At 38.6% G+C, this 144,179-nt stretch overlaps 1 pseudogene; it reads right to left on the bottom strand.

Annotated features, from left to right (window-relative positions):
• Positions 1-43,574: 43,574 nt before the first annotated feature.
• Positions 43,575-44,123, bottom strand: LOC130046234 (39S ribosomal protein L14, mitochondrial-like; annotated as a pseudogene).
• Between the last annotated feature and the right edge of the window lie 100,056 nt (positions 44,124-144,179).

Below are 144,179 nucleotides of genomic sequence, written 5' to 3' on the forward strand. Positions count from 1 at the left end.
ATAGTTTCTGTTATTAACTACTTACATTTAATATATAGGACTGGGGCTATAGATCTGTGACAGAATACATGCTTTGCATGTAGAAATTTTAGGACTTAAAACAATCCATCCTGTGAAAGCTGATGAGAAGACATTTCAGGAAGTAACAATTAATATTTCAATACATATAAGATACAGACATTAATCAAGAACCATTCTGCCATCATAGTCACTGAAAATAGTATAATCAAATAAAACCCAAAGTCAGTTAGCAAAGAAAATAGAATTTTTTCCTAAAATCTTAAAAAACAAAGGCATCTCTCCTGTGATGGAAAGTGTGCCCATGCCTGACATCAGAGGAACACATTAGAAGTACTTGAAGGCACACAGGTCCTCATATTTTGTTTTATTTTCATGTTAGTTTCATGGAATGACTTTTTACTAAGTGAAAAACTGCTGCTGCATTAAAGTCAACGATGATTAGAAGACAGATGTGATGGGGCAGGAAACTGTGTCCCTTATAAATTAAGGAATGAAAATAGAATTCATTTTTCTCTAAATTTGAACAACCAGCATGATCATAAAATCAGTGTTTATGGAGAAAGAATAGGGCTCAAGGGGAAGAGCACATGCCCACCAGTTTCAAGGACCCAAGTTTGATGACCAGTTCACTCCTCAGTAATCATCACCAGTAGTGACCCTATTGGCCTACTGTGCACTGAGCTTGCGCCCTAACAATGCCAAGAATGGCCCTAGCTTTCCAAGAGCTGCTAGGTGTGGCCCTCATAAAAATTTAGAAAGAGGAGCAGAAAAATACTCCAATTCACTGAGAGAATTCTTTGTGTCCTATCTGTGACACTGCATAGTCTACTGAGCACTTCCAGGAGTGATCTGTATGTAAGGGATCTGGAAATAACTGGCCTCTCTAAATAATAATGTTAATAACATGTGAATTAAATTTAAAATGACATACATTCATTTTGTCTTGAGAATGACAAAAGAATCTACAGAGGTGAAACTTTTGGAACAGCAGGGTGTTAATCAGGGATGAGACTGAGTTTTTCCACTCTACCTTCTCTCAAACCTGGGTCAGCCATATGCAAGGCTACCTGCTATGCTATAGCTCGAGCCAAGTTCGATTCCTTTGTCCCTCTCAGAGAGCCCGGCAAGTTACCGAGAGTATCCCATCTGGACGTCAGAGCCTGAAAAGAATATTCCATATGCCAAAATCAGCAACAAGTCTCACAATGGAGATGTTACTGGTGCCCGCTCAAGCAAATCAATGAACAACGGGAGGATAGTGCTACAGTGCTACCTTCTCTCCATTTCTGGTTACTCTAATTCCTCCCTCCCTTCGTCCCTTCTTCTCTCTCTCTTCCTTCCCTCCTTCCCTCCTTCCTTCCTTCCTTCCTTCCTTCCTTCCTTCCTTCTTTCCTTCCTTCCTTCTTTCTTTTTCTCTTTCATCTCCTTCCTTCCTTCCTTCCTTCCTTCCTTCCTTCCTTCCTTCCTTCCTTCCTTCCTTCCTTCCTTCCCCTCCCTCTCTGTATCTCTGTATCTCTGTATTTCTTTCTTTCTTTCTTTCTTTCTTTCTTTCTTTCTTTCTTTCTTTCTTTCTTTTTTCTTTCTTTCTTTCTTTCTTTCTTTCTTTGTTTCATTCTTTCTTTCTTTCTTTCGTTCTCTTTCATAAAGCACAACTTTTTTCTAGCTCATAACCTTGTTTTCATTGTGATGACAGGAGCCACATATTGTTAGTCGTGCTTACATATTGGAGTTAGATGCACTGGAATTCTCAATTGACAGCAGTGTCACCAGCATTGTTTTCAGCATGTAATTGGTGCCATGGATAAGACTTGAGGTCTCATGCCTGCAAATCAGGCATTCTTTTATTGGAACATACCTGGTAACAACGTAAATTTCTCTTTTGAGGAGAGAGTACATCCATGGAGTGCTCAGGAGGCTTGGGGACCTGTTGGTGATTCTTAACCAACCAGGCCAGTGATTCCATGTTAGGGCATGTTGTTCAGACCCTACATTACCTGGGATTACCTGGGTCAGGTTGCTGAGACTGGTACTAGGGGAATTCCATGACTGTACCTGATAATGCAGGAGACAGCCTGTGGTTTGGGTAGGGGGTGGGACTGAACCAGGGTCAACTGCATGAAACACATGTGCCTTAACCCTGTATTATGTTTCTGCCTCTATAAAACAAATTTTGTTGGAGATGGAGACTTTTTTAAAATCTTGTTTTGGATTATGAAAGAGCCTTATTTGACTCTTAACATTTACTTCCAAGATTTGTGATTCTGTTAAAAATGCCCTTTAGCCATTAAATAGTCATCAGAACCTAAGAATTCTTTATTTTAACACAAAAGGGGGATAACGCACATTTTAAAGAGAAGAGAGGAAAAGAAAGTTTTCCCATTTAATATTTACTTTTCATAGGAATACCCATATTTAGCATTGTTGTGATTTTCTTGTTGAAAATGTCAGTTTACCACAAAGATGTGAATTAATTCTTGAAGTAAAGTCTAATACCCAAAATAAATTTTGAACACACTATAAAGAACATGCTGTGCTAGGTATTGTAGAGAATATTAAATACAGAGTTGCTACCTCAGGGAGCTTCTAGATTAATGGGAGGTAAAATTTAGACTGATGCAGGTATAATATGCTATGAGACTTTCCAGGGAAAAAAGTCTGTTAGTGAGAAATTTAAAGAAGTAAAATTTTATATACAGCCTGAAATAAGGCTTGACTTCAATGTAGAAAATATCACAAGGGAAAGGTTTCAAGATGGAAAGAATAGCACAATGAGAACAAAAGCGGTAGGAGAGCACAATGGGCAGCAAGTATATCAGCTTGACTGGTGCCATGGGGTCTATATGGTTTGGTGATTTACTGAGACCCCAGCTAGTAGTAAGCCAGATAGTTTAAATGAACTCCTAAAGCAAAATCTATGAAAAGCTGTTTTATTTTTCAGGGAAGGAAGGGCCTTGACCTTCAGGAAGTTTGGACAGGCATTTGTGCTGACTTGTAGTGTAACAGGGAGAAATGGAACTTGACGGACTATAAAGAAAAAATGTGGGACGAAGAGTGTTTCTCAGGCTGTTTTATGCTGGAGCTCTTTCTAAACACTGAGTTTGCCTTTAATTAGTTTTCAGTCCTTAGCGTGTTCTCTGAGTTTTCGTCCCAGGACAGCTCTAATCCTCTTGTCTCTGAAAGTAGTTGTTTCTGCTCTTTGAGTAATAATTTTTGTGACATGCTTCAAATTTGTGGTCATTGGCCCTTAAATCAAACCTAGAAAATACATATTACTACATTTATTATTATGGTCAAACAGTTAAACTATTCACAGAATTTAAGCAAATTCCCTCGAGTAATACTCATTCTTTTTTGGTGAGGGCATTTGTACCACACGAGATGAAGCCCTGTTTCTGTACACAGAACTTTCCTCCCATGTTGCTCGGGCAACCACATGATGTGGGAATCTAACTGACATCTGCTAGTTTCAAGACAAAGGTCATAAATTAGTTTTAGGAGTCAGAGTCAAGATTCCTCCTTGTCAGCCATGTGACTGAGTCCTCTGTGCAGTAACCCTAACCTGGTCAAAGCCGTAGGAGGTAGAATCTTCATTGGAAAATGTCCCAGACAACACAAGACTTCAGGTAACGAGCTAAGTTCTTACACATTCCTATCAGTAAAATGAAAGAAGAGATAATAAATGAGTATTTTTTGTTTAAATTTATATGACTTATCCTAGGGACAGCAGCCAACTTTTCTCAGTCACTCTGGCTTTTACTCACTAAATGTGCAGTTTCCAACCTGTAAGGTCAGAGACAAATTTTTAGACTCAGAAACAGCTTTTCTTCACCTAGCAGATTTGGCTATAACTGTTGCTAAGGATTCAACCCATTAGCACACATCAATATTGAATCCCTGCAATTGCACCATACTCCAATCCTGTGTGATGAGCTGATTGTACTGTCTCCACTGTGACATAGGAGATAATTGTCCTCACTGGAACAGACATTTAATCTGCATACTGATTTCCTTTCTCCACCAGAATTATCTTTCAATGCCTTAAGGCACGTCTCATTCACTTCTCCTGGTGCATTCGTTTTCAGTGTTGCATAATAAATCACCGAAAACTGATTGACTTAAAAAACACACACAATTTATTATGTCACTATTTCAGTGGGTCAAAACTGAAGACATTGTTCATCTTAGTTCCCTCCTGGATCAACAAGGCTGTAAGTGCTGTCAGATTGGGTTCTCATTTTGAGGCTCAGTTAAGTAATCAGTCTAAACTCACTTGGCATTAGCGAATGCCATCTAGAGGACCTTAAGTCCTAGAGATCATGTGAAGTTCTAGCCTTTTGACCAACCCTGAACCAATTTAAAATATTGCTATTGACTTTGTAAGGGCAGCAGGAGCCTTCTGCCTTTCATTCTGTTAGAATGCAATCATGTAATTAAATATTACTTGAGGTAGCTCTGCATCACCTTTATCATAGCCTATTGGTTCAGAGCAACTCATGTCACAAATGGACTCATGGAGAGTTTATATATAGTGTGATACATTTAAGGTCTCTTTCATATATATTTTCCATGCATAGTATTTTTAATGCAGATAAAATAATGATAAAACTCATTCAGGCAAAGTAATAATGATTAAGAATAACATGAGAAGGCTGAAGTACTTGTCCTCTTCAAGTTTTAGAAATTTGCCATGATGAGGGCTGAATGGGTTGAGTAAATACTCCATACACCAGGGGCCTGGGTTCAATCCTCTGTACTACATGACACACCAAAGCACTGCCAGGAGAAATCCCTGGACATGGAGCAGAGGATTGGAAGTAGCACCCAGGTGCCACTGAGTGTGACACAAGTCATATGGGTGTTTTACCTTGGACAAAGTGGCCAACAGTTAAATATAGGAAAGACTGTTATCAGTTCACCTATTTTTTGTGTTTCTGCAAACCCCACTGTATTGTATATGCAAACCCCATTGAATTAAATCTGCAAACTCTATTGTATGATATCTGAACTGCCATTGTATACAAAAGGCTATACATATACAAGGAGATACATATATGAGCATATACATATTCAAGGATATTGGGTATACGTTGGATATACAAGTATATACAAATCAATAGACTTGATTCCACTCACATCATTGTTTATTTATTGAGGAAACCTGACTAATAGCCACAGGTACCATGTTCCTGGAAACCTGGAGCTTAACAGATGTCATGTGTTTTTTAATTAGGAAATATTCATAAATATGCATTTTATCATCTCCCCAAGATAATGGTAAACGTGCCAGTGACAATATTAACTACAGCAATAATTTTATTAAAATAAGTTTAGGCTTATAAGTGATCAAAACCACTCTTCTTTAAAAAAGAAAATTTTTTAAAAAAATTAAATTGTTGTAAATTACAATTCAGAGTGATCCAATTGAGTTTCAGGCATACAATGTTTCAACACCAATCTATTCACCAGGTTCACTACCTTCCACTAATGTTTGCTGTTTCTCTCCAATCCCCCAGCCTGCATATGTGGGCAGCACAGTTTTCTTTTTTTCCATTTAGGAACTATGGTTTGCAATACTATTAGTGAAAGCATTATGCATATCCCATTACCTCCTTTTAGCACACAGTTCTCATCTAGAGTGACCACTTCCCTCTTTCATTGTCACAGTGGTTCCTTCCCAGACCTATGCCCTTCCCCTTTGTTGTAAGATTCCTACCAAGAACCAGTTCTTCTGCTCTTCATTTGTTTTTATTGCCTTTGGACTTTACTTATTCCATAGTATGTTTCTTTAGATCAACCACCCTCTTTATTCAGATAATCTCAGGTCTGTGTAGTCTGGCAAACTAAGTGCTCTTTTGAGCATAAAAGTAAGTAAGTGATTGGATTTAGGCATTGAGAATACCTGATTGAGCCTGAGCTAAGTGAAAACCTGGGATGAAGGTTTTTTATCATCAAAAGTAAGGGAATTTGACTTTGAAGTTCAACTTTAAATGTTTGTAGACTTCAACCAGTGCTGGCACAGATGCAGGGAGAAAAGGATACTCATTCATTGCTGGTGGAAATGCCGACTGGTCCAAGCCTTTTTGGAAAACAATACTGATACTTCTCAAAAAGCTAGAAATTGGAGCTCCTATTTGACCCAGAAATACCACATCTGGGACTATACCCTGAAGATTACACAACAAATAGTAGAAACACCATCTGCACTTATATGTTCATTGCAGCAGCTATTTACAATAGCCAGAATCGGGATACAACCTGAGTGCCCAAGAACAGACAATTGGAAAAAGAAACTATGGCACATCTACACAATGGAACAGAGCTGTTAGGAACAATGAAGTCATGAAATTTACTTATAAATGGGTGGACATAAAGAGTATTATGCTGAGTGGAAAGAGCCAGAATAAGAGAGACAAGTCCAGAATGACTGCATTCATTTGTGGGATATTTTATATATATATATATTTATATATATATTTTAAATATATATATTATATATATATGCATATGTATACACACATTATAAGACTAATATCCAGGTGAGGGTGAACAGAGGCCAGTTTGTTGTAATCTTGCCTCAAGAGTGTGTGTAGGGAAATGGGCACAGGTAAAGTGCTATAACTGATAACCTATCTTATCTGAATTGCAAACCATAAGGCTCAAAAAGACATGGGGGGGGGGCGTGCTTGCCATAGTGACAGGTGGTAGGTGGGATGGATTCAGCAGAGGGAGAGAAACTGGGATCATTGGTGGTGGGAAACGTACAGCAGTGAAGGGGAGGGCGTTGAAACATTTTATGATTGAAATCCAATCATGAACGATTTTGTAAATGTCTATATAACTGATTCAATTAAAAATATCACTGCAGCACTGTCCTCCCAATGTTTATCGATTTGCTCAAGTGGGCCTAGTAACACTGTGAGATTTGTTACTGTGTTTGGCATATCGAATACTTCACGAGTAGCTTGCCAGGCTTTGCCATGTGGGGAAGATACTCTCTGTAGCTTGCCAGGCTCTCGCAAGAGGGGCGGAGGAATCGAACACGGTCAGTCCAGTCAGCAGTGTGTAAGGCAAACATCCTACCTGCTGTGCTACCGCTCTAATATACAAAGGTTAAAGGCCCTCCCGTTGATCGTCAATTTGCTCGAGCGGGCCCAGTAAAGTCTCCATTGGAGACTTTGTTGTTACTGTGTCTGGAATATCGAATACTCTCGGTAGCTTGCCGGGCTCTCCGAGAGGGGCGGAGGAATCGAACTTAGGTCGGCCATCTTGGCCGCTTGTAAGGTGAATGCCCTACCCGCTGTGCTATCGCTCCAGCCCTAATACAAAGGTTAAGTATATTTATATTATTGTGCAACAAATATTTAGGTATTTTTACTTAAAAATAAAATGCTCTGGGCTGGAGAAATAGTATGCAGGTAGAGGGCATTTATCATGCATAAGACCAACCCATGTTCAATCCCTAGGACTCCATATAGTCCCCTAAGCCCAATAGGAGTAATTCCTGAGCACAGATCCAGAAATAAGCCTTAAGCAATCTCAGGTGGGCCCAAAAGCCATAAAATAAAATAAAATGATCTGTCCATTAAAGAACAACTTCCTATTCTTCATTCCTTAGTGCCTGGCAACACAATTTTACTTTTTGTCTCTATAAATTAGAATACATGCAACATAAGTGAAATCATACAGTATTTCTCTTGTGTGTGTGTGTGGGGGAGGAGAGTAGTTAGGGTTGGGCCATATCTGGAGGTGCTCTGGGGCTATTTCTGTTATGCCAGGATTCGGGAGTGATTCCTGACAGTATGTGGAAAATCACGTAAGGTGCCAAAGATCATAATAGCGATGACAGCGTTGCAAGATAAGTGGTCTGTGACTCTTGAGTGGCAGCGCTGAGCATGGGGGCCTTTGTCTTTCCCTGGATCCTGCTACACTCTGGTTGCCTTCCACAAAGCTATGCCTGTGAGTAGGGCCCCTTACCTCACAAGCACCTGAACACAGTCTAGGCCTCGTCTGTTTGTGTCTGGCACTGCAGCAGTTCCTGGCCACACCACCGCCAGGTGTGTGTAAGCACAACAAAACAGGGTACAACTTCCAGTAAGCTCTGCAACCAAAATTACCTGCATGTGCCATGTCAGGGACTTTGGCCCCTGAAGAGCATGTGTCTGTGACTTTGTGCCGCAGTCACCTCTGGTGAGCGCAACCATAGCTTGTGTGCTTCAAGTAAGAATGGGAACCCCAGCTTGAGTAGCCTTCAGTGAGTACCATGGCCAGCTCTGTGAGCCCCTCAATACAATGTATGACCCCTGCCGAACACGATGGCTAGAAAAACTGCAAGCCTCTCAATCATACTGTGCAGAAACAGCAGCAGTATCAACATCGCAGAGGGAAACAGCATGCGGAATTAGAGAACTGCAAAATGGAATCATGATATGATGTAGCAGTTCTGCTTCAATTCCCAAAATAATCAAGAGCAGGGATTTGAAGAGGTATTTTTACACTCACATTCTTAATGGCATTATTTGCAATTACTAAAAAAAGAAACACCGCAAATTTCAATGGGTAAATAAACTATACATGCAGTGGGCTGTTATGCAGTTTTAAAGAGAAAGGAAACTTTGACATCTAGTACAACATGGATGAGCTTATAGTTTACTAAACGGAACAAACCAGTCACAAGAAGTAAAATATTGGTCTGGAAAGATAGTACAATTAAAATTAATGGAAAAATAAAAATAAATAATAAAAATTTTAAATAGAAAAAATAAATGTGTCTAGACTTAAATTTGGGCTGGAGCGATAGCACAGTGGGTAGAGTGTTTGCCTTGCATGCGTCCGATCTGGGTTTGATTCCTCCGTCCTTCTCAGAGAGCCTAGAAGCTACCAAGAGTATCCTGCCCGCAGAGCAGAGCCTGGCAAGCTACTCGTGGCTTATTTGATATGCCAAAAACAGTAACAACAAGTCTCACAATGGAGACATTACTGGTGACCGCTTGAGTAAATCGATGAACAACGGAAGAATTAAATTAAGAAAGAATTTTAATTCTTGATGTTTTTTTAATTAGTGAGACACCATGTGGTACAGTTGTAGACTTACAAATTTTGTGTTTGGGTTTCAATTATACAATGATCAAATACCCATCTCTCCACCAGTGCCCCTTTCTCAACACCATGGGTCACAGTATCCCTTCCACCCCCCATCCCCCCCAACCCATCCTGACTCTGTGACAGGGCATTCCTTTCTGTTCTCTCTCTCCTTTTGGGTGTTGTGGTTTGCAAAAGGGCATTGAGTGGCAATCATGTTTGGTCTATACTATACTTTAAGCAGGTTTCTCCCATCCTGGGAGGATCCTCCCAACACCCTTTATTTAGTGCTCCCTTCTCTATCTGAGAAGCCTTTTCCCCTAGCATGTGTGGCTGGGTCCAAGACATGGAGCAAAATCTCAGCCATTCTTGGGTGTTAGTCTCCTATTTTTTTACTTTATGTTCCCCAGATGAATGCAAACTTTCTATGTCTAACCCTCTATTCCTGGCTAATTTCGCTTAACATGATACTTTCCATGTAGTACCACATCTATGTAAATTTCATAACGTCATCTTTTCTAATCACTACATAGTACTCCATTGTGTAAATTTACCAAATTTACCAAGTTTCTTTAATCAGTCATCTGTTCTCGGGCACTCAGGTCTTTTCCAGATTCTGGCAATTGTAAAGAGTGCTGCAATGAACAAACAAGTGTAGATGTCACTTTGACTATACTTTTCTGCTTCTATGGGATATATTCCCAGGAGTGGTATTGCTGGGTCAAATGAGAGCTCAATTTCTAATTTTTTGAGAATTGTCCATACTGTTTTCCAAAAGGGCTAAACCAGTCGGCATTCCCACCAGCAGTGAAGAAGGGTCCCTTTCTCACCACATCCGTGCCAGCACCAGTTGCTTTTGTTCTTATGGATGTGGGCCAGTCTCTGTGGTGTGAAATGATATCTCATTGTGATTTTATCTGCATCTCCCTGACGATTAATGATGTGGAGCAATTTCTCATGTGACTGTTAGACATTCTGATTTCTTTTTTGAGAAATTTTCTGTTCAATCCATAGCCCCATTTTTGGATGAGGTTGGATGTTTTCTTCTTGAGGAGTTCAACCAGTACTCTGTATAGCATTGATATCAACCCCTTGTCGGATGTATATTCAATGAATATCCTTTCCCATCCTGTAGACTGTCTTTGTATTTTGGTCACTGTGTCTTTTGAGTTGCAGAAGCTTTTTAGTTTAAGATAGTCCCATTTGCCTATCTCTGTTTTCACTTGCTTGGCCAGTTGCGTGACATCTTTGAAGATACCATTAGCTTCAATATCATGGAGGGTTTTACCAACTTTGTCTTCAATTTTCCTTATGATTTCCAGTCTGATGTTGAGCTTTTTAATCCACTTTGATCTTACTTTTGTACATGGCGTTAGGCAGAGATCTGAGCCCACTCTTTTGCATGTAGCTATCCAGATTTGCCAGCACAATTTGTTAAAGAGACTTTCCTTGCTCACTTCACTTTTCTTGCCCCCTTATCGAAGATTAGATGATCATACACTTGGCCGGATATGTCAGTATATTCAACCCTGTCCCATTGGTCTACAGCTCTTGTTCCAGTACCATGCTGTTTTAATTATTACTGCTTTGTAGTACAGTTTGAAGCTAGGGAAGTTGATTCCTCCCATCTTCTTTTTCCCAAGAATTGCTTTAGTTATTCGTGGGGGCTTATTGTTCCATATAAATTTCAGGAGTGTTTTCTCCATTTCTTTGAAGAATGTCATGGGTATCCTAATAGGGATCGTGCTGAATTTGTACAGTTCTTTGGGAAGCATTGCCATTTTTGACAATGTGAACTCTCCCCATCCATGAACAGGGAATATTTTTTTCCATTTCCTCGTGTCCTCTTTTATTTCCGGAAGTAGCGTTTTGTAGTTTTCTTTGTACAGGTCCTTTACTTCCTTAGTTAAGCTTATTACTAGGTACTTGATTTTCTGGGGCACAATTGTGAATAGGATTGTTTTCTTTATATCATTTTCTTCTCTATCACTATTGGCATATTGGAAAAGCCATGGAGTTTTTGGTATTGACTTTATAGCCTGCAACTTTACTATACAAGTCTATTGTTTCTAGGAGTTTCTTGGTAGAAGTTTTAGGGTTCTCTTAGTATAGTATCATATCCTCTGAGAATAGTGAGAACTTTTAATCTTCCTTTCCTACCTGGATGCCCTTAATATCTTTTTCTTGCCTAATCGCTATTGCAAGTACTTCCAGTACTATATTGAACAGCAGTGGAGAGAGTGGGCATCCTTGTCTCGTCCCTGGTTTTAGGGGGAAGGCTCTCAGTTTTTGCCTACTGAGGATGATGCTTGCTCCAGGCTTGTGGTAGATGGCTTTAACTATATTGAGGAAAGTCCCCTCTATACATATTTTGGCGAGGGTTTTCATCATAGACGTGTGCTGGATCTTGTCAAATACTCTTTCTGCAGCTATTGATATGTCATATGATTTTTATCTTTTCTTTTGTTGATATGATGGCTTATGTTGCTTGATTTCCAAGTGTTAAACCATCCTTGAATCCCTGAGATGAATCCCACTTGGTCATAGTGTATGATCTTTTTATGAGCAGTTGAATTCTATTTGCTAGTATTTTGTTGAGAATCTTCGCATCTGTATTCATCAGGGATATCGGCCTGTAGTTTTCTTTTCTTGTGGAGTCTTTGTTTCCTTTTTATATTAGAGAAATATGGGCTTCATAGAAACCATTTGGGAAAGTTTCTGTTTTTTCAATTTCCTGAAAAATCTTGAGAAGAACTGTCAGCATGTCCTCTCGAAATGTTTGGAAAAGTTCTCTAGTGAATCCCTCTGGTCCTGGGCTTTTGTTTTTGGGAAGACTTTGATTACAGTTTCAATTTCCTTGATGTTAATAGGTCTATTCAGGTACTCTAGATCTTCTTGATTCAGCTTTGGGAGATGATAGGAATTCAGGAACTTATCCATTTCTTCTAGGTTCTCTTGTTTCGTGGCATACAGACTTTCAAAGTAGTCTCTGATGATCTTTTGAAATTCTTTGGTTTCTGTTGTGATATCCCCTTTCTCATTTCTGATTCGGTTTATTTGGGTTCTCTCTCTCTGTTTCTTTGTGAGTGTTGCTAGTGGTTTATCTATCTTGTTTATTTTCTTGAAAAACCAGCTCTTGTTTTCATTGATCTTTCGGATTGTTTCTTTGGTTTCCCTGTCATTGATTTCTGCTCTAAGTTTTATGATCTTTTTCCTTCTGCTTGATTTGGGCTCTTTCTGTTGGTCCTTTTCTAAGTTCTTGAACTGTGAAGTCAAGTTGTTTATGTGTATCCTTTCTTCCGTCCTGAGAAATGCTTGAAGAGCGATAAATTTTCCCCTTAATACAGCTTTCGCTGCATCCAATAAGTTCTGCTGGCTCGTGTCTTCATTCTCATTTGTTTCCAGGTATCTTTTGATTTCGTTCTTGACTTCCTTCCTGATCCATTCGTTGTTCAGCATTGAGTTGTTTAATTTCCAGGTGTTTGATTTGGTTCTCCGTGTCTGTGTATGATTCACTTCTATCTTCAGTTCATTGTGGTCGAAAAGATGGTTGATAATATTTCTATCTTTCTGACTCTATTCAGGTACGTTTTGTGGCCTAGCACATGGTCTGTTTTGGAAAATGTTCTGTGCGCACTGGAGAAGAATGTGTATTCTTTCTTTTTGGAGTGTAAAGTCCTGTATAGGTCATAAGCCCTTTCTCTTCTATTTCTTCTTTCAAAGCCAATGATTCCTTGATGAGTTTTGTTCTTGTTGATCTATCCAGAGGTGATAAGGCGATGTTGATGCCTCCAACTACTATTGTGTTGCTAGGAATGTCCTCCTTAAAATCTGTTAGCAGTTGTTTTAATTATTTAACTGTTCCTTCGTTAGGTGGGTATACATTTAAGAGTGTGATTTCTTCCTGTTGTATGTATCCCTTGATGAAGATAAAATAGCCTTCGCTGTCCCTTCTAATCTTTTTCAACGTGAAATTAATGTTGTCAGATACTAGTATGGCCACCCCAGCTTTTTTGAGGGAGCTGTTTGCTTTCAGAATATTTTTCCATCCTTTGACTTTGAGTCTGCGTTTGCTCTGACGGTTGGGATGAGTTTCTTGTAGGCAGCAGAATGTTGGGTTCTGTCTCTGAATCCATTTTGCCACTTTGTGTCTCTTAAATGGTGAATTTAGACCATTGACATTGAGAGAGATTACTGTTATGTGGTTTTGTGTCATCTTTTTGTAAGGGTCTGCTGTGGTTTTAGCATTTGTATTGTCTTATAGTAGCCCCTTTACCCCTTATTTTAGGTTTGGTTTTGAATCTATGAAGTTCCTGAGCTGCTGTTTCTCTAGAAAATAGTGTACTGTTCCTTTGAGTTTGAGTGAGAGTTTAGCTGGGTAGAGTATTCTTGGTGAAGCATTCATTTCAGTGAGTTCTTTCACTATATCTCGCCACTGCCTTTGGGCTTGTAGGGTTTCCTCTGATAGATCTCCTGTGAATCTAAGGGGTGCTCCTTTGTATTTGATTTCCTTCTTTGACCTTGCTGCTTGCAGTATTGTGTCTCTATCGACAGTATCAATCATTCTAACTATGATATGTCTTGGAGTGTTTTTGTTAGGGTCTCTTTTAGCTGGCACCCTTTGGGCTTCTTGAATCCGAATGACTGCATTGTTGAGCTCTGGGGTATTTTTCCACGATGATTTGTTTAACCGTAGCTTTTTCATTGAGATTATTTCCCTGAGCTTCTTGTATTCCAATGATTCTAACGTTATTCCTCTTGGAATCGTCTCCTAGGACTCTGATTCTCTCTCAAGCTATTTTGAGGTCCCTTGCCATTGTTTGTTGTTGACTGTTGGCTAGGTGCAGCTTATCTTCCAGCTGACTGATTCTTTCCTTAGCTTTGTTCATTCTACTTTTGAGGGCACATACTGGGTTTTTTATTTCATTTAAGGAATCTTTGATTCGTGACATTTCTGTGGGTAGCTTTCCAATTTCTTCTCTCATTTCTTCCTGTATTTTCTCGATTGTCTGATCTACTGTTTCTTTCATATCCTCCTTCAATTTTCTGGATATCTGTCTGACTGTTTCATTCAGTTGATTGAACATCTTCATGACTACATATCTGAATTCTTTGTCAGAGAGGTCCCTTAGGTGAGCAGCAACTACAGAGGCTTCTGGACTCTTTTCATTGACCTCCCCTCGTGGTGGGGATTTACATTGTTTCTTCATGTTGGAGTGTAAGTGTGGGGACTAGATTCCTTGGTATAATGAAACTACCTGTGGCCACGTAAGCGTTGTCCTGCTGAAAATTAGGCCACGCCCGCTTCTAAAGCAGCCACACCCCAACAGGAACCTGGTGAGTGTGGGGGGAGTAAATACTGGGTGGGGGAGAAGACCAGCTCAGCTTGCAGGATGAAGAGGAAGAGGCAGAAGATCAGAGCTGCTTTGTCTTCCAAGGTCCAAGAGGACGCCTTGGGGGCTTGCAGGGAGAAATCCAAGTCCCGGGTTAAAGAAGTGGCAGATAAACTGACCTGGGTGATGAGGAGAAGACCAGGTCAGCTGGGTGGGGAGGAGAAGACAAGCTCAGCTTGGGGGATGAAGAGGAAGAGCAAGAATTTTAATTTCTTATCATTTTCTGTCAAATGTAAACGTCCAATTCGGGTTGTTTGGCATTCGAATGAATCAATGTTCATGGCCAAGTTCGTGTTGACAAGGACACTGATGCCTCCGATGCCTCTTTTATCGCATGTTCTGGGAAACAATTCTTCTCCAGTGTCGAAAACAGTGTGATGTGATTGGTGCCTTCTTGTCTCGGTCAGACCAATGATGTCGTACTTGATCTTTCATGTTTGTACCATCAGGTTCTCGATGGATGTATCTGATGCTAGCGTAAGTGCATTGAAAGTACAGACGATCATTTTTGTCTTCTCCATTTTGGCAGCCTATATCGGCCTTGAGGTTTTATCAGCCTCTCCTTTCTCATCCTTCTCAAAGCTGTCATATTGTGATGACTTCAGGGTCAGAGGCATGAGACCCTTTGTAATTACTGATTTTGGCATATCGAATACAGAACAGATAGCTTGCCAGGCTCTGCTGTGTGGGCAGAATACTCTCAGTAGCTTGCCAGGATCTCCGAGAGGGATAGAGGCTTTTGGGGCGGCCTCTAGTCACCCTTGTAGTGTTCCCATGGTTCAAATCATATTTGAATCCTATCAAATAAGGTACGGCAATTCTGGAAGATGGATATTAAGTGTCTTATAATGTGTTGCATGGTCGCTTTGTGGCCGCGTGGTCCAGAAAGCATTCTGGAGCACGGAGGTGGCTGGGTATTGGAGGTAGAGGAGGTAGTGGAGGTCTGCTGGTGAGGTATTTATCTGGTACCGGTAGGGGTACGGTGGGTCTTCTGTGCACAGTCTAATCCCTGGGTCTCTGGTGGTTGGTGGTGGAAGACAGGGCAGGGTAGGATGGGGCTCCTGATTTTAATCCCTTCATCACCTGTGGTTGGTGGGAGCAAGCAGAGAATCTTTGTTTCTGGGTCCTTTGAGCCTGGAGTCCAAGGTGTCAGAATTCCACTTATCTTATTCTGTGGGGTTTTAGTCATGTGTGAGTCTAAACCAGAGCAACCAGAAAGAGTCCTGGAGAATGGCTGCAGCTACCGGCAGTTTCTATCTTCGTTGTCTATGCACCAACATCCAATTATTATGAAGGAGAAATTGAGAAGTTCTACATGGAGCTGGAGAAGTTCTATAAAGAAGACCACACCTTCTACAAGATAATTAACAGTGGTGATTTTAATGTCAAGATAAGACCAAGAAAATCAGAGGAAGAATTCCACATCAGGAACCATGGACTAGATTGGAACGAACAGGGTGAGAGACTGAGTTCATCATGTCGGCCAAGACCATCAATGGTAACTCACAGTTCCAAAATTCCTAATCTAAACGTTGAACATAGGAGTTTCCCGGTGGATGGTTCCACAATGAAATAGACCACATCATATTCAATTGATGGTTTTGCCTGACCGATATGGCTGTTGTCCCAAAATTCCAAACGGGATTGGACCACCGTCTCCTTCATGCAAAATTCTACTTCACAGAGTGGGGAGAAAGGGCTGCAAAGTTTAAGAAGAGAACTACCAGAACGACCACCAACAAGGAGCTCTTTGGCACTATTGCTGCAACATGGGAAGATGCCATTGTTGAGAACAATGACAAGGAATACAATCGACTGGTTCAGCACCTCCATGATTGTGTGAGGAATGCCAAGAGAGAGATAGACACCAAAAAACGCCTGTCTTTGAAAACTCTTGAGTTTTTTTGCCAACGTGGTTTGGCGCATGCCTCAGGCAACCCAAAGCAAACGTCCAAGCTTGCAAAGCAGTGCAGAGATATGATCAAGGAAGACCTCAAAGACGGAAGAGCAAAAGTGCTGGTAGATGCAGCAGAAGCTGGAAAAAGCATTTGTAATGCCTGCCTATTCTTCGTCAACTACAAGACTAAGATGACTGCCCTCTGATGTCCTGATGGATCTATCTATTCTTCCAGAAGAGCAATGCAGAAGATTATCCATGACTTCTACTCAGATCTCTTTGGTAGCTATGTCCAACTGCCCACATGCCAAATTGCACAGGATGGATATGTTGTTCCCAATGTTCTCCCTTCCGAAATCCGACACCCCATTTCGTAGCTAAAGAAACAAACAGCACCCAGCACAGACAAGGTTAGACCTGAACATCTGAAGAAGCTGCTGTCTGCACTCATCAATACTCTGGCTCAACTCTTCACACGCTACCTGTCTGAATGCAAGGTTCTGTCCCAATGGAAAACCAGCAGTACTGTACTACTGTACAAGAAGGGAGACATCCATGACATTGGCAACTATTGCCCAATCTGCCTATTGTCTACCACCTACAAGTTGTTCACTTGAGTCATCCTGAATAGGATTGGCAGAACACTAGATGAAGGACAACCATGTGAGCAAGCAGGGTTCCACAAAGGATTCAGCATCATCGACCATATCCACACGATAACCAAGCTCATTGAGGTTTCTCAGGAGTTCAAGATGCCGCTCTGTCTAACGTTCATTGATTTAAAGAATGCCTTTGATTCTGTTGAGACGGAAGCGGTCACTGAAGCCCTAGCCAATCAGGGCATTCAAACTCAATACATCAGGATCCTCTGTGACCTGTATTACAGATTCACTACCAGGATCTCACCATTCTACAAAGAAGTAATCATTGATGTCAAGAGAGGAATTCAGCAGGGTGATACCATTTCACTGAAACTTTTCAGTGCTACCCTTGAAAACATCATGCGACGACTGGAATGGGAAGGAATGGGAGTGAAGAAAGATGGTAGGCAACAACACCACCTCCACTTTGCTGATGACATTGTTCTAATAACGCCAAACATTAGCCAAGTGGCATAAATGCTGGCCAACTTCAACCATGAGTGTGGACAGGTTGGACTACTGCTGAATCTCACAAAGACAATGTTTATGAGAAACAGCCTCGTTCCTGACGTTCCATTCACTCTCAATGGAACGACCATCTCCAAATGCAACAGTTTTGTGTACCTAGGTCGAGAAGTCAACATGATGAATGACCTGGCACCTGAGTTGTGCAGGAGGAAGAGAGCGGCTTGGACCGCCTTCAAGAGCATCGAAGAAATAGCTAAGAGGATGAAGACTCTCCAGCTCCAGGCACATCTCTTTGATTCCACTGTTCTTCCTGCATTAACGTACGCCTCAGAGACCTGAGCCCTATGCAAACAGGATGAGAATGCTATTTGGGTCTCCCAAAGAGGAATCAAAAGAGCTATGCTTGGAGTATCACATTTCATTCAAATGAGAGAAAGAATCTGGTGTTCCGAACTCTATCGATGATCAAGAATAAGGGACGCTGTCTCTTCTGCCAAGGCGTCAAAAATCAGATGGGCTGGACACATAATGAGATTTAGAGAAGACCGCTGGACTAGAGTCATTACTGACTGGATTCCACGGAACATCAAAAGACCACATTTTCACTCACCTACTAGAAGGTCAGACTTCTTCATCAAGATCATGAACAATCAGTTTGAGGCTCTTCGTGTTCCTAGAGCAGACGCCATTTGGTTACACTAGCACACAACAGCGATAAATGGAGACGTTACTGGTGCCTGCTTGAGCAAATCAACGATTAATGGGAAGTTAAATGACCAAGTGATCATTTTCTCTCAGAATCTGATAGTGGGAAAGAGGTTTTATCTAATGTTGGTGAATCTCTATTGAAGTACTACTTAAATGTATGCATGTTATTATTTAGTATCATTGTAAACTTCAAACTGAAGGTCACAAGAGACCGTGATATTTATGATATGCTGTTTGGGATCCTTCTGGATCTAACTAACATAAGAACCAATATGAGGCACCCCGTGCGAAAACAAAGCTGAACCACTTCGGGCATTCTCTCCTCATTCAATCATGTACCCGCCCGGCCCCAGGTCCCCTTCCCGGAGCCGCGGACACATAACGTACGCCACTTATTCTCCCACTACATATCCAATAGGAACCATAAGTTATCCTCTTACATGGAACTTTCACTAGGTTAGCTTAATCATCAGAAACATATTAGCCAATAATTCACTAAGCCCAACTCAATTCATTCTGCATCTCAAGCAGAATAGTAACAGTGAGCATGAACGTCTAAACCACACTGGTCAAAATGGTAAAGCAACACAAAAGCCCACCAAGTTTTCTTATTTAAGAGGTTAGCCCAGAAGACACCAACAGTAATGCAGTTTTAGACAACCTCTCTGACAAGGAATTTAGAAGGAAGCTACTGAGGATACTTAGGGAGCTAATGAAACAATAGAAAGCAATGCCAATGGAAGACAAGAGGATTTGAAGGTAGAAATGAGGAAAATGCAAACAGAAATGTCAGACCTGAAAAACCTGGTAGGTGAATTGAAAAACTCAGTGGAAGACCTCAGTAACAGCTGCTGAGGACAGAATCAGTGAACTTGAAAATGAAGTCCAGAGACTTTCCAGAAATTATCAAAAAATGGAAATATGACTCACAATTCATGAACAGATGGCAAGAGAAGATCGTGATTAAGCCAAGAGGGGTAACATAAGAATTATTGGAGTCCCAGAGGGACAGGAAGAAAACCCTGATGAAGAAGAAACTGTCAAAGACATCATTGCTATGATGTTTCCAGAGCTGAAGAAAACATGCGCCCACTTTCAGGAGGTCCTAAGGGTACCAGGTAGAAGAAACCCGAAAAGAAATACCCCAAGACACATCCTGATCAAAATAACAAAAACCTTAGATAGAGACAAAATTCTGAAAGCAGCAAGATCAAAGAAAGAAAATTCCTACAAAGGAGCATCCTTAAGATTCACAGCTGATTTGTCTGATGAAATCCTCAATGCCTAAAAATAGTGATGGGATATAATGAAAAAACTCAATGAAATAAATGCCTCACCAAAATACTTTACCCAGCGAGACTCTCATTCATAAAGGAAGGAGCAACACACAGTTTCACAGAAAAACAACAGCTCAGGAACTTCATAGACTCAAAACCATGGTTACAAGAACAACTAAATGGGGTTACTTTAAGACAATATAGGCCCCTCAAATACACCAAATTTCAACAGAAAAATGGGAGAAAACCCCATAACAATAATCTCTCTTAATGTCAATGGGCTAAACGCACCAATTAAAAGACACAGTGTGGCAGGATGGATTAGAAAATTGAACCCAACATTCTATTGCCTGCAAGAAACACATCTCAATAGTCAAAGCAACACACGCTCAGAGTTAAAGACTGGAAAATATTCCTACAGGTAAACAGCTCCCATAAAAAGCTGGGGTAGCCATCCTAGTATCAGACTACACTGATTTCAAACTGAAGAAGGTCACAAGAGACAGTGAAGGCCATTTCTTATTGATCAAGGGATCTGTACAGCAGGAAGATCTTACAATACTAAATGTATATGCACCTAATGAGAGACCAGCAAAGTACTTAAAACAACTACTCATAGACTTGGAGAAAGACATTGATAGCAACACAATAGTAGTGAATGTTTTCAACACTGCTTTATCACCTCTTGATATATCAACCAGACCCAAGCTTAGCAAGGACATACTTCATCTCAGGAAAAAAATACAAAAAAGGGACTTAGTATATATATACAGCACACTGCATCCTCAAAAAGCTGAACACAATATTCTCAAACCTGCATGGAACATTCTCCAATATGGACCACATGCTGAGGCACAAAACATATCTCCACAAAATTAAGAAGGTAGAGATTGTATTAACAATCTTCTCAGACCATAATGCGCTGAAATTAGAAGTAAATAACACAGAAAAAACCCAGAAAACTAAATCAAACACCTGGAAATTAAACAGCTCACTACTGGACAACAAGTGACTTAAAAGGAAATCAAAGATGAAAACAAAAGATTCCGGAAACGAATGAAAATGAGGATATGAGTTACCAAAAGTTATGGGACACAGCAACAGCTGTGTTAAGAGGAAAGTTTATAGCTCTCAAGAATTGCTCAGGAAGGAGTAGAGATCCCACATAAGTAACCTAACCTCACAGCTTAAGAGCTTGGAGAAGGACCAACAAAAGGAGCCCAACCCGAACAGAAGGAAGGAAATCATAACTCAGAACAGAGATTAACGACATGGAAACCCAAAAAACACTCCGAAAGAACAATAAAACCAAGAGCTGTTTCTTCGAGAACATAAACAAGATCTATAAGCCTCTAGCAAAACTCACAACGAAAGGGAGAGAGAAAACCCTAATAAACCAATTCAGAAATGAAAAGTGGATGATTACAACAGAAACTACAGAAACTCAAAGGATCCTCAGGGAGTACTTTGAGAAACTTTATGCCATGAAAATCGATCAATATAATCCATCATATCAACAAAAGAAAAGATAAAAAGCATATGATTATATCAGTAGATGCAGAGAAAACATTTGACAAGATCCAGCACCAGTTTATGATGAAAACCCTTGCCAAAATGTGTATAGATGGGACTTTCCTCAATATAGTTTAAACCATCTACCACAAGCCTACAGAAAGTATCATTCTCAATGGGGAAAAACTGAGAAACTTCCCTCTAAGATCAGAAAAGAGAAAAAGATGCCCACTACTTCCACTGCTGTTCAATATAGTACTGAAAGTACTAGCAATAGTGGTTAGGCAAGAAAAAGATGTTAAGGGCATTCAGGTAGGAAAGAAAAAAATCTAGCTCTCATTATTCGCAGATGATATGATACTATACTTAGAAACCCCTATAACCTCTACGAAGAAACTCCTAGAAACAATAAACTTGTATAGTAATATTTCAGGCTATAAAATCAATACCTAGAAGTCGATGGCTTTCCTATACTCAAACAGTGAGAGAGAAGAAAGTGACATGAAAAAAAATCGCATTCACAATTGTGCCCCAGAAAATCAAGAACCCAGGAATCAGCTTAACTAAGGAAGTAAAGGACCAGTACAAACATAACTACAAAATGCTACTTCCGGAAATAAAAGAGGACAAGAGAAAATGGAAAGATATCCCTTACTCATGGATGGGGAGAACTAACATTGTCAAAATGGCAATATTTCACAAAGCATTGTACAAATTCAATGCGATCTCTATAACGATATCCATGACTGTACAAATTCAATGCGATCTCTATAACGATACCCATGATATCCTTCAAAGAAATGGAGCAAACACTCCTGGAATTCATATGGAACAAAAAGCCCCCATGAATAGCTAAAGCAATTTTTTGGGGGAAAAAGACAATGGGAGGAATCAACCTCTCTAACTTCAAACTCTACTACAAAGCAGAAATAATTAAAACAACATAGTACTGGAACAAAGGCAGAGCTGCAGACCCATGGAACGGAGTTGAATATACTGACATCTCCCAGCAAACATATGATCATCTAATCTTTGACAATGGAGCAAGAAATGTGAAGAGAAGGTAGGAAAGCCTCTTTAACAAAACTGGACCTCTAAATGCAAAAATGGGCTCAGATCTCTGCCTAACACCATGTACAAAAGTAAGATCAAAATGTATTTAAGACTTCAACATCAGACTGGAATCCATAAGGTACATTGAAGATAAAGTTGGCAAAACCCTCCATGACATTGAATCTAATGTTATCTTCAAATATGTCACACCACTGGCCAAGCAAGTGAAAAAAGAGATAGAAAAATGGAACTATCTTAAACTAAAAAGCTTCTGCACCTCAAAAGAAATAGTGACCAAAATAAAAAGACAGTTTACAGAATGGGAAAGTATATTCGACCAATACACATCCAACAAGGGGATGATATCAAGGATATACAGAGTACTGGTTGAACTCCACAAGAAGAAAACATTCAATCTCATCCAAAAATGGGGGGATGAATTGAACAGAAACTTTCTCAAAGAAGAATTCCGAATGTCTAATAGCCACATAAGAAAATTCTCCACATCATTAATCATCAGGGAGATGCAGATCAAAATCACAAAGAGATATCATCTCATACCACAGAGACTGGCCCACATCCAAAAGAACAAAAGCAACTGGTGCTGATGCGAATGTGGCGAGAAAGAGACCCTCATTCCCTGCTGGTGAGAATGCTGACTGGTTCAGCCCTTTTGGAAAACAATATGAAAGATTCTCAAAAAATTAGAAATTGAGCTCCCATTTGACCCAGAAATACCACTCCTGGGAATATATCCCAGAGCGGCAAAAAAGTATAGTCGAAGTCACATCTGCACTGTGTGTTCATTGCAGCACTATTTACAATAGCCAGAATCTGGAAAAAAACTTAGTGCCTGAGAACAGGTGATTGGTTAAAGAAACTTTGGTACATCTACACAATGGAGTACTATGTAGCTGTTAGAAAAGGTGAAGTCATGAAATTTACATACAAGTGGTACTACATGGAAAGTATCATGATAAGTGAAATGAGTCAGAAAGAGAGGGACAGAAAGATTGCATTCATCTGGGGAACATAAAGTAACAAAATAGGAGACTAACACCCAAGAATAGCTGGGATAAATACCAGGAGGTTTACTGCATGGCTTGGAGGCCAGCCACACATGCTCGGGGAAAAGGTAGCTCAGATACATAAGGGGTCACCAAATAAACGGTGTTGGCAGGATCCTCCCAGGATGGGAGAAGTATGTTGAAAGTAGACTATAGACCGAAAATGACTGCCACTCAATGCCTCTTCTGAAAACCACAGCACCCAAAAGGAGAGAGAGAAAAAAAGGGAATGCCCTGCCACAGAGGCTAGGTGGGATGGGGGGATGGGGTGTGGGAGCGATATTGGGATCCTTAGTGGTGGAAAATGGGCACTGGTGGAGGGTTGGTACTCAATCACTGTATAATTGAAAACAAAGCACAAAAATTTGTAAGTATACAACTGTTCCTCATGGTGTTTCACCAATAAAAATTTTTAAAAAAACAACATAATTAAGAGAATAGGTTTCATTTTAAATCTGGAGAACATAGCATTATAGATTTACTTAATGATCCTTGCTGACCAGTTTTATAATAAGTTGAGAGCATATCAAAACTGTACCCTATTGTGTTTTTTTTTATCAAACTCTAGTTCATGCACATATTTTCTTATAAATCCTTAGTAATTATGTGTATTTTTATATTGTTATGTAGTAGGGTCAGTTTTTGTGTAAGATGAGATATTTAAGTAAAAGTTTACATTTTCGCCTTTACGTTCATGTAGTATTGCTCCAACAGAGTTTCTGAAAATATTCTAATTATTAATTTTATTACACATTTGTTAAAAATTAGATTTCCTTACTGTGTGAAAATATTTATTGACTTTTTTTGTAACCCCCCACTTGAGCAAAGAGGTTAAAATTGCAAGCTAAAACATGTACCTAATACATTTGATACCTGAGGCAGCAAAATTATTTAGTTGGCTCTTAAGACAGAATTGAAATAGGTAATAATATCATGTACCTCTTCCATCTCTATAGGTCCACGTTAAAACCTTAGACCTTTCATTTCTTCCCTTTGCCAGGTGAGGTTGGTGTCCCAGTTAATACCTTTGGGGATTTTTAGGAAGTAGAGTGGAAAGGAAGCTTTCTTTTCCTCCCACTTGAGGCCCAGCAGCTTCCTAGCTCAGCTTTGCCATCTCCATGGGCTCACGTCCACTTCTAACACCCGTAACTCTGCTCACAGTTGCTTGAACCCTGAAAGGTGCAATCACTCACTCGGACACATGACAGCTCTGCTTATTGCAACTCACACTGCTCATGTGCTGCTGGGCTGAGCCCACACTCTGGGGGAAACTGGTTGCAGCCAAAGACTTCATACTATCACGATATTATCCCAATCTCTCGCCCTACAGAAACTACCCCATGAACAGAGTGGTGGCGCTAAAAAAGAGCCTTGAATATTAGATGGAGGAGAGGCAGGACCTAGGTGCTTTGATGATAGAGCTGTCATCCACAGGAGACCTCAAAATTAAAAACCAGAAGCAGAAAAATGGCGGAGGGAGAAAACTGGTAAGCTCTCACCCACGAATGGCCTCTCTGCTCCTGATCAAGCTGCTTAACGGCCATAATCCCAGAGATTCAGAAATAAATCTCGGAACCCAGAGGCTTTTGGCAGAAATGCGTCCGGACCCTAGTAGGTTACTATTGCTGGGCCACCCCAGGAGGGAAAGGGTGTTGTCCCTCTACCTGCTCCCCCTAGGCGGCTCAGTGACCACCATCCTCCAGAGGCCACTGGACAGTCAGGTATGGGCCTGCAGTGACGAGACATGCAGGGCCTAATGAATGGGTGTGGAACCAGCCCTTTCCTCCCTGTCCCAATGAGACCCAGTGTCACTGCCCATGATGGGCTTTCTGGCTCCTGATCAAGCTGCTTAACGGCCATGTTCCCAGAAACTCAGGAGCAAATCTAGAAACCCAGCAGGTTTGGGCAGAAATCCCTCCAGATTTAAGCATTAAAATTTTGGAATTTCAAAATCGCGTGGCCACTACTGCAGCCACATGACATCATATGTTATTCTTAGCTAGCAATCAAAAACTAATTGTCTACTGTTGCCTTTTCAGTAGATCTGAGTGTTGGGGTAAAATCCCAAATAATAACTGTGGGTCTGGTGTCAAAATATTGAATGTGATCAAAGTAGAGAGAGAGTAATGTGGAAATCATCTGCCCCACAGGTAGGGGAAGGGTGTGGGATGGGGGGTATGCTGGGGTTTTCAGTGGTGGAGAATGGGCACTGGTGAAGGTACGGGTGTTTCATTTTATGACCGTGACTTAAACCCAAAAGCTTTGTAACTGCTCTCTAGGTGATTCAATAAATAAAATGATAAAAAATGAAAAAAATAAGTAAGGTGGCGTTCATGCCCAATTCAATCAGCTAATCAGTGGCTGAGCAAATAACAGTACTCCTACATAAAAAAAAAGAATGCTTTAAAACAAGATTATGGCTAATGCTATTTTTCAAACCTATGTAAGTTTTTACACAAAGTTATCTAGGTCACTTCAATCCCATAGGGAGGAAATATCATGCAAGAAGTCAATAAATAATTGATTTCTTCTTTTAACTGAAGTCAAACTAATTTATATTATGATATAGGTTTCATCTACATAGCATTATAAATTAGTGTATGTATATCACCACATTATATTCACCATCAAAATCTAATTTCCATTTTTCACAATATACCCTTAACCTAGTACCATTCCTGCTTTCCCCTTTCCTTTATTGTAATCACTACTTGTTCCCATAATGCATTTTTTGCTTAAAAAGTGTACTTGTCTATAGTTTTTCTGCTACATATGAGTAAAATCATGTCATGCTTATTTTTATTTTTCTGAGTTATTTTACAGAGCATAATATTTTCCTAAGCATATTAGGCTATTGCAAGTAAAAGAAACTCATCTTTTATTTGAAATATAAATAGCATTTTATTGTGTAAATATACTGCATATAATTTGTATTATAATCCTGTTATGGACACTTAATGCTATTTCTAACTCTTGGTTTTAGAAATGTGAACAGTGATATAAAAAGCATAAAGGTACTTGTTTATCTTCAATTAAAGCTTTTGTATTATTTGATTAAATAGTATCATGAAGAGGGATACACAGATCATATTAAATGTCTATGATTAATTTTTTGTGGAAATATCCATATCATTTTACACCTTGACTACTCCAATTTATATTCAATAGTGAAAACATTTTCTTCTTTCTTTGTAGCTTCATAAATTCTTTTGTTACTTGATCTTTTTATAATCGTCATTTTCACAGTTGCAATGTTATACTTTAATTTGTATTTTCCAAATAATATGAGATAATAAGCATCATTTCATGTAATTATTGAATATCTGGATGACGCACTTGAAAAATAAACTCAGAGAAAATATTCTTTCTTGTTTTTTCTTTTGTACATTGCTTACTCTGAATTTTTCTCTATATATACACTGCCCATTTTAAAAATCAAGTTTTATCTGGAAGATTTATGAATTCTTTATTGAGTTTTTATATTAAGCCTTATAAGATGTATGATCTAAAAATATCCCCTGCACTTCAGTAGCTGGATTTTCATTTTGAAGATAGTTATACTCTACAGAAGCTTTTGTGTTTTTTTTGCTTTTGTTTACCTTGATATTGTAATAGAGTCTCCTAAGACAGTTCCAAAATTAAGGTCAAATATGGCCTATTTCATGTTTGCATCTACATATTTTATGGTTTTAGATTATATGTTCATTTTTAGCCTTATATTTAAAATCTTTTCATTTTGTGAGATACGTCTAATACAAAAAGTTGCATGTAGTTTTATTCTTTTGTGTGACTGTGTTAGCTAAGTTTTATCAAAGCTCTCAATTTTTTAGGTAACAAATAAAATATTACTAATATTTATGGTTTTGCTAACATTGATGTACAAATTTACTCCAATTCCCAAGAAGTCTATTGCCCAATACCAAAGCCCTAGTTAATTCTAATGCACTCTTCCTTCCTATACATTCCCTACATACATTGCCCATGGATTGGCAATATTGAGCCAACGCTGAACATTCAGTGCTATCTAGTCTCTTGTTGTTGCTTCTTATATTTTATTTAACTTTTTACATTTTTGTTATATTGATATATGTTTTGTGACCCATTGAGTGACCTGTCTTAGAGAATGTCCATTGTGCTCTGGGGAAGAATGTTGTTAGTAGTCAACTTGGAGATGGAGGCCCCAATTAGGAACGTTAGCTATGATTCTTCCATTTCTTCCTTCAAGTTTAGTATTTTCTTGTTGAATTTCTTTTATTTTAAAATTTTATTTTCCCCTTACACTTTATGTAAATGATGTGGTTTACAACGATTTTTTATGATGGTTTGTTACAGATATTCCATTTTCCAACACCAATCCCAACACCATTGTGTCTTCCCACCACCACTATTTACAATTTTCCCAATCACACCTTAACTCTGCCCCCATAGCAGCCCTAAATAATTTATTTTATACTACTTTCTATAAATAATTTGCTAAAATAATGATAAAAAAATTTCCTTAGAAGAAAGTTAGTGAAGATTGTTGTATCTTACCATAGAGCCAATATATAAGTCCTTGTATAAAAGCTACCTAAGATTTTGTTAAAGGTTAAGATTTCTATTTATATTTTGTCAATCAAGATTGGTTAGCTTCTACATTACATCCCATCCAATTGGTGCGCTACATGGTCGATCAGTGCTGAAGACTTTGATATGTCATGCGGCATAAATGCAGCTGTAGGCCCTAGGAAGTCCAAAATTTTTAACAGGGTAATACAGCTGGAATTAAATTTTTAACTGCGTGGAAGCTCTAGGGCCTGTGCATGACCTCCAGGCTTCCAGAAACTCTGCGGAGGAGGGGAGGTGTCTCCCATCCATTTCTCTGTGACAGTCTGAAGATTTTGGTCACAAAAACACATACCGGAGTTTTTTTTTAAAAAAAGATAAATTTCTGAATGAGGCTTATCTGAGCAATGGAGTCCAGAAAAAAGTGATGATGGAGTGTGGCAGTTTTCAGCTGCTGGGACTCTAGGTGGGTACTGGACTAACCTGCACCCCTCCAGTATGCCCTATATTCCCTTGTTTTTATACCTCCATATACCACAGATCATTGTGGGCACCCAAAATTTTTCCTTCTACTTTAACTTCTTTCACTTAACATGATACCACTCCAGTGCCATCCATATTGCACGACTTCTGTATTTAATCTTTTCTTACAGTTCCTACCTTATTTTCCTTTGTTTTTCCTTACTTTGTTCTGCAGATGAATAAGATCATCAGGTATTTATTCATCTTCCTCTGACTTACTGTGCTCAGTGTAACAGCCTCTTACTGGTATGAGATGGAATCTCATTGTTGTTTCTAAGTGTGTTTCCTCCTTGTCAGTGACTATACACATATTTTACATGTCTACTGACTATTCATATGTGTTCTTGGGAGAGGTGTTTATTCACCTCTTTGCCCGATTTTTTTATGGATTTTTAAAATCCTTTATTGTTGAGGCTTTATAGTGCTTTGTACATCTTGGCCATTAGCTCTTTACTTGACTTATTGTGTATACAATTATTTTTCCCTATTGAGCAAATTATTTTTATTTTGACCTGAGGTATTTTTTTTCTTTTTGTCATTGTATAAGCATTTTAACTTAATTCAGTTACAACTCTATATGTTGGGATTTGTTGTTTTTGTTATCTCTGTAACAAAATCATTGAAGATTTTTTTACCCATACCAAGAAATTTAGCTTATATTTTTTCAACGTATTTAATCGTGTTCCCCCCTCACTCCCTTATCTATCTTTAGCTAACTTTGTGAATGAAGTTAATTGTTTAATTTTCTACTTTTATTTTCTTCATCCCCTTCCTCTTTTTTGCATGTTGCTGTCCAGGCTTCCCATAAACAATTTACTGAAGATGTTTTCCTTGCTGCAATTCATGCATAGAACTTCTTTGCTTTAATTGTCCATAAATCTGAGAGTTTATCTGTTGGCTTTCAACCTGCTCCACTAGTCTGATGTCCACCTTTATTACAGTAGCACACACTCTGATTACCAAATCTGAATGTATAAATCAAAGTCAGGAAATGCAATCAATCCTTTTCTCTTTTCCTCAGAATTGTGTTGGCTATTTGGAGTTTTTTGTATCCATGCAAACTCTATGTAGTATCAGATTACATATCTAAGTACATAAGCACTGTCTTCGGGATTTTAATGGGTATTACATCAGATCTATAAAATGCTTTGAATAAGATGATTATTTTGACAATTCTTCAAATCTATGAACATGGATTAATCTTCTATTCCACAACATCCTCTTCTGTTTATTTCCTAAATGATTTGTTATTTTCAGGGTATAGGTCTTTCACACTCATTGCTATGTTTATTTGTAGGTATTTAATGATTTGAATGCTATTTTGAATGTGGTCTTTTTAAAATATAATTCTCTTCTACTTAATTTTTGCATATAACAATGTAACTGATTTTTGTGTGTTGATTTTGTAGTCTGCCTCTTTGTTTATTGGTTTAATATTTAGGTATTATTTGTTGAATCTTTATTTTATGTTATCTGCAAATGAATATTAATGTTTATTTCCATACCTTGGATAAATTTTAACATTTTTCTTGTCTGATTGTTGTGTTGAAGATGGACAGAATTATACTGAATAAAAGTGGAGAGAGTGGACTTCCTTACTATGTGCCTTATCTCACTGAGGGACTTTCAGTTTTCCACCATTGAATATTGTTTGGTTTGGCATCTTCTTTAAATGGTTGCTACTATCTTAAATTATGTTTCTTTTATCACTTTTTCTCGAGGCTTATTATGAATGCATGTAATCTTCTTGAAAGCTTTCTCTGCATCTCTTGACATGAATGTATGATTTTTAATCTTTCTTTTTGGTTAATATTTATATCATTTATTCTCTTCCTGCTGGTAGACATTCACTAGAGAAATCTGATGCGAAATTTATGCTGTCTCCTTTGTACTGAGGTTTTAATTCTTTCCTGATGCTTTAAGGAGTCTTTGTGGGTGTTCTGGATCAGTATATGTCTCCATCCTCAGAATAGGAATGATCACCTATTCTTTTTCTAACCAGATATTCTTCCCTGGTGTCTCTTTACTTCCATAATTACATTGGTACTTTCATAATTTTCTGATTTTAGGTCGTTTCTCATGATGTTTTCAAATATTCTTCATTAAAATATTCTATTTCTTCTTTACTTTGTTTTAATTTAACTTTGGTTATAGCTGTGCTCAGAACCAACTCTTCTTGCCTCAGGGTGATGTATGGGGTGCCAGTGATTGAACCTAAATTTGCAGTCTACAGGGCAAGCACCCTACCTCCGATACTATTTCTCCAACCCCAATTATTCTCTCTTTCTTATTGGTGATTCGTATGTCTCATCTTAGAAGTCATTGATTCTCCATGGACAGACACAGAAGGACTGCACTCATTTGTGTGGAGTATAAAACAACATAAAATGAATCTGACACCTAAGGATAGTAGATACATGGGACAGGAAGATTGTTCCATTGCTGGAAGCCAGCCTCATGAGTGGAGGGTTGAAGGGAGCTGGAATAGAGAAGGGATTACTAAGAAATGATGGCTTGAGGAATCAGTTGGATGAGAGATGTGTGCTGAAAGTAGATAATGGACCAAATATGATAACCTGTCAGTATCTGTATTGCAAACCATACTGCCCAAATGTAGAGAGAGAGTGTGGGGTATATTGTCTGCCATGGAGGAAGGTGAAGGGTGGGAAAGGGGGCGGGTATACCAGGGACATTGGTGGTGGGGAATGTGCACTGGTGGAGGGATTGGTGTTTGATCATTGTGTGATTATAATCCAAACATGAGAGCTTGTAATATCTCATGGTGATTCAATAAAATTTTTGTAAAAAAGAAGTCATTGATTCAATTTTCAGCTTCTTTCATTCTACTGCTGAGTCTTGCTACTGTATTCTTTTGCACTTTCAGTTTTATTTGAAAGAATTCTTGTTTTTTTCTATCGGTTTTTTTCTTTATTTTTTTCTCTCTCCCAGTGATTTCCTATGTTTTGATGAACATCAATGATTTCCTGTTTGGGGAATATCAAGACCACTGTTGCTCTGAAGTGATTCAGGCAATGCCAAACACTTTGATTTGGTTGCAGTGTCACTGTCATACTGTTCGCATCTAACGTGTTGCTCACTTCTTTCATTTTGTTCATTATTCTTTATTTCATGGTATATAAAAGATCAGCTTCATAGATCAGCTTCAATTTCAAGCTGATCTATCTAGTGACCCAGTGATCTCACACACAGTATTAGGCTAGTGCCTTGACACTGATGATTTTTTTGCCAACTACAGATGCTTGAGAGGATTTATTTATTTACTTTGTTTTGGATCCACCCTAGCCTGTGCTCAAGACTTACCCCTGACCTTATACACAGGGATCACTCCTGGTGGGGCTCAGAGACCAAACCTGAGTCCAGAGTATGCAAGGCAAGCAATCTACCTTCTGTCCTATCACTTCAGCTGAGAAAATGTCTTAAATGTGCAGAATCTAACTGGTTCTAGTGAGTCTGAGTAGGTTGTAACTGAAAGACGAAGGAGACATGAGGCACCAGAGCTCTGAAGCTGCTGTCACACCAAGGTCCACCTCCCTAGGCTCAGGGCTCAGGGCTCACGGTTGCTGCTGCCTGGCTGTTAATGTGGTATCACAGTCTGACTGGAGTTTGTGGTCTTGTGTGCCCCAAAATCACAGTTTCACAAGTAATATTTATAGCTATGAGGTTATTTCTGCATTTACAGCAGAAGTTTATGGCTAGCTGTTCTATGTCACTGTCTGTTGAGCTGAGTTCACCCTTGGAGTGTCTGCTACCTACTGCAGTCTATGGGATGACATATCACAGTTAAGTGTGTTCATAACTGAGGCCTGGGGATAACCCAAGCACATATTACTGGATACTGCCAGTTCCCAACTCATTCTGACATAAGTTCCAGGCACAAAACTGAACTCTGAGCCTTTGCACTCAACACATAAGAATGAATCTTCGGGACATGTAGGATTTTGCTATCTCAGTCAATAAATCTGCTGCAGGTAGACCTAGACAGTCTTCATCTTGCCCAGGGCTGACCTCAAAAATGGCTGCTTACAGCAACTCTGTTTTGAGCAAAACAAGGTCCGAGCCTGATTTTGACATAGCAGGTCTTGTTATAAAACTGACATTCTGTAAGTCATTTGTAATTAGCATTCTTCTTACGTAGGTTGAATTTTGCATCTGTCACTTCCTTCCCGGTCCCCATTTTTATTTTGACTTTTCCCCTCCTGCCCACTCCTGGGAAGCTCTTCTTCATTTTGCTTTTGTCTCTAGTTCTGAGTTTCTCAGCAGTAAATTTTCCCTGAGGTCAAAGCCACATTTATTTTCAGGTGAATTCTCAGTGAGACATCTCTGAGGTGGGGTGCTGAGCTCATTTCATTTTTCTTGTGCTATCTGTGTTGAAGCCATAGGATCACTTACAGAAATTTTCCTTTGTGACCAACATAGCCCCACACTGCTGAGTTCCCAATCTTATTCTATTTATCTGTGTATTTGTTTTAATTTTAGTACAGTGCATGTTAAATTACTATTAAACTGCAGTACTACCTGTGTCATATTTGATATGCCAAACACAGTAACAAGTCTCACAATGGAGATGTTACTGGGCACCTTCGAGTAAATAGATGAACAATGGGAGGACAGTGCTACAGTGCATTACACTGTAGTATAGTTCAAAGTTGGAGAGCATGACACTTTTATTTGTGTTCATTTTTTCACAGAGCTACTTGCCCATTTTTTGTGGTTATAAATAAATTTTGTGATTATTTGTTCTATTTTTCTGTAGAATACTATAGAATTTTTTGATAGGGATTGAAGGAAACATATTGCTAAATATGATCAATGGTAAGAAAGAAAGAGAAAAGGAGGAAAGAAAGAAGGAAAGGAAGAAATAAAGAAATTAGGCAGGAAGGAAGGGAAGAAAAAAGAAAAATATTGGAATAAAATTATCAATATATGTGAATGGTTAGAGTGTGTGTATATATATATGTGTCTCTCTCTATATATACATATATATACACATATATATATATACATATCACTGTATCACTGTCATCCCATTGTTCATCAATTTCCTTGATCAGGCACCAGTGTTGTCTCCATTCATCTTAGCCCTGAGATTTTAGCAAGTGCCACATTGGAGGCTCTTTCAGGGTCAGGGGAATGAGACCCATCATTGTTACATGGTTTTTACATATCAAATATGCCATGAAATATCAAATATTTCCAGACTCTACCGTGTGGGCAGGACACTTTCAGTAGCCTGCCAGGTTCTCTGAGAGTATATAACATATATATATATATATTATTGTCTCTGAGAGACAATAATATATATGTATGTATATATTATTGTATATGTATATACATTATATATGTATATATTATTGTATTTGTATATACATACATAAAATTATGTATATATTATTGTACATATATTTACATAATTTTACAGGTCACATTACCACATAGTCATTACCACATAGCCCTTTTATTTTATTTACTAAGAGTCATTTAAAAATGCAAAACATTTCTTCTTTAGCATTTTCCACCTTTATTGAGGTACTTCGATTTAAAATATTGTTAATTATGCCTTTCACGCATACATTGTGAACACTATGTGCACCACCAGAGTGCCCATGACACAGCTACCAACAACCATAAGGGGTAAATGTGAAAGTATTTTCTCTAGGATCAGGCACAGGAGACAAGGATGTCTGCTTTCACAGCTACTATTCATCTATTCAAGAAAGACTTTAAATGACCTTGCCATAGCAATAAGACAAGAGAGAGCAATTAAAGGAATTAACATTAGTAAAGAAGTCAAATTATTCATTTTTCCGATGACTTGATATTGTATATAAAAAACCCTAAGATTTAAAAAAGTAGAAACAATAAACTTATGGAACTGGAGAGATAGTAAATTGGGCATTTGACATATACACGGCCAACAGTTCAATTCCTGGCATCCCATATAGGTCCCTGAAAAGCACCAGGAGTAATACCTGAGCTCAGAGAGAAGAGCATCACTGGGTTTGGCCCTCACACAAATAATTAAAATTATAAATCACTCATGAAAGAAAAAATACAGTTAAATTGAAAACATATTCCTTGTTTCTGAATTGAAGAAATATTCATTATTGTTAAAAATCATCATTTTAACTAAAGTAATTTAAAAGTACAATATAATTCTCATTAAATCCCCATGTCATTTTTCAAGATAAAATACTTCTAAAACTTGTACAGAAACTCCCATAATTAACAAATAAATACTAAGGAAAGATATGGGAGACATTGCATTACCACATGTTAATCTTCTTTTTAGAGCTATAATAATTAAAGCCGCTAGGCATGGAACAAGACAGACTGTCAAATCAATGGAATAAAATTCAGAACCCATACATAAACCCTCAAGTATATGGACATTTTATGAAATGAAAAGAAATGAAAAGCTTGAAGTTTTGAGCATCTTCAAAATAAACAAACATTAACAAAAATAAAAATGTTGTTGGGATAATTGGATAGAAAAATGAAAGAAAATAAGAGAAAGAAACTCAACCAATTCCTCAACACAATACACAAAGGCTTATTTTAAATGGATCAAAGATCTTGTCATAAAGCATGTTATATAAAAATATAAAGTCTTTTGTATTCTCTCCAAGATCTTGTCCTTGGAGGAGTCTTTCAACAGAAGACTCCATTGGCAAAATATTCAAATTCTAAAACGGAATCCATAGAAAGAGGACTACCTAAAACTTAATAACTTATGTACTGGGAAATATGTGAGACCTAAAATAAAGACACTAAACTGATTGGGAGAAAATATTCACATATTACATATCAAAGGGCTAATATACAGGACATACAAAGTACATTTAAATTTAACAACAGGAACAAAACAATAAACAGTCTCTTAAGAGAATGGACAGAAGAAGTCAACAGGCAATTCCACAAAGGTAGAAAAATATAACTAATAGATATATGGAGGAAATGTTCCCCATAATTGATTGCCAGTGAAATTCAAATTAGAGATATTTCTTTGTAGCAGCATGAATGGTCTAGACCAAAAAGTCTATAAACAATAAGTGCAGTCAGCCTGTAGGAAAAAAAGAAAAAAATTATAAACTTCCAGTAAGAATGATGCTTGGTGAAGCTCATGGGAAAATTGTTTGGTGACTTCTAAAAACTTAAGAGTAGAGATTCTATTTGGACTTAACAATTCCACTGTAAGATATGTACATCAGGGATACAAGAAATATTTATCTCAAAGGACACATGCTCAAGTATGTTCATTGCCTCATTATTTACAATAGCCAAGATCTGGAAACATCCCAAATGCTTAACAACAAAGAAGTTGTAAAGAAATTATAGTCTATATGCACCATAAAATACTAAGATTTGAGAAAAAGATAAAACTTTATAGTTTTCTGAAACTTAAATATAACTGGTGGAAATAAATGTGAAGCAAAGTGAGTTATACATAAAAACTTTAGATGATCTCATTCATATGTAGAGTATAAAGAAATAAAATAAGGAATTAGACAATTCCCAGTGGAAACAACTCTGAGATCCAGTCAAGAGAACCATAATCTGAGTGTGCTGAGATGGTGACATCTTGGCATAATGAATGGTGGTGGCACTCTGGTGGTGGGTATTATGCAACAACACTGCAAGTATGAAATACTTATATCATATGGTTGAAAAGCTAATAGGAGAAAATGTAATGGTTCTAGATTGTTTTACTGTAACGAGATGATGCTTTTTAATCACCATGTATCTTGAATCTAAACAATTTCAACTACAAAGCGGTCCACTTGCTGAAATACCAATTCTATATTTATATCTAGATATGTAACTGAAGAGTTAAATATCAGCATCTATTATAATGGACATTAATGTAAATTAATGAGATATTAAAATATTCGTGTGCACATATTTTTTAAAGGAAACTGAAATCAGATAAGACATTCTGTGCATAATCTTATTCATTGTCTATATGGGTATATCATAGTAAAAATATAATTAAATCTTTCTTCATGAAAACAAAAATAACTGTGGATTAAGCTTGAGATCATTAAAAATGTAGACAGAATATTTCAGTGGTCAAAACAAATTCATTTAAGACATATACTTTGACAAAAACAACGTGGTGTCAATAATTATATTTTAAGTATTCTTCTAAAAGAACAACCTTAACATTTTAATAAGTGTAAAAGTATTGTTTGCCTCCTAGAAACATACCACAATTAATTTTAAAAGAAAGTTAATTTTGAAAAAAATTAAGGTGGATTTTCTGGGGACAATAAACTTGTAAAAAAAGGAGAACAAGCAAGAAGCAAAGATAGTTTTTACAGTAATATAGTCGGAAAAATATTAGAGAAATAAAAATTGTAGTGATGAAAAATGGTTGCATTCAGTATTATATATATTAAAATATATTTTTGAAGATTAGGTTCAGTTAGTCGCTGGAGTATTGCATATAAAATTATAATAAAGTTAAAAACAAAGATTAGTATCACATTTTGAAATGGGTGGATGAATGGAGGTTAGTGTTTATTTTTGAAATAAATATGAGGGGATGGGGACGAAGCAATAGTATAGGCATAGGGCATTTGCCTTGCTCACAGCTGACCTGAGTTCAATCCCCGGCATCCTATATGGTCACCCAAGCACTGCCAGTTAGTAATTTCTGAGTGCAGAGCCAGGAGTAATCCATGAGAATTGCAAGATCTGACGCCAAAAAAGCCAAAAAATAAAAGGTGAGGGGTGAGAGGATTTTGGTTTATGTTTTAAAATAAAAAATTTACTTCTGCATATCAAATATCTTAAAATCATTAGAATATTAATTTGGGACTCTATGAAATAATGGATATGTGTAGAAATATTCCAAATATGGGCTGGAGCAATAGCACAGCGGGTAGGGCATTTGCCTGGCACGCAGCCAACATGGCCAACCTGAGTTCAATTCCTCCGCTCCTCTCGGAGAGCCCGGCAATGTACAGAGAGTATCTCGCCCACGCGGCAAAGCCTGGCAAGCTCCCCATGACATATTCGATATGCCAAACCCAGTAACAACAAAGTCTCAAAATGGAGACGTTACTGGGCCCTCTCGAGAAAAATCGATGAACAATGGGAGGATAGTGACAGTGACAGTGATGCCAAATATACCAAAAATTTAATCATTAAATTGAAAAAGATTATTTACCTTGAGAATAAATATTTTTGGAATTCAAATTTAGGACTTCCCAAATTTAAGAGGAAACAAGAATGATCAAACACTGTCAGTGAATGAGAATGTTTTCATAGGTGCGGTATTCTTGATCCCAAGTGAAAAATTTCAAAAAGGAAAATGAGCTCACTATTTCAAACATGATTGTACCGGAAGCACTTAAAATCAAGGCATAAGTGATAATTAACTTGGTCAAGACATAGTCATTCTGATCATGATAAATAGGAATTCAGAGCTTGCATCAAATGGAAAAGAAAGAATAAGAAGTGGATAGTGTCTACAGTTCTTTAATTCTTACTCTTAAAGAAAACAGCTGAATGAAAATATAATGGGATCAAGAAGATTTACTAAAAAATAAGTATTATTACATCTTTGTATAGGGATGGAGTGATAGCACAGTTGTAGAGCATTTGCCTTCCTCATGGCTGAACGGCCGACCCAGGTTTGATTCCTCCGCCACTCTTGGGGAGTCCAGCAAGCTACTGAGAGTATCTCACCCGCATGGCAAAGCCTGGCAAGCTACCCTTGATGTATTCACATGCCAAACACAGTAACAAGTCTCACAATGGTGACTTTACTGGGTTTGCTCGAGAAAATGGATGAACAATGGGAGGATAGTGACATCTTTGTATGTCATTGGGCTGGAGCAGTAACACAGCTGGTAGGGTGTTTGCCTTCTACACGGTCGACCCGGGTTCAATTCTTCCACCCCTCTTGGAGAGCCCAGCAAGCTATTGAGAGTATCCCTCCCACATGGCAGAGCCTGGTAAGCTCCCTGTGGTGTATCTATGTGGCAAGAACAGTAACAACAAGTCTTGCAATGGAAACTTTACTGGTGTCCGCTCGAGGAAATTGATGAACAATGGGAGGACAGTGCTACAGTGCAGTCCAGTGTATGTCATTAAGAATGGTCTTCTAAGGCAGTGTTGACATGCAGAAGATATGAAGAGGAGATATATTCCTTGAGATTGAGGGAACCAGTTTAGTTCATATTCCATCTCTCAATAGCTACATACAGTCCATGATAAGTAGAGATACCTTATTGGATCATGGTTGCAGTGCTGTCAAAGGAATTTTATTTCTTCCCTTTTCCTGTAAGTAATTAAAAAAGAAAGTCAATAGTAATGAGTGGGAGAAATTATTGTAGAAGAGAATTGTAGAAGAGAAATTATTGCATTAAGAACTGTAGAAGTACCAGGGAAGAGTCTTAAGAGCTTCGTAAGATAATTCCAAGTGCTTAATTATTAGTGTTAGTTATTAATGAATATATGCAGTAATGGAGTAATAGAGTATATATAAGAGTATAGTAATGGAGTATATTACTATTAGCTATTAATAAATATGTTCATGCTCTCCCTAATTTTAATATAATTTTTACTAGGAATTTTGAACAAAAGCTAAAAAAGGTAGTTCTTTCAGACTGAAGACTTTATCCATTTTTATCAGACTTTGTTATCTCATTTTATAGCATAGTTTATAGTCTTTAACAATTCAACAAGAATTTATTACGTTCAAGTGACATAAATACTATGTTTTTAAGTAGTTTATAGCCTTGAATAACTCCATTCAGGGGAATGAGATGATTGTTATGATTCTTATCTCAGCGTTTTAAAAACTTCTGGAAACAAATTGATATAAACTCTGACCTGAATGTGCCATATTGACCTCTCTTCACTCCCTCTTGCAATGGTATTAGAGGTGCAGTTGTTGGAAGGTGCTCATGAATTGGGTTATCATTCTTATAAAAATACCTTATCTCTTGCCCATTCTACCATATGAGGACATAGGGAGACGATGAATCAGAAAGTCAATTCTTATTAAGCACTGAATTTGCTTGAGATTTTGATCTTACATCAATCCAATTTGCTGATTGGACTCTTAAAGATAGGTTTATCTTCATTTTACAACTGAAACTGATGCATAAAAGTAGAATTGGTCTATACAAGCTCATTGAGCTAGAAATCAAAGAAATATGTCTGAATCCAAGTGTTTTAAACTTTATTATCTCTTACATGGAATGTAAAGAATACATTGTGATCAACTGCCTGGTGTGATGACCTTTTATTATAATGTGCAAACCCACCAAATTGATAAAAATTACAGATCTTCAACTTATCTAAACCATTACACACTTTTTTACACCCAGCAGTGCTTAGAATCCTAGAACATTCTAAAAGATTCTTGACCTTGCTATGGCCGGGGCCTTTGGGACAAAGTCCCCCACAGTCGTGGATAGTGCTCTGCAGCATGTACATACTAAATGTGTGCTCTACCACTGGAGCTGTCTTCTTGGCTCTTACCAAAACCTTTTATAAAGGGTACAGTTTTACCAATCATTTTACTTCTCCCAGGAGTAGCATACAGACAATTTACTATGCATAGTATATTTTCAGTAGACTTGTAGGATTCCATGGCATTTCTTCACACATCATGTTCTATAAAACAAAAACAAACACTGTCCTCCCGCTGTTCATCGATTTCCTTGAACGGGCCCAGTAACGTCTCCATTTTGAAACTTGTTGTTACTGTGTTTGGCATATTGAATACATCAAGGGGAGCTTGCCAGGCTTTGCCGGGCAGGCGAAATACTCTCGGTACCTTGCAGGACTCTCTGAGAGTGGCGCGGGAATCGAACCCGGCTCTGCTGGGCTGGCTGCACGCAAGGCAAACGCCCTACCACTGTGCTATCGCTCCAGCCCTATGTATCATTCATAAAATGTGATTCCATGATTTCTTATTTCATCACTAATGAGGTATTAATAATTAAAAATATTTCCTTACATATCAAATGCTTCCTCATGATACTAATTTTCTAAATTTTAGTCATCTATAATTATAATGTACGTAAATATGTTTTGGGGAAATATTTTTGTGACTATGAATTTTTGTGCATGTGGTGTCCAGTTGTATGTGTTTGTATAAAAGTTTTGTAATATTTTCTCAAATCACATGTAGAAGTAACTGTATGACCAGGCAGATCTCTAATGGTAAGATATCCTATTGTAGATATTGCACTTATTGTAAGTTTTTGATACTTATCATAATAATTCTGCATCTAGTAAGATTTAAACAAGCTTAATATTTGAAAAAGTGTACAATGACAGCATTGGAATTCTGATAAGCAAAAATGATGGCTATTGAGAGAGATGGGATAGGAGAGAAATTATTCTCTCCATGTGAGAATCGGTCTTGATTTATCTTCAAGCTTTCTGAAATTATTTACATAAAAATGTAAAAACTCCAAGAAAAAATAGATGTTATTTCCTCACATGCATAACTGTCTATGTTTTTGTCATATTCCACGACACTGAAGGAAAAATTGAAGCCAATAAATCCACCCTTTCTCCTACCCTCAAAACCAAACCTTCAAACTTAGGTTTCAGTCCTGTAGTTTTCAATTTCACATTCATCTGCTAAATAAGTACATTTTTCTAATCAAAATCAAAGTAACTAAAGAGAAATTGTTGATTTTCATATTTTACCAAAGTAGAATAAAAATGAATATGTGATCTCTCCCCTACACCCACCCTCATAGCCTAGCAAAGAACCTCTTGTGCAGTGTAATTTGTCTTTGCTATTCATCACTATTCTCCAATGTATCAACTTCAGTTTCCTGTAAAGGTTATGATTGATATAAAAAAAAGCTCCTGTTTATTTTCAAGGAATAAGGTGCTTACTTAATTTTTTTCTTATCTCAGCAGCAAGAGATGAAAGACGAAGTTCGAATATTCTTTGAGACATTTTCTATCTGTGGAAGAGAGATGCTTTTTTTACCCTTTCATCGGTTTTCCCTCCTCCTAGGTAGATTATGAAAGGACAATTTGGGAAGCTAATCTGAAGTAGAACTGAGCTCTTGCAGTTAGTTATGAGCAATATCAGAAGAGGCTTTCCATGGTAAGAAGACCATCTTGCTTGCAATAATTTTAAATACGTTAAAGATCTCTTGGTTTTTGCACTTACTTTTTATTGTGTGCATTGTAAATCCATGTTTGTCCAAAGGTTTAAAGGGGGCATGTTTCACATTAGCATATGCTTTCATAAACACAAAATGACTATTTGGGGTGTTGCTTTGATCATGGGTCACTACAAACTAGTTATTTTGACTCTTTTTCTTGACTATGCCCCAAGGATATTGCTTTTATATATTTTTCCCACGAACAAACCTTTATTAGTTATGTGAGGGAATTTTTGTCCACTTTGTCTTCTATCAGTTAATTTTAAATTCATTATTAAGATGAATTGTAATGATGTTTAAAACCCCAGAGGCAAACTGACTTCATTTGATTTGTTCTAGTAGATGAAAAAAAAAAAACTGTTAGCAGTTTCAATCTTCTGTGAAATGTGCCCTGTGCTTTGTGCTTACATTTTTAATGTGCTTTTCAAAATAGAATTGATTTGTTTTTTTCTATAAAATATAAAAAATAAATATTTTATAAGGAAAAGGGGTTTATTTTATTTTGTAGGTTATAAGTAATTGTAACATAAAAAATAATCTCGCTATATTAGTCAGTTGAAAGCCAAGCAATAATATTCTTAATTTGTTTGAGCTCTCAAAAAGTATTTACCTCAAGGACAAACTTGTTTGGAATGTTCTGTCTCAGAACAGAATTTTTTTTCTGGAACTTCACTATGTCTAGCTGTTGTTCAGGTCTTTTAGTTTAAAACAAAAACAAACATGACTGGACGGTATAAAGTTAATGACTATTATCTAGGATTCACTAAAAGGATGACATAGATGCCACCCTCATGAAAAAAAGACAACATTGAATGATTTATGTGTTTTGTTGTTGTCTTGGGGTCATACCTGCTATATCACTTTGGGTTGTGTGTGTTGGGTTTACTCTTCTAATGATTGGGGAACCAACTGCAGTGCTAGAGATTAAACCAGCGTTCTGGCTGAAGTGCTTACATGCAAGACCAGTACTTTCCATCCTTTACTGTCTTCAGTGACTTATTGTGTGTTGTTTTGCAATATAAACTTTGCTATTCAAAGAAAGTCCAGGTAAACTGATTATTCCTGCTCTGCGAAAAATCAACCTAGAAATCAGTGCATATATTACATGTAATCTGCCATTCATCTATTTAAAAAAGTGTTGTTGAACATTTTCCCTCTGCCTGGTGATATGCAATATAAAAACAGTGAACATGACCTTAAAGAACTTTCAGTCTAATATGAGAGATATACAACTGCATCTTTCTTACATGCATTGAAAACAAACACAGGTGCTATTTTTGAAAGGAACATAGCTGATTTGCAGGATCGCATGGGAAGGAGACTTGTCTTGGTTGCATACTGTGATAATCTGAAAGTGACTGAGTTGATTTTTGACTTGCAAGTTATTTTCTTTAAAATGATTTTTCATTTTCATTTTGTTTTATTTTATTTATTTTTAGTCACTGTGAAATCACAGTTATTTATGATTAGGTTTCAGATATACAATGTTTTAACACTGACACCTTCACCAGTGTCCACTTCCTTCTACCAATGTCTTCCCCTCCCCACTTGCTTCTAACCCTGCTTTTAGAAGAGGTATTTTGTATACATTTTTTCAGTGTGCTTTATAGTAAAGTTGCTCATAGGGTTTCAAAACAGCACTCTACCACCTTCCAGCACCATCTCCTCCTCCCAGTTGAATGAGTCTCTGCCCCTGCCTTCTTCTCCTTCCTGCTGTAACATGCCTCCTAATGTAATTAAACTATACCTTAATTTTAACACAAAGAGTAGTTTCAGTTCATGCTTCCTCATATTTTCTATTTCTGTGAAAAAAAATAGGCCTCTTTGCTATCCTTTGGGTGGCAGTCATGAGACCCCATTGCCAAGGTAATTTTTAGCAAATTGCAGTTGCTAGATAAATGGGAACGTTTTAAAGTTTAATAAGACTGCGGGAAAAAATGTGTTCAAAGTTGAGAGATTTTTTTTTTAGTTTTACAGGGATTGATTTTTTAAAAATGAGATTCTGAATTACCTTATTTAAAAAATTTCAGTTAATAATTCATGCAATGAAGCAACCAACAGAGGATCCCAGGTATGTAGGATGGGTGGCTGAGATCTCTAAGCCTGCTTGGATCGGAACTGGGCCTCCCCCACCCAGATACCCAGTTTTCCAGTAGCTTGGAAGTCACACCCACAAGCTGCTCCCAGTGCCATGAAATCTCTTTTTTTTTTTGAAGGAGAAAATGTTTATTTTTTTCCGCAGCCGCTCACACGAAGTTCTGTGCAATGGCCAGCACCTTGGAGAACTCGCCCTCCCGGCGGCGGAGGCTGGTGGGGATGGGCGTCTTGATGCGGGTCCCCACGGGGTTCCCGTTGTCTTCGATGAGGACCACGTTGTTGGAGTCGAACGGGCGGGGGGTGGGGTGTCATGCGGTGGCCAGGCATGCGGTGGCCCACGATGAGCACCTTCTTCTTCTGGCCCTTGATGGCCAGCAGGATGCGGTCACCCACCTTGCCCACGCCGCTCTTGTTGTACACGTGGATGCAGCGCGGCGGGCGGTGGTACGGGGTGTTCCCCAGGGCGCTGTTGTCCACCACGCAGACCCGCGTCATCTTCTGAATGGCACTGAGGCCCCCCGTGGTGCTGAAACTTCGCAGGCCGAGGGCTCTGCTGACCTGGGTGCAGGGACCCCGGAGTCCGGCAGCGCAAGCCATGGATCCCGCAGTGGCAAACCCGCTCTGGCCGCCCGGGAAGCGCCCGCCGCGGGCCCCGCTGGCCAAGCGCCTTCTCCCACGCTCGCCGCCACCCTTTTTTTTTTAAACTTTATTTAAAAATATGTATATAGAGAGAAAAGGGATAAAAGAGGATTTTTTAAAATTACAGGAACAAAGTCAGCTTCTGATAAAAAAAATTTTTTTTTAAAAAATCAAGGAGAAAAGGATGATGCCTCAGTCAACAGTAACAAGGGGCCAGTGAGGCAGATTGTGGAAAAACCACCACATCCAATTTCCCTCCAACCCTTCAGCCCGTGTTTCTGTCCCTATGTTAATAGCCAGCTCAGCAGTTTCCAATTATGTGTTGTCTTGCTTCTCGGGAATGGTGACAGCGTTCCTCTGATAAGTAGCAGAGAGTGGGACCATCCCTGTTCAGAGAACCTGGGAGGAAAACCACTTGCTCGGAGCAGCAGCAGATTCCTGTGGGAATTCCCCTCATAGCACATGGAAAGCATTGATGAAAGACAGTTCCTTGTCCAGCAGTTTCCCCAACAGAAAATGAGATCGCATTCCTTCCTCCACACAGGGGGGGTCCCCTGGGACCATTGGCAGGTCAGTGTCCCTCACACCTACAGGTGGGACCCAGGCTCCTTCCTTCAACTTATAGCAGGGCTTTCAGGGGACCCCTGTGAGTGGGAGCAGTGGACAAGAAATGGTCCCTGTCATTGTTCTTGGAACCATGCTCATGGGAGTCCATCAGAGATTCAGATCATCATGGCTGGAAAGGCTAAGTGAACACTGACTTTTGCCATTGGTAGACTTGCTGGCCAGTTCCTCTCTGCTTCTAAGAGGACGGTTGATGGGGCAGGAGGCCATTTCCAGAAGCTCTAAGTAAATGATGCGGGGATGACGCGAGTTTACGGGGAAGAGCCCCCATAGGTGAAGCTGGAGGACTTCGCACTCTTGCCTCCCACCAGGCGTTTGCTGCTCCTTGATCCTGTCGTGAGGGTCCCGGACTCCCCTGGGTCACTGTGTCTATCCGTGGTTAACATGGCCTAGACCCAGAGACTATAAAACAAAACTCCCAGAAGAGAGCAATGCAGAATCTCCTGCCCCTGCACCAAGCTATCTTCACTAGGGCCCCCTTGGAGAGGGGTGGGTTGAGTTTCCCTCACTGCCACAAGCAGAACCCCAGCAGCCGAAAATGTCCAGAACCCAGCTTCAGCCATACTATAGACCACTCTCCACATGCTTGGAGGGGCCTCATACATAAAACAACCAGCAGAGATCTCCAAGCCTGTGTGGATCAGGACTGGGCCTCCTCCACCCAGATCCCCAGTTCTCCAGTAGCTTGGCAGTCACACCCACAAACTGCCCCCAGTGCCATGTAATCTCATCAACAGCCAAGATCTGGAGACTATAAAAAAAAAAAACTCCCAGAAGAGTGATACAGTATTTCCTTGGCCCACTGATGTATCAAGAGCAGCACACATGTGTTTAGGTTTAACATACTTTCTTGTATTCTCTTAGATATAACCCTAAATGACCCCAGAACGAAATCAACAACCTTTACACAATTCCCACTTATTGTGATGGGAAGATGCTTGCTGGTTGGGTGGGTGTTTGAATATTATCTGTAATGAACTATTATGAACTACTTCATGAAAATAAAATGTATAAAAATCTCAAAAATAACCCACAAAAAAACAATTCATGCAAATAGGAGAATGCTCGAAGGGCCAGAGTTGATGTCTTCATAGATGAGATTATGATCTTGATCCTTGGAGCTGTATGGTCCCAAAGGGTATAGAACTGGAGATTCTAAATGCTACTGAACCTGAGCAGCATTGCATGTCAGTTTAGGCTTTACATTCTCCGGGTTCATTGGCTGAGTATTGGTCCTGGGTCCTCTATGCTTTGCTTTGGGAAGATCTTCACCCCCAAATTAAATTTCAAACTCACAGCAATGAAGGCAAGCTTTCTTAGATGAACCTTTCCTGTTGCCCTAATTTTTTGTCTTTCCTCTAGGCTAAAAACATATTCATGCTTTCTCAGTAAATGTGACATATTTAAGCTTTGGTTTTTCAGCATTAAAAAACAATACAGCTGCGTGGGACGGGCACAGAGGCCCAGCTCTGGGCAACAAAGCTGAAAGGCTCCAATTCCAACAGGTACAGCCCGCCCCCAAGGGCTCGGGTCCCTCTCTGGGCACGCGCAGCTAGAAACAGCCCCTAGACAGCCGGTTTTCAACCCCTGATCTGCGTGGGACGGGCACAGAGGCCCAGCTCTGGGCAACAAAGCTGAACGGCTCCAATTCCAACAGGTACAGCCCGCCCCCAAGGGCTCGGGTCCCTCTCTGGGCACGCGCAGCTAGAAACAGCCCCTAGACAGCCGGTTTTCAACCCCTGATCTGCGTGGGACGGGCACAGAGGCCCAGCTCTGGGCAACAAAGCTGAACGACTCCAATTCCAAACAGGAGACTTTCCCAACTCCTCGCCTAGTGCCAGGGACTCTTTCCGGAGCCGCGGCCGCTGACGCGGCCGCGAAATATTTTCCCACTATATATGCCATGGGAACCATAAGCTAACTTCTTAGATGGAAACTTCTCTATTTTAGCTCAGCCACTAGAAACACAGTAGCCAATAACTCATAAGCTTATCTTAACTCACACTGCATATCAAAGCTGAATAGTAACAGTGAACGTGAAGGACTAAACCACACCTCTCACAATGGTAAAGCAACGCAAAAGCCCACCAAACTTTCATATTGAAGAGTCTAGCCCAGATGACACCAACAGTACTGTAGTGGTAGACAACCTCTCTGACAAGGAATTCAGAAGGGAGCTACTTAGGATGCTTAGGGAATTAAAAGAAACAATGGAAACCAATGCCAATAGAAGACAAGAGGATCTGAAGGCAGAAATGAGGAAAATGCAATCAGAAATGTCAGACCTGAAAAATCTCGTAGGCGAATTGAAAAGCTCAGTGGAAGGCCTCAGCAACAGAGTAAGAGCGGCTGAGAACAGAATCAGTGAGCTCGAAGATGAAGTTCAGAGACTCTCCAGAAAAGAGCAGAAAATGGAAAAGAGACTCACAATTCGGGAACAGATGGCAAGAGAAGATCGGGATGAAGCCAAGAGGGGTAACATAAGAATTATTGGAGTCCCAGAGGGACAGGAAGAAAACCTCGATGAAGAAGAAACTGTCAAAGAAATCATTGCTGCAACATTTCCAGAGCTGAAGAAAACTTGTGACCACATTCAGGAGGCCCGAAGGGTACCAGCTAGAAGAAATCCGAATAAAAATACCCCAAGACACATTCTGATCAAAATGACCAAAACCTTAGACAGAGACAAAATTCTGAAAGCAGCAAGATCGAAGAAAGAAATCTCTTACAAAGGAGCATCCTTAAAATTCACAGCTGATTTTTCTGATGAAACCCTCATGGCCCGAAAACAGTGGTGGGACATAGTAAAAAAACTCAATGAAATAAATGCCTCCCCCAAAATACTTTTCCCAGCAAGACTCTCATTCATAATAGAAGGAACAACACACAGTTTCACAGACAAACAACAGCTCAGGAACTTCATAGACTCAAAACCATGGTTACAAGAACAACTAAATAGGCTACTTTAAGGCAAGAAAGGCCCCTCAAATACACCAAATTTTAACAGAACAATGGGACAAAATCCCATAACAATAATCTCTCTCAATGTCAATGGGCTAAACGCACCAATTAAAAGACATAGAGTGGCAGGATGGATTAGAAAATTGAACCCAACATTCTGTTGCCTGCAAGAAACGCATCTCAATAGTCAAAGCAAACACAGACTCAGAGTCAAAGGCTGGAAAACAATCCTACAGGCAAACAGCTCCCATAAAAAAGCTGGGGTAGCCACCCTTATATCAGACCACATCGATTTCAGAGAGAGGAAGGTCATAAGAGACAGTGAAGGCCATTTCTTATTGATCAAAGGATCTGTACAACAGGAAGAACTTACAATAATAAATGTATATGCACCTAATGAGAGACCAGCAAAGTACTTAAAACAACTACTCATAGATTTGGAAAAAGACATCAATAGCAACACAATACTAGTGGGAGACTTCAACACTGCTTTGTCACCTCTTGATAGATCAACCAGACTCAAGCTTAGCAAGGACATACTTCATTTGAGGGAAACAATGGAAGAAAGGGACTTAGTAGATATATACAGGACACTTCATCCACAAAAAGCTGAATACACATTCTTCTCAAGCGTACATGGAACATTCTCCAAGATAGACCACATGCTGAGCCACAAAACATGCCTCCATAAAATTAAGAAGGTAGAGATTGTATCAACAATCTTCTCAGACCATAATGCGCTGAAATTAGAAGTAAATCACACACAAAAACAGAAAACTAAATCAAACACCTGGAAATTAAACAGTGCACTATTGAACAACGAGTGGATTAGACAGGAAATCAAAGAGGAAATCAAAAGATTCCTAGAAACGAATGAAAATGAGAACACGAGTTACCAAAACTTATGGGACACAGCAAAGGCTGTGTTAAGAGGAAAGTTTATAGCTCTACAAGCATTCCTCAGGAAGGAGGAGCGAGTACACATAAGTAACCTAACCTCACAGCTTAAGAGCTTGGAGAAGGACCAAAAAAAGGAGCACAACCCGAACAGGAGAAAGGAAATAATAAAACTCAGAGCAGAGATTAACGAGATGGAAACCCAAAAAACAATCCGAAAGATCAATGAAACCAAAAGCTGGTTCTTCGAGAAAATTAACAAGATCGATAAGCCTCTAGCAAAACTTACAAAGAAAGGGAGAGAGAAAACCCTAATAAACCGAATCAGAAATGAAAAGGGCGTCATTACAACAGAAACCACAGAAATTCAGAGGATCCTCAGGGAGTACTTTGAAAAGCTTTATGCCACGGAACATCAAAACCTCGAGGAAATGGATAAATTCCTAGACTCCTACAGACTCCCAAGGCTGAAGCAAGAAGACCTGGAATACCTGAACAGACCTATCACCATCAAGGAAATTGAAATGGTAATAAAAAGTCTCCCCAAGCGCAAAAGTCCTGGCCCGGATGGATTCACTAGTGAATTCTTCCAAATCTTTAAAGAGGACTTACTCCCGATGCTCTTTAAGCTTTTCCACGAAATTGAAATATCAAAAACACTTCTGAACAGTTTCTACGAAGCAAATATCACACTGATACCAAAAGCAGACAGAGATACCACAAAGAAAGAGAATTACAGGCCGATATCCCTGATGAACACAGATGCAAAGATCCTTAACAAACTACTAGCAAATAGAATCCAACTACTCATCAAAAAGATCATACACCATGACCAAGTAGGATTCATCCCAGGGATGCAAGGATGGTTTAACATTCGGAAATCAATCAACATAATCCACCATATCAAGAAAAGAAAAGATAAAAAGCATATGATCATATCAATAGATTCAGAGAAAGCATTTGATAAGATCCAGCACCCCTTTATGATGAAAACCCTAGCCAAAATGGGTATAAAGGGGACCTTCCTCAACATAATTAAAGCCATCTACCACAACCCTACAGCAAGCATCATCCTCAATGGGGAAAAACTGAGAGCCTCCGCTCTAAGATCAGGGACGAGACAGGGATGCCCACTCTCTCCACTGCTGTTCAATATAGTACTGGAAGTACATGCAATAGTGATTAGGCAGGAAAAAGATATTAAGGGCATTCAGGTAGGAAAGGAAGAAATCAAGCTCTCACTATTCGCAGATGATATGATACTCTACTTAGAGAACCCAATAACCTCCACCAAAAAACTCCTAGAAACAATAGACTCGTATAGTAAAGTTGCAGGTTATAAAATCAATACCCAAAAGTCCATGGCTTTCCTATACGCAAACAGTGAGAGAGAAGAAAGCAACATGAAAAAAACAATCCCGTTCACAATTGTGCCCCAGAAAATCAAGTACCTAGGAATCAGCTTAACTAAGGAAGTAAAGGACCTGTACAAAGAAAACTACAAAACGCTACTTCAGGAAATAAAAGAGGACATGAGGAAATGGAAAGATATCCCCTGCTCATGGGTCGGGAGACTTAACATTGTCAAAATGGCAATACTACCGAAAGCATTGTATAAATTCAATGCAATCCCTATAAGGATACCCATGACATTCTTCAAAGAAATGGAGCAAACACTCCTGAAATTTATATGCAACAATAAGCCCCCACGAATAGCTAAAGCAATTCTTGGGAAAAAGAAAATGGGAGGAATCAACCTCCCGAACTTCAAACTGTACTACAAAGCAGTAATAATTAAAACAGCATGGTACTGGAACAAAGGCAGAACTGCAGACCAATGGAACAGGGTTGAATACACTGACATCTCTCCTCAATCATATGCTCATCTAATCTTTGATAAAGGTGCAAGTAATGTGAAGTGGAGTAAGGAAAGCCTCTTTAATAAATTGTGTTGGCATCACTGGACGGCTACATGCAAAAAAATAGGCTCAGAACTCTGCCTAACACCATGTACAAAAGTAAGATCAAAATGGATTAAAGACCTCAACATCAGACCAGAAACCATAAGGCACATTGAAGATAAAATTGGCAAAACCCTCCATGACATTGAAGCTAATGGTATCTTCAAAGATGCCACGCCACTGGCCGAGCAAGTGAAAACAGAGATAGATAAATGGGACTATCTTAAACTAAGAAGCTTCTGCACCTCCAAAGAAACAGTGGCCAAAATACAAAGACAGTCTACAGAATGGGAAAGGATATTCACCGAATACACATCTGACAAGGGGTTGATATCCAGGATATACAAAATACTGGTTAAACTCCACAATAAGAAAACATCCAACCCCATCCAAAAATGGGGCAATGAAATGAACAGAAACTTTCTCAAAGAAGAAATCCGAATGGCAAAAAAGCACATGAGAAAATGCTCTACATCATTAATCATCAGGGAGATGCAGATCAAAACCACAATGAGATACCATCTCACACCTCAGAGACTAGCCCACATTCAAAAGAACAAAAGCAACCGATGCTGGCGTGGATGTGGCGAGAAAGGGACACTCCTTCACTGTTGGTGGGAATGTCCACTGGTTCAGCCCTTCTGGAAAACAGTATGGACGATTCTCAAAAAATTAGAAATTGAGCTCCCATTTGACCCAGCAATACCACTCCTGGGAATATATCCCAGAGAGGCAAAAATGTATAGTCGAAGTGACATCTGCACTTGTTTGTTCATTGCAGCACTCTTTACAATAGCCAGAAACTGGAAGAAACCTGAGTGCCCAAGAACAGATGACTGGTTAAAGAAACTTTGGTACATCTACACAATGGAGTACTATGTAGCTCTTAGAAAAGATGAAGTCATGAAATTTACATACAAGTGGTACAATATGGAAAGTATCATGCTAAGCGAAATGAGTCAGAAAGAGAGGGATAGACATAGAAAGATTGCATTCATCTGGGGGATATAAAGTAACAAAGTATGAGATTAATACCCAAGAATAGCTGAGATCAGCACCAGGAGGATTACTCCATAACTTAGAGGCCAGCCGGGTATCCTAGAGGAAAGGGCAGTTCAGATAGAGAAGGGAGCACCAAATAAAGGATGTTTGGAGGATCCTCCCAGGAGGGGAGATGCATGTCGAAAATAGACTATGGACTGAACATGTTTGCCACTCAATGCCTCTTTTGCAGACCACAACACCCAAAAGGAGAGAGAGAACACAGGGGATTGCCCTGCCACAGAGACAGGGGGGATGGGGGGATGGGGGTGGGAGGGATATTATCCATGGTGGTGGAAAATGGGCACTGGTGGAGGGATGGGTATCTGATCATTGTATAATTGAAACCAAAACACAAAAAATTGTAAATCTACAACTTTAAAAAAAAATAAAATACAATAAAGGGAAAAAAAAAGAAAAAAAAATACAATTCAGATGCCTAAAATGGGTATCATTTACCATAATTGTGTAGGATGTATAAACACCCTGGCCTATGATAGTTCAGTCAGGGTTAACATGGCTTTAATCAAGTGTTTGGAAACTCAGCTGAGGGATCTGTACTAGTCGTAAACTTTCCAAATGATTACTTATTTTGGAGTCAGCTAGGTTCTAGGAACCAGAAAAATAGGACAAATCCTAATATACAGCTATTAAGATCCCATTTCTGGCATGTTGACTAATGTCTTATTAACAAGACACACGACAAGGCTCAGATTCAAAATTGGAAACAAGATGGGGTCTCTAGTTTTGGATCCACAGCCAGTGGTGCTTAGGGGTCTCTACTGGCTCTAGAGTGTTCAGGGGACCATATGGGGTGCCAGTGATAGAACCCATGTCAGCCACGTGCAAGGCAAGCAACCTAAAAGCCGTACTATGGCTCCAGTCCAAGATGGGATCTCTCGATATAAAGATACCTTGATGTATATAGTTTGTATAGATGTATGTGTAGTTTCTTGTATTCTCTTAGATATGACCCTAAAAGACCCCAGAATGAAATCAACAACCTTTACACAATTCCCACTTATTGTGGTGGGAAGATGCTTGCTGGTTGGGTGGGTGTTTGAGTATTATCTATAATGAACTATTATGAACTACTTCATGAAAATAAAATGTATAAAAATCTCAAAAAAAACACAAAAAAACAACTGATAGAAAAAGAGTTAAGGATACATCTCTTGATAGAAAAAGAGTTAAGGTAACATTGCAAACATATATGCTTAGAGGAAGGAACAAACAAGCCGGAGGCCACAACCACTACACTTGTTTTTCCATTAATCTCTGACTAATCAGCAGGAGAGGTAGAAGCTTTTTTTGGGCAGGAGAGTGGAGGTAGTAGATATTTATGGCAAAAGACCTAAAAGGTTACAAATTAACTTCTCAGAACCATCTTCTTATATAAATTTTACCATCCTATAATTCATTCCCTCTGGAAAAATTGGGATATGCACTGGACGTTCAAAGATGAACTGATTGCCAAGAGGGAAATTCCAAACCAAGAGTGGAGATTCTTGCCTGGGAAAATCAAAAGAGCAACATCACAACTGAACAGACAGAAGTTCCCTATATTCTCAGCCTTTGGCTCGAGAAGGACAGAGAATCTGAATGTCTGGACATGTATTTTATTCTAAAACCAAAGGAAGAGATTAAAATATTGGAGTGTGATCTAGCAATATATTACTAAAGCAAATTTGTGTAAAGGTTGATAATTGGGAGTTTGTAGAGCACATATATTGTTTCTAAGCTTGCAAGAAATGTATATGCATTATTTCATTGTGCTCATTAATTGGCATCCTTGGAAGCTGAACTCCTACTTCCTACAGACTGGGCGATATAGGTACCATATTATCAATCATTTCAAAAATGATTCTTAAGATTTTGAGAAAAACATTTAGTTGAAAATAGGCTGGGATATTTACAAACAATTCAAAGAAATAGTAAAATGATTTATAATATCAAGTTTTCTAAAATAAATATTTTAAGGTGGCAGAAGTTAGGGTCTGAGACTCTGGTAGTAACCTTCTCAAATTTAACCAGTGGAGGGGATCCTTAAGATTAAGTAATCATCGGGGTGGAGAGATACTGCTCTAAGTTCAGCATTTGCCTTGCAAGAGGCTGACCTAGTTCAATCCCTGGCATCCCATATGATCCTCCGAGCATCACCAAGAGTGACCCTTGTGCACAGAGCCAGGAGTAAACCAACCCTGAGAACCACTCGGTGTGACTCACTCCCCTTCAGTATAATTTGATCAAAATGTCCAGGAACAAAACCACCTGTTGCAAATTTCAACACAGTCTTGCCTTGTTTAAAATGATTTTCTCACTTTAATGTTCTTTTCAAGAAGTGATTATTTTAAGTAACTTAACATTTCAATAACTTCCAAAAGTTTTAATGGAGTTTAGAAAATCTCATTTCTCTACATAATATTTTTACAGCTCTTCTGTTATTTCATAAATAAAAAGTTTATGCCATCCATCTCTATCAATGTTGCTCATCCAAGGATGCCTCTGCGTAACTGCTATGGATTTCTGTTATTTATTGGTCTGTAATGGGTTCATTTATTGAACTCCTCTTTAAAAGTCTTGCAGTAGACATTCATTCCATAGGAAATGAAAATGAAGCTTAGAGATACAAGGGGGTTTTCCTAAAGTTACCTAGATTGGTTCATCAGAGATAGGACAGGTAAATGCACATCAACTGCAATGCTTAGAATTCAACAAATCTCTCTGAGTTAAAACTGCTTTCAATATTTTGTATCTTAAATGCCCAAAAATTGTCTTACGTGATCTACAACCTCCTGCTTCTCATTTAAAAATTTCCCATCAACTGACATTCACTATTTTCTAACTTTACCTTATATCAGAAGTCCCATTATCTTCCTTACTCAGCAGTTCCAATATCTCCCTATCATCAGTCCCAACATTATCTTGCTTACACAGGTATGGATAAGATATTTATATTTAAAACCTGACCCTATCCCTAACCCTAAAGATATGTACCCTTTTCAACTAAGAATGAAATATTAATATCCAATGTAAAGGCTCTAATCACCACTAAAGTGAGTGAGTGCTGGATTACAGTTCTAAGCATTGTAAGAAATAACATTGGTTTCTCCTTGCTTCTCCCAAGGGAGTTTAGGTTTACTGAGTTAACCTATCAGTGTCCAGAGGCATACCCAATTCCATCAAGCACTCCTAATCCTCTGTGTTTAACATTTGTGCTCTTCTTACCCTATCTGTTAATCACAAATATCCCAAAATCAGACCCTGAAACCTGTATTTTGTGTATATAACTAGAATATTTTGTATATGTAAGTGAAATATTGCTTTTTTATTTCCTTTATGTCCTTTACACACTTTACGTTAAAGCAATAACCTTTTTGTAGAGACAGAGTAAGACAGTTAATGTTATGCTTTCATAGCACAGCGGGTAGGGCGTTCGCCTTACAAGCGGCCAACATGGCCGACCCGAGTTCGATTCCTCCGCCCCTCTCGGAGAGCCCGGCAAGCTACTGAGAGTATTCGATATGCCAGACACAGTAACAACAAAGTCTCCAATGGAGATGTTACTGGGCCCGCTCGAGCAAATCGACGATCAACGGGAGGGCCTTTACCTTTACCTTTTTAATAATATTTACTCCTGGCCATCCATTTAATATTTAGTTGACTTAAGCCTCAGTTGCCCTTATTCCTTACACTCCAAAGGGGGGTCCAAAGATAGACCCAAAGCAAATGGTAAGTTACATGAAAAAAAGACAGGCTAAACGCCATAAGAAGCATAATAAATTTAGAACAAGGTCATGGAACAAACTGTGTCATGACCCAAAAAGAACTAACTAAATAAGGACCCTGTTGGGGTTAGGAAAAACTAACTTGGCCTTAGGACTGTGGTCTGGGATCTATAGCGAGATGTCCCCAAGAAACACAGGTAAACTTAATATTCTCTTACTGTGTTCATACAAAATGACTAGAAATATTAGTAAGAAGTAAATTTACTATGATTGTTTAAGTGGATTGTTAGCTAAGGAAAAGAGAAAGCAATATGCCTTTGTTATTCTCCTCATAATCTAGAGTGCTGAACTCTTAGATGAAATCACAGTGTCCTTGGATTAATACCCTATAAGAACTTCCCCTGAAAGAAAGATTTTACAACTGTTTATTGTTATGATAATGTTCAATCACACCTTTGTATAATGGCTACCGGGATCCTTTCATGATTTCTCTGTAACTAATGCTCTGAGACTTGAATAAATGTCCATTGATCACCAACCAGCCTGGTGGTTCATTTCTTTGTAGTCTTTCCACCAGGGAGGTGACAACGGGGTGGGGGTTGGGGGGTGGGGGGAGGTGGTGATGTAGTGGGGGAAGAAGGTGATTGACCCCAAACATACCAAGGGGACTCTCAGAATAGTGAAAGGTGAGGAAAGCATTTGTCTTAGTTATCTTTTGGTTTTCGTTTTAATTATGTAACAAGTTACAATAGTGTTAATGTTTATGATCTTGATGTTCAGTTATCACACCTCACCACCACCAAAGTGCACAGTACCCTCTAATGACATCCATATTGCCAGCTTGTCTCTTTATCCTCGTCACTGCCCGCCTTCTCCAGCTTGGTTACCAAAAGCCATGAGTTTGTGATAGTTTTATAGAGCCTATTACGCTGTTTTGTTTCTCTATACAGCACAGATACATGAGACAATATGATTGTTTGCCCCTCTCCTGACTTATTTCATTCAATATGATTTCTCTGCATTCCATCCAAGTTGAAATAAACGACAAAATATTTTTTCCTTTTTTTGGAGTTGAGGGGTGGTTGAGGCCACATCTAGAAGTGCATGGTTTACTTCTTTCTTGGCTTAAGGATTACTCCTGGTTGTGCTCAGGGGACCATATGCAGTGCCAGGGATTGAACAGGAGACAGCTATGTGCTGCATCTTAGCCCCAGTACCATTTCTCTAGACATCAAAGTTCATCATTTCTTGTAATTGCATAGTGTTCTCTTGTGTATATATGCCACACTTTCCTAATGTAGCCATTTGTCATTGGACATTTGGGTGATTCATGCATCTTAACTATTCTAAGTATAACAATGAACATAGATATTCAAGTATCTTCTTGAATTAATGTTTTTGAGTTTGGGGGCTAAATGCCATGAAGTGGAATCACTGTGTCATTTGGAAACTCTATCCTCACCTTTTGTGTTTGTTTCTTTGTTTTGTGACAGCACTTGGCTGTGATTAGGGCTTATTCCTGACTGCATTCAGGCATTACTTTTGGTGAGCTCAGTGGACCATATGTGGTACCAGGATTGAACTAGGGTCACTATACCATTTCTCTGGACTCTATACTTTTTCTTTTGAGAAATATCCATATTGTTATTCACAGAATTTGGACCTGATAGCATTCCCATCAACAAAGAGAAAGAGGGTTCCTTTTCAAAAACCATACCCCCATGAATTCTGGTTGTTTTCAGTATTGGCTGATATATTTTCACTGTTGTAAGATGACATCCCATTGCCATTTTGATTTGCCTTTCCCTAATAATAAATGACAATAAGCACTCTTTCTTAATTTTAGTGACTATACTACATCTTTTTTTTGAGAAGTATCTAATCCTCTACCCACTTTTTATGATATTGCTGGTTTTGTTGTCATTGCAGAGCTTTCTGATTATATTTTATTGTTATTGATAAATTGTGTCTGTCTTGGATATAAAACCTTTAACTGATAAATGGAGATGTTACTGGGCCCGCTCGAGCAAATCGACGATCAACGGGAGGGCCTTTACCTTTACCTTACCTGATAAATGATGTGTGAATATTTTCTCACATTGAGTTAGGTATTTTTATTTTAGCGCTGAGATATTTTACATAAAAATTTGAAAAATTAGTTAAACTATCACTACCTGAAGATAACATAATAATAGACATAGACTACCTTAATGAAGTCAATGAAAAACTTTAGAAAAAAACAGCAAAGTAACAGCTACAAAATCAATACACAATTATAATTTCATTTCTATATTTAAACAAGTTAGAAGGAAACAAATAATAAAAAAGCTTATGTTGAATAGTGCTCCAGAACATCACATATCTAGAAATCAACTTTAAAAATATATGAATGATTTATAAAAAAGAAGAAAACGATAAGTTCCCATTTGAAATAAATAGAAGACAATACCAGGGAATTGCTGGAGCAATAGCATGGCGGGTAGGGCATTTGCCTTGCATGTGGCCGACCTGAGTTCAATTCCTTTGTCCCTCTCGGAGAGCCTGACAAGCTACCAAGAGTATCCCACCAGCATGGCAGAGCCTGGCAAGCTCCCTGTGGTGTATTTGATATGCCAAAAACAGTAACAACAAGTCTCACAGTGATATGTCACTGGTGGCCACTCGAGCAAATTGATAAAACAACAGGACGACAGTGCAGTGCTACCAGGGAATTGAAACATGCTTTGTTTTATTGGATTGTAATAATTAAAATAACCAAAAATGGGCATTTTTGAGTTAATGAAGTGAGTAGGAGAGGATTATGTGCAAACAAACAGCTGAGTGTATCTAGCAGTGATTATATAAGTTATAAAAAGAAGTATTAAAAGCCATATTATTTTTATAATCAGAATACTAAATTTTGAACCTGTTGGAAATGAAATTTATTAATTTATTTTCTAAATATAAAAGTATCAATAATTCTATGTTTTAATGTAAATTTATATCCAAGTTAGTCTTTTATTCTTCCTTCAAATCTAAATTTAAAAATAGGATATGGTACAATTATTGAATATTTTAATGCAAAGTTACTCTATTAGTAATTTTAAAGTTATATTTTTATTATGTGTATTCATCAAATTCTGTGATTGTATGTATATATATTTTTTTCACAATGGCATAAAAAATTACTACTTATCTAACACCCTTAACAAGGCAAATTTATTCTTTCATCTTTTTTTTGTTATATTTATTTATTGAATCACTGTGGGAAAAGTTGCAAAACTTTCAGGTTTAAGTCTCGGTCATCCAATAATCAAATACCCTTCCATTCACCAGTTATTTTTTCATCTTTTCCATTGCTTTGGTGTTCTGTTTATAGTTTTACTGGGATAAAGCCAAAATTTTGTCTGGACTTTTGTCTCAAATAAGGCTGTGTTCTTTCTTAAGCAGTTTGTAAATTGTCAAATATAACTATCTAAATTAATAGTTATAAACAGGGCCTTCTTCAAACTATCCATGAAATTTTGTATTACTAGAAACTCTGAGAGACTATTTGCTGACTCAGAAGGTCTGTTGGCAATTCATACCTGGGATATATTACGCAGTTACCAGGTTTCCGGCTTCTGTGACTAGGATGGGGGTGGGGTGTTGGGGAATGAATAGTATGTAATGAATGTAAATATGACACATGTTTGTTTCCAAATGATGACGCTTAGATTTGTCTTGATAATAGGATTATGAGAAAAAGAACCAACATCTTTCTCCATTGTTTGATGTCTTCATACTTTATTTATATAAAAAAAATCCATGAATAGGTTCAGAGAGAAGAGAATAGGATGTCTTAAAAAGATTCACACACACACACACACACACACACACACACAACTACTGTGACATTTGTACTTCAGTATTTGGCCAACTGCTGGAATTATTACTGACAAAGTATCAGATGGTGGGGTTTGCCCTGATTATCTCAATGACAAATCTGTTTTGCATCTATAAAGGTGGCCAGACATTAAATGGGGACGTTCATCTTCTCAACCAATATTGAGAAATTGTTTTTCAAAGACTTTCATCAGACAAAAAGAGGCAATCTCTTTGTACCTTAGCCTCTTAGCAAGGGTGTAATCACAAATCAAAGACCAGGCATAACAATATTAGTGTGCTGTTTCCTGGAGTAACAGACCAACAAAACAGAACAAGAAAAATATGTTCACTCCTAACCATCTAACTCCACTATTTCTAAAGATACCAGTTGTAATTAGCTGCAAAATCATGCAACAGCTTTCCCTTAGAAATTACATAAGATAAAGTAGTTGATTAGAAGAATGATTATTCAAGTTACAAATGGAAGCTGTATTAATAAAATTTCTGTTAGAAATAGTCCAGAAGAGAAAAGGGGCAGCGGCCATTTGTTGATCTTTGTACATTTTAGAATTAAAATTCCGTACCATGAAAACTGAGGAATTCATTAAATACCTTTTGTATCACTGGGAAAAAAATATAAAAACAGTCACTCAGAAGTTATTTCTGCAAAAAGTCTGCTCACAAAATTCTGTTTGATAAGGATCCCTCTGCTCCTCTCGGAGAGCCCAGCAAGCTACCAAGAGTATCTCACCCGCACGGCAAAGCCTGGCAAGCTACTCATGATGTTTTCGATATGCCAAACACAGTAACAAGTCCCACAATGTTACTGGGCCCGCTCGAGCAAATCGATGAACAACAGGAGGACAGTGACAGTGACAGTTACCATATCTTAGACTCACAATTCTCCATAACTGACAGGACAATAAGGTATTAACTCTTTGATAACTTGTTTCATATCTGATTAACTCAAAATAGTTGTAAGAAGTGGTTGCTGCGCTCAGCATGCATTATCACCTGCTTTGGGATGTGTCTGGAAACTGGTATCACATTCCTCTAGAAAACTTCAGGTATATGGTTATGACTAAGTGTGTGACCCAAGCAGTAGTGTGTCATTCTTAACAGGATAGAAGAACATATAAAATCCCCAACTAAATGCTTGATTTCTAAGGACCATCACAGCAATAGAAGTTTCAATGAAGAAGCACATATTTGTTTTACATTAACTGATAATGTTATCCCCACCAAAAATAATGATCTGAGTAAAGGAAAAAAGCAGTATAATCAATTGGCTCGGAATCATAAACATATTTAAACCACCAGAAAATACACATCAGTTAGTCTCATACTTTTCAAAGGGGAGACCCCACTTTATTTTATTAACTAAAAATTTATTTGCCAATTCAATCATTATACACTCTAATGCAATGTCCTTATCGGATATAAATTTACACAGATGACATATATTAATGGTGTTTAACTGTTTGAGGATAAGAAGGATCATTTTTATGATCAAGAAGGTATTAAAGGAAAAGTTTAAAGATTATGATATAAGTAGGTATTGGACTAAAGGAAAAGGAGGTTTAAGAAAGAAAGAATTCATATAGATCTTCTATGACTTGAAGAAGAATCTGTTTCTCAAAGTATGGCTGAGATTGCAGTTGTTCTATTTCTGCTTTGATCTACAGATAGGATTTTTTCTACTTGTCTTAGTTCCACACACAAATATACCTGCCAACCGGCAACTATAATGCTTCTAGAAGATACAGCACATTCCCTTATCTAATATAATATTTTGTGAGAGAAAGGATGTTATTTTGTTGGTGCAATTTTAAAAAAGATAGATTATGTAACTCACCATAACTCACCTATATCTCTTGAAATAGGTCCCTTTAGGAAGAAAATGGAAAATTCTGCTTTATATTCCTTTGAGAGTATTTTCATGACAAAGTTACTTTTACACATTAAACTTATTTTTCAAATGTTTACATGTAAACACTTGCAATTAGATTAAGCATGACTGAAATAATGCAACTATTTTCTCAAATAATTATACTTTTGTCTTGGCAAGCACTCTTTTTACAATGATAATTTTGAAATTTCAATGCAACAATCCCCTATATGTTTTCTTTCAGATAACCTACTATCTCCCTATTGTGAAATAAAACTTCTTATATTCACTTGACAGATTTCCCTTCATTTCTTAAATATATGGGCCCTCCCTTCTTACTTAAGCTCACTTCTTTAACTGTTCACTTAAATCTACTTCCTTATCATTACAGACACAGTTCTACATAACCAACATTTCTCCCTGCTACACAGGGACTTATCTTCTACAGTGACTCATTTTCTTATCCTTTAATAAACATGAGTCTCTCATCTAATCACTATAACTTGACACTGTCTCCCACCTGACTTTGTCGTGTCTCAGATCTCATATAAATTTATCTTGCTCTATTATTAGTCTTCTTTCCTTTAATAGTCACTTTATTCTCCTCACTTCTCAATTTGCTGAGATTTGCTTTCAACCTCCCACACCTAGGAAACTGTTCTTAACAGTAATTAAAGAACATCTAATTGTCAATTCCAGTGAACACTTTCCAAGTTACAGCAGATGTCGTTGTTGTAGTCATGTTGTTGTTTTCTGTGCATGTTTGCTTATTCTGTAGGCCTGTTGGTGATGACACCAGAATAGTCAACTCATCTTCTTCTGTCTTCTCTCTATAATTCCAGTGTTTATGAATCTTCTGTTTTTGCCTTATATCACTTCTATTCTTTAATATCTTTTATTGATTTTGTAAGATCATTATTGCAGCATGGAAAAATCCAAGTCTAAGCACGTTTCCTTTCATTTTCACTTTATACAATCTTATTCACATTTTTCATTTATATTTCTCTGCTCTTCAGAAAATTCCACTTTATATTATCTTTGACTGATACTGAGTTATAATTTAATGTGCAATCAAAGTATATCTTTATTTTCTTCTTTCCATCACTCCCAACCTAAATTCTTGCATTATCTAAAGGTACTGCAATGTTCTGCAAAATTCTCTTATTTTTTATTTTTTAATTTTTTATTAGTGAAATACCATGAGATACAGTTGTAGACTTACAAATTTTGTGCTTTCTTATGTGTCTTTTTTTTCTTCCATTAAATTGTTGGCTTCTTTTTGGTCTACATAAGTTAGTGTTTGTTGTGTCACAAACCATTAGAAAACTTATAGACTAAAGTTAGCAATTTAATTAATTTATATTCTTTGGGTTAGCAACTTGAGGTGAGGTCAGATGAGTCATTTTTTTTTTGTACTTAGCATGGTTCCAAAATATGTAGGCAGTTGAGTGTCAACTCAAAGGTTTTATTTCCAGATACTGACTGTTAATTTATATGAGTTTCTTCTCACCAAGAGATCTAACTATGGTATATGGCCATGGAGGCTCCCAAGTACTGTAGGAGTGACCCCTAGACACAGTAGGAACAAAACGACATAGAATTTCTCTAGCCCATGCATTAATCACCTACCAGTTGTCCAAATTACTGCAGGCAACTTCATTATCCCCAACCCCAAATAGTCTACCCTGGCCGTATTAATATAAAAGCTTGATTTTAGAGTATCTAAATCAGAGTAACTGTGCAAAATGTTTCATGATCTTTTCTCAGAATTGAAACCATATTCTTTTGACAAAAACGAGCCTCAGGGAAAGCTTTTAAAAGTGACAAAACAGATTTCTCCTTCTTGATGTAAAGGGCTTAGGGATGGGTTAAAGAAGGATGGAAATTCGTGGCCAATTTTGTTATTTCCCTAGTTCCTTTTATAGTTTTCCTACAGTAAATAAAATGATTTTTGGAATATATCAAGGCTTTAATAAATATTTTCTTAATCTGAGTTTTACTAGAAACATACTAAAATTTGACAGCACATGATCAATTTTTTAATTGTGAAATAGCAGAGAAATAAGTAAGCTCTAGATAAAGAAACAGAACCAAAAAGGGAGTACTAATAACCTAGATTCTGTTAAAACACTGAAACTAATCCCACTAAAATGTCTAGGAAATGATGTAAAGCATACATATCATTATGATTCCAATTGAGGTTCAGAAAACTTATTTATTCCAAAAGAGATAACTAAGGAACCATCATTTAAAATGATATTCATACTTGAGTTTCAGAAAGGCATACAGTGTTCTAGCACAAATTCTACCACGGGTGTCTGCTTCCAACAGTGTACTCAGATTCCTTTTAATGCCCAAGACTGCTCTTTGGCAGACCTGTGTTTTGTTTTGCTATTACAGAGTCTCATGTTTTTAACATTGTTTGCTCTGTGATTTAGGCATGTAGATATATCACATTACTACCCCACTGTTGTGGCCCATATACCTGATCTTTGCCTCTGCAACTTCCAATCAGTAATTTTTTTACTGCCTCCTTGATTATTTTATTTCTATGTGCATCTCTTTCAGCCTCTTTGGAGCGTGAAAAAAATGTCCTGGTGTTGCTGCAATTTGCAACCAACGGGGTCATCTTTGAATACTCCTCCAATATCAATTATCATGTGAACATTGTCTTCAATATATCTTACAGGTTTGTCGGGGAGCCCGGGAGCACATCCCTTTCCCGCATCCCGAGTAAGTGACCCTTTCCACTACATGGGGCTGCCACAACTGGGAAGCTGGAGAAGACTTTGGGGAACACCTGCCAGAGTTCCACTAGACCCACCCGCTCACTTCTTCAAGGCACGGCCCACATCCACAGGTTCCTATGTCAGCATGTCCCTAGGACCAGCTGGGGACGTGGCCTCCATGTAGGGGGCATGGCCTCCTCAGAAGTGGTCGTGACCTTTTCTGAGGCACACACTGCCCAGTTATATTTACCACTCCCAGCACTACTCGAATCCCAGCCTTTGTCAGCTAATTCTGTGGAAAAAATCCTGGTCGCCTCAACTACAATACAACAATAATCCACTGGCCTACTACAATTATAACAAAAGACCAATATGCAAGAAGCTATGCAAGCCCAATATAAAAGAGCACCTCCTACAACGCTTCACTAGATGCCCGTCATAAGCCAAAGAATAATGACTGAGAGGAAGGACAGTTTCTAGAAAGGGAGAAGGGTGACCACATTTGACCAACCTTATTCAGAATCCTTTCCCACGATAAGAAGGAACTGTGCTAGTGAATTGCAAGGTTTTACTTCTAGACAACCACAACAGCATGAAGAAACAGAACAAATCTTCACTACAAGGAGAGGACGAAGAAAAGAGTCCCGAATCCTCAACAGGGGTTACCCACAAATATGCTCTCTCTGATAAAGAATACCGAGATGAAATCCCGAGGATGTTCAAGGAACTACTTAACGAATCAATGGAGGAGACATCCAGAAAACTAAAGAAATGAATGAAACAGTGTAATGAATAGTCGAGAAAATACAGGAAGAAATGAGAGTAGAAATAAAAAAGTTCCAAAGAGAAGTGTGACAAATAAAGGATTCAGTAGGTGAGATTAAAAACTCAGTGGGTGCCCTCAGCAGTAGAATGACTACAGCTGAAGACAGGATCAGTGAGCTTGAAGATGAGCAACAGAAATTGCACAGGGAACAACAACCAATGGGAAAAGACCTCAAAATAGCTATAAGGAGAATCAGAGTCCTAGGGGATGATGCCAAGAGGAACAATATTAGAATCATCGGAGTACAAGGACAGAGTGGAAGCCCCAATGAAAAAGCCACAGTGAAAGATAATTATTCCTGAAAAGTTCCCAGAGTTAAAGAATGCAGACATACAGATCCAAGGAGCCAGAAAGGTGCCAGGTAAAAGAGACCCTAGTAAAAACACTCCAAGGCATATCATAGAATGATGGATTCTGTGGATAGAGACACAATACTGAAAGCAGCAAGTTCAAAGAAGGAAATCACATACAAAGGAGCACCCATTAGATTTACAATAGACCTAGCAGAGGAAACCCTCCAAGCCTGAAGACAATGGTGGCATATAGTGAAAAAACTCAATGAAATGAATGCCTCACCAAGAATGCTTTATCCTGCTAAACTCTCACTCAAACTCTATGGAACTATACACCATTTTATAGATAAACAACAGCTCAGGAACTTCATAGACTCAAAACCAAAACTAAAAGAAGGATTAAAGGGTCTCCTGTAAGATAAGAAGGAAAACACTTATAAACACAACCAATCCTTAGAGAAAGATGGCACAAAACACCATGACAATAATCTCTCAATTATGACAATGGACTAAATGCACCAATCAAGAGACACAGAAGTGGAAAAATGGAACCAGAATCTGAAACCAACATTCTTCTGTCTACATGAAACTAATCTGAATAGTCAGAGCAAACACAGACTCAAAGTTAAAGGATGAAAAACAATGCTGCTAGAAAACAGCTCCCTCAAAAAAGTTGGGGTGGTCATATTCGTGTCCAACAACATAAATTTCAGGTTGAAAAAGAATAGAAGGGACAGTGAAGGCCATTTCCTATATCAAGGAATACATAAAACAGGAAGAAATTACACTCTTAAATGTATAAGCACCTATGAGGGAACAGCTAAATATTTAAAACAACTGCTGAAAGATTTTAAGGAGGACATTGCTAGCAACACAATAGTTGTTGGAGACTTCAATATCAAGTTATAACTTCTGGATAGCTCACTCAACAAAAACAAAACTCAGCAAGGAAACATTGACTTTGAAGGAAGAAACAGAAGAGAGATGCCAAATAGACCTATACAGGACTTTACACCCCCAAAAGAAAGAATACACATTCTTCTCGAGTGCACATGGAACATTTTCCAAAATAGACTGTGTGTTAGGCCACAAAACATACCTCAATAGAATCAGGAAGATAGAAGTAGTATCAACAGTCTTTTCAGACCATGATGTGCTGAAGATAGAAGCAAATCACATAAAGACACAGAGAACCAAAATCAAACACCTGGAAATTAAACAACCCAATGTTGAACAATGAGTAGGTCAGAAAGGAAGTCAATGAAGAAATAAAAAGATACCTGGAAACAAATGAGAATGAAGACACGAGCTACCAGAACCTATGGGACACAGCTAAAGCTGTGTTAAGAGAAAAATTTATAGTGTAGCAAGTATTCCTAAGGAAGGAAGAAAGGGCCTACAGAATAACATACCCTCACATTTCAAGATCTTAGAAAAAGATGTACAAAAGGAACCTATCTCCCCAAAGGAAAGAAATAATAAAATTTAGAGCAGAAATTAATAATATGGAAATCAAAAAAAAAACAATCTCAAAGGTCAATGAAACCAAGAGCTGGTACTTTGATAAAATAAACAAGATTGATAAACCACTAGCAAGGCTGACAAATAAAGGCTGACTAATAAACTGAATCAGAAATGGGAAAGGGGACATCACAACAGAAACCAGTGAAATTAAAAAGATCATCAGAGACTACTTTGAGTGTCTGTATGCCACGAAACAAGAGAATCTAGAAGAAATAGATAAATTCCTGGATTCCTATAACTTCCCAAGATTGAAACAAGAAGACTTGGGATACTTGAATAGACCCATTCATATCAAGGAAATTGAGACTGTAATCAAAAGTCTTCCCCAAAACAAAAGTCCAGGCCAGACAGATTCACTAGTGAATTCTTCCAAACATTTAAAGAAGACCTTTTTGCCAGTTGTCCTCAAGCTTTTCCGCAAAATTGAAAAAACAGGAACTCTCCAAATAAGCTTCTCTGAGGCACATATCTCCCTAATGCCAAATCAAACAAAGACACCACCAACAAAGAAAAGTATAGGCCAATATCCCTGATGTACATGGATGCGAAGATTGTCAACAAAACATTAGCAAATAGAGTTCAACAACTCATCAAAAAGATCATACACCACGACCAGGTGGGATTCATCCCGGGGATGCAAGGATAGTTTAACATTCGAAATGAATCAACATAATCCATCATATCAACAAAAGTAAAGATAAAACCAATATGATCATATCAGTAGACGCAGCAAAAGCTTTTTAAAAAAATCTTTATTAGTGAAACACCATGAGGTACAGTTATAGACTTACAAATTATTGGCTTGGGTTTCGATTATACAATGATCAAACACCCATCTCTCCACCAGTGCCCATTTTCTATCACCATGGATCCCAGTATCCCTCCCACAGCCATCCACTTCCATCCTCCCTGCCTATGTGGCAGGGCATTCCCTTTTGTTCTCTCTACTTTTGGGTGTTGTGGTCTGCAAAAGAGGCATTGAGTGGCAATCATGTTTGGTCTATAGTCTACTTTCAGCATGTATCTCCCATCCTGGATGGATCCTCCAAACACCCTTTATTTGATACTTCCTTCTCTATCTGAGCTGCCTTTTCCCCTAGCATGCCCGGCTGGCCTCTAAGCCATGGAGTAATCCTCCTGGTACTTATCTCGTCTATTCTTGGGTACTAATCTACTATTTTGTTACTTTATGTCCCCCAGAAGAATGCAATCTTTCTATGTCTCTCCCTGTCTTTCTAACTCATTTTGCTTAGCATGATACTTTCCATGTAGTACAACTTGTATGTAAATTTCATGACTTCATCTTTTCTAATAGCTACATAGTACTCAATGTGTAGATGTACCAAAGTTTCTTTAACCAATCATCTGTTCTCAGGCACTCAGTTTTTTTCCAGATTCTGGCTATTGTAAAGAGTACTGCAATGAACAAACAAGTGCAGATATCACTTCTACTATACTTTTTTGCCTCTCTGGGATATATTCCCAGGAGTGGTATTGCTGGATCAAATGGGAGCTCAATTTCTAATTTTTTGAGAATCTTCCATGCTGTTTTTCAGAAGGGCCGAACCAGTCAGCTTTCCCACTAGCAGTGAATGAGGATCCCTTTCTTGCCACATCCACACCAGCACCAGTTGCTTTTGTTCTTTTGGATGTGGGCCATTCTCTGAGGTGTGAGATGGTATCTCATTGTGGTTTTGATCTGCATCTCCCTGATGATTACTGATGTAGAGCATTTTCTCATGTGCCTTTTTGACATTCAGATTTCTTCTTTGAGAAAGTTTCTGTTCATTTCGTTGCCCCATTTTTTATGGCATTGGATGTTTTCTTCTTGTGGAATTCAACCAGTACTTTTTATATTCTTGATATCAACCCCTTGTCAGATGTGTATTGGGCGAATATCCTTTCCCACTCTGTAGACTGTCTTTGTATATTGGTCACTGTTTCTTTTTAGGTGCAGAAGCTTCTTAGTTTAAGATAGTCCCATTTGTCTATCTCTGTTTTCACTTGCTTGGCCAGTGGCCTGGCATCTTTGAAGATACAATTAGCTTCAATGTCATGCAGGGTTTTGCCAACTTTTTCGACATACCTTGTGGATTCTTGTCTGATGTTGAGATCTTTAATCCAGATTGATCTTACTTTTGTACATGGCGTTAGGCAGAGAACTGAGCCCACTTTTTTTGCATGTAGACTTCCAGTTTTGCCAGCACAATTTGTTAAAGAGGCTTCCTTACTCCAATTCACTTTACTTGCCCCTTTATCGAAGATTAGATGGTCATATACTTGTGGGGAGATGTCAGTATATTCAACCCTGTTCCACTGTCTATAGCTCTGCCTTTGTTCCAGTACCATGCTGTTTAAATTATTACTGCTTTATAGTTCTAGCAGGGGAGCGCAGCTACTTGTATACCCTCGACCGAAGAACGGTCCGTCTCTATCGGGGAAGGCCGTCCTCTTCGACCGAGCGTGCAGCTTCGGGAGCGACGCACATGGAGCGGTGAGGGAGGAAGGGGATACCCGCCTAGCCAGCCAGATCAGCCGAATCAACCCTGGCGATCAATGGGGTGACAGATGTCGCAGCCAGATCGCCCTCACATCCGTAGAGTTAGGGAGGTTGATTCCTCCCATTTTCTTTTTCCCAAGAATTGCTTTAGCTATTCGTGGGGGCTTATTATTCCATTTGAATTTCAGGAGTGTTTGCTCCATTTCTTTGAAGAATGTCATGGGTATCCTTATAGGGATCGCATTGAATTTGTACAATGCTTTGGGAAGTATTGCCATTTGGCCATGATAATTCTCCCGACCCATGAGCAGAGGATATCTTTCCATTTTCTCATGTCCTCTTTTATTTCCTGAAGTAGCATTTTGTAGTTTTCTTTGTACAGGTCCTTTAATTCCTTAGTTGACCTGATTCCTAGGTACTTGATTTTCTCGGGGACAATTGTGAACAGGATTGCTTTTTTCATGTCACTTTCTTCTCTCTCACTACGTACAGGAAAACCATGGACTTTTTGCTATTGATTTTATAGGCTGCAACTTTACTATACAAGTCTATTGTTTCTAGGAGTTTCTTGGTGGAGGTTATAGGATTCTCTAAGTATAGTATCATATCATCTGCAAAGAGTGAGCGCTTGATTTCTTCCTTTTCTACCTGAATGCCCTTAATATATTTTTCTTGCCTAACCTCTATTGCAAGTACTTCCAGTACTATATTGAACAGCAGTGGAGAGAGTGGGCATCCTTGTTTGTCCCTGATTTTAGAGGAAAGGCTCTCAGTTTTTCCCCATTGAGGATGATGCTTGCTGTAGGCGTGTGGTAGATGGCTTTAACTATATTGAGGCAAGTCCCCTATATGCCCATTTTGGCGAGGGTTTTCATCAAAAAGGGGTGCTGGATCTTGTCAAATGCTTTCTCTGCATCTATTGAGATGATCATATGCTTTTTATATTTTCCTTTTCTTGATATGATGGATTATTTTGATCAATTTCCTAACGGTAAACCATCCTTGCATCAGTGGGATGAATCCTACTAAGTCATGGTGTATGATCTTTTTTATGAGTCATTGGATTCTATTTGCTAATAGTTTGTTGAGGATATTTGCATCTGTGTTCATCAGGGATATCAGCCTGCAATTCTCTTTCTTTGTGGTATCTCTGTCTGCTTTTTGTATCATGGTGATATTTGCTTTGTAGAAACTGTTCGGAAGTGTTTTTGATATTTCAATGTCATGGAAACGCTTAAGAAGATTGGAAGTAAGTCCTCTTTACAGATTTTGAAGAATTCATTAGTGAATCCTTCTGGGCCGGGACTTTTGTGCTTAGGGAAACTTTTTATTACCATTTCAATTTCCTTGATGGTGATAGGTCTGTTCACATATTCCAGGTCTTCTTGGTTCAGCCTTGGGAGTCTGTAGGAGTTTAGGAATTTATCCATTTCCTCAAGGTTTTCATGTTCCGTGGCATAAAGCTTCTCAAAGTACTCCCTGAGGATCCTTTGAATTTTTGTAGTTTCTGTTGTAATGACTCCCTTTTCATTTCTGATTCGTTTTATTAGAGTTTTCTCTCTCCCTTGTGAGTTTTGCTAAAGGCTTATCGATCTTGTTAATTTTCTCGAAGAACCAGCTCTTGGTTTCATTGATCTTTCAGAATGTTTTTTGGGTTTCCATCTCGTTAATCTCTGCTCTGAGTTTTATTATTTCCTTTCTCCTGTTCGGGTTGTGCTACTTTTGTTGGTCCTTCTCCAAGCTCTTAAGCTGTGAGGTTAGCTTACTTATGTGTGCTCGCTCCTCCTTCCTGAGGAATGCTTGTAGAGCTATAAACTTTCCTCTTAACACAGCTTTTGCTGTGCCCCATAAGTTTTGGTAACTCGTGTCCTTATTTTCAATTGTTTCTAGGAATCTTTTGATTTCCTCTCTGATTTCTTTTCTAAGCCACTTGTTGTCCAATAGTGTACTGTTTAATTTTGAGGTGTTTGATTTAGTTTTCTGTTTTTGTATGTGATTTACTTCTAATTTCAGCGCATTATGGTCTGAGAAGATTGTTGATATGATCACTATCTTCTTAATTTTATGGAGGTATGTTTTGTGGTTCAGCATGTGGTCTATCTCGGACAATGTTCAATGCACATTTGAGAAGAATGTGTATTCAGCTTTTTGAGGATGAAGTTTCCTGTACATACCTACTAAATCCCTTTCTTCCTTTGTTTCTCTCATATGAAGTATGTCCTTGCTAACCTTGAGTCTGGTTGATCTATCAAGTGGTGATAAAGCAGTGTTGAAGTCTCCCACTAGTATCATGTTTCCATTGATGTCTTTCACCATTCTATGAATAGTTGTTTTAAATACTTTGCTGGTCCCTCATTAGGTGCATATACATTTAGTATTGCAAATTCTTTCCTGTTGTATATATCCTTTGATCAATAAGAAATGGCCTTCACTGTCTCTTGTGACCTTCTTCACTCTGAAATCCATGTGGTCTGATATTAGGATAGCTACCCCAGCTTTTTTATGGGAGCTGTTTGCCTGTAGGATTGTTTTCCAGCCGTTGACTTCGAGCCTGTGTTTGCTTTGACTATTAAGATGTGTTTCTTGAACATCTCAAAAAAAGAAAGAGAGAAAGAAAGTTGGATTCAATTTTGAACCCAAGAACATTGGGTTCAATTTTCTAATCCATCCTGCCACTCTGAGTGTTTTAATTGGTTCAATTAGAACATTGACATTGAGAGAGATTATTGTTATGGGGTTTTCTCCCATTTTTCTGTTGAAATTTGGTGTATTTGAGGGGCCTGTCCTGCCTTAAAGTAGCCCATTTAGTTGTTCTTGAAACCATAGTTTTGAGTCTATGAATTTCCTGAGCTGTTGTTTGTCTGTGAAATTGTGTTGTTCCTTCTGTTATGAATGAGAGTCTCGCTGGGTAAAGTATTTTTGGTGAGGCATTTATTTCATTGGGTTTTTTCACTTTATCCCACCACTGTTTTCGAGCCCTGAGAGTTTCATCAAACAAATCAGCTGTGAATCTTAAGGATGCTCCTTTGTAGAAAATTTCTTTCTTTGATCTTGCTGCTTTCATAGTTTCGTCTCTACCTAAGGTTTTCGTCATTTTGAACAGGATGTGTCTTGGGGTATTTTTATTCGGATTTCTTCTAGTTGGCATCCTTCGGGCCTCCTGAATGTGGTAGCATGTTTTCTTCAGCTCTGGAAACGTTGGAGCAATGATCACTCAATCACTTAACTTCCCGTTAGTCGTCGATTTGCTCGAACGGGCGCCAGTAACGTCTCCATTTGTCCATGTGGCGTGCTATTGTAGCCCAATGGCATCTGTTCACTCCGGGAACATGAAGGGCCTCAAACCGATCGTTCATGATCTTGACGAAGAAGTGTGACCATCTGGTAGGTGGGCGGCCACGCAGTCTTTTGACATCCCGTGGAATCCAGTCGGTAACAGCTCTAGTCCAGCGGTCGTCTTTAAATCTCATTACGTGACCAGCCCATCTGATTTTCGACACCTTGGCAAATGAGACAGCGTCCCTGATTCTTGATCGTCGACGGATGTCAGAACTCCGGATTCTTTCTCTCATTTGAGTGAAACGTGATATTCCAAGCATAGCTCTTTCTATTCTTTTTTGGGGGACCTGAATAGCGTTCTCATCTTGTTTGCATAGGGCCCAGGTCTCTGAGGCAAATGTTAATGCAGGAAGAACAGTGGAATCAAAGAGATGTGCCCGGAGCCGGAGGTTCTTCGTCCTCTTAACTATATCTTTGACATTTTCTTCTTCATCAGGGTTTTCTTCCTGTACTTCTGCGACTCCAATAATTCTTATGTTACCCCTCTTGGCTTCATCACGATCTTCTCTTCCCATCTGTTCCTAATTGTGTGTCTCTTTTTCATGTTCTGCTCTTTTCTGGAGTGTCTTTGGACTTCATCTTCGAGCTCACTGATTCTGTTCTCAGCAGCTGTTACTCTGCTGCTGAGCCCTTCCACTGAGTTTTTCAATTTGCCTACCAGGTTTTTCAGGTCTGAAATTTCCGTTTGCATTTTCCTCATTTCTACCTTCAAATCTTCTTGTCTTTTATTGGCATTGCTTTCCATTGTTTCTTTTAGCTCCCTAAGCATCCTCAGTAGCTCCCTTCTAAATTCCTTGTCAGAGAAGTTGTTTAACTCTTAGGACCTCCTGAAAGTGGGCGCATGTTTTCTTCAGCTCTGGAAACGTCGTAGCAATGATGTCTTTGACAGTTTCTTCTTCATCAGGGTTTTCTTCCTGTCCCTCTGGGACTCCAATAATTCTTATGTTACCCCTCTTGGCTTAATCACGATCTTCTCTTGCCATCTGTTCACGAATTGTGAGTCATATTTCCATTTTTTGATAATTTCTGGAAAGTCTCTGAACTTCATTTTCAAGCTCACTGATTCTGTCCTCAGCAGCTGTTACTCTGCTGCTGAGCCCTTCCACTGAGTTTTTCAATTCACCTACCAGGTTTTTCAGGTCTGAAATTTCATTCATCGCTAATGAGGATGCAGCTCTGGAAAAGGTCCCTGGCGATGGGCCGGTACCTGTTTGAATGAGGAGAGAATGCCTGGAGCAGTTCAGCTTTGTTTCCATGCGGTGTGACTCAGTTTCCATCCCGTGCAGTCCCAGGGTGAAAACCAGCTGTTCTCAGGGGATCAAGTTAGCTGTGCATGCCTGAAAAGGGTCCCTGGCCGGGCACCAGGCCGTTACCTGTTTGAATGAGAATGCCTGGAGTGGTTCAGCTTTGTTTCCACGCAGCGTGCCTCAGTTCCCGTCCCGCCACAGCAAAAGCTTTTGACAAGATCCAGTAGCCCTTTGTGATGAAAGCTCTCACCAAACTAGGTTTTGAATGAACTTTCCTTAAGAATAGTCAAAGCCATCTATTACATACACATGGCAAGCATTATCCTCAATGCGGAAAAACTAAGGGCCTTCCCTCTAAGATCAGGAACAAGACAAGGATGCCCAATATCACCAATTCTATTCAATGTAGTACTGAAAGTACTTGCAATAGCGATTAGGCAAGAAAAAGACATTAAAGGCAACCAGATAGGAAAGGAAGAAATCAATCTCTCACTATTCGCAGATGATATGATACTATATCTCGAGAATTCTACATTCTCTACCAAGAAATTTTGAGAAACGATAGACTTGCAGAGTAAAGTCGCAGGCTATAAAATAAATGCCCCAAAATCAATGGTTTTCTTATATGTAAATATTGAGACAGAGGAAAGTGACATAAAAAAAAATCCTATTCACAATCGTACCCCAGAAAATCAAATAACTCGGAATCACTGTCACTGTCACTGTCCTCCCATTGTTCATCAATTTGCTCAAGCGGGCCCAGTAACGTCTCCATTGTGAGACTTGTTGTTACTGTGTTTGGCATAGCGAATACATCACAGGGAGCTTGCCAGGCTAAACCATGCAGGAGAGATACTCTCAGTAGCTTGCCGGGCTCTCCGAGAGGGGCAGAGGAATCGAACTCGGGTCGGCAGTATGCAAGGCAAATGCCCTACCCACTGTGCTATCGCTCCAGCCCTGTATCAGGACCCACCCATAGAATGGAAAAACCCAGGGAGGGCCGGAAACGCAGCTCAGCCCAGCCTGAGTGACACCCCTCGGGTCCCCACATGGCACACAAACTCACAGTTCCTGGCCCAGGGAAAGGGGGTGATGAGAGGGTGAGGATCCGGAGGAGCACGGTGCACGGAGGGAGGGCGTAGGAATGAGGAGGGACAGGCCTTTAGGCTCCAGTGTTGCGCCCCCCCAGCCCCCGCATACCTGGGTAGTTGCAGCAACCACCGGCCATGCTGCCCTGGTGCCACGTGCCCTCGTACAGGATCGTGTTCCACTTGTGGATGCTGCGACTCTTGAGTGCGTCGGGGGTCAGGTTGCAGATTTCCAGGCACGTGAACTCCCGCATGAAATCCTGGAAGGACATCCAGAACTCAGAATCAGCCTAACTAAAAAAGTAAAATACATCTACAATAAAAACTACAAAATGATACTCCAAGAAATGAAAGAGGACAAGAGGAAATGGAAACATATCTTCTACTCATGGATAGGAAATAATTAACAGTTTCAATTGGCAATGATCCCCAAAGCATTATACAGATTCAATGCAATCCCTTTAAGGATACCCATGAAATTCTTCAATGAAATAGATCAAGCATTCCTGAAATTCATATGGAACAATAAACACCCACAAATAGCTAAAGCAACTCTTGGGAAAAAGAGTTTCTAACTCTACTATAAAGTGGTAATAATTAAAACAGCATGTTACTAGATCAAAGACAGGTCTGCAGACCAATGGATCAGGGTGGAATATTCATACTCACAACACCAAATGTATGAACATCTAATTTTTGATAAGGGATCAAGAAATATGAAGTGGAGCAAGGAAAGCCTCTTCAACAAATGGTGCTGGCATAAATGAACAATCACATGCAACAAAATGGGCTTAGACCTCTACCTAACACTTTGCACAAAAGTAAGATCAAAATGGATTAAAGATATCAAAATCAGGCCAAAATCCATAAGGTACATTGAAGACGATGCTGACAAAACCCTCCACGATATTGAGGCTAATGGTATCTTCAAAGGTGACACTTCACCATCCAACCAAGTGGAAACAGAGATAATCAAATGGGACTATCTTAAATTTAAAAGCTTCTGCACCTCAAAAGATATAGTGACCAGAATACAAAGACAATCTACAGAATGGGAAAGGATATTCAACCAATACCCATCCAACAAGGAGTTGATATCAAGGATATACAAAGCACTGGTTGAACTCCACAAGAAGAAGACAAAAAATCTCATCAAAAAATGGGGTGATGAAATGAACAGACACTTTGTCAAAGAAGAAATCCTAGTGGCTAAAAGGCACATGAGAAAATCTCTACATCACTAATCGTCAGGGAGATGCAGATCAAAACAACAATGAGACATCATCTTACGCCATAGAGACTGGCCCACATCCAAAAGAACAAAAGCAACTGGTGTTGGTGCAGATGTGGCAGGAAAGGAACTCTCCTTCACTGCTGTTGAGAATGTCGAGTGGTTCAGTACTTTTGGGAAAACAGTATGGACGATTCTCAAAATATTAGAAATTGAACTCCCATTGGACAATTCTCAAAATATTAGAAATTGAGCTCCTATTTGACTTGGCAATACCACTCCTGGGAATATGTCCCAGAGAGGCAAAAAACTATAGTTGAAGTGACATCTGCACTTCTCTGTTCATTGCTGACCTGTTCATTATAGCCAAATTCTAGAAAAAATCCGAGTGCCCGAGAATAGATGACTGGTTAAAGAAATTTTGGTACATCTGCACAATGGTGCACTATGCAGCTGTTAGAAAAGATGAAGCCATGAAATTTACATACAAGTGGTACTACATGGAAAGTATCATGCTAAGTGAAATGAGTCAGAAAGAGAGGGACGGGCATAGAAAGACAACATTCATCTTGGGAATATAAAGTAACAAAATAGGAGACTACTATCCAAGAATAGTCGAGATAAGCACCCATGGCTTGAAGACCAGAAGCACATGCTTGGGGTAAAGGCAGCTCAGATAGAGAAGGGAACACCAAGTACAGTGTGTTGGGATGATCACCCCAGGATGGAAAATGCATGCTAAAAGTAAACTATAGACTGAACATGATTACCCTCAATGTCTCTTTTGCAAACCTCAGCACCAAAAAGTAGAGAGAGAATAAAAGGGAATGCCCTGCCACAGAGGTTGGATAGGATGGGGGGGATGAGGCATGGGGGATACTGGAATCTTTGGTGGTGGAGAATGGGTACTGGTGGACAGATGGGTACTTGAACTTTGTGTAACTGAAATCCAAGCACAAAAACTTATAAGTCTACAACTGTACTTCATGGTGTTTCACTAATGAAAATTTTTTAAAAAATAAGAAAAAAATTAAAATTTATTTCAAGTTAAAAAAGAAAAAATATAAATAAGTGAAAACATGCTATATTCATTTGTTTTCCTTATGAATTACTTCACTTAATATGATATCCTTCATTTCCATAAAATCTGCAGTGAATTCAATGATTTAATAATTCCTTGCAACTGCATAATATCCAATATGTACCACACAATCATTATTCATTTATTTGTCATAGGGCACCTAGGTTAAGTTCATAACTGTGAACTATTTCCTATGGTATTGGGCTATGTGCTAATGTATAATTGCACGCAGATGTCATGTTGAATGTATGCTTCTGGGTCCTGAGGTAGATAATCTAGAAGTGGTATTTCTATTATTATGGCACTTCAGGTTTTTTTTTAACTTCCCTGAAGTCCCCATACTGTTTTGTACAGGTTTTGAATCATTCTCACCAGCAGGAAATGGATGAGAGATCTATTTTCATAACATTATCAGAAATACAAATTGTTCTTAGGTTTTTGATATGTACTATTTAAAAAGGATGGTACATAATCATGAAAGAGAGTACAAGTAAGCTAGGTTCTGTTGAAACACTGAAACTAATTCCAATAAAAATGTCCAGGAAATGATGTAAAGCATACATATCATTATGATTTCAACTGAGGCTTAGGAAGCTTAGATATCTAAGCTGCATCATTGCCATCCTAATTTGTGTTTTCTTCATAATAAGTAACGATGAGTACTTAAAAGCCATCCATCTGTCTTTGGAGAAGTATCTGTTCATCTCTCCATTTTTTGATGGTGTTTTTGAATCTTGTTTTTGTTGAGATTTGTGTTCTATTTATAACATCAGGGTTTTTGTCTTTGAGAAAATTCCTCTATACACCAAAAACAATAATACCTTCTTTTTCAGTTTATTCTTCTATGAATCTGTCAAGTGGATTATATGACCCCAACAAATGTAGTAATGTTAGGAATAATATTGAAGTATCTTAATTATGTTGAGAGTCTCTAGAAAGCTTCTATAAGACAGTTACAATGAAGACTTCTAAAATTAAGGGTAAAATAACACGTTACAATGTAGAGAATGACTTACTGTTTGAAAATCAACTTGTGACATAATACTGTGCCTTGGTAAAGACTGCAGTCTGGTGAATGGAACTCCTCTGAAGTGCTATGAAAGTTAGGCATTAGTTCAGAGCGTCAAAAATCTCTTTAGGTCATAATATAAGACTGGGACTACAGGAAACCTTCTATTTAAGAAATATTCAAGAAGAAGCATAAATAAGTTACATTACACAATTTGGATGAGACATAAGGAAATTTCCTGAATACATTGTTCACATTCCTATGTCAAATTTCTAAAGAAACTCACAGTGTCAGTATGGTTTACTTCAATAACTTCAGAGTTCAGTGTTTCATTGCTAAGTAAGAACTTATAGCCCTCTTAGAGGTGATCATAATGGGAATCTACCCCAGTGGGTAGAATTTCAATCAATGAATTTGTGTCTTTATGCTGGATTAGTGGAGAGTAGATGTAAGTTATGGATACAGATGCAATTTTTGACAATGGTGAATACTGGGCTATTCAGAGACATTTAACATTAAATAATAGATTAAAACAGGGAAAAAGGTCTTGGATGGACTTTAGGAGTGGAGACAAAGATTTACTTTATGTATTGTTTCACTGGCATCTACTTAAGTGGGAGTTGCTTAATGTCAGCTACATAAGATGTTTAATTTGAGGAAATTGCCTAATGTTTCTGCTAAGTTATTCTAGAGCCATGATGGGTCTATGAACCCATGATACTGGCAGTAAAAATGGTTGTCTCTTATTAAGTGTTATTATTTCTGACTGCTTTCTTGTCTCTGGAGCTCAGAATTAATATCTGGACAACCAAACCTATTTTGAATGACTATCCAAAATATAAGTAACTGAGCACTGAAGGGCTGTGGTCCTGGAGACCTCCTGAATACCCTGACTATAACCCTGGATATCCCCAGAACCTCAAGTCTGAGATAGTATGAAGGAACTAAATAACACACTAACAAGCCATAATAGCAGAATATAACAAGGGAAGATTCATTTAGATGAAATTAAAGCGAAAATACAGGCCAGCATTGGTAATTTGAAAAGGAAAAGAGAAAATAAAGAAGGATAATTATGAGGTACTTGATTAATAGAGACAAGAAGAATAATCTCCAATTTATAGGAATACCAGAAGGAAAAGAAAAATGGAAAGGAAAAGAAAGAATGTTGGGAGAGATAATAGCTGAGAACTTCCCCATTTCTGGAAGGAAAAAGATGCCTAGATTCAAAAGGCCTAGGAGTTCCAAACAAATCAGAACCAAACAGAACAACATGAAGAGACAGAGTAACTGAACTGGCAAAAATCAAAGAGAAAATCTTCTTAAAGTAGCAAAAGAGTAGGAAAAGTTTAATATAGAGGATATAATATAACTGTCACTGTCACTGTCCTCCCTTTGTTCATTGATTTGCTCGAGCGGGCCCAGTAACATCTCCATTGTGACAATTGTTACTGTATTTGACATATCAAATACGTCAGGGGTAGCTTGCCAGATTTTGCTGTGCAAGCAAGATACTCTTGGTAGCTTGCTGGACTCTCCGAGAGGGGCAGAGAAATCAGATGGCCTACCGCTGTGCTATCGCTCCAGCACATAATATGACAATAACAGCATATTTATATAAAATGGTATATTCAAATTACTGAATGGAAGATATTTTTTACCTAGAGTCCACTAACAAGCAAAGCTTTCATTTATATGGGAGGGAGAGATTAAAAAAAAGAATCCCAGACAGACAAACGCTGGCAACATTTGTGATAACTGAAAAAACCTGAATGGACTATTGAAAGCTCACTTATATAAACCAAATAACCAGTTGTAGAACCCATACAGTAAAATTGCAACAGAGCCTTTTGTATCAATACTATTCATGAATGTCAGTGAACTAAAATATTTCACTAAAACTCACAGAGATGAGGGTGAGAGCTCATTTCTTGCAAGAGAGCCTACATTGCAAGCAGAATTGCTGATAATAAACCAAATTGATGGAGTAAATGAAAAACTGAGTGGATGCCCTCAATAGTAGAGTAACAGCAGTTGAAGACAGAATCAGTGAGCTTGAAGGTGAGATGCAGAAAACTTCCAGGCAACAGCAGATTAAAAAAAACACTCAAAATAAATCTAAGTCAAATAATAGAAGTCTGGGAGAGTTCAAGAGGAACATAAGAATCATCAGAGTCCCAGAGATACAGGAAGGGAACCCCATTGAGGAAGTAATACTCAAAGACACTATTGCTGAAAAATTCCCAGAGCTGGAGAACATAGGCAACAATATCCAATAAGCCTGACGGTTACCAGATAAAAGAGACCTAGTAAGAAGAACCCGCACAATATTTAATAGGGTTAAAATATGGTTTGAACCATGGGAACACCTGCAAGGGCGATGAGAGGCCGCCCTAAAAGCCTCTATCACTCTCGGAAAGCCTGGCACGCTACCGAGTATATCTCACCCACATGGCAGAGCCTGGTAAGCTATCCGTGGCATAAACAATATGCCAAAATCAATAAATACAATAGGTCTCATTCTCCTGACCCTGAGGAGCCACCAATACGGCAGCATTAAGAAGGATGAAGAAGGAGAGACTGATAAAATCTCAAGGCCAAACTAGGCTGCCAAAACGAAGAAGGAAAAAAATGACTGTCTGTACTTTAAATGCACGTACGCTGGCATTGGATGCATCCATCATGGACCTAATGATACAAGCGCAAAAGATCAAGAACGACATCATTGGTCTGACTGAGACGAGAAGGTATCAGTCACATAATGCTGTTTTTGTAACTGGAGAACTTTTCCTAGGAACATGCAACAAAAGAGACATGGTTGGTGTCAGTTAAAATGAACTTGGCCACGAGCATTCATTCATTTGAATGCCTAACAACACAAATTGGATGATTACAGAATAGACGTGGCTCACTGCCAATAGTTTCTATCTTCGTTGTCTACGCACCAACATCCAATTATGATAAAGGAGAAATTGAGAAGTTCTACATGGAGCTGGAGAAGTTCTATAAAGAAGACCACACCTTCTACATGATAATTATCAGTGGTGATTTTAATGTCAAGATAGGACCAAGAAGATCAGAGGAAGAACTCCACATCAGGAACAATGGACTAGAATGGAACGAACAGAGTGAGAGACTATCTGAGTTCATCATGTTGGCCAAGACCATTCATGGTAACTCACAGTTCCAGAAGGCCGAATCTAAACGTTGGACATGGAAGTCTCCTGGTGGACGGTTCCACAAGGAAATTGACCACATCATATTCAATTAACGGTTTTGCCTGATCAATGTCGCTATTGTCCCAAAATTCCAAACGGGATCAGACCACCATTTGCTTCAGGCAAAATTCTACCTCACTGCAAAGTTTAAGAAGAGAACTCCCAGAACGACCACCAAATGGGAGCCCTTGGGCACTATTGCTGCAACATGGGAAGATGCTGTTGTTGACAACATTGAAGAGGAATATGATCGACTTGTTCAGCACATCCATGATTGTGCAAAGAATGATGAGAGAGAAAGAGCCACAAAAAGACGCCTGTCTTCCAAAACTCTTGAGCTCATTCGCCAACGTGGCTTGGCGCAAGCCTCAGACAACCACCAGCGAATGTCTGAGCTCACAAAGCAGTGCAGAGAAGTGATAAAGGAAGATCTCAAGAATCGCAGCAGTGTTGACAGATGAGTCAGAAACCGAGAAAAGCATTTGCAATGTCTGCCTGTTCTTTGCCAACTACAAGACCAAGATGACTGCCCTCCGACCTCCTGATGGGTCTATTACATCTTCCAGAAGGGCAATGGAGAAGATTATCCATGAATTTTACTCAGATCTCTTCAATAGCCAAATTAACCTACACATATTCCAATTCTGCAGGATGGATATGTCGTTCCCAATGTTCTCCCTCCCAAACTCTGACATGCCATTTTGTCAGTAAAGAAGCAAACAGCACCCGGCCCAGACAAGGTCAGACCTGAACACCTGAAGAACCTGCCGTCAGTACTCATAAATACACTGGCTCAGTTCTTTACATGCTACCTGTCTGAATGAAAGGTTCTGTCCCAATGGAAAACCAGCAGGACTGTACTACTGTACAAGAAGGGAGACATCCACGACATTAGCAACTATCGCCAGATCTGCCTGTTGTCTGTCGTCTACAAGTTGTTCACTCGAGTCATCCTGAATAGGATTCGCAGAACACTAGATGAAGTACAACCATGTGAGCAAGCCAGGTTCTGAAAAGGATTCAGCATGATCGACCATATCCACACAATAACCAAGCTCATTGAGGTTTCTCGAGAGTTCAAGATGTCGCTCTGTCTAACGTTCATTGATTTAAAGAAGGCCTTTGATTCTGTTGAGACTGAAGCGATTATTGAAGTCCTAGCCAAACAGGGTGTTCTAACTCAATACATCAGGATCCTTCGTGAGCTGTGTTACATATTAACTACCATGATCTCACCATTATACAAGGAAGTGATCATCTATGTCAAAAGAGGGATTTGGCAGGATACCATTTCACCGAAACTGTTCAGTGCCACCCTCACTGACTGGAATGGAAAGGAATGTGAGTGAAGATAGATAGTCTGCCACTACACCACCTCCATTTCACTGATGACATTTTTCTAATAAGACCAATCATTAGCCAACCGGCAGAAATGCTGGCTGACTTTGACCATGAGTGCTCATGAGTGTGGAAATGTCAGACTACAGCTGAATCTCACAAAGACAATGTTTATGAGAATCAGTCTCGTTCCTGACATTCCATTCTCTCTCAACGGGACAACCATCTCCAAATGCAACATTTATGTGTACCTAGGTAGAGAAGTGAACATGACAAATGACCTGGCACCTGAGTTGTGCAGGAGTAGTAGAGAGGCTTAGAATGCCTTCAAGTGCATCGAAGAAATAGCTAAGAGGATGAAGGAACTCCGGCTCCGGGCACATCTCTTTGATTCCACTGTTCTTCCTGCATTAACATACACCTCAGAGACCTGGGCCCTAGCAAAACAGGATAAGAATGCTATTCGGGACTCCCAAAGACAAATTGGAAGAGCTATGCTTGGAGGGTCATGCTTCACTTAAGTGAGAGAAAGAATCCAGAGTTGTGACCTTTGTTGATGATCAAGAATCAGTGATGCTGTCTTGTTTGCCATGGCTTTGAAAATCAGATGGGCTGGACACATAATGACATTTGGAGACGACTGCTGGACTAGAGCCATTACCGACTGGATTCCATGGTAGGTCAAAATATCAGATGGCCACCCACCTACGAGATGGTTAGACTTCTTTGTCAAGACCCTGAATTATTGGTTTGAGGCTCTTCGTGTTCCTAGAACGAGCAAACGCCATTGGGATATACTACCACGTGACAGGTACGAATGAAAACGTTACTGGCACCTGCTCCAACAAATTGATGAGTGATGGGATGTCTAGTGATCAAGTGATCAGGAAGAATCCAAACCACAACTTAATTAGAATGACAAAAACATAGAGATACAACACTGAAAGCAGTTATATCAAAGAAGGGAATTACTTACAAAGGAGCATTGTTTAAATTTACAGCAGAGTTATCAGAGAAAACTCTCTGGGTCCAAAGACTTTTGTGGAATATAGTGAATAAACTCAATGAAATGAATAGGATCACCAAGAATACTTTGCCCAGATAGACTCTCTTTCACTTTTCAAGGGACGATAGACAACCTCACAGATAAATAAGAGCTCAGGTACTTCATGGAATCAAAATAAAATTTAAAAGAATAACTGAAGGGGATACAGTAAGGTAAGACAAACCCCACAAGTGTACTATGCTTCTACAGAAAGATAGTACAAAATCCATGACAATAATCTCTCAATGTCAATAGTCTAAATGTAGCATTTAACAGATAGGGAATGGCAAAATCAATTAAATATTTAATTCAACATTTTGCTTCTTACAAGAAACACATTTGAATAGTCAGAACAAAGACCCAAATTAATAGGCTATAAAATAATTCTTCAAGTAAATAACTACTTCAAAAAGGCCAGAGTGGCCCTAATAGTATCTGATGGCATAGGTATCTGGCTGACAAAGGTTATAACAGACAGAAAGGTTTCCTTTCTTAGTAATCAATGGAATGTACATCAGAGAGAAATTATACCCCTTAACATATAAGCACCCAATGAGGAACCAGCAAAATACTTAAAATAACTACTAATAGACTCAAAAGAAGATATTGATAGCAACAAAACAAGTAGTTGGAGACTTCAACACCACTTTCTCACCTCTTGATAGATAAATAATTATAAAATTCAGCAAGGTCATTCTGGATTTGAGGAAGAAATAGCATTTCATTCACAAAAAGGTAAATACACATTCTTCACTATACATAGGGCATTCTCTAAGATGGACCACTTGCTAGCCACAAAACATACCTCCAAAAATCAAGATAAGAGAAATTATATCAACTATATTTTCAAACCATTAATCAAATACAGAAATGGAGAATCAAATGAAATTAGTGTTAATTAAATAGGTCAATTCTGAACAAACAGTGGAGATAAAGGAAACCAAAGAGGAAATCAAAAGATTTCTGGAAATAATTGAGAATGTGGACATGAGCTACCAGAACTTGTGGGACATTTCCGTAACAGTGTTAGGAAGAAAGTTTATAGCTCTGCAAGAATTCATCAGAAGAAAGAAAGGGCCCGCATAAATAACTTGTCTTTGTAGGCTAATCATTTGCAAAATATACTAGAAGGAGCACAGATTGGGAAGCAGGAAGGAAATAATAAAAAACAGAGCACAGCTTAATGAGTTAGAATTCCAAAAGGCCATCCAAAAGATAATGAAACCAATAGCTGGTTCTTTGAAAAAAAAATTAACAAGATGGATAAACAACTAGTAAGCTTCACGAAAGAGAGTGAGTGAGTGAGTGAGTGATAGAGAGACTTAATAAGGAAAATCAGAAATGAAAATGGGGACATCACAATAGAAACTACAGAAATTCCAAGGATCATCAGTGATTAATTTTACAATCTCTATGCCTCAAAACAAGAGAACCTTGAAAAATGGATAAATTCCTAGATTCCCATAACCTCCCAAGGCGGAACCAAGAAGATTTGGAATACTTGTACCGTACTATCACTATTGAGGAAATTGAAATGGTAATCAAAATCTTACCCCAAACAAAATTCCAGACCGAGATGGACACTAATGAATTCTTTCAAATATTTTAAGAGAACCTATCAAAAATTCTTTTCAAGATTTTCCAGGAAATTGAAGAAACAGATACACTCCCAGTTTCCATGAGGCAAATATCACCCTGATACCAAAAACAGACAGATATGCCAGAAAAAGAGAGAATTGCCTGCTGATATCTCACATGAATACATATGTAAAGATTCTCAACAAAATACTAGCCAATAAAATCCAACAGTTCATCAAAAAGATCAAACAATATGACCAAGTAAAATTAGTCTTGCGGATGCAGTGATGGATTGACATTCACAATTAATCAACATAATACATTATATCAATAAGAAACAAATCATAATGCCATACCAATAGATGCAAAGAAAACATTTGGCAGGAACAGCATCCACTCGTGATAAAAGCTCTCAACAAAATAGGAATTGCAGGAACTTTCTTTAATATAGTGAAAGCTATTTAACACAGGATCACATCATGCATGATTCTCAGTGGGGAAAAACTAAAAGGGTTCTCTCTGAGATCAGGCACAAGACACAGTTGCCCACTCTCACCACTCCTATGTAATGTAGTACTGGAGATAATTGCCCTCCCTCTGCAAAAAAAAAAAAATATATATATATATATATATATATATATATATATATATATCAAGGACATCCAGACAGGAAAGGAAGAAGTCAAACTTTCACTCTTTACAAATTACAAAGTAATGTATTTAGAAAATTTTAAAAACTCTACAATAGAGATTCTAGAAAAATAGATTTGTAGAGTAAATTGGAAGGTTACAAAATCAAAATGCAAAAGTCCATGAATTTCCTACGAATATGAATATGAAAAGTGAGAAAATGTGTATTTATTTAAAAATCCCATTCACAATAGTGTCGTAGAAAATCAAATACCTTGGAATCAACATATTTAAAGAGGTGAAGGACTTATGCCAAAAAAACTACAAAACATACTTCAAGAAATAAGAGGACATGACACATAGTGTCTAATCATGGAGCAGGAGGATTAGCATCACTAAAACGGTATACCCCCAAAGCATTGTACATATTCAAAGCTGTCTCTATAGTGGCGCTGGGAATACTGGGCAGTTACATGCAAAAAAGTGAACTTAGACCTCTTTTTAATACCGTGCACAAAATTCAGATCAAAATGGATAAATACCTCAATATCAAATGTGAATGCGTAAGGTCCATAGAGAAAAATAGAGGCAGAGTTTTCCATGACATTAAAGCTACAGGCAGCTGCAAAGATGAGACACCACTAGCCAAAACAGTTGAAGTAGTCCTGGGACTGCGTCTTTAACTAGACCCCACGAGAACACCTGGTTTTCAAACTTGGTCTGAGGGGGACGGGAATTGAGGCACACCGCGCGCACCCACAACTGAACTGTACCAGGCACCCTCTGATCACTCATCCAGGTACCTGCCCTGTTTTCATCATGGAAATTGAAACGGTACTAAAAAGTCTCCCCAAGCACAAAAGCTTGGTCCAGATGGATTCACTAGTGAATTCTTCCAAATATTTAAAGAGGACTTACTCCCAATCCTCTTTTTTTTAACCTTTTTAAAAAATTTTTGTTAGTGAAACACCATCAGGCACAGTTGTAGACTTACAAATTTTTGTGCTTGGGTTTCAGTTATACAATGATCAAGTACCCATCCCTCCAACAGTGCCCATTTTCCACCACCAAGGATCCCAGTATCCCTTCCACCCCCCATTCTGAAGTATCAAAAACACTTTGAATAATTTCTATGAAGCAAATATCACCCTGATACCAAAAGCAAATAGAGATAGCAAAAAGAAAGAGAATTACAGGCCGATATCCCCGATGAACACAGACGACGCATGGTTCCTCAACAATTAGCAAATAGAATCCAACGACTCATCAAAAAGATCATACACCATGACCAAGTAGGATTCATCCCAGGGATGTAAGGATGGTTTAACATTTGGAAATCGATCAAAATAATCCATCATATCAACAAAAAAAAGATAAAAACCATATGATCATATCAATAGACACAGAGAAAGCATGACAAGATCCAGCACCCGTTTATGATGAAACCTCTCAGAAAAATAGGCATTTAAGGAACTTTCCTCAATATAGTCACAGCCATCTACCACACCCACGGCAAGTATCATTCTCAATGGGCAAAAGAATAAAAGCCTTCCCTCAAAGATTGGGCACAAGACAAGGTTGCCCACTTTTGCCACTCCTGTTAAATACAGTACTGGAAGTCCTGGCCACTGCAATTAGGCAAGAGAAAGCTATCAAGGGCATACAGATAGGAAAGGAAGAGGTCAAGCTATCACTATTTGCATATGATATGATACTATACGTAGAAAACCCTAATGATTCTACAGAAAAGCTCCTAGAAGCAATAGTGGGTTTAGTAAAGTGTCAGGCTACAAAATCAACACCCAAAAGTCCATGGCTTTCTTATATAGAAATAACAAAAGAAAAGAAAGAGACATTAAAAATCAATCCCGTTCACAACAGTACCTCAGAAAATCAAGTACCTTGGAATCAGCTCAACCAAAGAGGTGAAGGACCTATACAAGTAAAATTACAAAGCACTACTTCAAGAAATAAAAGAGGACACTAGGAAATGGAGACACATCCCCTGCTCATGGATAGGGAGGATTAACATTATCAAAATGGCAATACTGGTCAAAGCACTAAACAAATTCAATGCGGTCCTTGTCAGTATACCCATGACATTTTTGAAAGAAATAGATAAAACACTCCTGAAATTCATATGCAAAAATAATCCCCACTAATAGCTAAAGCAATCCTTGGGAGAAATACATGGAGAGTATTATACTAAGTGAAATGAGTCAGAAAGTGAGGAATAGACATAGAGGGACTGCACTCATTTGTGTTGTGAAGTATAAAACAACATAACATGAGTCTGACATCTAAGGATAATAGGTGCATAGAAGATTGCTCCATAGCAAGCCTGCCTCATGAGCAAAGGGGAGAAGGTAGCTGAAATAAAGAAGGAATCACTAAGAAAATGATGGCTTGAGCAACTGGTAGGGATGGGAGACGTGTGCTGAAAGTAGAAATGGACCAAACATGATAACCTCTTGGTATCTGCATTGCAAATCATAATGCCCCAAAGTAGAGAGAGAGTATGGGGAATATTGTCTGCCATGGAGGCAGAGGGAGGGTGGGAAAGGGGGGGATATACCAGGGATATTGGTGTGCATGGGTGTAGGTATGGGTTTTTGATCATTGTGTCATTGTAACCCAAATATGAAAGCTTGTAACTCTTTCACGATGATTCAGTAAAATTTTTAAAAATCCCCCACCCCCTAAAAAAATAATGGGGAAAAGAAATGAACAGAAACTTCCTCAAAGAAGAAATATAAATGTTAAAAAGGCACATGAAAAAATGCTCCACATCAGGGAGATGCAAATTAAAACAATAATGAGATATCATCTCATACCACAGAGACTGGCAGTCATCAGAAAGAACAAGAACAATCAGCTATGGTGCAGCTGCTGTGAGAAAGGGGCTCACCTCTTTGTTGGTGGGGATCCCAAATGATCCACCTTTTTGGCAAATATATGAATGCTCCTCAAATACTAGATATTGAGTTTCTATATAACTCAGCAATACCACTTACAGGAATATGCCTTCGGGCCTCCAAAACACATTGCAGAAAAGCCATCTGCACTGCTATGTTCATTACAAATAGTATTCACAATAGCTGGAATCTATCTGGACAAAAACCTCAAGTGTCTAAGAGAAAATGGCTGTATAAAGAAACTATGATGCATCTACCTAATGAAATACTATGCAGTCACCAATAAAAATGAAGCAATAAAATTTGCTTAAACATGAATGGATATGGAGATTATCATGCTAAGTGAAATGAGCCATAGGGAGATGGTCAGACATACAATGATCACACTCATGTGTGGGATATAAAAATCATAGTTGAGAGTAATAGCCAATGACAGTAAAAATGAGGTTCAGTAGGACTGGTCCGTGGTTGGAAGCTTGCCCTAACTTAAAGGGAATAGATAGGGTAGAGAAGGGACCAATATAACAATGATAGTTGGAAATGATCACTCTGGACATGAACTTAATGCTAAAAGGACATAAAGGGACAAGCATGATAACCTTTCAGTGCCTGTATCGCAAACTATAATACTTATAAAAGAGAGAGCATGAAATAGAGAAAAAGAGAAAAGTACCTGCCATAGATGTAGGCTGGAGGAGGGGGGCAGGAGGGAAACTAGGGACATTGGTGGTGGGAAATATACACTCGCTATTGTTGTTAGAAATTGTATAACTGAAGTCCAATCGTTAACAACTCTATAAATGTGTTTCTTATCATGATTCGATGTTTTAAAAATGCATTGATAATTTTACAAAATAATTTAACAATAAGTGCCGCTTGTATCAGGAAACAAATTTCATCCATTAGTTGCTTACAGGAAACACATCAAGATGAGTATAGACACAGGCCATAATAAAATGATAAAAATTAATTATACAATCTAATGAAAAAACAGAAAATCTGACCAAATTGCTTTCAATTTAAAGAAAGTAATGAGATAGAACATCTGAACACCTGAAGAAGCTGCCTTCAGTACTCATCAATACACTGGCTCGGCTCTTCACTCGCTACCTGTCTGAATGCAAGGTTCCGTCCCAATGGAAAAAAAGCAGGACTGTACTACTGTTCAAGAAGGGAGACATCCATGACATTGGCAACTATCGCCCGATCTGCCTATTGTCTGTCATCTACAAGTTGTTCACTCGAGTCATCCTAAATAGGATTGGCAGAACACTAGATGAAGGACAACCATGTGAGCAAGCCGGGTTCCGCAAAGGATTCAGCACCATCGACCATATCCACATAATAACGAAGCTCATTGAGGTTTCTCGTGAGTTCAAGATGCTGCTCTGTTTAACGTTCATTGATTTAAAGAAGGCCTTTGATTCTGTTGAGACGGAAGCGGTCATTGAAGCCCTAGACAATCAGGGCATTCAAGCCCAATACATCAGGATCCTCCGTGAGCTGTATTGCGGATTCACTACCAGGATCTCACCATTCTACAAAGAAGTGATCGTTGATGTCAAGAGAGGGGTGTGGCAGGGTGATACCATTTCACCGAAACTCTTCAGTGCCACCCTCGAGAACATCATGCGATGACTGGAATGGGAAGGAATGGGAGTGAAGATAGATGGTTGGCAACTACACCACCTCCGCTTTGCTGATGACATTGTTTTGATAACACCAAACATCAGCCAAGCGGCACAAATGCTGGCCGACTTTGACTGTGAGTGTGGAAAGGTAGGACTACAGCTGAATCTTACGAAGACAATGTTTATGAGAAACAGCCTCGTTCCTGATTCCCCATTCGCTCTCAATGGAATGACCATCTCCAAATGCAACAGCTATGTGTCGAGAGGTCAACATGACAAATGACCTGGCACCCGAGCTGTGTAGGAGGAAAAAAACGGCTTGGAATGCCTTCAAGAACGTCGAAGAAATAGCTAAGAGGACGAAGAACCTCCGGCTCCTGGCACATCTCTTTGATTCCACTGTTCTTCCTGCATTAACATATGCCTCAGAGACCTGGGCCCTACGCAAACAAGATGAGAACGCTATTCAGGTCTCCCAAAGAAGAATAGAAAGAGCTATGCTTGGAATATCACGTTTCACTCAAATGAGAGAAAGAATCCGGAGTTCTGACATCTGTCGACGATCAAGAATCAGGGACGCTGTCGCATTTGCCAAGGTGTCAAAAATCAGATGGGCTGGTCACGTAATGAGATTTAAAGATGACCGCTGGACTAGAGCTGTTACCGACTGGATTCCACGGGATGTCAAAAGACCGCGTGGCCGCCCACCTACCAGATGGTCACACCTCTTCGTCAAGATCATGAACGATCGGTTTGAGGCCCTTCATGTTCCTGGAGCGAACAGATGCCATTGGGCTACACTAGCACGCCACACGGACAAATGGAGACGTTACTGGCGCCCGTTCGAGCAAATCGATGAGTAACGGGAAGCTAAGTGATTAAGTGATTAATGAGATAGAAAATGCCCCAGAAAGTACTAATTCTAATTCTCATATGCTTATCAAATGGGTCAGCAACATTTGTAAGGCTTTTGTGCACAAACCTAGAGAAACACATGGAAGGAAACATAGTGATAGTGAGAGACTTCAGCATCCCACTGTGAACACTGGATAGATCCATTAGAGAAGCTATCAGTAATGACAAAAGAGACTTAAGTGACTTAAACAGAACCTTTGATATCAAAAAGCCAAATACTTGTTCTTCTTGTTTCATGTGCATGGAACACTCTCCAAAATAGATCACATCTTAGAACTTAAGTCTAACATATAAATTCACAAATATAAGAATCGTACCATACATTATATCAGACTGCAATACAACAGAGTTGGAAAGTAACAATAAAAAGAACATTGCAGTACATGTAACACCTGTAGACTGAACATTATGCTGCTACATATGGATGGACCAAAAGAGGAGCTCTAGGAAGAAATAAAAATATTTCCTGAGATTAATGATAATGAAGAAACAAGTTACCAAAATCTATGTAAAGTAAAGTAAAGGCCCTCCTGTTGTTCGTCGATTTGCTCAAGTGGGCCCAGTAATGTCTCCATTGGAGATTTTGTTGTTACTGTGTTTGGCATATCAAATACATCACGGGTGGCTTGCCAGGCTCTGCAGTGTGGCTTACTCTCGGTAGCTTTCCAGGCTCTCCGAGAGGGGCGGAGGAATCGAACTCGGGTCGGCCATGTTTACTGTGTGCAAGGCAAACACCCTACTGCTGTGCTATCGCTCCAGCCCAAAATCTATGTGACACAGAAAAAGCAGTGCTCTGAGGGAAACCGTAGCAATACAGGCCAACATAAGGAAAGAAGAAAAAGATAAAATCAACAACCTAAATTCATACTTAAAGTGTCTGAAGAACAATTGTGGGAGGAAAGGAAACCAACAGGATTCAAATTGGAAAAGAGGAAGTCAAATTATCCCTATTTGCAAATGATACAATGGTATTTATTGAATACGCTATGGATTCCACTAAAATCTCCTAGAAATAATAAACCAATATATCAAAGAGTCAACTATAAAACCAATACACTAAAAAACTTGGCACTAAATACAATGGTACTAAATTAAATAATTTGTAAATTTATATTGGTTGAAATCCAAATCAAATAATGAATCAGAGGAGAAAGAGATCAAAGAATCTATCCCATTTAAAATACTGTCCCCAAACATCAATTTCTAGGAATCAGCTTAACAAATGCATTCCATTAAAATGTCAAAACACTAAAGAACAAAATTCATGAAGATCTTTAGGTAAAGGTAAGGTAAAGGCCCTCCCGTTGATCGTCGATTTGCTCGAGCGGGCCCAGTAACGTCTCCATTGGAGACTTTGTTGTTACTGTGTCTGGCATATCCAATACTCTTGGTAGCTTGCCGGGCTCTCCGAGAGGGGCGGAGGAATCGAACTCGGGTCGGCCATGTTGGCTGCTTGTAAGGCGAACGCCCTACCCGCTGTGCTATTGCTCCAGCCCCTTGAAGCATGAAGATCTTAGCAAATGGAAAAAGCATTTCATGATCATGGATTGGAAGAATCATATTGTCAAAGTGATGAACTTGCTTAAACTACTCTGTAGATTTAATATAATCCTTATCCAAATTCAGATGACATTCTTCAAGGACTTAGGAGAGCCAATTATAAGTTTGTTTGTAAAAGACCACAAATAGCCAAAACACGTTGAAAAACTGGAACCTGGGGGTTATGTTATTACCTAACTTGAAATTATACTATAAAGCCATAGTGATCAAAACAGTATGGTACTGGAATAAATATTCTCTAATCAATGGGTCAGAATAGAATATCTAAGGAAAAAAATATATACATATATATGTATATATGTTCAGCTAATTTTTGACAAAGGATATGAGAGCATGAAATGGAATAAAGACTACCTTTTCAACAAATGATGTTGGGAGAATTGTATAACCATATTCAAGAAATTAACGTTGGACTCACATCTCACACAATAGACAAAAGTCAACTCAAAGTGAACCATAGATCTTGAGATCAGATCTGAAACTATAATCTATAGTGAGGAAAATAAAGGCAGAATGCTCCAATGCCTAGACTTCAAAGGAGTTTTCAACTATATGATACCATTGGCAAAGGTTACAGAAATAAAACTAAACTAATGACACTAAACTAAATGACAGCTATCAGTGGGAGAAAATCTTTATGTTCAGTACATCAGGTAAAAAGTTGATATCCAGGATCTATAAAGTACTAATAACGATTAACCAAAAAAATCTAATGCCCCATCAAAAATGGTAAAAGGAAACAAACAAACACTTCTCAGACAAAGATCAATATATGGCCAAGAACCACATGAGAAAATGCTCATCATTACTTATTATTAGGGGAATCCATATCAATATGACAATGAGATAATATCTTGCACAAGTGAGAATAGCACATATAAAAATACTGGGAACAATTTATGATGGTGAAAAAGAAACATTCATTCACTGCTCATGGGAATTTTGTCTGGTCCAACCAAACTCTATGTGAAACAGTATGGAGGGTACATAGTAAACTCAGAATGAGCTCCCACATAACGTAACAATTTCCCTTTTGGGTATCTAGCCCTATGATAAAAAAGGAATTAATTCAAAAGAATGCATGCACACCATTACTCATTGAAGCGCTTAATACAATCTTATGTACTCAGTACATAAGATTTGGAATCAACCTAGATGTCCAATGACAGATTAGTGGATCACGAAGATGTGATATATATACACACAATGGAATATTACATAGCTGTAAGGAATGATGAAATCATGCCATTAGCAGCAACATGGATGGACTGAAAGATGTCATGTTAAATGAAGTAAGCCAGAAGATGAATAAACATAGGGAAATAACACTATTATGTGGTATTTAGGATACTGGATCATGAAACACAGTTCTTCAAAGTGAGGTTGCCCAGATCAATCTTGACCCCAGAGTTAGGAGAGAGAAGGAATGAAAGAGCAGAATAGAAAGGGATAGAAGAAGGGACAGCTTAGATGCAATGGGACCAGGTGAATTAGGTATAATGGTGCTAATAAAGAGTGATAGAGCCAAATATCCAAACCACAGCGTCAAACACACTGAAGTCATGATATAAAAACTTTAACAACTGAACTTAGAAAGGTGCCTATCAGGAGAGCAGTCTGAGGGTGGGGGGAGGGACGTGACGGTGGCGATATGGTAGGGAACTTGGGAACATTGGGGGAGGGAAGTTGATTCTGGTATTGGGATCAGTACTGAGATACTGTACATTTATAACTAAACTACGAAGAACTTTGTAAAACAGAGCTTTAATTTTTTAAGCTATTTTCAATGATACTGTTTGTACATCAAACTAATGACCATTATTTCATGCTCAATTGCTATGTGAAATTTGGAACTACAGATATAATAGAGATTATTTTCTCACTTATCTTCCTTGAATACATAACTTTGTGTTTCTAATATATACAATCTGAAGATCAGCTAACTTAAAAGTACTGGTCTTATCAGGAGATACAATTTCTATAGAGTCAAAGCTATTACTCCCAAATGAATACCCTAAATTCCTTGCTCTATCGAGTCATCGAAGAAATGGATTGTCAAATACAGAGTATATTCATCTTAATTCCATCGATCTATAATGTTATACTTCAATACCAGTGACGATGTAAGGTCCTGGATACATAAATAATAGAGTAAACTCTAAAATCCATGAATTAACCAAGTCATATTTTGAAATATTCAAACTAGTTATAATTATGGAGTCAAAAATGTGCTAATGAAATCCCAAGGGTAGAGCACGTGAGCACTCTGATGCCTCATGATTAAAAGCCTGGGTAATTTGACAGGCCAGAAAATGAAAACAACCTAAACATGAATAAGGATAAGTAATAGTTGAATGTTATAATTGTACACACATATTATTGCTTGACGCTTGATGTCTGTGTAAGCATTGCTCATATCTCAGAAATTGATGTCTGGGTAAATTTTTAGAACTCATAAATTACAGGCTGAGACAGCTGGTAGGCATTTGTCCTGCATGCAGCTTGCCCAGGTTTGATCCCTGGCACCACATATGGCACATAGAGTCACACCAGGAATGACCCCTCGGTGCACAGTCAGGCGTGAGCCCTGAGCACTACTGATTACAGTCCTCAAATAACAAAAATATAAGACTTAGAATTTCTTATATATCAAGCTAATATAATTCACCTACTCATTTTTATTCTTTCTCTTCATCATTCTTTGTTTTTCCCCTCAAAGATTGTTCTTATACTCTGTTTGACTTTGTCTTTTTGTTTCTGTTTGTCTCTGTCTCTTTCATTGACTCTTTCTTTCTCTCTATCCCTCCTACTCTTCCCACTTCTCCTTTCTTTATCTCATTCTCTCTCTCTATCATTCTCTCACCAAGACTTCAGTGTATGTTCCCCAAATCACCTATGAACTCGCTGATATTTTAAAAATTGTTCTAGTGCCTGCTTCCAGTCCCACCGGCTCCCTCCACCATTGTGTTGACCTCCCTACTGGAGACAAATTCCCCCAAGTTGCCCCAACCCAGAACCAGACAATAACACCTCCCAGCATCCCTCGGAACCTACAGCGAGGCAGGGGCATGGCCTCTGGGGAGGCCGAAGTTATTTTCCCCTTTCCCAGCACTCTGGACTAACGTATCAATTTTCATTACCTAATTCTGTGGAGAACGCCCTGGCTATCTCAAACACATTAGACCAATAGTCCACTAGCTTATTCCAATGTTACCAAAATACCAGTGAGCACAAGAACTGTACAAGGCTAACATAAAACTGAAACCGAAGCACAAAAATTTGTAAGTCTATAACTGTACCTCATGGTGTTTCACTAATAAAAAAAAAATTTTAAATTAAAAAAAAGAATACATCCTCTGAAGCTCCTCTAAGGCCTCACATAAATCACAGAGGATCCCTAAGAGGAAGGTTGTATTCTAGAAGGGGAAAAAGGCAAATGCCATCGACCGAGCTCATCGAGAATCCTTTCTCACAGTGAGAGGGGTATAATTATAGTGAACCAGAGTGCCCATACTGGTATCTGACAACATAGATTTCAGGCTAAAAAAGATTAGTAAGGACAGAAAGGACAATTTTTTAATAATCAAGGGATATATAGAGGAGGAAGAAATCACACTCCTAAACATATATGCACTCAATGAGGGACAAGCTAAATACTTAAAAAAAACTGCTATTAGATTTTAAGGAGGACATTGCTAGCAACACAATAGTAGTTGAAGACTTCAACACCGCCTTATCACTTCTGGATAGATCAACAAGAATAAAATTCAGCAAGGAAACACTGGCTTTGAAGAAAGAAATAGAAGAGAGAGGGCTAATACATACAGGGATTTCCATCCCCCAAATCCAGAATATACATTTTTTTCCAGTGCAGTGCACATGGGACATTTTTCAAGATAGAACACATTCTGGGTCACAAAATATACCTCAATAAAATCAGGAAGATAGTAATTGTATCTACTATCTTTTCAGAACACGATGTACTGAAGATAGAAGTGAATCACAAAAACAGACACAGAGAACCAAATCAAACACCTCAATGTTAAACAATGAGTGGGTCAGGGAGAAAATCAAGGAAGAAATGTAAAGATACCTGGAAACAAATGAGAATGAAGACACGAATTACCAGATCTGTGAGATCCAGCTAAAGCACTATTAAGGGGAAAATTTATAGTTCTGCAAGCATTTTTCAGGAAGGAAGAAAGGGCCCACATAAATAACCTGACTTCACAGCTCAAGGTCTTAGAAAAGGACCAACAAAAGGATCCCAAACTAGACAAAAAGAAAAAAATAATAAAATTTAGTGCAGAAATTAATGACATAGAAAACCAAAAAAAAAAAAAATCCGAAAGATCAATGAAATCAAGAACTGTTTCTTTGAAAAGATAAACAAGATTAGTAGGCCACTAGCAAGACTCACAGAGAGAGAGAGAGAGAGAGAGAGAGAGAGAGAAAGAGAGAAAGAGAGAGAGAGAACCCTAATAAACCAAATCAGAAATGAAAAGGGGACATCACAACGGAAACCAAAGAAATCCAAAAGATCATAAAAGACTGCTTTGAAATTCTGTATGCCACGAAACAAGAGATCCTAGAGAAATGGATAAATCCCTGTATTCCTAAAATCTCCCAAGGCTGAATCAAGAAGATTTGGAATACGTGAATAGACATATCACTATCAAGGAAATTGAAACTGTAATCAAAAGTCTTCTCATAAACAAAAGCCCGGATCCAGATGGATTCACTAGCTAATTCTTCCAAACATTTAAGGAGGACCCATTGGCAGTTATTCTCAAGCTATTCCAGAAAAATGGAAAAAACAGATATTCTCCCAAAAAGTTTCTATGAGGCAAATATCTCCCTAATACCAAAAGAAAACAGAGACACTACACACACACACAAAAAAAAAAATCAACAACAACTTCAGGCCGATATCCGTGAAGAACATGATGCAAAGATCCTCAACAAAATATTAGCAAGTAGAATCCATCAAAAAGATCATATACCACGACTAAGTGGGATTCATCCTGGGGATGTAAGGATGGTTTAACATTCGGAAATCAATCAACATAATCCACCATATCAATAAAAGAAAAGATAAAAAGCATATGCATCAATAGATGCAGAGAAAGTATTTGACAAGATCCAGCATTCGTTTATGATGAAAACTCTCACCAAAATGGGTATTGAAGGAACTTTCCTCAATATAGTCAAATCCATCTACCACAAGCAAGCATTATCCTCAATGGGGAAAAAAATTAAGCTTCTTTCTAAAATCAGGGACAAGATGGGGTGCCCACTCTCACCACTTTTATTTAGTATAGTTCTGGATGTATTAGCAATGTCAGTTGGGCAAGAAAAATATATTAAGGGCATCCAGATAGGAAAGGAAGAAATCAAGCTCTCCCTATTCAAAGTTGATATGATACTATATTTAGAAAGCCCTAAAGCCTCTACCAAGAAGCTCCTAGAAACAATAAACTTGTACAGTAAAGTCACAGGCTATAAAATCAATACCAAAAAAGTCCATGACTTTCCTATATGCAAATAATGAGAGAAGAAAGTGACATAAAAATCAATTCTGTTCACTATCATGCCTCAGAAAATGAAGTACCTCGGAATCACCTTAACTACGGAGGTAAGGACCTTTACAAAGAAAATTAGAGAATGCTACTTCACAAAATAAAAGAGGATACTAAGAAATGGAAACATATCCCCTGCTCATGGATTGGAAGAACTAATATTGTCAAAATGGCAATACTTCAAAACATAAGGATTCAATGCTATTCCTATAAGGATACCCATGACATTCTTCAAAGAAATGGATCAAACACTCCTGAAATTCATATGGAACAACAACTCCCCACGAATAGCTAAAGCAATTCTTGGGAAAAGGAAGATGAGAGGAATCACCTTCCCCAACCTCACACTCTACAGAAGTGGCAATAATTAAAACAGCATAGTTTTGGAACAAAGGCAGAGCCGCAGACCAATGGAACAGGTTGAATATCCTTACACACACCTTCAAATATATGATCATCTAATCTTTGATAAGGGAGCAAGATATGTGAAATGAAGTAATGAAGCCTCTTTAACAAATGCTGCTTGCAAAACTGAACAGTTACATGCAAAAAATGGGCTCATACCTCTACCTAACACCATGCACAAAAGTCAAATCAAAATGAATTAAAGACATCAATGTCAGAGCAGAATGCTAAAGGTACATTGACGAAAAGGTTGGCAAAACCCTTCACAGCATTGAAGCTAAAGGTATCTTCAAAGATGACACACTCTGACAAAGTAAGTGGAAGCAGAGCTAAACAAATGGGACTATCTTAAACTAAGAAGCTTCTGTACCTCAAAAGAAACAGTGACCAGAATCCAAAGACAGTCTACAGAGTGGGAAAGGATATTCACCCAATATCCTTCTAATAAGGGGTTAATATCAAGGATGTGCAAGGCACTGGTTGAACTTTACAAGAAGAAAACATCCAATTCCATTAAAAACAAAAGGGCGATGAAATGAAAAAAGCTTTCCCGAATGGGAATGCCAACTGGTTCAACCCTTTTGGAAAACAGTATGGACGATTTTAAAAAAATTAGAATTTGAGTTCCCACTTGACCCAGCAATACCACTCCTGGGAATATATTCCAGAGAGGCAAAAAAGTATAGTCGAAGTGACATCTGCATTTGTTTGTTCATTGCAGCACTCTTTACAATAGCCAGAATCTGGAAAAAACCTGAGTGCCCAAGAACAGATGACTGGTTAAAGAAACTTTGGTACATTTACACAATGGGGTACTATGTAGCTGTTAGAAAAGATGAAATCATGAAATTTACATACAAGTGGTACTACATGGAAAGTATCACATTAAGCAAAATGAGTCAGAAAAAGCGGGATAGACACAGAAAGATTGCATTCATCTGGGGAACATAAAGTAACAAAATGGGAAACTAACACCCAGGAGTGGCCGAGATTAGTACCAGGAATTTTGCTCCATTACTTGGAGGCCAGTCACATGTGCTAGGGGAAAAGGAAGCTCAGACAGAGAAGGGAGCACCAAATAAAGGGTGTTGGGAGGATCCTCCCAGGATGGTAGAAGCATGCTGAAAGTAGACTATAGACCAAATATGACTGCCACTCAATGCCTCTCTTGCAAACCACAGAACCCAAAAGGAGAGAGAGATGACAAAAAAATATACAGAATCAATAAATCTCTAGCAAGATTCACAAAGAAAGTCAGAACACTAAAATATGAAAACTGAGTAAGGAATGAAATGGGGACCAACACAACAGACACCACAGAAATTCAAAGGATTGTCAGAGATTAGTCCGAGAATATTTTTACCCTGAAAGGAGACAACCTAGAAGAAATTACTATATTCCTGGACTTATATCCTACCAAGAATTAATCAAGATTATTTGCAAACTGTCTTATCACTCAATAGGAAATGGAAATGGTAATCAAAAATCTTCCCCAGAGGAAAAGTCCAGGCCCATATAAATTCACTAGTGATTTATTTCAAACCATTCTTTTAAAAAAATTGAATCTGTCTGAGATACATGGTTACAAAGCTATTCATGACTGGATTTCAGTCATACATTTGTCCAACCCCATCCCTGCACCTGTGTCATCCCCCACACTAATGTCCCCAGTTTCATTCCCTACACCCCTCTTCAGCCTGCCTCTAGTACAAGCACTTTTCCTCTTTCTAGCTCCCTCTCTCTCCAATCTCTCTATCGCTCACTCTCTTTCTCTCTTTTATTAAAGGCACTATGGTTGGCAATACAGGCAGTGGGAGATTATCATGTTTGTTTCTTTACTTACTTATAGCATTAAATTCTTATAAAGTGTTATCATTTCCAATTATCATTGTCATAGTATCCCTTCTCTATCCCAACTGCTTTCTCCCATACTGGCACTCGAAGCAAGCTTTTAACCATGGATCTATCATCCTGTCCCTTGTTTCTACTGTCCGTGGGTCTCAAATTATGTTTTCCTATATTACACAAACGAGTGAAGTCATTCTGTCTGTGTCTCTCCTTCTGTATCATTTCACTCAGCATGATATTCTCCATGTTGATCCATTTATAAGCTAATTTCATGACTTCATTTTACCTAACATCTGTGTAGTATTCTATTGTGTAGACATACTATCGTTTCTTTATCCAGTCATCTTTTCTTAGGCACTATAATTGTTTCCAGATTCTGGCTATTGTGAACAGTGCTTCAATGAACATAGAAGTGCAGATATTTATTCTTCAATGTGCTTTTGTGCCTCTTGGGAACATTCCCAGAAGTGATACTACAGGTCTTCTGAAGGTTATACTTTTTTCAGGAATGCCCATACTGTGTCCTCAAAAGGCTGTACTTGACTCCCAGAACAGCAAAAGCAGTCCTTGAAAAAGAAGATGGAAGATATCACTTTCCCCAACATTAAACTGCACCAAAAAATGGTGGTAATTTTAACAAGCATGGTATTAGAATAACTTAGACCCTCAGATCAATGGAATACACTTGAATACCCTGAAACCCCAGGTATATATAATCCTTGATAAATAAACAAAGAACATAAAATGGAGCAAATAAGTCATCTTCAAAAATAGGTTCTGTGTAAGCTGGCCAGCTACATGTAAAATAATAATTCATATCTCTTTCTAATACCATGTCACTGTAACTGTCACTGTCCTCTCATTGTTCATCGATTTGCTCGAGTGGGCCCAGTAACGTCTCCATTGTGACAATTGTTACTATGTTTGGCATAGCGAATACATCATGGGTAGTTTGCCAGGCTTCTCAATATAACAACAAAATCCATAAGGTACATAAAGTTAAACTTAGTCAGAATCTTCCATTACATTGAATCTAAAGACATCTTTATGATGAAACACCACTTACCAGGCAAGTGAAAGCAAAGATAAACAAATGAGACTACATTAAACTAAGAGAATTTAAAATGAAATGATAATCAGGACACAAAGGTAGCCCGTAGAATGGGAAAAATAATTTTTCTAATAAGGGGTTAATATCCAAGATTATATAACTCACTGGTTGAACTTTACATAATAAAAATGCACAGGTCCCTCAAAAATGGGAAGAAGAAATGAACAGAAAAAAATCCTCAATGAAAAAAAATAAAAAACAAATAAAAATTGTCAAAAGCACATGAAAACGTGCACTATATCACTAATTGATTCAATTAGAACAACAATAAAATATCTCCTGCTACAGTGGCACGTATCAAAAAGAACAACCAGAGCTGACATCTACTGCAGAGGGAAAGATATTATATTTCCTTTAATATAAGGTGAGTATGTCAACTGGATGAGTCTTTCTTTCGAACAATACAAACATTCCTCAAAAACTAGAAATTGTACTTCCATACCGCCTAGCAATACAACTCCTGCGAATATAACCCAGGGGCCAAATAAACTTACTGCAGAAATGCTATCTTCACTGCTATGGTCATTGCACTACTATACACAATAGCCAGAATCTGCAAACTTCCCAAGTTATCCAGAACAGATGAGCGGATAAAAAACTATGACACATCTACACAACGGAAAACTATGTAACTGTTAGGAAAAAATGTAGTCATGAAATTTGCTTAAATATATGTATAGACATGGGGAGTATCATGCTGATTGAAATCAATCAGAGAGAGAAGGACAGACATAGAAAATTGAAATCATTTGCATGATATAAAAATATTTGTGAAACATAATATGAGAAAAATACCCCAAGACAGCATAATCAAGGGTCAGAGAACTGATCCATGTTAGTAAGTTTGCCACAAGAAAGGAGGGAAGCAGTTATTACAAAGAAGGAACCATTATGACAATGATAGTTGGAAATGTTCACTCTGAAAAAATACAGGATGATTTCACTTATGTATGATATATAGAATTACTGGTTAAGGGAAGGCATTGTCTGACGGAGGAAAACCTATATTATCACCCTTGATGCCAGAGTATAGGGAGAAGAAGGACAGAGAATAAAGAATTGAGGGTGAGGGCGGGAAAATAGATGGGAAGCAATGGGAAGTAGGGGTCAAGGAGGTCCTAGCACATAGGTGGTATAAAACAGTGATTTAGCTAAATATCCAAATGATTGAGTCAACAGCACTGAAAAAAAGAGATCCAATCTTCCACATCCAAAGTTAAAAAAGGTTCCTGTCGATGTGGTAGGCTTGGGTGAGGTGCATGGGTTAGGAGGTTATTTGGGAAGCCTAGTGGAGAGAAAATTACACTGGTGGTGGGATTGGTGCAGAAATATTATGTCTAAATGAATATCTTTGTAAATTATGCATTCATAAAATTTTCCAATTTTAATGTTGAATGCATAGTAACATTTACCATTATATATGTTCCCAAAGAATAATGATTTCCACGTAGTCTTCAACTATACATACAAATATGTAAGCATTATATTGGACTGTATAGTAGTTTGTTTTTATTTGTTTTGGGGACCAACCTGGAGGTGCTCAGAGCTTCCTTCTGGCTTGGTACTCAGAGACCAGCCAGCATGCTCAGGTGACCATATGCAGTGCTGGGAAACAGCTCATGTGGGCTGCTTGCAAGGCACACATCCTATCTGGTGTACTATCTTTCAGTGAGAATTTATAGTCGTTTTATTTACATAAAAACTCATAGAAAGATACAAATGTTTTCCACATCTATTTTGTATTTACTGATTCAGTCTCCATCATTAAAAACATTCTCTAACATAGGGGAACATTTATAATGACTGATGAGCAACTTTACACATCAGAGTCTAAATCGAACTACAATTTACTCTTTATTGTACATTCCATGAGTTTATTTTACAATTTCATTTTATTATTTTTATTTGTTTGGGGACACCACTTGGAGGTGCTTAAAGTTCCATTTTGTTTTGCACTCAGGAGTCACTTCAGGTGAGCTTGGAAGATTGCATGGGGTGTCAATGATTGAGCTGTACAATTTCTCGTTCACATTCTATGGGTTTAAACAAATTTCTTTCCTTATGTCATTTAATCCATTTATTTATATTTACCAGTACTTCTCTTACACTTTATATAAACACTGTGGTATCAATACCCATCTGATTAGGGATTAGTATTCAGGATATACAAGACACTAGTAGAATTGTACAAGACAAAAAAACTCCAACCCCATACAAAAATGGGGATAAGAAAGGAACAGAAACTTCCTCAAAAAAGAAATATAAATGACCAAAAGGGACTTTAAAAGAAGCTCCACATCGCTAATCATCTGGGAGATGCAAATCAAAACAACAATGAGATATCATCTCACACCAGAGACTGGCACACATTCAAAAGAGCAAAAGCAACCACTGCTGGCATGGATGTGAGGAAAAAGAGGTGCTCTTTCTCTGTTGGTGGGAACACCCATTGGGCTAGCCTTTCTGGAAAACTATGAACATTCCTTCAAAAACTAGAAATTGAGCTTCCATATGACCTCACACTACCACTTCTGGGAATATATCCAGAGGGTGCAAAAAAGCACAGTAGAAATGACATCTGCATCTGTACGTTCATTGCAGCACTGTTCACAATAGCCAGAATCTGGAATCTACACAATGGAATACTATGCAGCTATTAGGAAAGATGAAGTCATAAAATTTGCTTATAAGTGTATGGACATGGAGAGTATCATGCTAAGTGAAATGAGTCAGAAAGAGAGGAACAGACATAGAATGACTGTACTCATTTGTGGAATATAAAAAACATGAGACAGACAACCAAGGATAGTAGACACAAGGGCCAGGAATATTATTTCATAGTTGGAAGCCTGTCTCATGAGCTGGGGGAGAAGACAGCTGGAATTGAGAAGGGATCACTAAGTAAATGACGGTTAGAGGAATCATTCGGGATGGGAGAAGTGTGCTGAAAGTAGATAAAGGAGGAAGCATGATGACCTCAGTATCTATATGGCAGATCATAATTCCCCAAAGTAGCGAGAGAGTATGGGGGACATTGTCTGCCAAAGAGGCAGGGGGAAGGTTGGAAAGGGGTGGGTATACTGGGGACATTAAGGTGGAGAATGTGTTCTGGTGGGTGGATGGGTGTTTGATCATTATATGATTGAAACTCAAACATGAAAGCTTGTAACTGTATCTAATAATGATTCAATTATAAAAAGGAAAAAATGTGATATGCAAAGATTTTCAAGATGATTTGTTACAGACATTCAATATTCCAACATCAGTTGCACTATCCTTGCACCTTCCCTCCTCTCCGTGTCGCCAATTTTCCCAACTACCGCTTGAGCCTGCAGGCTTAAACCCAGAGCAGACCTGAATAATTTAATATTGCTTGTTATGATTAATTGCTAGGTATCACCCTGCCGAACCCCTCCCTTGATATGGATGATTACTTCTTTGTAGAATGGTGAGATCTTGGTAGTGAATCCGCAATAGAGCTCACGAAGGATCCTGATGTATTGAGTTTGTACGCCCTGATTGGCTAGGGCTTCCATGACCGCTTCCGTCTCAACAGAATCAAAGGCCTTCTTTAAATCAATGAACGTTAGACAGAGCAATTAATTATAACAAGCAATATTAAATTATTCAGGCAAAACCGCCGATTGAATATGATATTATCTAGTGTTCTGCTAATCCCGTGGATTTCACGGGACATCAAAAGATCACGTGGACGCCCACCTACAAGATGGTCAGACTTCTTCGTCAAGACCCTGAATGATCGGTTTGAGGCTCTGCATGTTCCTAGAATGAACAGACACCATTGGGCTACGCTAGTACGCAACCGGGATGAATGGAGACGTTACTGGCACCCGCTCGAGTAAATTGATGAATAACGGGGATTAAGTGATTAAGTGATGATTAATTTGCTAAGAAAATGATTTAAAAAATTGCCTTAGAAGAAAGAGAAGATTGTTGTATTTCACCTTGAAGGCATTAAGTCCTTGTATAAGAGATTGCTTAGATGTTATTACAGTTTAAGTTTCATGTGATTACATTTTGTTAATGCAGATTGGTTGTTGTCTATATTAATATTTCATTCAATAACTAGTGCGTTATTACTAGTTTATCAGTGTTGTACAGTTTGAGATGTCACAGGGCCACAAATGCAACGATACTTCAGGAAGTCCAAAATTTTCAACAGGAGGATACAACCTGAATTAAATTTTTAACAGGGTGGCATCTTTGGGGTGTGTGCTGAATGAAAGAGAGAGGGTTACCATTCCACATTCTACGAAAGCATGGCAATTTCAGCCATAAAACTTGCTTACCAGAGTTTTTCTGCAGATTTATTTCTGGATGAAGCGCCTCACAAGCTGTTGGGTCTGGGCTAAACAAATTTCTAAGTGGATGTAATATTGTTTTCATATGTAGCACTTTCCTCAAAATCCTTCATACAACTTCTAGTCACCTTTTCAAGACCTTTGGTCATGACTGATCTTTTTCTATCTTCATGGTTTTTACTTTTTCAAACTCTATATAGTTAGAAATATAAACTAAGTAGCCCTTTTTCCTGGTTTCTTGTTTAATAATATGCATTTAATATTTATCCATATATTTTCTGCCTTTCCAGCTTATTTATTTTTAATAACTGAATAATGTTTCATTGTCTGGATGTATCACAGTTTGTGTGTTCACCTACTGAAGACATTTTGGTTGCTTCCAAGTTTGGTAATAATGAATAGAGTTCATACAAACATTCATGTGCATGTGTTTTATGCAGACATCAATTTTCATTTCTTTTGGACAAGTACTATGTAATTCAATTGAATCTGATAGAAAGCATGTTTAGTTTCGTAAAAAACCACCAAGCTAACCTCCAAATTCCTTATAACATTTTTATACTTACTAGCATCACATGAGAATTTCTGTTATCTACATCCTCACCAACATTTTTTGGAAGTTCTGTGTTATAAATTTTGACCATTCTTTATAGTTTTATCTGATTTACATTTATCTGGTTAACTATAATGTGGAAAACATTTTTGAAAAATGTATTGGTATATCTTTCACCAACTATTTCTTAATTTTCAACTAATTTCAAACTGCATTTTATTTTGATTATAATTTTCATTTTGTAAAGCTACACTTACACATATTTAAAGCCACCAAGCAAGACAAAACTAAGATATTTATATCAAGCCTTTCCTTGAATCATAGACTCAGTTGGACATTTCTGGGGAAGGACTGGGTCTCTTAAGCTCCATTTAGGAACCTGTTCCCCTAAATATATTAAAGTTAGTTTACTGCCCACATTCATGAGTCAGATATTAGAGGGATAGGACCAACAATAATTTGGCCTCCCAAGTCCCAGGTAGTTTATCACTAACCTAGAGCATAGCAAGTATTTTGCTATAATGCTAAGATTCAGGTTTGTTGGGCCCTTGCTAATATGGAGAAAAGAAATAAAAATTCTGTGAATATAAAAATATAAGGATATTCTAAAAACACCGCCAATATTAATATGAGTTTCTGTTTTATGCTGTAGAAAATTTACACTGGAGTTACTTAAGTCACCACCCAAGACATACAGGATTTGAAGGCCTTGCCCTTGTCCAGTGAACGTAGAGTCAGGAGCGTAGGTATTGGTCATGTTAGTGGAAGGGGAGGAACAGTACATGCCCTTGAACACTGGACATGTACAAAGGCTAGAAAGATGCAGAGGCTTATAAATCCTTGTAGACAGAACTTAATGAGCTGAGAAGGAATCCAATGAACAATATATATAATACATATATTGAAAATGTTTGTTTAAATTTAAACAAATCTCTAAAGTTAGATTTTATCATCTTCTAATGTGTTGTGGTAGAGAAGTATTTTTGAAATATTGACATAGACAGTAGTCCATCGACAAAGCTACTGGTGGAAAATCAGAAGAGAGGGAATATTGATTATGAGTTAGCTTAAAGATAACTTAAGGAGCCACACTGTTACTCACTGTTTTTCTTTTCCATATGTTGTACCAACATTCAGTTAGGTGGTCTGAGGCACTGAGACAAGAAATGGGAGAGAAATTATTGTTCACGGAGGTTCACAAGACTCCCTGACCTTGTGACCAAGAACAGGCTTTTCAGCCTCCTTTTATTTGCTAGCTTATTATAATCACATACAATGAAATTCAACAGTGTAAGAAGAATCAAAATAAAGAACTGGAGGTAAAGAAAACATGATCAGTTACAGGAAGGAAAACATATTCAGTTATCACTTGATCACTTGACATCCCATTACTCATCCATTTGTTCGAGTGGGCTCCAGTAACGTCTCCAGTCATCCCTGTAGAGCCCAATAAGTTATCAGTTATAAGAAGGAAAACATGGTCAGTTACAGGAAAGAAAACATGGTCAGTAAAGAAAAGGAAAACATAGTTACAGAAAGGAAAGCATGGTCAGCTACACTTTCTGCAAAGAAAACATGTGAGCTCTAGGCTCCATAAGTCACAACCTCCTTACAACTGGAGTCTGTGATAAACAGGAGAGGATGTTTACATCTAAAGGTTAGCTAGGTCTGAGATATGTGAGAAGAGGAAGCTGCTGCTTTGCCATGCAGGAACTTGCTGGTCACAGAGGGTTAGTTTTGCCTTTTCCATATCAATCAGAGTCTCAAGCTTAGGTTCGCGCCCACTTAGTGCAATGTAGGCTCCTGGTTCTGCTTCCTGCTTGCAGGGCAGCATCCAAGCACTCATCTTCATGATCTGATTGGGCACCAACACCCATGAAACTGTTTGGTATGGAGCGGGAGAAGACGATAGGCTTCATACGGACTTCATTTTTATAGCCCCTGCTCCATACTCCTGCATTTTGGCTTTCTCATGATTTTGCTTCCTTCCTTTCATCCCCCCACACCCCACCCAGCAATCTGCAAAAAAAAAAAAAAAAGGGATATCTGGGCTGAAAACTCCATCTTGGTTCTCAGAATCCTGCTTCTTCCCACTGTCTCTGCCACTGAGCTGAAAATTTGGCCTCAGTTCTTAGAATTCTGCTTCATCCCCCCATGCCCTCGGCCCTGGTTCCCAGAAACAACCTGGATGGGAGCAGGGGAGGAAGGAACAATCACCAGAATGGCCGGAAAAAATTATCAGGATAAGACTACCTGTCTGTATCAGCTCATTGGGCTGTTTGAAACTAGGTTGAATCTTGTATTTTTACTTATATCTCTCTTTGAAACTGTAAGCGTGGGCTATCACACACACACTGACTATAAAATTTGCAGCTTCTCCCTTGTCAGGGTCTTGCTTTGGCTTGCCTGTCTAAGAGCTTGACCCCAGCTAGCTGGCTTGAATAAACTCCACTTGTGTTTTGCATTACTAGCTGGACTTTTTGTGTTTTTTTTTTTTTGGAGAGGGGAGATTATCAATATTCGACCCTAACAGGAAAACTTATTTGGAAGCATTTGCTGACATAAAGCATCATTCATGATAATATAAAGGTCAGGCATTTGCCTTGCGAACAGCTGACCCAGGTTCGATCCGTGACTCCGCAACTATTTCTTTAAGTCCCAGTAGAAGTGATCCATGAGGGTAGTGCCAGAAGTAAGCTGTAAGTACTGCTGCATGTTGTCCCAAAGCAAAACAAAACAACAAACAATGCATCCATCAATATAGAGGAGCTGATCTCTGTTGTGAAAACATAGAGATTTGAAAATTATGTGTGTGCAGAGTATTAGCAGATATTAAAAATACCTCTAATATTTATTTATGATGGAATTTTTATAATGAAATGTCAGGCGAAATTATTTTTTAAAATTTTTATTAGTGAAATACAATGAGGTACCATTGTAAACTTACAACATTTTTGTGCTTGGGTTTCAATTATAAAATGATCAAATACTCATCCCTCCACCAGTGCCCATTTTCCACCACCAATGATCCCAATATCCCTCCCACACCCATCCCACCCCATGCCACACTGCCTCTGTGGCAGGGCATTCCCTTTTGTTCTCTCTCTCCTTTTGGGTGCTGTGGTTTGCAAAAGATGCATTGAGTGGAAACCATGTTCGTTCTATAGTCTACTTTCAACATGATTCTTCCATCCTGGGAGGATCCTCCCAACACCCTTTACTTGGTGCTCCTTCACTATCTGAGCTACCTTTTCCCCTAGCATGTGCTGCTGGCCTGCAAGCCATGCAGTGAACGTCCTGGTACTTATCCCAGCTATTCTTGGGTATTAGTTTCCTATTTTCTTACTTTATGTTACCAAGATGAATGCAATCTTTCTATGTCTGTCCCTCACTTTCTGACTCATTTCACTTAGCACGGTATTCTCCATGAAGTACCACTTGTATATAAATTTCATGACGTCATCTTTTCTAACAACTACATAGTACTCCATTTTGTAGATGTACCAAAATTTCTTTAACCTGTCATCTATTCTTGGGCACTCAGGTTTTTTCCAGATTCTGGCTATTGTAAACATTGCTGCAATGAACAATCAAGTGCAGATGTCACTTTGACTATACTTTTTTCACCTCTCTGGGATATATTCCCAGGAGTGGTATTGCTGGGTCAAACGGGAGCTCAATTTCTAATTTTTTGAGAATCGTCCATACTGTATTCAAAAAGGGGTGAACCAGTCGGCATTCCCACCAGCAGTGGCAGAGGGTCCCTTTCTTGCCACATCCGCGCCAACATTCGTTGCTTTTGTTCTTTTGGATGTGGACCAGAATCTGTGGTAAAGTAAAGGCCCTCCCATTGATCATCGATTTGCTCGAGCGAATCCAGTAACTCTCCATTGGAGACTTTGTTGTTACTGTGTTTGGCATATTGAATACATCACGGGTGGCTTGCCAGGCTCTGCTGTGTGGGCGAGATACTCTCGGTAGCTTGCCGGGCTCTCCGAGAGGGGCAGAGGAATCGAACTCAGGTCGGCCATGTTGACTGCATGCAAGGCAAACGCCCTACCGCTGTGCTATCGCTCCAGCCCTGTCGTGAGATGATATCTCATTGTTGTTTTGATCTGCATATACCTGATGATTAATGATGTAGAGCATTTTCTCAGGTGCCTTTTTGCCATTCAGATTTCTTCTTTGACAAAGTTTCTGTTCATTTTGTGGCCCCATTTTTTGATGGGATTGGATGTTTTCTTCTTGTGGATTTCAACCAGTACTTTTTATATCCTTGATATCAACCCCTTGTTGGAGGTCTATTGGGTGAATATTCTTTCCCATTCTGTAGACTGTCTTTGTACTTTGGTCACTGTTTCTTTGGAGGTGCAGAAGCTTATTAGTTTGTATATCTCTGTTTTCATTTGCTTAGCCAGTGGCGTGACATCTTTTAAGATACCATTAACTTCAATATCAAGAAGGGTTTTGCCAACTTTGTATTCCATGTACTTTATGGATTCCAGTCTGATGTTGAGGTCTTTAATCCCTTTTGATTGTACTTTTGTACAAGGTGTTAGGCAGAGATATGAGCCCATTATTTTTCATGTAGTCAGCCAGTTTTCCCAGCACAATTTGCTAGAGAGGCTTTCTTTGCTCCACTACACATTTCTTGCTCCCTTGTCAAAGATTAGAGGAACATATGTTTTGGAGGAGATGTCAGTATATTCAACCCTTTCCAGGGGTCTGCAGGTCAGCTTTTGTTCCAGTACCATGCTGTTTTAATTATTACTGCTTTGTAGGAGAGTTTGAAGTTAGGGAGGTTGATTGTTCCTATTTTCTTTTATTCAAGAATTGCTTTAGCTATTGGTGGGGGCTTATTTTTTCATATGAATTTCAGGAGTATTTGCTCCATTTCTTTGAAGAATGTCATGGGTTTCATTATAGAGATCACATTTAATTTTACAATGCTTTTGGAATTATTGACATTTTGACAATGTTAATTCTCCCAATGCATGAGCAGGGGATATTTTTCCATTTTCTCATGTCCTCTTCTATTTCCTGAAGTAGCGTTTTGTAGTTTTCTTTGTACAGGTTCTTTACTTCCTTAGTGAAGCTGATTCCTAGGTACTTAATTTTCTGGGACACAACTGTGAACGGGATTGTTTTTTTCATGTTACTTTGTTATCTCTCATTATTTGTGTATAGGAAAGCCACGGACGTTTGGGTATTGATTCTAAAGACTGCAACTTTACTATACAAGTCTATTGTTTCTAGGAGTTTTTTGTTAGTGGTCTTAGGGTTTTCTAAGTATAGTATAATATCATCTGTGAATAGTGAGAGGTTGGTTTCTTCCTTTCCTACCTGAATATCCTTGATGATTTTTTTTTGCCTAACCACTATTGCAAGTACTTCCAGTACTATATTGAACAGCAGTGGAGAGAGTGGGCATCCTTGTCTCTTCTCTGATTTTAGAGGGAAGGCTCTCATTTTTTCCCCATTGAGGATGATGCTTGCTGTAGGCTTGTGGTAGATGGCCTTAGCTACATTGAGGAAAGTCCCCTCTCTACCCATTTTGGCGAGGGTTTTCATCATAAAGGGGTGCTGGATTTTGTTAAATTCTTTCTCTGCATCTATTGATATGATCATATTGTTTTTATTTTTTCTTTTGTTGATATGATGGATTATGTTGATTTATTTCCAAACGTTAAACCATTCTTGCATCCCCGGGATGAATTCCACTTGGTCATGGTGCATGTTCTTTTTGATGAGTTGTTGGATTCTATTTGCTAATAGTTTGTTGAGGATCTTTGCATCTGTGTTCATTAGGAATATTGGCCTGCAATTCTCTTTCTTTGTGGTATCTCTGCTTTTGGTATCACGGTGATATTTGCTTCATGGAAACTGTTCAGAAGTGTTTTTGATATTTCAATTTTGTGGAAAAGCTTAAAGAGGATTGGCAGTAAGTCCTCTTTAAAGACTTGGAAGAAGTCACTTGTGAATCCATCTGGGCCAGGACTTTTGTGCTTGGGTAGATTTTTTATACTGTTTCAATTTCCTTGATGGTGATGGCTCTGTTCAGGTATTCCAAGTCTTCTTGGTTCAGACTTGGGAGGCTATAGTTATCTAGGAATTTATCCATTTCCTGGAGATTTTTATGTTCCTGGCATAAAGCTTCTCAAAGTACTCCCTAAAGATCCTTTGTATTTCTCTAGTTTCTGTTGTAATTACCTCATTTTCATTTCTGATTCGATTGATTTGGGTTTTCTGTCTCCCTTTCTTTGTGAGTTTTGCCAGAGGCTTAATGATACTCTTTATTTTTTTGAACCAGCTCTTGGTTTCATTGATCTTTCAGATTGTTTTTTGGGTTTCCATCTTGTTAATCTCTGCTCTGAGTTTTATTATTTCCTTCCTCCTGTTTGGGTTGGGCACCTTTTTTGGTCATTCTCCAAGCTCTTAAGCTGTGAGTTTATGTTACTTATGGGTCTAGCTCCTCCTTCCTGAGGAATGCTTGTAGTTGTATAAACTTTCCTCTTAACACAGCTTTTGCTGTGTCCCATAAGTTTTGATAACTTGTGTCCTCATTTTTGTTCTTTTCCGGGAATCTTTTGATTTCCTCTTTGATTTCCTTTCTAAGTCACTCGTTGTCCCAAAGTCAACTGTTTCATTTCCAGGTGTTTGATTTAGTTTTCTGTTTGTGTGTGTGATTTACTTCTAATTTCAGCATCTTATGATGCGAGTATATTCTTGATAAAATCTCTATCCTCTTAATTTTATGGAGGTATGTTTTGTGGCTCATCATGTGGTCTATCTTGGATAATGTTCCATGCACACTTCAGAATAATGTGTATTCAGCTTCTTGAGGATGAAATGTATCCTGTATATATCTACTAAGTCCCTTTCTTCCATTTTCCCCCCTAGATGAAGTATGTCCTTGATAAGCTTGACTCTGGTTCATCTATCAAGAGGTGATAAAGTTGTGAAGTCTCCCACTAGTATTGTTTTGCTATCAATGTCTTTCTCTAAGTCTCAGTGTGTGCCCTCAGTAGTAGAATAGCTATAGCCAAAGACAGAATCAGTAAGCTGGAAGATGAGCTGCAGGAAGTCTACAGGCAACAACAAACAATCTCAAGAGACCTCAAAATAGCTCTAGATTGAATGAAAATCCTAGGGTATGATTTCAAGAGGAACAACATTAGAATCATTGGAGTACCAGAAGGTCAGGGAAGCAATCCCAGTGAAAAAGTCACAGTGAAAAAAATCATTGCTGAAAAGTTCCCAGAGCTGAACATTGCAGTCATCCAGATTCAAGGAGCCCGAAGGGTGCCAGCCAAAGGGACCCTAAAAAAAACACTCCAAGAAATATCATAGAATGATGGATGCTACGGATAGAGACATACGAATAATACTGCAAGAAGAAAGGTCAAAGAAGAAAATTACATAAAAAGGAGCATCTCTTAGATTCACAGCAGACCTATCAGAGGAAATGCTCTAAGCCCAAAGGCAATGGTGGAATATAGTGAAAAAACTCAATGAAATGTACGCTTCACCAAGAATACTTTATCCGGCTAACCTCTCACTCAAACAAGAAGAAACAGTACTCTATTTTGTGGATAAACAACAGCTCAGAAACTTCATAGAATCAAAACCAAACTTAAAAAAGGGCTAAAAGGGGTACTGTAAGATCAAACACCCCCTACGAGCAGAACAAACTCTTACAGAAAGATGACACAAAACCCCATGACAATAATCTCTCTCAATGTCAATGATCTAAATTCACCAATTAAGAGACACAGAGTGGCAAAATGGATTCAGAGACAGAACCCAACATTCTGCTGCCTCCAAGAAACTCATCTGAACAGTCAGAACAAACACAGACTCAAAGTCGAAGGGTGGAAAACAATCCTGCAAGCAAACAACCCCCTCAAAAAAGCTGGGGTGGCCTTACTCCTATCAGACAACATAGATTTCAGGTGAAAAAAGATTAGAAGGGACAGTGAAGGCCATTTTTATTAATCAACAGAGATGTACAGCAGAAAGAAATCACATTCCTAAACGTATACACACCCAATGATGTAACAGCCAAATCCCCACAACAACTGCTAACAGACATTAAGAAGACATTGCGAGTAACTCAATAGTACTTGGAGACTTCAACACCACCTTATCACCTCTGGATAGACCAAGAAGATTAAAAATCAGCAAGGAAATAATGGTTCTGAAGGAAGAAATAGAAGAGAGACAGCAAATAGGTCTAGACAGGACTTTATATGCCCCCCAGAAGGAATACACATTCTTTTCCAGTGCACATGGAACATTTTCTAGAATAGACCATGTGGTGGGCCACAAAGCATACCTCAAAAGAATCAGGAAGTTAGACATTGTATAAACTATCTTTCCAGACCATGTGCACTGAAGATAGAAGTTAATCATGTACAGACTCAGAAATCCAAATCGAACACCTTGAATTAAAAAACTCAATCTTGAACAACGAGTGGGTCAGAAAAAAATCCAGGAAGAAATCAAAAGATACCTGGAAACAAATGAGAATGAAGACAAGAGCTATCAGAACACGTGGGACACAGTTAACGCAATGTTAAGGGCAAAAATTAGAGCTCTGCAAGCATTTCTCAGAAGGGGCCCACATAATCAACTTGACTTCACAGCTCAGGATCTCAGAAAAGGATCAACAAAGTGAGCACAAACCAGGCAGAAGGAAAGAGATAATAAAACTTAGAGCAGAAATCAACCACATGGAAAGCCAAAATCAAGGCGAAAGATCAATGAAGCCAAGAGTTGGTTCTTTGGGAAAATAAACAAAATTGATAAACTACTAGTGAAACTCACAAAGAAATAGAGAGAGAACTCTAATAAACCGAATCAAAAATGAAAAAGGGGGCATCACAACGGAAACCAAAGACATTCAAAAAGATCATCAGAGACTACTTTCAAATTCAGTATGCCACAAAACCAGAGAACCTACAAGAAATGGATAAATTCCTGGATTCCAATAATCTCCCAAAGTTGAACCAAGTAGATCTGGAATACCTGAATAAACCTATTAATATCAAGGAAACTGAAACTGTAATCAAAATTCTTCCCAAAAACAAAAACCCAGGTTCAGATGGATTCACTAGCAACTTTTTCCAAACACATAAAGAGAAAATATTGCCAGTTCTTCTCTTTTCCAGGAAATTGAAGAAACAGAAACTCTCCTAAACAGTTTCTATGAGGCTCATATCTCTCTAATACCAAAAGGAAAGAAAGGTACCACAAGAAAAGAAAATTACAGGCCAATATCTCTGATGAAAATGGATGTGAAGAATCTGAACAAATACTGACAAATAGAATTCAACAACTCATCATAAAGATCATACACCACAACCAAGTGGTATTCATCCCAGGGATGCAAGGATGGTTTAATATTCAAAAATCAATCAACTAAATCCATCATATCAACAAAAGAAAAGAAAAAAACATGATCATATAAATAAAAACAGAAATCATTTGACAAGACCCAGGACCTGTTTATGATGAAAACTCTCGCCGAGGGACTTTCATCAATATAGTTAAAGCCATCTACTACAAGCCTACAGCAAGCATCATCCTAAATGGGGAAAAACTAAGATAAGGTATGAGTCAAGGATGCCCACTCTCTCCACTTCTCTTCAAATTAGTACTGGAAGTACTTCCAATAGCAGTTAGGGAAGAAAAAGTTATTAAGGGTATTCAGGTAGGAAAGGAAGAAACCAAGCCCTCACTATTTGCAGATGATATGATACTATACTTAGAGAACCATAAAACCACTACCAAGAAACTCCTAGAAACAATAGAGTTGTATAGTAAAGTTTCAGGCTATAAAATAAATACCTAAAAGTCCATGGCTTTCCTATAATCAAATAATGAAAGAGAAGAAAATGACACGAAAAAACAATCCCGTTCACAATTGTGGCCCAGAAAATCAAGTACCTAGGAATAAACTTAACTAAGGCTGTAAAAGACCTGTACAAAGAAAACTAAAAAACGTTACCTCAGTAACATAAAGAGGAAAAGAGAAAATGGAAAGATATCCCCTGCTAATGATCAGGAGAATTAACATTGTTAAAATGGCAATATTCCCCAAAGCATTGTACAAATTCAATGTGATTCCATAAGGATACCCATGAAATTCTTCAAAGAAATTAAGCAAACACTCCTGAAATTAATATGAAACAACAAGTCCCCATAAATAGCTAAAGCAATTCTCGGTAAAAAGAAAATGGGAGGAATAAATCTCCCCAACCTCAAACTCTACTAAAAAGCAGTAATAATTAAAAAAGCATCATACTGGAACAAAGGCAGAGCCGCATACCAATGAAACATGGTTTAATATACTGACCCTCCCCCAACATATGATCAGCTAATATTTGATAAGGGAGCAAGAAATGTGAAGTCAAGCAAGGAAATCCTCTTTAACAAATTGTGCTGGCAAAACTGAACATCTACATGCAAAAAAAAAAAATGGGCTCAGACTCTGCCTAACACCATGTAAAAAGTAAGATCAGAATGGATTAAAGACCTCAACATCAGACCGGAATCCATAATGTACATTGAAAGAAGGTTGACAAAGCCCTCCACCACACTGACGCTAACGGTATCTTCAAAGATGACACGCCACTGGCCAAGCAAGTGAAAACAAAGATAGACAAATGGGACTACCTTAAACTAAGAAGCTTCTGCATCTCAAAAGAAACAGTGACCAAAATACAAAGATAGTCTGCAGAATGGGAAGGATATTCGCCCAGTGCACATATGATAAGGGGTTGATATCAAGGATATACAAAGCACTGGTAGAATTCCACAAGAAAAAAATATCCAACTCCATCAAAAATGGGGTGACAAAATGAAAAGAAACTTTCTCAAAGAATTCCGAATGTCTAAAAGGTATATGAGAAAATTCTCTACATCACTATTGATCAGGGCGATGCAGATCAAAACAACAATGAGATATCATCTCACACCACAGAGGCTGTCCCCATCCAAAAGAATAAAAGCATCTGGTGTTGGCGCAGATGTGGCGATAAAAGGACCCTCCTTCACTGCAGGTTGGAATACCAACTGGTTGAACCCTCTTGTAAAACAGTATTAATGATTCTTGAACAATTAGAAAGTGAGCTGCAATTTGACCCAGCTATACCACTCCTGGGATTTTATCCCAGAGAAGCAAAAAATGTATAGTCGAAGTGACATCTGCACTTGTATATTCATTGCTGCACTGTTTATAATAGCTAAAATTTGGAAAAAATCCGAGTGCCCAAGAACAGGTGACTGGCTAAAGAAACTTTGGTACATCTATACATTGGAATACTATGCAGCTATTAGAAAATATGAAGTTATGATATTTACATACCAGTGGTTCTACGTGGTAAGTATCATGTTAAGTGACATGAGCCAGAATGAGAGGGACTGACATAGAAAGACTGCACTTATCTAGGAAATATAAAGTAACAGAATGGGAGACGAACAGCCAAGAATAATTGAGATAAGTCCCAGGAGGCCTTCTACATGACTTGTAAGCCGGCAGCACATCATGGGTGAAAAGGCAGCTCAAATAGAGAAGGGAACACCAAGAAAAGGATGTTTGGAGGATTCCCTCAGGATCTGAGATGCGTGCTGAAAGTAGACTATAGACCCAACATGATTACCACTCAATACCTCTATTGCAAACCACAACACCCTAAAGGAAAGAGAGATCATAAGGGAATGCCCTGCCACAAAGATGGGGAGGGGTGGTGTGATGGTTTGTGGGGGTAGGAAGGCTACTAGGTTCATTAGTGGTGGAGAACGGGCACTGGTGGATGGATACATACTCTATCAATGTATAACTGAAACCCAAGCACCAAAGTTCATAAGTCTAAAACTGTACCTCATGGTGTTTCACTAATTAAAAATGCATAAGTATATTTAACATAAAAAATTACAAAAGATAGTATGAGGCCAATACACAAGGACAGTAGAAACAAAGGCCAGGAAGATAGGCCCACAGTTGGAAGTCTACCTCAAGTGCTGGGGGAGAGTGGGCAATTGGGATAGAGAAGGGCCCTTTTTGACAATAATAGTTGGAAATGATCACTTGGAATAAGAATTGTGTGCTGAAAACAGGTAAAGGAGCCACCAACATGATAACCTTTCAGTACCTCTATTTCAAACCACAGTCTCCCCAAAGGAAAGAGAGAGAGAGAGAGAGAGAGAGAGAGAGAGAGAGAGAGAGAGAGAGAGAGAGAAGAGAGAGAGGGAGATAGTGAGAGGGAAAGGAAAGTGAGAGACAGACAAGGAGGGAGAGCGGCTGGGGAGGGAGAGAGAGAAAGTGCTTGCATTAGAGCCAGACTGGGAGGCTGTCAGGAGAGAAAGAAGACATTGGTGGTGGGAAAAGTACTTGGTGGAGGAATGGGTGTTTGAATACTGTATGACTGAAATCAGACCATGATCAGCTTTGTAACTCCGTATCTCATAGTGATTCAATTAAAACATCTATTTTTTATTGAGTTAACATTGATTTGAAATATTCTAAGTATGTGTATATTTTATTAGCACAGTGTTATCACAGTTTATCCAACACCAAAGCTCCTTATCCCTGGCAAATCTAAGAATCTCCCTAAAATAAGTGGGTGAGTACTCTGGGTTTGAAAGCAGCCTTCTAACTCATTCCCTTGATTTTAAAGACAATATTCTCCCTGGAACATTTAACTATGGGCATTGCTTTGCCTCTTACAAGAGTCTATTACCTAAACTCTGAAGCTGTTAATACAGGGATTGGGGATTTATATCCAGATATTCAACTTCTGAGCTGGGTCATTATGCCTTTGAGGTCTAAGAAAAGCCACAAAGTATTTCTAGTGTCTGGTCTAAGGGAGAAACAATCTTTGAAATACAAGAGAGGATAAAAAGCAGGACCTCTGCAGGTATACCATTCCCCATCAGTAAAAAATACAAAAAAAAAAAGGGAAAATAAAGACAGACTTTGCAAAGATACGACTGGTGAAGAGGAAAAACTGAGGGTCAAAAAAGGGGAGAATTACACCTATTATGGGACATTCAAGCTGAAATTTTATTTTTAATTGTAGCAGTACAACAAAAAAAAATCTTTCAAACATGTGGAGGTGACAAAAAAGAAACAATGACAAGAAAAGAGATAAAAAAATATTTAAAAAGTGTGAAAGTGGACAATTTTACAGGATCAGAACATCAAGAGCCCTGTCTAGAAAGTCGCTAGATTTTGTGGTCCTGAATCATGGATTTTATCTGCATGGCTCATCAAATGATCACAAACTTTGTTTTTAATTCCAGGCTGCTTAAGAGAATTTTCAACCAGAAAAAATACCACTGGAAAAGTAATTCTTAGTTTATTGGATTCTGAAAGTTGGTTTCTGGGTATATCTATAAGATAAAAATAATTTTGGGAAAAATATGTTGTGAATTGGTGGTAATTCTTTCTTGTTACAGATCTTTATTAAAGACAAAAGCTTTGAAACCACACAAAAGAATTTGGGTCTCAGCTTTAACTTTTGTTTTTCATTGCTCACATAAAATTGCATCAAACATAGTATTTCCCTGAAAAATCTGAAGTTTTAATGCCCTTAGTTTTGTGGTTTCCTGATTTACACAAGACATTGTGCATAAATATGCAGCGACCCACTTCTTTGATGAAAACAGGCTTTCCTATTTTATGGACCTACATGCACTGTGGTGTATTTTTCCACATGGGGCAAAATTTATGTTGAAAGCTGATATAAGGAAAATTGAGTTGAAAAGGTTTCTCCGGAGGGTAATGGATATGCTCACTTTACTTGAAGACCCTGGTAGCTGAATAAATAAGTGCATAAGACATACATTAAAGAAAATAACATCAATATTTTTATAAAAGAAATCAATATATTTAGAAAATTATAGATCATGGAGAACACTCTGTTTATCATGACTTTTATATAGAACTTTCTATTTGCTTGCTCTTAAGAGATTTTTCATGTTTCCAAGAATCTTCCAAAACAGACATTAGGGGTCTATGAATCATTTTCTTATAGGACTTAGCCTTACTTTCTAAGGATTTCTATGTTAAACATGTTTTTTTCCTAGAAATACATTTTCCATTATTCTTATTATTTGTTTCCCTTTGTTGTTGTTATGATGGTGGCCACACGGTTGTGGTGCTCAGCAAACTTGACTGGCTAGCCTGTGGTCACACACTTGGCTGTGGTGCTTGCTGAAGGTCTCACACAAGATGCTGATAGTGGTGCCTGGTTTGAGCTTGACATATTTGTGGAATGGTGCCAGGTATCCACCTCACAGCCCCAAGGCAGGTGCTTGACAGCTGAGTTTTTCCTAGGTACCAAAAAATGAAAAAAAAAGACCCACAGATATTTTGTAGTTTTTGTTGGGGCAAGCGTCACACCTCTCCATACTCAGGAGTTGCTCTTGGCTCTGCACTTAGAAATTATGCATGGTGGTACTCAGGGTGACCATATGAGATGTTGGGGATTGATTGTGCCTGCCACATGCGAGGCATGCACCCTATCCGCTATACACTCACTCCAGCCCCCAACACAATTATATATTTTTATTTGAGTCTCTTCAGAGAAGAGACTCTTAAATTACTCCATTTGCCCAGTTCATCTCAACTAGATACTCTTCATGACTCTGCATTACACTTTCAAAACACTTCCTCTTCTCTATTCTCATCCTACTTTTCTTCTACTTCGTTATCCTTACATAATGTCATTTTAAGCTCTAATACAATAAAATTATTAGATAAGAAATTTCTATCATTTTAAATCTCAATACAGACTTGTGATACAGAAGATGTGATATGGAGACTATTACAATAGATTTATACACATACCAAGAGCTATGGGATAGGATCTAAAGTCAGTTGTCCTGGGAATCAGAAAGCAAACAATCTGCATCTGAAGAATATGCCATCCAGTAAGTTATAGAGATGAGCATGGAAGAAGAAGGTAAATTGATGAAATTCTTCATGACTTTCTCTCTTACAAAGAGCTACACAGCACCTCCCCCATACTTACAAATGAGGAGAGATTAAGGTTTCATTTTTTTTCAGTTTGAAATTATTTTGCTTGAAAACAAATTATTTTTCGAGTATTTCTATGAGTCATCCGTTAATAATACAATAGATCTAAAATGTAATTTTTGTAATTCCCCTTAGAGAGAAACGTTGAAATCATATATGTGATGATGCAAAAAGGGTATCTGAATGAAAATATCACAGTGGAGAACTTTATCCTAAAACAAAGGAAAAATCAGAACCTGGCTCCACGTCAGCCAATTCCCTGGTCTCCTTTTGTTCCTCTTATTCAATACATCTTGGTCTGCTTCCACACAATAGTTTTGGCTGCTGAGCCCCACTAAATCCACATTTCTTAAATCTTTTGGCGGCACTAGTCTAGCATAAACAGTTTCTTGGTTTCTATTTTAATCCTCTTTTTATTGCTATTTTTATCATATTTATCTCCTTAATATCCCCCATTACTCTGTAAGCTCTGTGAAAACGATTTCATTATGTTTTCTTTATTTCTTTTCAGAAGCAGCAATGCGTGATGTACATAATAGGTTTATTTAAGAAAAATGCAATTGAAAATCCAGACATATATAAAGAAATTAACGGTAGTATTTAAACATTTTTAGTTAACATGAGTATAATTTAATCAAAAATATTTAAATATATAATTTGAAGTTTATTAGGTACATAAACGTTTTGTTTACTTATCTTTTAACATGATAAAATAAATTATTTTCATCCTTAAATATTTAGGTGAATTTATATCACTTGATTGGCCCACTGTGACATCATTGCTCTGATACAGATTTCTTCTATACTTCTTTCTGCAATGCTGCACTAAAAACCAGTTGTTCACAAATCTTATCATCATGCACATCTTTCCTTAAAATTAAAGGCATCTAGGGAATATCTATTCACAAGAGTATACACAGGGCAGAGAGCTCTGACACGATATGATGGAGGCATGTTTCTGTGAGTTGAGCTGGGTTTTCCCTTGACCCCAGAGGTGATGCTTAATCAGCAGTCCTTCTCCCTATTAGGCTCACAGACAGGGAGCTTTAGAAAGGTGGTGTTAGAGATGCTGCTTGCTTGATGCATCTACACGACCACCCGCGCTGGGATAACTGCTCTTCACAGCGGAAGTAAGAGGCCTAGGCTACTGGATCTAGAGTTAGGGTTTGGGAGTGGCTAGAGACGCAGCGGTGCTTTTGTCCACAGGGGCTGGGAGCTCAATGTAAGCCCTGTACTCGACAGTACCCAGACAGAAGTACTGGCTGCTGTTCAAAGGGTCCAACTGGCCTTTTCCACAATTGCCAGCTGGAGAGAAGCGACAGGAAATCAGTGCCCAGGTGCACATTCCATATTCAAGTGTGTATAATACAAGAATACGCATTTACAAACATAACTCTATGCCTCATTAGGCACACACACACACACACACACACACACACACACACACACACACAGGTCTGCACAGGCATGTGCAGACACCACATACACATGTAGGAAAGAGTGGAGGCCCCACCTAGCCACATGAGGTTTGGAAAGACCTGTGCACTCGGTCCTGGGCGTTTCAGAAAGTTCCAGACAAACCAAAGCCCCGGGCTCCAGAGGTGGTTAGGCCCGGCCAAGAGATGGTGGACCCTGCCCTGCTGGAGCATCATCACAGCACAGGATGCTGTTCCACAAGTGAAATGCCCCTAGGCCTAGGTGAGCAGGAGCAAGAGCTCAGCAGCCAACACCGGAAGTCGAGAAGGGCACTGAGAGTGGGAGTGTGCAGCGTGCACTGCATCGTCCCCAGCCCAGTCAGGACTGCTGGCTCAACTGCCAGTGACATGTGGTGCTGGGAAGTGTGTCTTCTGAAACTCGCTGCCTACATGCAGGAAAACCACCATCATCTCAATTGGGAGTACCAGTTTGTGCGACTGATCTGAAGAGTTGCCATTCACAGCATGAAATTCAGGCAGGAAGTTCTCAGTTCTTTTTCTTTTCTTTTTTCTTTTGTTTTTGGCATGTTTTTGAAGGGCTACATGATATAGTACTCAGGGCTTACTTTTGACTCTGTGCTCAGGGTAACTCCTGTCTCTCCTATGACAGTAAGATGGACCCTTCTATATCTCTGAGCTAGATGGCTCTGTGAATGAACTATATTGACTGATACCATCAATACTGACAGCCTGGGATCAGTGATCATGCACTATCATCGCTTCATGGTTGAGCTCACAGAGTGTCAGGAATTGAACCTAGGTCAGTCAGTCAGTCGCATGCAATGCAAGCAAGCGACCCACGCAATATACTACCTCTCTGATCTGAAAAGTGTTAAGTTCTGTAAAGAAAAAGCTTTGGCTAATAGAACCCAGGGTCAGCCAGGCTGACCCAACATTTGACCATAACTTGGGAAGCAATCTGCTTCATTTTCCCCTTGTGGGTAGAGATGTTTCAGAGGTCCTGCCAAAGGAACACCTTCAGGGACAGCTGCTGGAGGGTCTTTATGCTGGAGTTGATATCCACTCATCCCAATGCAGACAAGTGTGTCTACGTCCACTGACCCCACCATGCTCACTGAAGTTGTCCAGCTAGTGCTCCAGACTGTAGTTTGGAAACTATCTCGAAGTCCGTGATCTAACTACCAATGCTGGACCACCAAGTTTTGTAGTATCAGCTAGTAAAGTATGCAAACACAGAATCACCCATTTGGTCTCAGGCATTTGAAAGGGTCCATCTTACTGTCTATTTTGGGAGTAGGAGATGAGGTGTTGTACCTTCTGCCTTCCTCCTCTTGTATCTTTTCAACAGTGGGACCTGCACTCTCAAGTTTAAAATGAACAGTACTTAGAAAATGTCATCTCTCCCTGACATTGCGAATAAGATATAAAGATAAGAACCTTTCTATTTTGAATCACAGTAATTCAGAGCCAAATAAGGTCTGGAAAAGAATTCACTGATAGACTGGCTTTCCTCAGATATTGGTTTAGTAAATAATAAACTGATGACTAAAAATCTTTAATGATTAAATGAACATATGAGAGTGGAAATTTATATTATACATGACATATAGGTGAAATGTTTAAATACTGTTTGGGGGGAATGTACCATCATGTGCAATTTGTTCATGCACAATTTACTGATTGCGTTGCTTGGGAAAGTAAATTTTTTTCACTCCATTAATTTTTTTTTCTTTTTGAGTCACATCTGGCGATACACAGGAATAACTCCTGGTTCATGCACTCAGGAATTACTCCTGGCGGTGCTCAAGGGACCATATGGGATGCTGGGAATCGAACCAGAGTTGGCCACATGCAAGGCAAATGCCCTACCCACTGTGCTATTGCTCCAGCCCCAACTTCGTTACTTTTTTACTTTACTATTGATTTAAATTTTCTCTTGCATACAAGTTGACTAAACATAGTCCTTATTCATTTATTTAGAATTAAGCCGATATTTATTTTATTTCTAATTTTAATCGAATAACAAATTACTTAAATTCAGTAAAATCCAGACTAGGATGCAATACTTAGCTCCCTTGAAAGAAAAGTATATGACACTTCAATATTACAGTCTGTTGGGTGCACAGCCCAAATGGAGGAAGTCTACTTTAATGGGAGCTACTGTGGCTAATCTGGAGTATTCATGGAGCCACTGCAGACATTCTAGGCTAAAAGAGCATTATTAATTACTCAATTATTTTAGGGCATATTCTTGATAACTTTGACTAGAAAAACAATAAAATGATATAATTTCTAAGATAAAAGAATTGCACTGACTAAATAAATAACTATTTTAAGTTAGTGTCTGGGGAGTCAATTTTCAGAATTGGCTTTTAGGATATCAGACATTGACAGTTTTTTTTAAAGTGATTGTACTTTTAGAAATACACTTTTAAAGTGCAAGTTATGTCAAATACTGTTGAAATATATGGGGAAATTAGGGTAAATTCAATATAATAAAGGAAATTTGTCTGCTTGCTGATAATCCTTGGGACTACATTGCTCAGAATTTTCAAATAGCATCATGATGTAAAACATTAAAAAGAAAGTTTTTCTAACAGAACAAATACACTGAAATTTGTTGATCTGAAACAAATCTGAAGTCTGAAATCTTCTGAAAGGAAATCTGGAAGTAATAAATAAATAAAAAGCATATAATACTACCATTTAGGTAATAGAATATGTTGCAGAAACTTGTGGACAGGCTTCTCCTTCTTTGGCATGAGTTGATAAATGTCTGCTTCTGCCCATGAATTGTCATCACAACCAAACTTTCAGCATCCTGACATACTTGTAACAGCTCTTAATCTGCCACTGTCCCTTGAGAGACCAGTACTCAGGACAGAATATGTATACTGTGTCATGTACAGAGCCGGATGACCTAGGAGTAGGGAAATGGTTGGTCTTCTAACTCTTTCTCAACATTCTCTCAATGCCTCGGCTCCACGTCTATGGCTGGCCCTGTAGTCCATGTCTACAATTCAGATTTACCTACTAGCTCCTGTTTTGTTATTCTTGATGATTTCTTTAATGGCCACACCCTGTTGTACTTGGGGGTTACTCAAAACAAGGTGTTTGGGGATCCATGTGGTAAGGGGGGGTGGTCAGATACAGGGCTTGAGCAAATATAGATAACACAAAGATAATCTAATGTAATTAAAACATTATCTAATATAGATAATCTACAGGAATCAATATTTGAGGACAAGATATGCTAGATCTGCAATTCTATGACACTAGCCTTATGTCCTTTTAGAAATTATTTATTTATTTATTTTAGTTGTAGCCAACAACAATATACTTACTGTGTTGGTGGTTGTAGCTAGAATCCCCTAGCCTTACTTTGTAACTAAAATAACGGATTCTATCGGGCATTATACTCCTTATCACTGACGCTTCGTTTGGGTCACTCATCTGCTCAATTTTACTGAAAAAGGGGGCTTACAGAAAGGTTCTTGCCCATGGAATTTACAGTTAAGCTGGAAAGTCTTATCAAATGATAGTTATAAAATTTATTACAATAGAAAATTCTGAGTGATGAGTTATATTTTGGGGAAAGCATCTCTCAAAACTTTTAATTTAAATTGGAAACATATATTTGGGCCCACTGTGACAAGACACAAGGGTCCTGATGGGATGGGAGTGGAGCCAGCCCTTTCCTCCTCATCTCAACAGAGACCCCGAGTTGCCACCCACAAAAAGGCCTCTCTGGCTCCTGATCAAGCTGCTTAATGGCCATGATCCAAGAGACTCAGGAACAAGTCTCGAAACCCAGTGGCTTTTGGCAGAAATGTGTTCGGACCCTGTAGTAGGTTACTGTTGCCGGGCCACTCTAGGGGGAAAGGATGCTGTACTTCCACCTGCTCCCCTAGGCAGCTCAGTGGCTGCCATCCTCCAGAGGCCATTCAACAATCAGGTTTGGGCCCACAGTGATGAGACACGCAGGGCCTCACAGGATGGGGGTGGAGCTGGCCCTTTCCTCCCCATCCCAATGAGACCCAGACTACCGGCCACGAATGGCCTTTCTGGCTCCTGATCAAACTGCTTAACAGCCATGATCCAAGAGACTCAGGAACAAATCTCAAAACCCAGCAGGTTTTGGCAGAAATGCCTCCAGATTTAATTGTTAAAATTTCGGAATGTCAAAATTGTGCGGCCACTACTGCAGTCACGCAACATCATATGTTATTCATAACTAGCAACATAAAATAATTTTCTACTGTTGTCTTTTCAGCAGATCTGAGTGTTGGGGTAAAATCCCAAATAATAATGGTGAGTCTGGTGTCAATTTATTGAATGTAATCAAGTAGAGAAAATAATCTGGAAATCATCTGCCACACAGGTAATGGAAGGGTGTGAGATGGGGGTATCCTGGGGTTTTTGGTGGTGGAGAATGGGCACTGTTGAGGGTACGGGTGTTTCATGGTATGACCATGATATGACTTAAACCTGAAAGCTTTGTAACTGCTCTCATGGTGATTCAATAAATAAAATTATAAACAATGAAAAAAAAGTAAGGTGGAGTTCATGTCCAATTCAATCATCTAATCAGTGGCTGAATAAATAGCAGTACTCCTACATAAAAAATTTTTAAAAAATTAAAAATAAAATAAAAAATTAAAAAATAATAATAAATTTAAAACATATTATAGGAATGGCCTGGAGATATTATGGGTGTTGTTCCCATATCATCTCAGTACAATGAGTATTGCAGTAAATAAAGTCACATGAATTAATCATTGGTTTTCTAAGATATATAAAAGTTATTTTTACCAATTACTGCAGTCTTTTTAGCATTATATCAAAATAAACTCCTCAGAAAATGTGCATATACCTTAATAAATGCGATACACATTGCTCGAGGCCCTCCCGTTGATCGTTGATTTGCTCGAGCGGGCCCAGTAACGTCTCCATTGGAGACTTTGTTGTTACTGTGTTTGGCATATCGAATACTCTCGGTAGCTTGCCGGGCTCTCCGAGAGGGGCGGAGGAATCGAACTCGGGTTGGCCATGTTGGCCGCTTGTAAGGCGAACGTTAGTGTTACAGTTCTTTTAGAATTTGGCGATACACATAAACTAAGAAAATATACCAAAAGCTACTGAACCCAGTAAGATCAAAAAACAGCAGTTTGAAAATAACATCTGTGAAACAGTTCTTTGAAGTGCAATAAAGTATACTATAAAACTATGCAATAAAATATGCTATAATCTGGGGGCTAGAGTAATAGCACAGCGGGTAGGGTGTTTGCCTTGCAGCCACCGAACCAGATTCGATTCTCAACATCCCATATGGTCCCCTGAGCACCTCCAGGAGTAATTCCTGAGTGCAGAGCCAGGAGTAACCCCTGTGCATCGCCTGGTATGACCCAAAATGATAAAAATATATATTTTATGTATGTGCTATAATCTGTCTCCCCCCCTCCAACAAACTAGGGTACTAAACTATAAACTCATTCTTTAAGACAGTATTAAGAGAGCATTTCTAAAACCTACTTACTATAAGTTATAGCACTAATATAAATATTTGGTTTTTATCCTCAGCAAAGCCAGGCAAGCTACCCATGACGTATTCGATATGCCAAACATAGTAACAATTGTCACAATGGAGACATTACTGGGCCCGCTCGAGCAAATCGATGAACAACGGGAGAACAGTGACAGTGACAGTGGTTTTTATCCCAGTGAGAGTTTTCACAGCAAACACAAGGGAAGCACTATTTTGATGTCTTGACAGGGTCATTTAAAATACAACTTGGGGGTTTTGAAAAATCACAATCTTTTTTTTAATATTTATCACAGAATTACTTTTCTTAAAATATTCTTGATAACTTTCAATGTACTACATTTAATCTGGGCGGGAGTGATAGCATAGCAGGTAGGGCGTTTTCCTTGCACATGGCCAACCAGGCCTTCCGCCCCTCTCATAAAGCCTGGAAAGCTACTGAGAATATGTCAGCTGCACAGCAAAGCCTGGCAAGCTACCCGTGATGTATTCAATATGCCAAAAACAGTAACAACAAGTTTCTAATTTGTTGTGAGACGTAACTAATGCCCACTCCAGCAAATAAATGAAAAATGGGAGGACAGTGCTACAGTGTTACACTTAATCTGGTACCAGTGTTTCTGATTAAATTACCTGTAATTCCCACTATGCTTTCTATATATTAGCTACCCAGATTATTTTTTACCATTTAAAAATGTGTTTTGTATCACCCTATTCAAATCTGTCTGACCTGTACTTTACTAATTCACTGCTTGGTGAATTTCCACTTTAAAAAATTAAGTGAAAACATCTCTAATCTCTAAAGTTGTTATGAAAATTTTCTTCACATGAGAATGTGATCAGATCCTCGACTGGTATTCATTCACTCTCTCTTTCCCTGATTACTTTCTAGTAAGGTGGCTAATCTATAATTTTGTATATTTATGATTTAAGTGGCTGGAGCGATAGCACAGCGGTAGGGCATTTGCCTTGCATGCAGCCAACCTGGGTTCAATTCCTCCGTCCCACTTGGGAGCCCGGCAAACTACTGAAAGTAACCAGCCTGGAAAGCTCCCCATGACGTATTCAATATGCTAAAAACAGTAACAACAAGTCTCACAATGGAGAGGTTACTGGTGCCTGGTCGAGCAAATCGATGAACAATGAGAGGACAGTGCTACAGTGCTACAGTGGTATGATTTAACTGATATTTCTTCAGAACTGGAATATTTGTGCTATGATACTTATTTTTTAAAGAATCACTCATTCACAGACTTGTGGCATAAAATATAAACTTACTAGGTTTACACTGAATCAATAAATACAAAGATTAATTAGCAGCTAAATCACGCCAAAAATAGAGAAAAAATATTATAAAGCAAATTTGGGTTAAATAGTGACTATTCAGCTAAGCTTTAAGGTAATAGTTGTGATTTCAATATAATTATTGACATTCTATAAACTATATATAATTACATATATGTACTGATGTAATATGTAAAATTCAAGAAACAAATAAAAATATACATGCATACATATATATAAAGTTTTGTAAGCTGGCACATCAAGATTGCCCTAAATCTTGCTTCCCTAAAGGTCATTCTTTGAGTTTTCCTTCCCTCATGTGTTCAGCTCTTGCTGTTGCCTTTAATAATACTTAACTTACTAGCGTAGTTATTTTTCATATTGATCACTGACCACAAGTCAGAGAAATAGCTGCTGGTTAAAGTTTAGCAATTCCTCACTTACTTCTTCCTCTCTAGCCTCTGCTTCCCTGAGCAGTACATTGATGTTTCCACAAATATTCATGGGGAAATATTCTGGATGAGGTACAAGAGGCAGGCAGAGTCTTTTCCCCTCAGCTGTCTAAGTAGGCATTGAAAAGGTAGATAAGTGCCCGACTTTGAGGTCTTGGCTTTTCCAGCTTCACTATCCTTAGTGCCAATGTTCGTATGTCAGTTGCCAAAACAAGGAACTTCAGTTGTCATCATTAAGAATGAAATTGTTGAGGGAGAGGATAGTATGTCTGGTGTTGTAGGTGAAATGAGAAATAATTAGAAAGACAGAAGTTTGGATTACAAGAGGTAAATGTGGAAAAATTAAATTAAAAAAGTAGCTACACTCATAAAAATAGAAATTCCTTATTTCAATTTGAATATAGAGAAAAATATCAAGAAACAAATGAAAAATGCATAGCATTTATCTTACATTACTGTTCTAAGAATTTTTGTATTTTAACTTACAGATTGATCAGAAAACAATGTTAGTTAGACAGTTACAGTATCTATTTCATGTGTGAGAGGACTAAGGTAGGGAGAAGCAATATAATCAAACAAAAAAACAGAAAGAATTTAGGTTCAGTCAATGGAGTTAACAAATCCTAATTCAGAATTATTACATAATGTTGTCTCACAATAAATTTATCTTTAAAAAAATCACTTGAAAATAAACATAGTAATTATAGGAAAATTAAGGATATTTTATAAGTCTCTAAAGCTTGCTCAGAGAAATTTGGTATGCAGTTTTAAAAAATCAAAATCCATAATAATAAATTCAGAGATCTAATTGCCTCTTTTAAGAAATTTACAAGCCCACAGGTTTTACCACACCTCATATAGCAAGCAGAAAATTGTTACAGGAGTTAACAAAGGTTTTTATAATCAATAAAATGTGGAACTAGTTTACCAACAACAACAAAAAAAACTATTTCATGCAAAGTCACCATTCCTTAGGGAAAAACAGTGGGTCTTTAAGCTTTCAAGATTGAGTTTCAGTCATACAATGTTCCATCACCTATCCCTTCACCAGTGTACATTTCCCACCCCTAATATCCACCTTATATCTCCTTCAGTTCCCCACCACCACCTTAGAGGCAGGCACTTTTCTTCTCTCTCTCTCTCTCTCTCTCTCTCTCTCTCTCTCTCTCTCTCTCTCTCTCTCTCTCTCTCTCCCTCCCATTTTGGTCATTCCGCTTTACAATATATACTAAGAGGCCATCATGTTTATGATGCTTGGTCATTTGCGCACTTTCAGCACACATCTCCCATCCGAAGTGATCCCTTCCAACTGTTATTGTCATGATGGTCCCTTTTCTGTCCCAATTGCCCTCTCCTCCATGTAGCCTTCCAATTGTGGGCAGGCTTCCAATTGTGGACCATTAGTCCTGACCTTTGTTTCTACTATCCTTTGATATTTTCTTTCATTACTTCTTTTTTTTAATATCCCATAAATGAGTATAGTCCTTCAATGTCCTTCCTTCTTCTTCTGACTAATTTCAATTAGCATGATACTCTCCACATTCATCCATTTATGAGAGAATTTCATAACTTAATTTTTTCTAGCAGCTTAATAGTATTCCATTATACATCTGAACATTCCTCTTAACACTACTTTTACCATGTCCTGTATGTTTTGGTGACTTGTGACTCAATTCTTATTAATTTACCAAAATATTTTGATTTATTTTTAATTTTCTCTTTGACTTATGTGTTGTTCTTTGGTATGTTATTTAGTTTCCAAGTGCTTGAGTTCTCATCCAGGTTTTGTTTGTTATTAATTTCCACTTTCAAACCATTGTTTTCTCAGAATAAAGTTGATCTGATTTAAATCTTTTTGCTTCTAAGGAGCCATGATTTGTTCACAGTAGGAAGTCCATCTTGAAGAATGTCTGCTCTACAATGTAAAAGAAAAATGCACATTCTCTCTTTTTGGAGTGAAGAGCTCATATATGCCTGTTAAACCCATCTTTTCCATTGCTTTGTTTAACATTAATGTTTCCTTTTGGAAACATTAACATTTTGCTTAGTTGATCCATCCAGCAATAAGAGAAAAGGTTCTATTGTTGTTAATATCTTCCTTCAGGTCTATTAGCTGTTGCCTAATGTCTTGATGATCTGCTGTTAGGTGAGATTCTACTTAGAAATTATTCTTGTTGTATAGATTCCTTAATCAATGAGTAATAACCATCACTAACACATATAACCTTTTTCAATTTGAAGTCTATGTTGCCTGCTTTAAAAATTGTCATCCTACCATGTTTTGTCACTTTTTTTTGCTTGTAAGATAATTTTTTAGCCTGTGTCTATAGCCTGAATTTGAATATGTATTTAAAAGGATAGATTATAAGAGATAGGTAAGGTAAGGTAAAGGCTCTCCCGTTGTTCATCGATTTGCTTGAGAGGGCCCAGTAACGTCTCCATTGGAAACTTTTGTTGTTACTGTGTTTGGCATATCGAATACGTCACGGGGAGCTTGCCAGGTTCTGCTGTGCGGGCAAGATACTCTCGGTAGCTTGCCGGGCTCTCCGAGAGGGGCGGAGGAATCGAACTTGGGTCAGCCATGTTGGCTGCGTGCAAGGCAAACGCCCTACCGCTGTGTTATGTCTCATAGGAAGCAGAAAACTTGTTTCACTTTTTCTAATCTATTCTGTCAACTTGTTCTCCTGGTTAGTTCAGGCTATTGACATTTTGATACAGTTGACATGAAGAAATTAATTTTTAAAATTTTTTATTTAAATGGCTATGGCTCACTATGTTGTTTATAATACAGTTACAGGCTTTCAATATTCCAATAAAAATCCCACCATGAAAGTGACCTTCCCTTCCCATTTTCCCAACCATCCCCAAACCTGTCCCCTTAGCAGGCACATAATAAGGCATTTTATACTGCTTGTTACAATTAAATAACTAATAAAATTATTAAAAATATTTAGTGAAAGAAAATTCGCAAAAATTAATCTATTTCACCACAAGGTCATTATTTATTTCTCTGACATTTAATCTGTTGCTAGCTGAACCTTCTGTTATTGTTTTGTTGTTGTGGATGTTAGTCGGCTTCTATGTTACTTTTCCAACTGATTTGATGTGCTCCTACTGGAATGCCAATATTGTGGGATTTGGAGGTGTTCTAGGGTTGTCTATGAGTCTGTGTTGTTCAAACTTCATGATCTCTAGGTGGTGACTATGGGAAGTGAGCATTGTAGGATAACAATTGATTTGTCCTTTTCTCCCTTGCTACAAGGAGTTTAGGTTTATCAGGTTGCACCCATCACAGTGCTCCCGAGTCACTCCCATTCCTTTGTTTATCTGTAACCACTTCTTTATGCTCTCTTTCCCAACCAGTTAATCAGCTTTTCCCCTAATCAAAATCTCTTAATTTGTAAGGACAGATCCTTCTAGGACACTGAACTTGTACTGTAAATTAATATTGCCTTTCTCCTCTCCTTATGTCTTTTGAATAGTTTAATGCAATGTCCTTTTTGTATGGATACAGGAAGCCTGTTAATATTATGCTTTGTAATTTAGGATTTAATTGGCTTTGAAAATTGTTCACTCCGGAGCATCTGCTTTCTCAACTTGACCCTCAGTTGCCCTCACTTCCTAGCGTCCCCAAAGGCAGGGTTCCGACGAGGGACTGGATGGAACAAGGGTAAGCAATAAGCCATGTGCTACCCTGACATTGAGATAGGCCAGGCCAAAGCACCATAATTCTTAACTATAAGTTAGGAGTTTGATCATAGACAAATGCTGTGATCCAAAAGTAACGACGAGACTAGGACCCTGCTAGATATAGGAAAGACTATCTGGCTTGAGCACTGTAGTCTGAGATCGAGATGGCCCTAGGAGATCAATTCTATAAGCTTAAAGTATTTCTTACTGTGTCCATACAGAATGATTTATATCATGTATGCTTATATGTTTGTTGTGAAAGAATCCACATTAGGGCATCAAATTTTTGTGTACTTTAGCTAACTTGCAACATTGCTTTCTGTAAAACTGCTTGGCTGCTTTGCACCTGGGGGAGAGGGGACTTGGAAAGTGATTTACTGTCCCTGAAATGTATTGTCTCAGTAAAGCACCCTGCAGATTTGGGTAAAGGATAACTCAGGATGCGGGTGGTTGGGGGAAATTGCCCTTTCCTGGAATGTATTGTCTCACTAAAGCACCCTGCAGACTTGGGTAACTCAAAAGGAGGATGGTCAAGGGAGATTACCTAAGGCTTAATGATTCCAGCTATAACCTTGCTTGTGCTGACAATCGATGTACGTAAATGCTGATCTTTGAATCTATAGGCTAAGGAGTGAGGTACTTTTAAATGGATTGGTTAAGAAAGTATATGTTGTTACAAATCTATTGGCTATGAAATGCATGGGCTTTGCTGTAATGGCCAGTGAAGGCCTATATAAGATCCCCTTTGAAGAAGTTCGGGGCTCTCAGCCACTGCCCATTTTTGGGGTATGCTGCGGAGCCCCAGCATGCTGGTCTAAATAAACCCCGTTTTTACTCCTGCAGGAATTGTGTCTATCTGGTCTCTCCGCGCCTCCCAGGGCCAGGGAACTCCCGATCCCAACAGTTGGACAAGGAGAGGAGAAACACACCCATGGGATTCCATTCTAGGGTGGATTGATCTGCTAAATGAGAATATATCCTAGAAGTGGCTTTCCTGTGTGTCCTGACTTTTGGATGAGGCTGGACATTTCTCCCTTTCAAATTGCCTTCAGTAAATAATTTCAGTATATTGTAAGAGGCAGTTTCCCTTTTCTCACAGAAACCTGGCTGGTCTTTGACATGCAGACCTCAGGTGATAGCCAGGCCTGATCTTTGGGATGTAGATTCCAGGCTCTAGCCAGACTAGTCTTTGGGATACAAAACTCAGATACTTGTCTTTGGAATGTAGATTTCAGTTCTAGCAGACTGGCCTCTGGGATGCAAATCAAAGTGCTTGTAGCTTGTGAAAGTGATTGTGAAAGGTTTCAGTTTTGGTTTTGTATCTTCTTTCAGGAGGCCAAAATTACTGGCCTGCTGATATAAAGAAACAATGTATGTTTTGCTGCCTCAAAGTTCTTTCTGTAACTCCTTTTGATGACATCACTGTATTGCACCCTTTAGAGGTACCATGATCTATATAAGGAGATTTCAGGGCTCTCTACAGGGACAGGTCTGAGAGAACCGAGGTGACAGTCTGAGAGAACTGGGAGTCACAGGTCTGAGAGAACCTGGGCCCTCCATGACATAAATTTCTAGGATATAATGAGACTGTACAAGTGGGTTGGGGGAGGCAGAGGAAAGACAAGAGTGAATGGAGAGAGGACTGCAATAAATGGCAATTAAGACCACCCAGCCTGACTCTCGTTTCCTTCCTTATCTGCCCATTGCCATCTACCTCCCTGTAGTGGGAAACGGCCTGAGACTACTAAATGTGGGCTACGGGAGAGATAGACTGCTGCAGTCCTTTTGTGTTTACACAAGCATGGCTCCAAGGATTTTTAGAAATACTGGGTTGGGGGTAGGAACACTGTTTGCTCTCTGAGAAAATCCCAGACTTCTCTGCCTGAAAATTGGGTGTACCTGCAATTTCAGCGGTTTGATATCTTTGCATAATATTTATGCTAGAGTGGAATTGGGGCTTCAGAGTAGCAGCAGCAGTGGATGCTCTTGTGAGGACTTTGGTGGGACTGATAGTCTCTGCCCCACCTCCTGAGGAGCTTTCAGCAAAATACCTGCTGGAATATCCATTAATTGTTTTTTTATTTTAATTTTTATAGTGAGACACCATGAGGTACAGTTGTAGACTTACAAATTTTTTGTGTTTGGGTTTCAATTATACAATGATAGAGTACCCATACCTCTGTTGGGATCGGGAGTTCCCTAGCCCTGGGAGGCACGGAGAAACCAGATAGACACAATTCCTGCAGGAGTAAAAACGGGGTTTATTTAGACCAGCATGCTGGGGCTCCGCAGCGTACCCCAAAATGGGCAGTGGCTGAGAGCCCCGAACTTCCTCAAAGGGGATCTTATATAGGCCTTCACTGGCCATTACAGCAAAGCCCATGCATTTCATAGCCAATAGATCTGTAACAACATATACTTTCTTAACCAATCCATTTAAAATTACCTCACTCCTTAGCCTATAGATTCAAAGATCAGCATTTAAGTACATCGATTGTCAGCACAAGCAAGGTTATAGCTGGAATCATTAAGCCTTAGGTAATCTCCCTTGACCATCCTCCTTTTGAGTTACCCAAGTCTGCAGGGTGCTTTAGTGAGACAATACATTCCAGGAAAGGGCAATTTCCCCCAACCACCCGCATCCTGAGTTATCCTTTACCCAAATCTGCAGGGTGCTTTACTGAGACAATACATTTCAGAAACAGTAAATACACCTGAATCCTGTCACACTTGGTTTAGAAAGAAGTTATGCCCTGTTCACTTTCCAAGTCCCCTCTCCCCCAGGTGCAAAGCAGCCAAGCAGTTTTACAGAAAGCAATGTTGCAAGTTAGCTGAAGTACACAAAAATTTGATGCCCTAATATGGATTCTTTCACCTCCACCCGTGCCCATTTTCTACCACCACTGATTCCAGTATCCCTCACATCCCCCATCCCCCACATCCCATACTGCGTCTGTGGCAGGGCATTCCCTTTTGTTCTCTTGCTCCTTTTGGGTGTTGTTGATGTAGGCAGGTAGATAGGGAAAGGCCCTTGGTGATGAAACTTGAATTAACAAAGTTTCATGGAAGAAGAATTCTAGGACTGATCCACCTTGTTGATACAGAAAACAAAGACCTGATAAGACCATCCCCAGACCCTGAAAATATGGGCCTCCTCTCCATGAAATTCCTCTTTTTCGAAAATCTTCAAACCTCCCTTTCAATCCGGTTAACTCCAGCGACCCAGTCCCAAGGAGATTCCAGAACATTCCGAGTCAGAAGGATCTATAAAAGCCAGCTCAGGCGCCCATTTGGGGCTCTCTCCACCCTCAGAGAAGCCTGTGTTCTCTCTGGACGCGTTACTCTCTCTCTCTCTCTTACTCTTAATTCCCGTGCTTATCTGCTTATCCCTTTCTCTCCCTCTCTAAAAGCCTCCAAATAAAATCTGTTACTTCATTGCTCATATACTCCTGAAATTCTTCTCTGCGAGTGAGACAAGAACCCTAGAAACGACGGGTAAGGTTTGGGACTGGTCTCTCCTTTCCTGCAAAGAGCAAATTCACGCCCCAACTTGAGTTCATGGCTCCCCGAGAAATCGGGTGGCAGGGATCAACTCCTGTGCCAAGAAGACCAAGCGGACTTCAGGTGTGGCTTAATGGCCACCTTGTGGGGCTGGCGGGGCTTAGGCCTGTGCTGAGCATGTGCTCACTGCAGACTTTACCGGTCCTAGCCTACCCAGGGACTCTTGGGTGGCAGAGGCGGAGTGAGAGAGAGTGACCGTCTTTCTCTCTTCCTGAATCATGTGAGCCACCCGTGAGGTCCACCGACATCATTGTGGTTTGCTAAAGAGGCATTGAGTGGCAATCATGTTCGGTATAGAGTCTACTTTCAGCATGCTTCTCCCATCCTGGGAGGATCCTCCCAACACCCTTTATTTGGTGCTCCCTTCTCTATCTGAGCTGCCTTTGCCCCTAGCATGTGCGGCTGGCCTCCAAGCCATGGAGTAAACCTCCTGATACTTATCTTGCCTATTGTTGGGTGTTAGTCTCCTATTTTGTTACTTTATGTTCCCCAGATGAATGCAATCATTCTATGTCTATCCCTCTCTTCCTGACTCATTTCGCTTAACATGATACTTTCTATGTAGTACCACTTGTATGTAAATTTCATGACTTCATCTTTTCTAACAACTACATAGTACTCCATTGTGTAGATGTACCAAAGTTTCTTTAACCAGTCATCTGTTCTCGGGCACTCAGGTTTTTTCCAGATTCTGGCTATTGTAAACAGTGCCGCAATGAACAAACAAGTACAGATGTCACTTCGACTATACTTTTTTGCCGCTTTGGGATATATTCCCAGGAGTGGTATTGCTGGGTCAAGTGGGAGCTCAATTTCTAATTTTTTGAGAATCGTCCATATTGTTTTCCAAAAGGGCTGAAAAAGTCGACATTCCTCCCAGCTGTGAAGGAGGGTCCCTTTCTTGCCAAATCCACGCCAAAATCTGTTGGTTTTGTTCTTTTGGATCTGGGCGAGTCTCTTTGGTGTGAGATGATATCTCATTATTGTTTTGATCTGCATCTCCCTGATGATTAATGATGTGGAGCATTTTCTCATGTGCCTTTTTGCCATTCGGATTTCTTCTTTGAAAAAGTTTCTGTTCATTTTATCTCCCCATTTTTGATGGGGTTGGATGTTTTCTTCTTGTGGAGTTCAACCAGTACTTTTTATATCCTTGATATCAACCCCTTGTTGGATGTTTATTGGGCAAATATCCTTTCCCATTCTGTACACTGTTTTTGTATTTTGGTCACTGTTTCTTTTTAGGTGCAGAAGCTTCTTAGTTTATGATAGTTCCATTTGTCTATCTCTGTTTTCACTTGTTTGGCCAGTGGCATGACATCTTTGAAGATACAATTAGTTTCAGTGTCATGCAGGGTTTTGCCAAGTTTGTCTTCAATGTACTTTATAAATTCCGGTCTGATATGATGTCTTTAATCCATTTTGATCTGACTTTTGTACATGGTGTTAGGCAGAGATCTGAGCCCATTTTTTTTGCATGTAGTCGTCCATGTTAGGGCACGGATCGTGATCTCCCTTTAACGACAAAGAGACTCCAGAGACTGCAAACAGCAAGCAAGGTTTATTGTAAGACTGGCTAGCCAGGGTCAAGCCGCCTACACAGACACGCAGGTCAGTTAGGTGAGGCAAGACCCAGAACTTCTTCAAAGGGGATCTTATATAGGCCTTCACTGGCCGTTACAGCAAAGCCCGCGCATTTCATAGCCAATAGATTTGTAACAACATATGCTTTCTTAACCAATCCAATTAAGGGTACATCACTTCTTAGCCTATAGTTTAAAGATCAGCATTTTGCGTCAGTGCTTAGGAACTGACAGGTTTTTAAGGCAGTTGGGTCTTGCAACATGGGTCTTGTGAGAGACATCCGGTTATCTGGTCTGACCCCGACCCTTCGAGTACCTGTATCTGAATTCCTTGCTTAGGGGCAGAAAAACCAGCTATTTTGCAGTGCAGGCTCCTATAAAGCGGAACTGAAAAAGCTTATCTAGACCTGTTCCTTGAAAAACAAGTTATTTTGCAATGCAGGTTCCTATTAAGCTAAGCTAAATTAATTCTGGTGGTAGTCCATTTTGGGTCTGTCCCTCACAGTCCAGTTTTGCCAGCACAGTTTGTTAACGAGGCTTTCCTTACTCCACTTCACATTTCTTGCTCCATTATAAAAGATTAGATTATCATATTTTTTAGGGGAGATGTCATTATATTCAACACTGTTCCATTGGTTTATAGCTCTTCCTTTGTTCCAGTACCAAGCTGTTTTAATTATTACTGCTTTGGAGTAGAGTTTGAAGTTAGGGAGATTGATTCCTCTCATTTTATTTTTCCCAATAATTGCTTTAGCTATTCATGGGTGCATATTGTTCCATATGAATTTCAGGAGTGTTTGCTCCATTTCTTTGAAGAATGTCATGGGTATCATTATGGGGAATATCCATTAATTGTAAAAGCTTGGCTTACATCTCTTTGGATATTTACAACATGAAGTATTCATTGCCATCGCATGGAGGACTTATGAATATTTGTAAAGTTTGTATTGTCTTTTATAGCCCTTGCAAAACTGATTCATGGTTATGAACTGCCTAGGATATTGCTAGTTTATACAATCTTATTTTATTCCTTCAAATATGAATAACAATCTACTTGGAAACAATATTTCGTTTGAGATGTTTATTTCATTCCTTCCTTCCTTCCCTCCCGTTGATCATCGATTTGCTCGAGCGGGCCCAGTAACGTCTCCATTGGAGACTTTGTTGTTACTGTGTCTGGCATATCGAATACTCTCGGTAGCTTGCCGGGCTCTCCGAGAGGGGCGGAGGAATCGAACTCGGGTCGGCCATGCTGGCCGCTTGTAAGGCGAACGCCCTAAATTTTATAAATCGATTTTATATAAAGTTTTTAATATTCCACTATTCTCTTCTGGCTTGTAGTGCCTCATTTGATAAATCTGCTGTGAATCTTATTGGAGTTCCTTTGTATATAATTCAATCTTTGACCTCATTTCTTTTAATATTCTGTCTCTGCCATTGTGTTTTTATCTTTATGTATCTTGGAAATTTTGTTTGTTCATTTGAGTTTATTTTGGCTAGATCCTATAGAGTTTCATCGATATGGGTGCATGGTAAATTCTTACTATTTCTTAGATTAGTATTTCTTGTTTACCCCAACTCCCTGATCCTTGCAGAAAGTCAATTCAAATTGATTCAAACCTTATTATTAGATCTCAATCTATTAATTATAATGAAATAATATAAGAAAACCTTTATTGTTTACATTTTATCTTATTTTTTACAATCTGCGTTTATTTATTTTTCTTTTGGGGTCACACCTGGTTATGTTCAGGGATTACTCCTCACTCTGCACTCAGGAATTATTTTGGGTGGTGCTCAGGGGATCACGTGGAATGCTAGGGATTAAACCCAGGTTGGGTGTGTACAAGGCAAATGCTTGACCCTAGGAATAACCCTTTATGATATTGAATCTAAAGGTGTCTTCAATGATTAAGAGCTGTTGGACAAAAAAAATTATAAATCAATGAGACTACATTAAATTAAAGAGTTTCTGCACCACAAAAGAAATGATGACTAGAATCTAAAGACACCTTACAGGGGCTGGAGTGATAGCACAGTGGGTAGGGCTTTTGCCGTGCATGCGGCCTGACCCGGATTTGATTCCCAGAATCCCATATGGTCCCCTGAGCACGGCCAGGAGTAATTCCTGAGTGCATAAACCAGGAGTAACCCCTGTGCATTGCTGGGTGTAACCCAAAAATCAAAATATAAATAAATAAATAAATAAATATCAAGACACCCTACAGAATGGGAGAAAATACTTAACATCAAAACCTATAAAGGGGTCATAGGCAAGACATAACCAGACTCTTGTAAATCTTAGCCAAAAAAAAAAAAGTATGTGAAGTAGAGGAGCCTTAACTACAGAACAGCTGATAGGGCATTTAACTTGTAGATAGCTGTCCCAGTTTTGATCCCTGGCACCTCATATGATCCCTAAGTACCACCAGGAGAGAACCCTGAGCTAGAAATAATCCCTACCACCCCAGGCTGTGCCCCACCACCAAACAAAGCAGAAGTAAGAGATGAATAGATATACTATAAAAGTTAAGAGCCATATACAAAAGTTTCCTTCATCACTTTCCATAATGAAAATACAAATAAAAACAACAATGGGATATCTCCTTAAACTAGTGAGGTTTTTCACGGTCATGGTCACAGTCCACCAGTTATTCATCGATTTGCTCGAGCGGGCTCAGTAACATCTCCATTGTGAGACTTGTTGTTACTGTGTTTGGCATATTGTATACGTCATGGGTAGCTTGCCAGGTTTTGCTGTGAGGGCGAAGTATTCTCGGTAGCTTGCCGGGCTCTCTGAAAGGGGTGGAGAAATCGAACCTGGCTCGGTTGGGCAGGCTGCGTGCAAGGTCAATGCTCTACCGCTGTGCTATTGCTCAAGCCCGAGTGAGGTTGTCATGCATATGAAAAATAAAAGCAATAAGTACTGATCTGGATGTGGAGGAAAAGACAATCTCATCATCTGTTGGTGGAAATGCCAACTGGTTCCCTCTAGTTGGAAAACAATATGGTCACTTCAAAATTCTGATAAATAAGCTTCCATATGATCCAGCAAACCTGTTCTTCAGCATTACCCCAAGGGTCCAAAACTCTAGGTCAAAATGTTCACTACAGTAATATTCAAAATAACCCAAACTTGTAAACAACTGAAGTTTCCAAGTACAGAGAACTGGATTAAGAAATTGTTGTATTTAGAAACAATAAATACTACAACACTCTAAAAATGATAACATTATGCAATTTGCAACCACATGACTGGAACTAGAAGGCGTCATGATGAAGGAAGTGAAGAGAGGGACAGATAAAGGATCAGCTTTCTCATGTGAGTGCAAGAAATAGAATACGGAGAAAAAAATGACTGAAAGAAACCGAACTGAAGCATTGGATGACAGAACTGTGCTCAGCTGGGTCTAGAGAATAGTATAGGGAACGGATCCCTGGAGCACTGATGCAGGGAGGTAGGTAATCTGGTGGTACTGGAATGATGTAGCATGAAATTATTTTCAATGTTTTTTTAAATCACAGCACTTCAATAAAAATAAAGAAAAAAATGAGAAAAATTAATTGTACATTTTATATCATCACTCAGCACTCTTCTATGTTCTGTTGCTGAGAAAAATGCTTACACTGGTATCACATTTGCAAAGCAAATTTCTATAGAGTTAATTAATCAAATGCTGATGGTTCCTAGGACAAACTATATAGAAGGATGGAAGGTAAATGGTGATTCTGAAGACTGACTCCTCAAAGGATGCAGATATTAAGGTGGGAACATTTCAGTCATGCTACAGACCTACGTATCTATCCTAAAACTTGTTACACAAAAGAACCAGGAATAATGCATAGATAACTGTTTTCCAATAAAATAATATTAATCCAGTTAATTAATTACAAATAGTATTAATCCAGTTAGTAGAAAATAATATGTGTGCCACAGTTTGTAAACTCCTGATTATGAAATATTAGGTAATATCTATTTGTTACTTATACAGATATAAATAACACCACCAGCTAGTTTAATTTTTCTCTCTATCTTTTACCATGGTGTTTAAAAAAATTCAGTATAGTAAGATATTGGATAGGATTCAACAAACTTTTCTAGTCAGAAATCTAAGAAATTCTACTTTGAATAAAGGTAGCAGGTCAGAACTGGGAATAAATATAAGACTGAAAAGGACTTAAGTTCAAGAAAAGATACTGAAAATAATATTAAAATCAGGTTTTTATTTGAGGGCTTATAGTTTAAGACACTGACCTTCAGTTCAGGGGGTAAAAATGATGCATCTCAATGGCCTTACAAGAGGGCACAAGAGCTGACATTTTGATATTTCTAAGGAGAAACTGGAGACTGCTAAAAATGTTTATAGGCTAGCAACAGCATTCACAGTATATTTTGAAATAAAGGAATGGACTAACAGGATAGAGATCAGGAAAATTTCTAGGACTTGAGTCTCTGATGAGATATGAGGTTAATATTGTCCATTATGACACCAAAAGCAAAATAATACTAATACTAATACTAATACTAATACTAATACTAATACTAATAATATAGTAGCAGGACTGTAGCACTGTCCCCACGTTGTTCATTGATTTGCTCGAGTGGGCCCAGTAACGTCTCCATTGGAGACTTTGTTGTTACTGTGTTTGGCATATTGAATACACCACGGGTAGCTTGCCAGGCTTTACCATGTGGGTGAGATACTCTCGGGTAGCTTGCCGGGCATAATTAGGGTAACAAAACTTTCAGTGGTGATATATAACAGTATGATGCATATAGATGTCAAGTTATAATGCTGTATTCCTGAAAGAAATAAAAGATGCAGAATAAAAACTCTTAGACTGTAATAATAAAGTATGATTATGAGAGGGGGCAATTGTATGACACAAGGGTTAGTTTTATATTAGAAGATGGAAACTAAACTTTTGTTCTGGATCTTATGCATACAGGCATTAATTGTAATGTACATCTAAAATCTATAAAAGTAACAGCAAATATTACGTTTAAAACTTTTAAAATATAGGACCAGAGAGACGATA

This window comes from Sorex fumeus, unplaced genomic scaffold (assembly GCF_029834395.1).
Source record: "Sorex fumeus unplaced genomic scaffold, SorFum_2.1 ptg000131l, whole genome shotgun sequence".
In the NCBI taxonomy this organism is placed as follows: Eukaryota; Metazoa; Chordata; class Mammalia; order Eulipotyphla; family Soricidae; genus Sorex; species Sorex fumeus.